Here is a 144179-nt window from a genome sequence, read left to right as displayed (position 1 = left end):
TAATTAAGTAAATTAGTGCATCCGTGCTATCATGTGATTAATAAGAGTATTCATTGTCTAATGTTGAATAATTCATTTTCTCTTGTTATGTTGTATGCAGAGAGGGAACTTGAATGACTTAAATGATAGTTTTCATGTTTGAAAGTTCATTATTAATTTGAACTTATCTCCTTGAACCAGACAGATCTTGTTATGGCCAGGAACAGCTGAGAGTAAATCACAAAAATAAGTGTTTCAACATTTTTCTGAATCTCACTTCAAATGCAATAGTGCATAAGATTAGCTACTTATCCTCTCTATCAGCAACACCCCCTCCCCCAGAAAGAAAAAGTAAAAATCACTCGAACCCCGATTCTGAACATAAAGCTATTTTTTCCTTCTTATTTTCATCTAAAGGGAACATATATCTTCACTGCATTTTCCAAGCTATCAGAGGTAGCCTTGAATGTTCTGTCTCATATACTGTCATCTGTTAGTTACATTTCATTTGTGAATTTTGTTTTTTTCCCCTTTTTTGGTTCTGGCTGATTTAGGAATATGTTGATGGACCATGGTTCCTTCCCCTGTGGAAAGGAGGGAATTCAAGGTCTCACACCCCAGTTCCGATTGATTTTTACACATGGGTTACCTGTGGAACTTCCAGTAGTGCAGTTCACACTGACGTGAATTAGCAGGACTCAAATCTCAAGATTTTCATCAGCGTAATCTGAATATCAAGATTTTTGCCTGAGTGGACATAAAAATCCCACTTCATAGTGCGATGAGCATTGCGATCCAAATCCCCAGAAATCTTGCGATTATTGCAATAATTTGAGAAATTGCATGATAATTTGCACTGCGGTAGGTGTATAAATGCTGGAGCAACAAATCTTGCGATCTTTTTATCCTGTCATTTCTGCAGATTTCAGGTATGCACAGTTTTGGTCAACTTATCCCAATAGGCAATTAGCAAGATATTTCTGTTCATCTGAACGGGCACACACACACACACACACACACACACACACACACACACACACACACAAAATCTTGGTATTTAGATCGCCATCATTGTCCTGCTAATTTTGTCTGTGTGAATGCAACTAGTGATTTAAACTTAAGGGCTTTTTACACTTGTAAATTTTTGCTTAGCCCCGGACCAACGGTGGGGCTAAGGGGGGGGGCCTTAGCCCCACCGTTGATACGGGACTATCCTTAGCCCACTTTCTGTTTACACTCGTTTTTGCCAAAGTGGGCTAGCCCCACCGATAGTACGGTACTATCTGGCCCTGCAAAATAGCAGGGGTTAGCACCGCAATTGCGGTGCTAGCACCGCAATTGCGGTGCCAAGCAAGTGAGTGTAAACAGAACGAAAAAATAATCCTGGGCTAAGCGATGGAGACGAAGTCCGACCCTCACTGACCAATCAGAAACGAGGTAATCAAGTGCTGCCGGTGCGTGCGTGTACGTGTACAGTACACAGCGTAATTATGAATATTCATGTGGTTTGGAAAGTCCGGGGCTAAGAAATACGAGTGTAAAAAGGTCAGTTTTCTCCTTAGCCCTGGACAAGAGATAGTACGGGACTAATTGGCGAGTGTAAAAAGCTGAAAAAATTGGTACGGGACTAACGATAGTCCTGGGTCAGAGAAAGTCCGGGGTTAAGAAACACAAGTGTAAAAAGCCCTTAAGAGGGGAAAAATATGTGATTACTGAACCAGTGATGAATTTCTCCACCATCATTCAGGCTGGAATGCAATGCAATTATAGCTCAAGGCAGTGACAAACATGAAAAGGTAAACTACTGCAGCCAGGTAGATCTGTGTAGCACCTCGTCCATGTGCATCATGTGCAAATTCATGTAGCTGTGTTTCAGCAGGAGAGCAAGTGTCATCAGAGTCTCTGGTTTCATCGCCATTCAGTGGTCAGGAGTCACCCAGAGTTTAGAAGAGCAACTTTGGCTTAAATTTTCATCAGCACCAACATGCACATTTCAGTTAGAGAGTTACATTGAAAATCTTTTTGGTTTAAAGGCTAGAAAATGGAGAGTAAACCTCAGTGGATGCACAGCCCGGAGAACACACCAAAAATTGCAGAATGTGAAAGGGGTACCGCAGTGAGGCTGATGATGCCAGCATCTGAGGTGAAAGGGATTAGATCAGCACTCTGTCTAACATTTGGCAAATATCTGGTAAAGAATGGGGGAGGGGGAAGGAGAAAAACATGTAGACCAGATGAGTATGTTTTCTCTATTTTTGTCTTTTTTTGTTTACTTCATACAGCACACTGGGGAAATTTTTACCTGCAACTTTATTTGGAAAAAAAAGTTGTTTGTAGCAGACTAAAACAAATTTCCCATCACTGTTGCTTCAGAATCATAGAATGATATCACCGTAATACCAAAAAAAAAACATTGATTTTGTTTTGTTATTGTTATTTTTTCAGCAGAGATGCATATATATATATACAGTTTGATAGAGAAGGCTGCTATGTGGTAAGCTGTCCAGGATTCCCAAGTATGTTTTACTCAAAATTCAGACAGGATGATAATGCAAAGTACTCACCTGTTGAGTAGTGCATTATGAGCAAATCAAATAAATGGCCTTTTCACCTGTGAGGTAATAACACTGCCAGGTACCTAAGATCATGTCAAAGAAAAGTACATGGTAATTGACAGTAAACGAATGAGAAGTGGGAATGGGAGTTGCCTACCTGAGGGAGGGTATCCTTGGCCTTTGAAAGGCTAAAAGCTGTGATTTAAGCTTGGGGAGGGGGTATTCTGTATGGGCGTGGCACAGAAAACATTGATTCCCCAGAGGCAGCTTGGAGTGCAGCCACACCAAGTGTCTATAAAGAACTGTGCCAATAGGTGTTGCTTTCACTGAGAGCAGCTAGAAACCAGAAACACAGCAGAACAAGACTTCTAATATACAGCGTCCTTTTAGAAAATTTTTGGCAGACTTTTTTTTTTTTTGAAGGAATATTGAACTAATGTGCTACATATCATTGTTACCTCGTGGAGGTAAGTTGCATATAAGGACTCATAATTATACATAATTCATATGGATTTGCCACATCTCTTCTTTTGGCCACCTTGCCATAGGAACTTGGAATGTTGGGGAAAAAATGATGTAGGTTGCATATCTGTTCCTGTTACCAAACAGAGAAGTAGTTTGGAGAAATGGAGAATAATGGCTGCTGTTTGCATGTATGGTTGATGCAACAATGATGAAAGGGACTGAGAAGTCTTGCCTTTGTGAAAGTTTTTTGGCAGACTTCAGTAAATGTTCTTCAGCAGACTTCAGTAAATGTTCTTCAGCAGACTTCAGTAAATGTTCTTCAGCAGGCTTGCTCTTACAGACATGTGGGAAGGAAAATGAAGAAAAAGATAAGGAAAAAAAAAGATATGAAATACATGATTGCTCATTGTAGATACTGGTATCATATGCCATAGATTACACTTCAGGGTGATGTAAAATTGGGGCCATCTACCTCTTCATGGGCATCTAGTCAGTATGCTGTGTGCAGGATTGGTTTTAGGTTATTGACACCAAGCCCAGAGACTGATAATAGCATCCTAGCTAGATAAATGTGAAAATCATGCAATATAATCAGCTGATGTGGGTAATTGAGATACAATTCTTTTCCGATCCTTATCATCTGATGATATACTAGTACTCCAGTTTGATGCCAGTGTGACTGACATCCAACTGCTCTGCATTCTCAGTCATGACCCTCTCCCCTGAGCCCCCCCCCCCCACCTCCCCCCCCCCACCTCCCCCCCCCCTTCCCTCAGCTGGCTTTCTGACAGGTGTGTAAAAACTACCTACAGTGTATGTCTGTTGGCTGGATATCCTTTGACCACAAACTATTTCCTCCTGCTGGTGAGCATGACGGATATCCACCATTGCTTCCTGTCGAAACACTGGCTGATGCCCAGTCCTACCGTACCTGCATACATAGTACCTCACATGCAAATCCTGGCTTCTCTCCATCTTGTGTGGACTCTGCTTCCCTCCTCCTCCCCCCCCCCCCCCCCTGCTCCTTCTTTCCCTTTCTCCATGACCCCTCCCCGTTCCTCTGTTTCTCCACCACACCCCCCCCCCCCTTTCCATCTCTTAAAGGCGCATGGTCCCGGTGGTTTAGTCAAATGCGTACGCGGGCGCATGGCGCAAGTTTCCTATAGAGACCTACACTATCGACTCCTCTTTATCGTTTACGCTTTGACCCATTTCCCCGAGTCCGAAGAAGTCTGATCCACTGTAGTCGGTGGTCTGATCACAGTTCGGCTCATGATTGGGCTGAGGGTTATGACAACTTTAGCAAACTTCTTTTGTGATGTCATAATAAGAAGCTCACATGCACGCACCCTGGCATTACGTCAGACCGCGTGATGCGCAGAGAAGACAACAAAGTCAACATTACCTAGCAACACCTATGCGCTTTGCTCTTGATGACAGCTCAACTTTGGCAATCTTCGTATCATTGCTAGAGGTGAGCGGCACTATCATTCAACAGTGCCCTCTACACTACCAGGACTATGCGCCTTTAATTCATTCTCTCCGTTGCACACAAGCACAACTACACTGTATCAGCCGCAAGTCCCTTTCTATCACATTAAAGACCCAATTTGGTACTCCATCCCTCCATCCACCCCCTCCTTCTCTTCCTCTTCTTTTTCTGCTCTCTTTTCTGCTCTATCTTTCTATTTGTCATTCTTTCCTTCTTTCATACACACAAGCACAATACTCCTTTAATGTGATCAATTCCATATCAATTACCCTGAACTTTTTTTCTCAATTTACATTTTTCATCACTGATTGACAACTGATTTTTTCCATTTTTTTTTTCCTCAAGGAGGATGCCACGTTCCTCCTTGTCATGTGGTTTTTTGGTCATAAATGCTGTCTCATGGGGGGCAGTTGCATGTATGATGCAAACTGTGTATAATGAATGTCAAATTGTACCTAAATATAAATCATCTCAATGACAAAGAATTTGATCTGCAGGGAGTGTGACTCTTGTTGGTGTGCTGGCAGCGATGTCAGACTCCACACCTTTCCAGTCAAGCATTGCAGCATTTGGGCCTTCTTAAAACAATGTCTACAACCTCAACCTCTCTCACACACCCCCCCCCCCCACCTCTCCTTCTGTGGATTGTTTGTGTCTGTGACCTCAAACTTCCCATGCTCCTTCACGACGTGCAAATTTCCTGCGCCGTCTGTGAGTCAGGTGATCGTTGCCTCGGTTGACATTGACGGGGAAACGTCAGCCAGACAGGTGTGAGGAAGCGATCCTCGGGTCGCTGGACTGGAACGCAGACTGTCATGATTTCTCATCTCATTATTTCATGTTAGGAAAACTCACTGGTATAAAATCAGTGGTTGAAGTAGGCATTTTAGGTGATTTTTCAAAATGATATAAGGCCAGGAAATATTAGTGTAGAATGAAAGCCCTACTCTTCCCATTCACAAATCTTTTTGAATTTTTCAAATCGGTCAAGCGGTTGCAAAGATATAGGCGTTTTAATGTCACAAGACATGCCCATTTTTCAACCCGGGGTCAAAGGTCAATCTTTTGTTTTACTTTGTTTTAACAATGGCACCGCCTGAGCATGTACACAGACAACTAAATTGCCTATAATTCCTTTACTGTTTGAAGTATGACAATGAAACTTGCAGGATATGATGATGATAGATTGTGTCACAATTTTGCACTGTTTTTAAAGAAATATGATTCATATTTTGAAAATTATGAATATTAATATTCATAAAAATGCATATAAATACTTGTAACAGAGTGATGAATCACAATAACTCAACAAAATTTGCAGGATAGCTTTGTATAATATTTTCCCACAAGTCTACAATAATTTTTTCATGAACATTACATTAATAATATTAATATCAATATTAAAAAGTAAAATATAATGTATGTTAATTGGTAATGGTTAACAATACCAGGAAAAAAAATGCAGATTTGCTAAATGACATGTTTTGCCAGAATCCTGTCAGAAGGCCACATTAATATTATTCATACAAATATGAATACTGATATTCAGATGAAGATATGAATATTAATATTCATATTGGTCCATATATTTCTGGCCATAAATGTTCGCAATATCTGGGTGGAAGTTGCCTTTCATCTTCATATCACTTTCTGCCACAACTCTGCAATAGTATCAAATTCATATTTTTCATTTTTTGACAAATATGAATATCAATACTATACACACACACACACACACACACACACAATCACACAATTCATGGCACACATACATCTTTTGCAGTTCGCAGGTATAGAAACAAAGCACTACAAAACGCAAGTTCAATAAATCGTTGAGAAATGTATAGATGTATTCTGCCATGTGATTTCAAATTCACTTTATGTTCACTCTACTGGAGTTGCCTTCAAAGAAATACAGAGCAAAAACCTATATCAAGTCTCAGTCAGGTTTTAAATTTTGGGTTTGAAAAATGCATACTGATGCAGTACTGGGAACACATGGATAATCAGCACTATCCAAACATTATAACAGTTCCACTTACATAACACATGTGGAAGCACACATTAAGTGTGAAGAACATGTGTGACTTATATGTTATATATGACATCAAACACCAATGATCGGCCTCTATCAGGGAGCTGAATGTGAGTGGGGCAGCGATGAGCCTGCAGAGGATTCTTCTAGCAGCCGACTTGGCTGGACGGCAGAAAGGTTTGTTGGGCCTGTTACATGTCGTTGAGAGGATCCACTTCCAGCTTGGCCAGAGGGAAACACAGAGTCATGTTCTGTTATAAAGAAGTATGATCAATATTTGATTACTTTACATTGATTTTATTAGATTTAAAAAATAGTTCAGAGTCCTGGCTACATGTACAGTAATCACAGATTAACAATCTGTTTTGCAAAACGTTATCCAGATTATGAATTTATAAAGCCTGTGAAAATCTTGAGGCAAAATTTTAACAAATTTCTTAAACAAAAAACAACAACAACATATATAGAATTGCAGTCTGTAAAGTTCAAGTTTGAAGTGTCACAATTTTAGGATAAGACCTTGCTTATTTGTCTCGCCCTCACTGGCCTCAGATTGTGTGTGCATGCATGTACGTACATGTTCACATGAAAAACCAGAAATTTAAAAATAATAATAAAAATAAAATAAAATAAATGAGTCACAATTTTGGGGGTTAAAGATGGATATATATAACATAAGGAATGAACTTAAATTTTTCTAACCTGAACTTGGATTTTGTTTGCTGGCTACACCACTGCAGTCATCTTCAACATCCATGACAATAAGAAGGCACACATACCCGCCCAGTCACCTGAAAATAAAGTCATAATCAAACTGACATGAATTACTCTAAGAATACGAAGATTGAAGGCTTCAGGCTATTCTGTAGGAAATACTAATGAATTGACAGTCAAGCGCTTAGTGTCTCATATAATCATCATCACTAGTCTGATCAATCTTGGTTCTTCTTCAAGCACACTGTCTAAATATCGAGCCAAGACTCATGAATGTTTCTGCTCAAAACTTGAGTTGAAACAAAACACTAAATATCAATTTGTCAGTCACAGAAAATTAAATGTAAATGGTGTAATTTCTGCTTTTTATATTTACGTAGGTTGACGTTAGTGACATAGCTAGGCCTAGTGCCCTCTTTATTAGCACGAGCAGCACTAAGTGCTGATATTTGTCATACACTTAAAAAATTACGGTAATTTCCCCTTCCTCCGAGCTCAGTGGTGTTCAGTACGAAGAATCAGAGAATGAATTCTGTAATTACGTAAAATACTTCACAGTAATTTTACTCCTGTAATTTCACAAAATAAAACTATACTTGGAATACCAGGTTACAAGTAAACTATTGTACTGAAGTTTGAATTGTAGAAACTGAAGAAATTTTCCAAAAATTCTTGCAAGTTGCAAAGAAGTCTTTTCAAGTTGCTACTGTCTGTAAGTAACTCTAGCCCGACCAGACGCTAAAAAAAAAATCATCGGTGTTACTCCGGCCTCCAATCTGACTTGTATACTAGTACTGTAACTCAATCTGTCAAATGTTCATAGTTTTTAGGTCGTCCAGAGGGAATATTTGAGAGAGACACTTCATAACAACTAGGGATTTTGAAAGTTGCTGTCAAAATAATCCGATCGAATTTCGATCGAAGTACGAAGTGGAACAAAGCCTGCTCTGCTCTGCAGGTCAGGTGTACACAGTACAGTAGCTCACATACATAACGTGTACTGTAGTATTGGCAAGTCAGTGTGCACGATCGTGACCACTACATTGATCAAAACATACGGTCGGTAACAAAAACCTGATCATAAATCTGACATTCAAACCCGAAATTTTCGTGAAGGATAGTATAAACTAAATATGGAAACAAATGAAGTCACTCTTGGGGGGTCGTGCCACGAGGGATTTTGATTAAAACATCGTCGATTCCTTCGTACCAACAGCAAGGGTTATCACACATCGCATTTGTTGTTTACCGTACTTGTTTACAACACATACCAAACGGAACGATCCATTCGCCATGCAGGTAAATCAACAGAATGAGGTAACTGAAAATGCAAACTTTGCCACAATGATGACCGGATATTTAATCGATTGGCATTAAGATTACTCTTCACTATTAATAAAAATGATCAGCAAGCCAGCATCGTCTTTTACAAAGCTATAAAAAGACCACACACACAAACATCGCAACACTACGATACCTGTCCGTAATGGATCGTTCACGTAAACAAATCACTGCTCGACATGCTCTCGGCTGTCGACAGCTGCGTGATTGCAGTAAAAACTCGCTTGGAAATTGAACGGACAGTGCTGCCTAAAAATCACTCTAGCATCAAAATGAAATCATTTTTCACCATGAAACTTCACATAAAGTTTCTTGAAACATAATATTATCTACTTACGTGTGAAATGGACGGATCTTGGCGCATCTGGATAATAAAATCTTCAAGCAAACTTTTCTTTTAGCTCAGACGTCATGAAGCTTCACGATAGGTGATCCATTTCACATATCATCGGAATTGTCAATGTTTACTCTGTCTGTTCGGATACTTTCGGAAATTCATCGACCAATCACATTGATGCTACGACCCTCGGAAGTTAGCGAGGTATTCCGAGCAATTTCGGAGAGTTTCTGAAAAGACGGTGCCGTCGACCCAAAACTCTTCTCGGCAGCGCTGCACACGCAAACCCTATGGAGTGACCTTCACGCCCCATAGACTCAGTGTGGGGCAGCGGAGCGGTTGAAAAAAAGTGTCACGTGACTGAAAGGCCTAGTTGAAGTATTACATTGAAAGAAAACTAGGCATGTAGGAGCACAAAATGAATACAAAAAAAGAAGAATTGAATATTTGTGGACATTACACCTCAGGAATAATGTGTAATCCTATAGCAAATAAAATATCCGATAGATTTTTCATGCAAAGGAATAATGAACAACCTGAATGTTATATTGCTCTGTGCATTTGAATCCTTTTGAGGCATGGCAATAATAGTTTTTACTTCTTTGCCTGGTTATAAGTCTAATACAGATCCCACAGACCAACACAAACATGGTCTTCATTTTTTTCTTCTTCTTCAATAAGTTTTTAGAAGGTACACTGTAGATACATCTGACGGTAGTTATACAAAGTCCATGACATCGGTTATTTTGAGGTTCTTGATGCTAATCAAATGTGGTTGCAGAAGTGCATTCGATAACAGCGTTCAGGATAAAGTCACAATTAAAGTTATGCTGCTTGTTGCAAGTGTTGAAATCTTCAACCCTGATTGTGAGTGACAAAGGCTGTAACCACACACAGGCCTCGCATTTGGTTTAGAGTCGATCCACGACTGACCCACCATGTCTCCTGTCTGACATGCATGGAGTTAAAGTCAGGAGGGAAGTTTTCTTTCTGTGGCAACTCTATAAACCCTCTAGGAATTAGCTCCTGTAAACCTCTGTGGGAGGAAGAGGGAAGGTTGCCATGGCAACGGGAGGAAAGTGAGGGGGAAAGAGGCGGGGTCTGTGTCCAGAAACTGGGGGGTCGAAGACAGTTCAGTCAGTGGGTCGAGCGAACCAGCGGGATTTCCTATTTTCAGGAGGAGAGATTATCGTGATGAAAAGGAGATGGTGGAGAGGGAACAGTTGTTGTCATGGCGCATTGAAAGTCGGCAGCAAAAAGCTGCCAAAGGCGATGACATCCAGATTATCAGAATTGCTCGTGGACACGGGAGGCATGCAATTTTGCCTGTCTGTCTGTCTGTCTGTCTGTCTGTCTGGATGTTTATGAATCCAGCAGTTGCAACTTTGTTGGAACATTGTGTGTGCCATTGTCGATGAATTCAGGGAGAAATGTGAAGAAACCCTTGGTGTGGTGCAAAGTATAGTTGCGTGTGGGAACACTGTGACATCCGTCAATGGAGAGCCAAAATGTGGCAAAGTCAAAAGTTTGCAGCCAAATTTGTATTGAATTCATTCTTTTTAAGAGCCTCTATGGTGGCTTTAGTGTTCAGCAGTAAACAAGATATGTGAATTGTATCACTCAAAACATTTTTTCTTTCTTCTCATAGTAGGATGAATCCAGTCATTTGTGGAACGGCCTTTGTTGAGAATGCTGGTGCTCATGAATTCTTTTTCGTGCATTTATCAACCTGCTAAAAAGGATATGCTCATGAGTGATTGTTTGCAAATTCCTAATGTCTTGTTCTTTTTTTTTTTTGGGGGGGGGGAGAAATGATTCAAAATGAGGAATGTAGGATGACTATTTGAAATGAAGAATGATTCCATCTTGAATAACATGCAATTTGTCAAATCTGTGTCAGTTTTAGAGAGGCTTCCGCCTGTGACCAACCTTTGATCCATTCAGGAATGTTCTGTCGGTGCATATACCTGTAGCTGTTTCCAGGGATGTACTTGTGTATATATATATCCCCCTGGTTTCTGTGTAGACCATGGGGCTGCCCATTCTTTCTTATCACACATGCACTGAGGTATTTTAAGTCATAAACAGAGTGGCATAGATAGTTGTGTGGAAGATGTGTGCAACGACGTAATACAGAAGTGGTGGTAGCAGCATTTGATAAAATAGAATGCAGAAAAAAGATGAGAGGATAGACAGAAGAAAGAGGGAAAAGAAGATGATGAGGAAAAATAAGAAAGAGAAAAAAAATGAGAAAAGGAGAAGAAAAATTAGAAAAAAATGGAAAAGATAGTGAATGAAAAAAAAAGGTGTAGAGGCGTGGAAAGAAAAGCAGAGGAGAATGGAAAAGAAAAAGAGCGAAAAAGATAGCAAGATAGAGAAGATGTAGAAAGAAGAAGAACTAAGGAATAAGTGTGAAGGTGAGAGGAGGAAGGAAAGAGAAGTGAAAAATGCTGGTAGATTGAAGGTACTGATTGGCACAAGGCCTGTGTGAGATACAGGCAGGCAACATTTGAGGTTATGACAACATTTTGAGGCCAAATTAAAATGCATTCATGTTTCCTTGGTTATATTTTAATGTGTTTGGGTTTCATCACAGGGATGTGACATAGATTGACCTGCTGGCACAACACAAACTCCTATTTAAAGCACAGGTAGCAATGTTCCATTGTGCTACGGCTGGCTCCGGATGCGTTGACACGAGTGATAAGCATCGCACAACATCCATCATATCACAGCTTCAAGGAGTATTCACCAGTGTTGTTTCAGCAGTGTTATTGAAATGGTTCCATCAATAGTAATTGTGCAAGTCCCGTGGAAAATAATCAACAGAAGAAGAAAAAGGAACACAACAGGCGTGAAGAACAAGCAAAATAAAAGAAGAGAATGATGACGGAAATTTTTACAGAACTCCTACCCGCTTTCAAAGTTGGTTGCTCTAAGATATTTTCAATCTATTACTCCAGTTCCCACATATTCTGTGCAAGTTGTGTGGGTAAGCCATAATGAGCGATATGATTTCATTCCAAACACAAATCATGTTTTCGTACAGGCTTAGTCCATTCCAACCATATTTTTATCACAGTGTGGAGATAGGCATGAGGAGTTAATGCAGCGTGGAACCTTGACGGACAGTTTGTTTCCTCGGTAAATAAAGCGCATGACTGAGGCTGTGTTCACACGTGTTGAGAAACATAATTTACAATGCTGAATTGCAAAAATTATGATTACAATTACATTTAGAATTATTTTCTGTATACACAGTTGGGGAAGGCTTCACGGATTCTGCGGTTTTGAATTTCAGGAGAGGAGGTGTGGCTTCTTTCCAAGTTCCCATCAATCACTCTTGAGCAGTATTTCAAAGTAGCTGCACTTTGACTGCTAAGTACCCCTTTTTCTCTTTACTGTTCGGCCAAACTCACTAGGAGGGCGTTTTTTTTTCGGAAGTAGTTGAAAGGTCATTTTATGCTCCGCCTCCCTCCCCCCCCCCCCCCCCCCCAAAAAAAAAAAAAAAAAATTATTTGGAGGTCAGCCCAGGTACACAACTGTTTCTTCCTGTAATTCTTGAGAGTCATCACTGAAAAACACCTCTGGATCGTCACTTAAATTATGATTCAAATCATGCACCACAATCCCAGTTTGCATGCACATGGCCAAAATGCATCATTTGAATCACAATTCTAGTGAAGCATCACTAGAATCATGATTCAAATCACGCACTCTCAGTACGTGTGAAAACGGCCCGAGCTCCTGTGAGGTGGAAGACCAGGGACAAATTGGTTTTGACTGAAGTCAGACTGCCGCCCCTGTATAGAGGCAACAAGAAAAACATGCCCCGTGTATCACTTTGCCAGGGATATTGTGTAAAATGTGGCGCAAGAGAAAGGGTGGTTATTTGATGGAATATTATTTCCGGTGTAGTGATGACCTCCCCTACTTCAGACCCCATGCCTGCCAGGCCAGGAAAAGTTCTTTGACTTGATTGGACTGCATGTAGCTTCCAATACTCTCACAACAGTTATCCACCTCTCTTTTTCTTCTTCTTCTTCTTCTTCTTCTTCTTCTTCTTCTTCTTCTTTATATATCTTTTTAGTTCTTCTAGCATTCTGTCTCTATCTATCTATCTATCTGTCTATCTATCTGTCTGTCTATCTATCCATCCATCAATCAATCTTTCCTTCTCTCCTCTCTCTCCCTCCCCTCTCTCTTTACATATTGTATCTAGTGCAGTGCCTGCCTATCTAGCTTTATATGCCTCTTATAGTTTTGCCCTTTGTCTCTAGGTATGACTATATGGTATTTATCTATCTCTCAATCAATCTGTCAATGTATCTGTTTGACTGTCTAGGCATTTATTGAGTCATCTCTCCAACCCGTTTTCTTTCTGTTCCTATCTATCTCGCTCCTCTCTTTCTTCTCTCAATATATCAATCTGTTCTCCCCTTTTCTCTCTCTCTCCCTGTCATTTCATATTGGGTTACACAGAAGTAGTATAGTATCATGAGATGAAACATAAGAAGAGAAAGAGGGTGTTCCTGTTTAGAAGGCTTTTATAAACTGCTTCAGGGCATCTTTACCCTCTAGTTATAATTTGATAAGAAATGCAAACAGCATTGCCATGCTTTCCTTTGTTGGGCAGGATGTGTGTGTTTATTGAACGGCCGTGTGAGGGGAACTTGATTCAAAGCAATATTACAACAGCTCATAATAGGCTAAGTGTTTTTTAAAACACCCATCTTGCGTAAAAATGTGAATTACTGCCAATAGAGATAAACGTCGAAGTGATAATCCAAAGTGAAAATAAACAGTTCGGTCCTAATTGGTCCGCCTGAAGGAGCAATTCAGAGCCAGTAGATTACTTTTGAAGCATTTTTAGTTTGTTCGTGTATCTTTATAGTAATAGATGCTGCCATGATGATGTAGATATAATGGCTGGGCTATATATACTGCCATTGTGCAAATATGAAATAATATTATGATGATGTATAATAGCCTGTTGAAGGAGAGTACAAGTTTGATATTCTTAGTTTTATTCTGCTAAAAGTGCAATGCTATTTCATGTCCACAGTGACCTTTCTTGAAAAGAGTCAAATCAAAGAGATTGCTAGAAGTGCATTAAAATTTGTGGATTTTGTGATAAAAAGTGAATTCTTGGCATTGCAAAGTTTCCCATGCTTTCGCAATGCAGATATATGGCTCAAACAACAATGTTGAATTAGTATAAAGAACCGAGTTACTGCAATATCTTGGTATTATCATGGTGCTACTCTATTAGTAGCTCCATGGCATTATCCAGTTCTTGGAGGTATAGCTTGTAATCATGTCAAGAGACTGTGAGCAAAGCACAGGCATTTAGAAAGAATCTGTATGTATTTACTGTAAAGCAAGATATTTTCGCGACATGAAAATTTAACGAATGGAAGTCTACAGCCTTTTTCGCGGCATGAAATTTTCGCGAATGGCCAGTGGCAATCAATGCATACAGTGTACACAAGAACTTTTGCGTACATTAATTTCGCAAATCTTTGCTTTCACAAAATTAAGATTTGCATGAACATTTCTGGCTTTGCAGTACATATGTTTGATAGGGATATCACTTTTTCTTCCAAGTATTCCACTCTAGGTTTTGACATCGTGAATAATTCTGCTAATTCTAATTCTTACAAGACTCTATACGAGATTTTTATTTTCACAAATTTCGCGAGTCAGGTGCTATTTGCGAAATTAAAGACACGCGAAAATGATGACTCTGATCCCCGTATGAATGTAACGCACACATATACATTTTTCCGTTTAGTACAGTACTCCACAATCGCGAATTTAACCTCTTGTGATATCATTGGGAAGTCCCACTTTGCAAAAATTTAGACTTGCTAGATATATGGCGCGTACAGTATACGAATCAGTGTCGTCTTTTGCCATGGCTTGACTGAAATTCCACCAGATCTTTGAAGAGCGTGAGTGAAAGGATAATCTCTTGCAACTCAGTGATGCTAGTCCTGCTACTGTAAAAGTTGAAAATATTTTTGTAAATAATATTTTTGCTGCAAGGCCAAGTAGGGTGAATATTGCATGCTTTTCATAATCCTAATTAGTATTATAAGTAAGAAACAGTGAAATTCGCATGCTTGTATTTTCTAGCTAGTTTCATGTTGCGCAAAATGTGCAAAAAATTTCCACTCCGCAAGTATTTCCACTTTTTCAGTATCTTCCCATTTGTTGTGTTTGTTTTTTAGGGCTGATCTTTACAGCTTTCCCTGTCATAAATTATTATCTCTTTTCAAGAGGCTGTAAACTTTTAGTATAGCCCAATCTAAATCTCATTAACCCCAATGACGTTGTCCTTCTGTAATTCGGCCCCGCGTGCGGACACAAAGGAGGTGTCATTTATGACAGCAATTGAAGAATCTCAAGTCTTTATCGGTAAAGGTTTGTGTCAAATGACATTGCGATCAAATCACAGATAACTAGTGTTTAGGGCCAATTGTTGTATGGGGGAAAATGATACTTTTGGGTGACGAATTGTTCCCTTGTTATCACACATATAACGAGTGTTTTGGGCCAATTGTTGGAAGGGGAAAATGATACTTTTGGGTGACGAATTGTTCCCTTGTTAGGTTTCCTCCATCGACGCGCCAATATATTTCTCACATATCATGGGAGAGAGAAATAATGCTTGCTGCCGAATATCACTAAACCATTCAATAATTGTAACTTCTCTTCACCCATCCCACTCCCCCACCAAGAAATTAAAAAATAAGATAAAAATCCCATGGAAAAACAGCAATGAGGATACACTTTGATTCATACCATCTGTATTTCTTTTGTAGCACTGTACAGGGGGCAAAATTATGTATGGGGTATTGCCGATCTCACTTTTGAGTCTGGAAATCAGTCTTTGGTCTTCCTGGTACTTTGATAGCGGGAGGTGACAGCCTAGGAGTACCTGCTTTGATTTCAGGCTGATTTATCCCCACATTCTGTAAACCCTTACCCTTCCCACCTTTCATTATGAACTGGCTGACAAAGAACAGATGTGTGGGTTAAATGTTGGATAATGTCAAACATACACCAGATTTATGTGTCGGCAGAACCCTCCGTTGGAAACTGGAGACGGGTTTTGCCAGACAGAGGAGTCTCCATCCCCGCACAAGGAAGCAAAATACCCGAAAGTTTTCTCACATATGACCCTTCCGTAATTTTAAGCCATAAACTAATTGAGAGTAGAGAGACGTATTGCAATAATTGGCCCATTCTAGTCAAGATATATGGCAACAGTAGGTATGGTGATGTTTGACCTTTCACTTCACACCAAAACAAAAATCGTGAGGTTATGGTGATAGAGACATTTTTTATTATGCTGGCACAATGCACTTGAGAGATTCACTCACAGTCTGCCATTAACACAGTACACATTTTATTGCCGTGCGCCTTCCTTTCCAACTCTCGCATGAATGTACATTGATGAAATTTGATAAGGAACTTGTTAAGTTATGTTAATGTAATTCTGAGAGTAGACGCAGGATAATGTAGAGGCCAAATATTTTGTAAAATAGAATTTTTTTTTGTGAATTGGAACCTGCACATTTTTACAAGGGGTTAGATTCTTGGTTTAAAACTGCAGAGGCAGAATGGAGGATCACAGTAAGTATTGTCCATTTGTCAAGATTGAAATTACCATTCAGTTTATTGAGGGTGTTCATGTTTTTGAGCTTTGTTTTCACAATTGATGAATTTGCTTAAATGCTTAACACAAATATTTGACCAAACTGGCAATATCGAGTAGGCTTATTGGGAGTTAAACTATCAGGGAGGTCTGCCCGTAATGTGGAATGTTAAACTGAGCGTTCTTTAAAAAGAATACTGAACTTCAAAGTGCGGAAATGAAGGATTTGCTGGATATTTGTTTATTGAACTCTGTTGAGAGCTGCAGTGATAGACTCGCCAGCACGGCTCCAGAGTCAACATTTTGAATAAACTCGGCAGCCATTCAGTGTTTGTTTGCTCGTCCTAAAGCATCTCAAACTTTGCTATGAGGGCAAATGTGATTGTGACCTCTCCACAGACTCCCAACCCCTCCCCCCACCTCCTTCCCCCTTCATAGAATGGGTTCCATGACATTTGCTCCTGAGACAATTGCTCCCATGAAATATCTGCATAACATAAATTCTGTTCACTAACAAAACTCTATTAACCCTAGTCCTAATCTTCACGTCAAACTAAACCTAAAACCTTATCACAACCCTAACCCTATGTCCTCGGGAGAAAATAAGACTGGAGCAATTGTCGCAGGAGCAGATGTCGTGCCACCGACAGAATGATACAAGCGTCAGTCTCACATTTCCTGATGATTCTTTTTGACTTCCTTCACGTTGCAGATTGTCGTATCAACTGTTTTGTGCATAGTTCAAATTTCCTTTTGACGTGCCTCAGTTCATGATTGCAACATGAGTATTCTAATCTCGTATTCTAATTTATCTACAATGTAGAATGACTTTGCTCAATTTTTTCATACACATCCATTTATAGGTATTCAAGTGTTTATTGATCTAGAAAAAGACACTTTGCATGGACTGCTGGTATGCTAAAGCAAACACAAAGTGAAAATAGACAAACAAGATAACCAAAAACAAGATCAACCAACAACAAAACAAACAGAAGATTTTTTGAGCAACTTTGAAAAAAAGTGTAGTTTCACCAGACATTACTCAACCATCAGGATTTAAACAATTCTCGTAGTTATCAACTCTTCTGTTGTTTCGATGCTGACCAGAAAAGTTGCATACCAGGGATGAGACGTTACGCATGAATATCTCATCACCTGCGCTAGGTTTTTCCTCTGATGTGATCCTGTTGAACCCTGAGATATAAAGCGTCATCCCATACACCCCTTTTTTCTCTTTCTTTTGTGTGCTGTAATGTGTCAAAGTCCTTGTATATTCTTGCTTCCAGTCCCAAACTGCCAAGTTATCCTCTACAGTAGGGCCTACATTGTAGGACCTACATATAGGCCCTAAATCCTGAACAGTGTAATTTGGATGGTGAAATTCAAATTTCTTGATACAAGGCTAAAAAATTTTTTCAGGGGGGGGGGGGAGGGATAGATAGGATAATTACACCTTCATGAGATGCAACTATGGTAGTTGAGAATAAGCAAGAACAGAACAAAAAAGGAAAGACACCAAATGTTTTGTCTTTTGAAATTTGAAGACATGCTTATCAATTGTTAGTGCTACATCCTTGACATTTTATGACTTGAAAAAATAGAAAGACATTGAAAAATTGGAAGAGCTGTCCCTTTTTCTCCTCAGGGCATTATGTCATTTTTTTCAATCACAGGAAGCGGAGACAACCGCAAATCACTGTAGCATTGAAAGTAACAAGGTAAAAAAGGGAAAACATATTGTTAAAATTTCCACTTCAAATCTTTCAATGTGTATTGTCATGCACCAATGGGATTCTCAGTGATACCTCAAGTGAGACTGAAGGCTGGTATTGTGATGTGTGAAAGATGCTGCTTTTGTTCTCATAACATCGCTACTGTCTTGTGACAGTCAAATATGTAAATGTTACTGTTTGATGAAGACAGTCTCATGTCATCTCATTCAAGGATACGTCATTAATAGTCAGGTTCACACTACATGTGTGATCTGTATGATTATCAAACTCAAGGATTTAAACTTTGACGATGAGCTTGTAGTTGTAAAATACAATGCATGTCCACATGACACCTAATCTTCAAGATCAAACTTCCAAGAGAGAGTCCCACTCAATCGTTAAACCACAGAACCGGAAGAAATACATACATGCAGTTTTGTGGTTCTATAGTCATTGACTACTCTAAACATCGATATTTTCATGTGATAAAGTTTTCATGCTGTGTGGCTCAAAAACATATTCATGGGTTCTTGAATTCCTGCTATGCAATTGTCAACCCAATCGAAATGTGTGGAGAAAATTGTGAAGATATTTTCGCAGGTTTTAGAATTTGCGCTAGCCTGAAGTAGAGCAAAATACATGAAAACTAATGTACAGCAAAAATTTATGCATTTACAGTACGGTACTTAATCTTGAAGAAGGCTAACATTTGAGTCTGTTTGTACGGTGTTAAACTCAACCTAATCTTTAAAGTTTAAAACTTCAAGTTAATCTTTAAGATTAGAAACTTTGTTTGAACATAACTTATGAGAGGGCTTCTTGTTATTGTACCATATTGTCTGTAATATTTGTGCTATTAAAAATGGGGAGGGAGGTGGAAAGATAGGTGTTAAGACGTGTTGAAAGGACGGAAAGGTTGTGCTTGGCTGGTGGAACTACAAGTACAAACAACACCAAGGAGCTTCAAAGTGTGAAGGCAAGGTTGAGCGAAGTTTGACTGGAGAAACACAGACCTTGCCAAATACAGTGTGAATCCTTGTGTTCAGAGAACACAACATTTCAAACAATGTTTTTGTTATAATCAAGATGCACCAATGGTGATGCACCTAATTACACACCGATCTGATTGCCTTCTCCATGCTTCAGTTTGCTGATGATTTTTCTGATCTATAGGGAAAAGCAAACTGTTTTCCCTCACCAAGTTGTGATAATTTGCTGCTCCTAAAATCCTTGATTACAGTTCTGCCAGGTTTTCATTTTTGTCGGCGAGCACGAAAATTATTTGCCTTCGACTTGTTCGTGAAAGAGGTTCACTGAATTTAAACCGAGCCTTGTTTTTCACAGAACTGGAAGAATGTAGATAGACAGATATCGTAAAAAGGTGTGGGAGATTGAAACAAACTATCACTGGTAGATCACAGAGAGCATGACCTTATCTCAGTGCATTGACAGTTGGGATGTTACTATAGACAAGGTTTATGTTTTTTTTTAAAAATTCTCTCTCAGCAGCACCCCTTCCTGTAAAAGTAGTGATTTCATCTTGAAGCTCAATATACCATTTTGTTCTTTAGATGACAATTGAGTATTTACAATGTATGCACAAGATGGTACAGTCAAACTTTTCCCTCTATGTCTCTATCCTAGAGTTGAATAGATCAGATGTAGTTTATGTGATGAAACATCACAAATGCCTTTTGTTGTGGTGAGGATGCTTTCAATCCTCAAACAAATAGATAAAAAGAAGAAAACATGAAACACAATTTTCCATGATTGCTGAACCCGCTCACCAACCTGCTTAGGCTGGCGGCTTCCAGCTTTAATACCCAAGAGAGATATTCTCCTTCCTATCAGCAAATTGCCAATAGGATTGCCCAGTGATAGATGGGGGTTAACGACGTGTGCAGAAATGATTATGATAACCCAGTGTTTGTTCAAGTTGCTCCCACAAACAGATTGAGATACAAATAAAAAAATCTTGTGTCATCTGTTACCCCAGTTTCCAACCTTGATGCCAGGTCTATTTCAGAAATGAGTAATTCGGATACCAGCCTGTATGTGATTGTACGTATATTGGTACATAGAGATTTTCACATTTCGTATCACAAATTAACTTATTTGATCGATGCTCTACAGTTGTCAAGTATCGTGGTTAACATTGCAGTAACCGCAATGACAACTGAACAGGATTCCAGTAATGCGTAGCAAATTGTTTGGTGAGTACTCCTCGAACGAATCACCATTCTCGATTTAGCTGGTGACCTGTCGAGAGATGCCAAGCGTAGCAGTGCTGGCTATCGGTGCACCCTGCATAGGAGGGATTCAGCTCTTGAACATCCCCCCTCCCCCCATCTCTACCTGCATCATTTATACCACCATGATGGTCTATTGATCCATAGTTAACCCATCTGCAGGGGCAGTTGTATGTTTTCATTTCTCCCTCCCAACAATCTGGCCTGCATTTGAGAGAGAAGATTCGATCTGGAAGAAGCCTGGAGGGAATATTGCCCATTCACCAGGTTTATATATATCCTGTGGAGTTTGACCCCTGACCTGGCAGAGAAAACAAATGAGGTCTGAAAGAAAATGGAAACTATTTCTGTCTTTTTTTTTAATCTTACTTTTGTTCCCCTACCACCAATGTCAGGGTTATGGCTTTATTGCTGGCACAAGGTCAGATGCCTTTCAAAGAGCGGTATAGCCTTAAGCAGCATGCCAGTGCTGTAGTCCATTATGACCAGTGTTGGACTGGGCGAATTTGATTTGGATCTCTTCTGTAATCAAGATGCAATCAAGATGCCAGATCAGGGTTGATGGATGTGGGAATTAAGGAGAGAAAAAGAGAGAGCATGCTTGTGTGTGCATGTGCCTTTTATAAAGTAGTATGTATGTTTTTGTGTGCTATGTTTATGTGTGTCTAGGTGATAGACAGGGGATGGAAAGAACGTTTATTTATTTTTGTTGGTATGTTTGTGTGTATGTGTGTCAAGGAAGTAAGAAGGATGAGTATACAGACGAGGGGGGGGGGGGGAGGAGAGCATGAAGAGTAAAGCAAAAAGGACAGATCTTCCTGTACTTCAACCTCTCTTGTCATCTCCATAGACTCCATCTGCTTTATGACAGTAATTTATGTTACCAATAGAAAAACCACTGACAATCAGGATTTTAGGCCATTTGTCATGAGAATTAACTTCAGTGTTAAGGGCCTTGTTTTACCAAAGATATAATCCTCTATAAATTTCCTTACCACACAGGCTACCATAGACTTATGATAGAAATCAACTACATAATCAATTACAACCCTTCGTAAAACAGGGCCCTGGTAAAGATAGAGGGAAATAGGCGGGACTTGCACAACATGCTTGTTTTGTCCACAAAATCCCTGATGAAGTCTAAATTTTCTGTCACGGCTCACACACATTTGACAGACTTAAGTCATCTTCATTGGATGCATGCGCTTCAAAACAAAAACAAAATTAAAGTTGTGCTCAGTTTAACCTGATTTAAAAATAAATTGGATGTTATTCCATCAAAATTAAGCCTCATATTCAATCTTAATGCACCATGCTAGTGCTGTAGACTTTGTGAATAATTGGAGTGAAAGTGGATTATGAAACGGGAGCAGGACCTGGCAATTAGGGAATCTGCCGACTCTTCCAAAATACAGGTTTTCTTTCTGGTCAAGGCTACGACGAGCTGCATAAACACTGGGGGGTGGGCAAGCATAAAGTGTCTGCACATGTTCTTGGGAGAGAGGAGAAATTGGAGAATAAAGATCAGATGGGTCAGTTGAGAGGTAGAAGGAGGCTGTCATCATGTGATGTCTATGTTGCATTTGTGTTCTTCTGCTTCTGCTACTGTGCATGAATGATATCAATAGATATTGTATATGTGAGGCTAGGAATACACTATGTAGATGAGAAAATTTTGCCAGGCATATCGTCGCTGGGGCGATAAGACCCGTATCTACAAAATGGCAAACGTTCAGGAGAGCCAAAAAACATGGCGGCCAAAGCACTATACCGAATGGGACAGCCGTTCCTTTGACGTGCCATGGTGGCTTCATTTTTGGGGTAAGACAACTAGGATTTGGACAGAACATCACTTAACCGATTATTTGACCATAAATGCAAAAAAGTCATTTTCACCAAAATTGCAGATACAAGGTCTTGTCACCCCAGCGACGATATGCATTGTTGAGTTAGGCCCCATAATGCCTTGAGTGCACCCAAAACAAGTCCCAAGTTCTCCAAGTTTTCCTCCCCCCCCCCTTTCCCCCATCTGTGCCAGTCGTCGTTGACAACCAATTCATTGTGATGGCATCCTGCAGTGCCAGGGAAGCAGTGTGGGAGAAGCCATCTTCCTGTCCTCCATAAATAACACGTCCACATCATTTTTTATCAATTAGGAGCAGCTCTCTTCTTTTTCTTTAAGTTGCACTCTGCAGGGCTCTCGATTCTCAGACTTTCCTGAAATATTATGCCATTCTCGTTCTCTGTAGAATCTTCAACAAGAAGCATAGTGTTTTTTGTTTTCGATGAAGGGGTGATTTTTATCTATAATGATAGTGAGCATCAATTCCGTGTGCTTAAACATCATGAAACGCAACATATTCTGCAGATGTTCAAAATACATTATTTCAGTCCTATGGAGGATCAATGTGTTTCTACATAAGTCTAAATGAGATTTTTTTTTGAGATTGAGATCAAACTTAAGTCATATGTCCAACACTAATGTGAGTAATTGGAGGATGTTATTCAGTGTTTTGGGAAAACTAGCTAAGCCTCCCATAAACATACAGAAGCACTTACATGACAAACACTCCAGAATCTAGTTTTTGTTAATTTGTATATCACTATATAACTTGGGTGTGTTGCTTGAGATTATGTTTTGTGCTAGTATCCAAATATTCATTCCAGAAGTTCCTAATGATAAGTAGATTTCTGGAAACATTCAGTAATGACACTTACTTATCAGATGTGCTCAGGGATTTTTGTGTTCGAGTGGCCTTCTAATTGGTTTCCTTCTTTGGGCAGGTGTTGATTATGCTTGTTGGCGATAAGGTGTATTTTCTAATAGTGTTTACCCCAAGCTCATAGATTGATAAAGAGCTTACACGGCAATCGCCTTAAGAACAGGACTTGATAAGAACACAGGTTGAAGACAATACCTTGGATTGCGATTTTTATCAGTTTGACTTCTCTGGATTGTGTCTTCATGATTTGTGATGAAGCTGTTCTAAGCGTCCATGCACGAAATCTGGAATCGACCAATTTAGCCTCTCATTTCATTAGATGTAATTCTGCCGTAATTGCTCACGAGCTTATCTGGCCTAAATATTCGCCTCGTGTCTCCGTCTAGCCCCGGATTAGATGCAGCGCGGTATTTCCTGTGCCGCCACGGGAGCTTGTCTTTATCTTCTTACTGACACCACTGTGGGTGTATATGTTTGTGTGTTTGTGTGTGCGTTTATGTTCTCATAAACGGCTTCAATAGGGGACATTGCAGAGTTTCAATTCCCATTGCTTCCTGTCAACTACATGTTTGTTAAAATGTAGATGAGCTATTGTGGTGTTACAAATACATTTGTACAGAGGGTGACAACTGATTAAAAAAAGCTAAATCTGTCATGGCATATCTTCACCCCTCTACGTTTATATTTTCTCACTTTCATTCAGTCATATACCTCTTGGATTGGCCCTATAATGGTATGTGGATGAAATCACAACGCTGAAATTTTTATCAGAATATAAAATGATTATAGATAGGCATGGTAGGCCAATTTGTTTGTGGAGCATGGTTTTTGGTAATCAAAAATTGGTAAAACTGGACATGGCATGTTTATAGCCTGGCTCTGGTGTAAAAAAAAGCCATTGTTATTGGCTATTAAGGGTGCCAAGGATCGTGCCCTTTTCAGCCTTTCACAGAAGTCAGCTGTAAATCACCCTTTCCTTTCAGGGAGAGTCCTTGTATTCATAAATTTTCCTTGTAACAATGGCCAAGGTCTTCAATATGAGACAAGTTTATTACATTATTAAGGGCAAGTTTATGGTATGTATCTGGTGGCAAATGGGGGGGGGGGGATAAGTTTTGTGTGTTTCATTCTTATCAGCCAAGGCTATGTTTGTATGCTACAATGACATTTACCCTGCCTGGAAATAGGGGGTGGGGGGGGGGGGGGAGAATACTTCTGAGGCCAACATTACATCCTGTCCATTCTTTGAGGTCTGTATCTATAGACTGCCACACATGCAGGAATAAGAAATGATTGACAGTGTAGGCGAATGGAGAATGTTGTGTGAGGACTGTGCTACCATGGCACACATTCAACGATTCTGTGCTGTGAGGTCTGTGCTATCAGGTGGGTATGTAAGATTGTATAGGCCCAGGTCAGCTGACGCTGTCCGCATCATTGGTAGTGCAGCACATGGTTGCCGTGACACCCAGCATCACAGATTTGTTGGAGGAGTCTGTCTTGCCTGTATTGCTATGAGATGCCTCTCTATCTCTCTGTTGTGTGTGTGTGTATATAACTCTGTTTTCATGAAAGTCATTGCCCTCTGTGCATAAATTAGAGATGTACATTGAAGTTTAACTTTTTTGGTAGGGATAGTTTCTATTCTAGCAGCGGTAGTCTTGTTAGTTCAGTAACAGCATGGGGAAGGGGGCAGGGAAATCCCCTTACTTCATCTTTTTTTTTTTTTGCTTTACCTGGTAATCCCATATTTGATAAAGTTGCAAGCAGGCGTGATACGTTGATATAGAATTGTAAGATGATTGAATTTGTAGGCCTACATCTTGGGCACAGTATAGTACAGATGAGAAATTTCTTACTGTTTTACATCTACTCCACTAACTTTCATATAAACTTGGTATTCTTTATTTAAACAGTTGCATCTATGGAAAAACAATTTTAAATCATCATCTAAGCAGGGACTTTGGAGAATGTATGACGTATCTAGGTCATATATAGGGCATATATTTGCACGTATGTCAGCTACATACAGAATACTGTGTAAAGATATGTCAGTCAACTTTGAGATGTTTGATCATCTAATTCATTTCCCCACCATATATCAAAACTGTTCTTTCTGGTCTCGAGTTTGACCCAATGAATGGATCGTATTCCTGAAGTTCTTTTTTTTTTTAAAGCAATTTGCTCTCTATACACCTGGGCTTGCTTGCAGGTATAGCTAGAATCAACATAGCTGAGATAAGACCTTGTACATGCTCTTTTGGCACACAAATAATGAAAAAAAAAGAGAGGATGAGTTGTGATGGATGACACTCTGCTATCTATTTCTAATATTTTCTTAGTAAACTTTGATCTGTACGTGCTTGATGGCTTGACAAAGCATCAGATTTACACATCCAGGGTCCGTGCTATTTATTCCTGGGTTGATGGCATTCAGCATTCTTTCCCAGCATTCCCTGTCCATTTAGGGTTGAACCCAGAAACACATAGATATGATGGTAGATTTTATTTACACACATGACATGTGTATGGTGTGATGGCAGTGTCCAGTCTGAGAAGGTTTACAAGAAAAAAGAGATCAAATTACATTAAATGAGAGAATTCAGTGATGTAAGCAACCAGGAGTAGCATTTGTGTGACCGAGAATAAATGAATGCGTTTCAATCATCAATTTGGCATGTGTTTGAAATTAAATTTTGTGAGAGACACATGTAGAAATTGACATGTGTGGACCTGGTAATGCTAGACAACCTGAAAATCCAGCTCTTTGTCACATGACTAGAGTGGTAGCCACTTTGGAGGTGAATATATATGGCAAAGTGTTTATTCTCGTAAGTTTGTTCCTAAGTTGCAAAGGTATGACTGATGAGGTGGGCTTCAGATGTTGTGTCATTTGTCTGTAGGTGTAAATACTTTATCAGAGAGAAAACACAAAGAAGAAAAGATGTATTTGTCAGTGTAGTGGTATAGGCCTAATGACACATATGTGTAGCTCAAAGCAATAGAAGTGCCATTGAGATGATATGTCCTTCAGGACATTTGACATAGGGTATCAAATGGAATTCACTTCACGGATTCTTAATAAGGTCATGTCTTGTTGGAGAAGCACCTGTGGCCTTGCGAATCAAAGCCAGTCTTTAGGGGGAAAACTGGGACTGCAATGGTGTAAACTTATCTCAACTACATGGGATGATGTTGTGACATTTTGGTTCATGAGTGTGTTGTTGGATACCCGAATATGACATTTTCATCGAAAGCAGTGACTCAGTGTAGAGAGGGAAAAACGGATCATTTGGTTGGTGATGATGACAGATTGTACCAATTTATATGCTTGTTGCTTTACACCATCAATTGATGAGATCAATCAAAGAAAAAAAAATGGATGCTTTACCTTTATATTCTCTGTGTTCACAGCACAGCATCTGCTTCAGTACACTTTCCCTTTGAATTAAACGTGCACTTTGCAATGACTGGCGAAGGTGTCTTCAGCTTTTTCAGTTTAGTTTATTTTGCACCAAGCATTAAAAATATACAGAGCATACAATTAAACATGAGTGTACAAAATGAGATACAAAAAGAGAAAAATTCATAGGACATACGACATAAAAGTAAAAATAATGTGGCGGTATGACTACATACAGAGACAATGCCATTGATGGGGGAAGCAGCAAGAAAGGAAAGCCCTTGTGAGTAGCTAAAGGTGTAAGGTATAGACAACCGTAAGAATCCTGTGGAATCCAACCTTACATCATGAACCATTCAGATTTAGCTCTCCAATGTGTCCTTCTTGAACTTTTGTTTACAGGTAATTCAGATGATTAAGTTCAATTTGTCACATCACAGGGTAAATTGATAAATAAAAAGGAAGATTGATTTGAGAATAGTTCTATGATTTCAGAATAGTTCGATCCCAAGAGCCATTCAAATGTTCATCTCACAGTTGTAGATGAATCCCCTTCATTATGTTATCAATGAAAAATTTGTGATATTTGTCTATGGGGACTGATTTCCAATAAACTGGGACCACACTGTACAGTCTCACCTGGAGTACATTTGTCATCATTAACTGCTGCTCGAGATAGACTCGATATCTGAGACTAAACCACTTTCTTCTTTTCATTTTTCTGCTTTCCTTTTCTGCAGAATCATACCGTATGGGAGAGCGACCCGTGTACGCTGTGCTCGTGCCTGGGAGAGATCGTGTCCTGCACGCCGAAGCAGTGCCGGAATCCAGAATGTGATTTCACCAGGGTAAGTGAAGAGTTCAAGAAAAAGCTTCCATGCTCTTTGTGGTGGTGGTGATGAGGGGGGGGGGGGGGGGATTTCATCCCTCCTTTTCACTTGTATGAAAGGAGAATGGTTCTAGTGGTAACTCACTAGATGACATAGCATTAGAAATACCTGGGTATGTGGATAATTAGTGTGGCTCCATTTTGGTTCATGAATTATAGAATCATTAAAATTGATTTCACCTGTAGCAGTAATTGTGACATTGGATGAAAATTGAAAGGCCCCAGCTTGACTGTAGGTATTAGATTAGTTGATTATCAATTCAATGCATAGTCTATCTATACCATGTCCCCTCTATGGAGGAGAATTCTTCAACTACCAGTGTCATTAGTATGGAGCCTTATCCAGTCATTTGGGAGAAATTACCCAAAAGATCAGTCAGTGTAGGATGAGAGGCGTGAAAATAAATGCTAGAAAATAGTGCTCTCTCTTGCAAAATTATATGATGAATTTCATAGTGACCTCAAGATAATTGTTTTTAATTATGCCAAGGACAGTTAAATCAAAATTTAATTTAAAAAAAAATTGTCTTGGGATTACATAGGCCTTCAAAACTGTATGATTGCATATTGGGTGAGGTAATTGTACACTGATTTTACTTGTGTATACAAGTGCAAAGGTCACAACAGCTTTGGTTGACCCAATGCAGACAGAACAGCTAGATGGGGGGGGGGGGGGCAAAGAAATATATGTGTCAGAAAACAGAAGGTAGAGTTAACAGTCACCCTCGTGAGCGATTTACATGAATATCCTCAGCCGGGAGTTCTGTCTAGACATTTCAAGAATGATATGACGACAAAATGGCTGTTAAAGTGGTTTGGGGTGGAGAAAAAACAAACAAACAGACAAAAAAAACCCCCAAAAAACTATTGCACTAACTAGCCCATGAAGCTGGTAAATGAATGCTTGCTGGAATGACTCATATGGAACATCAAGCCATTGATGAGGGCAGTCGTGCTATAAAATTTGATGAATTGCAAAAAATTGGTCTCTTTTGGAGTTTTTCTGGAAAATTAGCCAATTTGATTGCAGGCATTAAAAGGAAATGGCACTGTTGCAGAGTCATGCCGGTGTACATCAGGGAGAAACTTATAAAGAAGCAAGCATATACATTACCAAGCCGAAAGGAATTCAGTCTCTAGCTTCCAGAAAAAAAGAAAAGAAGGAGGGGGGGGGGGGGGGTAACAGAAAATAAAGAGACTCCTCTGTCTGAGGGGCTATAAAGGAGATCGATTGTGTTGTCATGGCATAAATCATATGTTGCTTTCAATTGCTCTTAACCTTCTGTGGAGTTTTTGTCTGTGCTCAATACTAAACTACTGCTGTAGTATGAATTCAGCCCCAGATGGATGGAAAGCTGGTTTTAAGTGATGGTAGCCACCTGCAGAGGGCAGCTTTAACCCTTTGAGCCCCACTGCCTTGAAATGCCACAGACATTGTGTATACACAGGGGTTGGTGCTTGTAGTGACAGATATGGAGACAACTCCTTCCCCCCTATAAAGCTAAACAGCCGATCTGTAAACTGGGGTGTGAGTTTTGACGTTTCGAGTTGGTTGCACACCCCTAGCCATGCATTTTGCGCAGTGCATACTTTCATGTGACACTCGGCGTGAACTCGTGCATGAATGGGTTTGGTGACACAGGTGTAGCAGTTGAGAGCAAGTTGCGATAGCGCGCATCTCGGCAAACACCTTTTGTCAACCGACTGACATTTACGAAGCACTGAATGTCAGTTCCGCAGATAGCGGAGACCAAAACAGATAGGCTACTTTCTATCGGGGACTGCCTTCAATTTAGTCAAGTTTCTTGTAATAGGGGTCAAGTAAAGTCAAAATTGTTCCATTGGAAGAAATTTAATGAAGGTAACTTAAAAAGACTGAATTCTCTCCACCCTTGCCTCTCTTCGCCCCATGTTTGAACTGGTGACAGGGCATTTGCTCCTGCGACAAGTACTCCCGTTTTATTTTCTCCAAGGACTTAGGGTTAGGGTTAGGGGTATGATAGGGTTTTGGGTTTAGTTTGATGTAAGGATTAGGTTTAGGGCTAAGGTTATCTGTGGTTAGCATTCATGTTTGGCTTATAGTGTGCAGATATTTCATGAGAGCAATTGTCACAGGAGCAAATGTCATGGAACCATCTTAACTACTCTCCCCACTTTTTTACTTTACTAGAAATTTGTGACAGAATGCTACAAGAATCGAATCTCTTATGAAGAAAGATCATGACTTCATCCACAGAGACAGAATAGATTTTGTGGTTAAACATATTTTCCCATTGTGATACTTTCTTAATTCCAGTAATGTATGTGAAGGCTATACTGCCTGAGACAATATTTGTACATCATGTTTTTGTAATTCCTCTTCATATGATCAAGAGTAACAAGAAAATACTTCTGATTGTGAAGCCTTCCGCATAGTGGACTCTTTGAATAGGCTTAATATGTAAGGAGAAGACATTAAAGCTACACCTCCAGGGATGTGCAAACATTCAGTGTACCATGCATCATCAATGGATCATAATCTTTGATGTAGTGGGAAAGAAATGACAGGCCCATTCACATGCAAGAGCTATTAGTTTTGTGGATAGCGATGTTCCCCCACCCCCCCCCCCCCCCCCCAAAAAAAAAAGATATATATATATATATATATCGCCACTGTTCCAATATGTCCAAAAAACTTGCTCAGCTGCAAGCAAAGCCACACTTTAAATCCTAAGATTGTGCATGTCTAAACAATGACCGAAGCATGACCCCAGGGTGCCCTCACCTTTGACCTAGTATTGTGAGTTGCATCATGGGATTGTACTTTAATATGTGTTTTTATTTATTTGTTGTTATTATTTGCATGCCATTCACACACACTGTGTGAGGCTATTGTGTGAGGGTTAACAACAAAAATTTAAGATGAAATTAACTTTGCAGCGGGATGGAGATTGCCAGAGTGATTATTCTGTGTTCACACGCAAAAAAAAAAACTGTTGGTTTTTGCATCACATTGCAAAAATGGGTCTCTGAAGAAAAAAAAAATGAAATAAAAACATCACTTTTGCGTGGGTGTGAACAGGCCTAGTGAAGAGAGATAATGAGGTCTTTTAAGGACCAATTTGTGATTATTCTCCTTCTTTTCCGTGAACACATATATTCCATGAATCCAGCCAAGTAGTAAAAAGAATATGTTCTGGCATACGTGTCACGTTCTGCGTTTACGGATATAATTATCCGGACATGCTCAATGCTAACGAGGAGCAAGTCGTGAAAGATGGATGATCCCCCGATTGATTCCAACCACGTGTGTATTGTCCTCCAAGCCTAGCCCAGCCTAGCCCAGCCCAGCCTGACCCAGCCACCTCCTGGTCTCAAGGATGACAGATTTGGTACCGATATCTCCTCCAGTTGAGAAAAAGAGAGGGAAAAGAGTCTGGATCCCTCTCTACTCCAGGCTTGGCAAACAACCTTGCTGAGATGATCCTGTGGTATTAGGATGACATTGAACAACATTTAGAGTTTCCTGAAATTTGGAAAAGATGCCCCTGCCAATCTTTGTCATATTTCATCCCTAATCCTTTTACAGTTACCATACTTGCCCCCTGTCTTGTTGCTGCTGTCATCTTTAAAGAGTCATTTTAAAGTCTTGAGTGTAGTTTCTCAAAAGCAAAGAAGAATTAAAGGGATGCAAGCCTTTGCTATGCTTTTATTTTACCCCCCATGATTAAAATTATTCATACATTTATGCGCAAGAAAGCTTCTGGACAAGGAAATCATATTGAATCAGTGACATGTGACAACAACTTGATCACCATGCTATTTGTTTTTTTGAAAGGTGAGAGGAAGATTCACGAGTTCATTCCATCAATAATGTAAGGCAATTTGCATTCAGTGTCCCTGGCCCTGTAACCAAAGAAAAGAGTAAGGATGAGGAGGGAGTGGACTGGACTCTCATATAAACTCAGACTGGACTAAATATGAAAGACATCAACACAAAAATATGGCACCCAAGGAATCAGGTCAGGTGCCTGAAGAGGAGTTTTATATCCCGTTTCAGACAAGAGTCCTAGTTGTATTCTTGGAGGGGGAAAGAGAGACCAGAAGAGAAGAACCATTCATGATTTTTTCCCGCTTTGAGTTATCTTGTAAGACTTTGGATGAATAATATGACAGGAGTGTTTTATCTCAAGCTGTGAAGTGTGTCCGTTTTTTCCTTCCATGCCTCCAGTGTACAATCCAGACAGATGTCTTTGCTCTTGTTAAAGACCCAGTAGCATGGTTGAATCCATCTTCCTCAGCTGCCCACCAGGGTACATTCAAAGACCACAAACAACGCAATTGTCTAACAGAATAGAATTGCCTGTCAGCGAATACGTGCATGGAAGCATCTACAGTATGTTCATCATAACGGTCAACTCAAGTCCAGATCCGTAGGCTGTGTGTGTACCCTACTGACGTAGAGATCAGTGATAAAGCTGTACACAATGCTTTACAGGGATTCCTGAACATATCCCAAGTCTAGTTGGGGCTGGCCTTCCCATTGCATGGTGTCCTCACTACTGGGTCTTTGACAAATGCTTCATCCGTGGGCTCCATCACCCCTCCCAACGCACATTCGCTTCTTCCAGGTCTATGACCCCGTTTACAGTGAGCAAAAAGGCAGGGCTCGGCCGCGGCCGAGCCCAGCCTTCATTTCAGTGTAAACGCGCAAAAGGCCAAATGTGGGGCCAAAATTGGCTGCGCATTTCGAGCCCTGGCCGAGCTCGGCCTTTTCTCAGTTTAAACACAAACTGGGCCAAATGCGGAACCAAATTTAGTCTGGCTTCCAGACCCTCTGCCCGTACTATTTCGCTATTCAGGATATTAACCCCCGCATCGTCGAAAACTAGTATAGTTTAAGGTGGTTTTGTCCTGCAAAGAATTTTTTCTTCGGCAAAGGCCTTTGCCGAACGGCGACTTTGTCGCCACGGAATCCAGTTGGCAAAGGGTCTGGAAACCAGACTCTACCAAATTGCGTTTGTTTACAAGCAGAGCGCCACTACGACAAAATATTGAAAGGTTTGAATTAAAAGCCAGGGCCAAGCCTGGCACTGTAAACGGACAGAATTGCGGGGCTCGGCCCACCAATTGAGGCCAGGCTCGGCCCAGCCCCGCACTGTACACGGGGTCTTGTGACATTGTATATGTGCTATGCATAGCATGACAATACCCTGTACATTATAAAAGTCAAGTCTACCTGTCATACTTTTATGGCATCGCACCTGCTGCTTCATAGCAGCAGTTCATATAAAGTCTGTCAATTCATTCAATTCTCTCTCATTTTTATCTACTCGGTATACATGAAATATCTTTTTTCTTTATATGGTGTTACTGAAAGTAGTGGTATCTGCTATATTTTGGTCGATATTTGAGGCTAACCAGACATGAAGAGCTCAAACTGTTCTAGTCTTGACCACCATTACCATCAACATTATCATATCTTTGAATTTTTTTTCTTTTTCTTTTTTTAAATGAGATCTGGATTTGATCAAGTATGAACATTAGGAAGTCATAATGTAGTGGTGAAGTAGTGATATTAGATGTTGCCTTGCAGTTGCATTCCTTCTCTTTCATGGGGACTATCCGTCCGATGTCTGACCTGAGCTTTTTACAGCCATGCCGGAAGATGTTTTATTCAGGGAAATGATTGTTTCCTCGATAGGCAGGGATTTTCAAGGGGTGTGATGCATTCTGTAAACCACTTGATGTTATCAGATTGGACTTTGAGCAATGTAACTGTAGCCCATACATGTAGATCTAACTTGGGTATTAAAATTTTCTCCTGATTTTCGGAGCTGGTTCTATTGATTTCATTTCAAGAAATTTTGCTTCGTCCTGGTTGTAGTCCAGTTGTATCTGTGGCATTGTTTGGTGTTTTTTGTACATTATGGTCATTTTGCATATCACATGCCTTTGACATCCCTGTATCTTCAGAGTAAGGAGATAAATTCTCTATAAATCTCATCAATGGCAAGCTGGAAAATTGCAGCCAAATGCTGACAATTAAACAATCATAGCTTCCATGGCATTCATCAGATTTCTGACAAATTTTCACTGATTTAGTTTTTTATAGGACAGCTATCATTCAGATAAACTATTGCTTCAAAGGTATGTTCTCCGGAAATGTATATTTCTCTGTGGACTGAACACACTTGGTTTTAATGACATAAAAGGCCTACATGATAATGAAATAAATCTTCAAAGTAGTAATATGTAGCCTCAAATCAGTGCTACTTTAGATGAGAAACATCATTAGTGCAAGGAAACATGAATGAGAATTTTTAAGCAAGCGGCAAGAAATTATTTTTAGGACCATCCCTCTCGATCTCTCTCTGTCTCTCTTGCAGATTATTGCTTGCTTGATTATTTCAGTAGGGGGTTACCTAGAGCAAAAATCCCGTTTAGAATCTAGAACCCTGAGAAAAAGAAATAGAAACATGTAGCTGTGCATTGGGCTGCAACCAGTCACAAAGTCTTCAGGCATTTTTTTTTTCTATCCCTTTTCTTTTCTCTCCCTTCGTCAGATTAACTTTTTGACCCTACGATTGACGATTATGAGGTCATGCACCTCTGAATGTTTTTTCCTCTCTATTCTTCCTGTCTGAGAGATTTACCTGCCATGTTGATGCCCTAGTCTAGCAAAACAAACCCTTTGACACTTTTGAGTATTTACAGCTGTACATTTGATGAAACAGTCCGACTGGTTTTAAATCTAGATAAGATTAATTCACCATTTAGCCATTTCACCCCCGCAAATATCTGGAAAGCATGCAAGTTAAATCAAGGTTTGAAGTTGATTAAGCAGTGATTTCATTATGGTGAGCCTATTTGTGTATGCATATATATGTGTATGTATGTATGTAGGCCTATCTATGTGTGTATGTAGGCAAGTGTGTGTGTGTGTGTGTGTGTGTGTTTGTGTGTTCATATCATGCTACAGTACTTAGGCTGATGTCAGCTTACTATATAGCAAATTCAAAGTGGCAGTCATCACTAGGGTTCGTTTAGCCAACAAAAAAAAAATGTAGTAAGAGTTAAGATGTTATACAAAGCCCTTGCATAGTTTAGGGATTCAAAACAGCTCATACTTTGATTTTTGTTTGTTTGTTTGTTTGTTTGTTTCTGTTTGTTGATTTGTTATCCCCAAATATGACTACTTCAAAAGCTCTGACCCCTTGAGATACATACCTCGTATGCAAAGCTCTATGGGTCTCACAAGATGGACCGTTTCAGTAGTGATGAAATACCAGTGCTTGCCTGTGCTGATTGCAGCTTTGCAATTGCAATATCACCAACATTTGGTCAGCCTTGATTAGGATTAATTGTCACAGTTGTTGCACTCTCTGTACACTCACAATGGTAGCAAGAGTAAGGGATGATAAATTGATTGATTTTTTAATGAAAAGGGAAATGGATGGCTCTATAAGTAAACATACCATACAGTATGACTCCTTCTTCATTGATGTCACTCTGGCACGAAGCTTTGACATCTAGAATATCTCATCTCTGGAGTTTGGTACACAGAACTAAAAGAAAGATGGGGGTAAAAGGGAAGTTTTGTCTCCTGTGAAGGTAATTTGGTGTTTTGCCAGAAAGATGTGGTAAAGTTGTTGAGTGATATCATCTACAGAAGAGGTGGACATAGTCACAAACATGACTGAAAACCAATTGTCTGCAAAAATACCATTACCTTGACATCAGAGTTGAAGAGTATTGCTATGTGGATTTTCTTGCCCTAGTAAAGTTTCTAGCAGTGATGGATTTTTTTTTTCTAGAATCTCTGTAAAAGAAGGCCCTCAGAATATGTGTGTAATGATTTACAATTAATGCAAACATATATCAGCGAGTTTTCAAACTCCACCAGGTCGCACTACAAAAATCTTTAACTTTAAGATGATTTAAAGCAGTGGTATTGTGAGAGTCTTTCAAGAAGAAATTCTGAAAGAAGTTCAAAGTGTAGAATATTGAGAATATGCCTGTTGGGGTAAGACCAACTTTCACCTTCTGAGGACTTTCCCTTTTCCTCCCAAGCTTCAAAAAAAAAAAGAGAAAAAAAAAATTTCCGCTACCACCAGTGAGAAATAAACCCTTCAGGCTGAAACCTGGACATTGACGGGCGTTTGCATGTATGTTTGTAGGAAGGAAAATTAACAGATTCCAAACACAACTATAGGATTGTGTTATAAAGGGAAGGACAGGAAAAATCTTTTGGAGGCAAATTTCGGACTCTTTCAACAACAGTTTCTTTCCAGTGGAGGATGTTTTTATATTTGAAATAAGCCGAACTCTGTCAGGCACAGGAGAGGGTGTATTTTAGAGAATAAATATTTGAATTTTCTCGACTGCATTTTCCTCTCTATTCAGATGGTCCAGTTGCGATGGAGCCTTGGGCATGATTGGCCCATGCAAGTGTGTGCTTTTTATTCTAGCCATTTCACGAGCATTATGCTTCTATTTACAAATGTAGGGAGAAATGGAAAAGTTTCTCCTCTGTTAAAGCGACGGCTTTAATTAATCTTTCGACATGCACTTGCATGCAAAGCAGTTTTGCGTGGTATTTTCTTGACACAAGAATGGGATGGTGAATCCACTTCATAGACTTTTTATCAAAGAGAATGGGCTGATGGAGTTTTGATATTTCTGAATTTAGACTCATTCAATATATCATGTAAGGAAAAAGTTTTACTCTTTATCTAGACTTCTGTATCCTGTACTATGAAGTAATAACTTTTCTTCTTGGGTCTGATGGGATATGTCATGAAGAAAGGTGTATATGAAAGTGTATAAAGGATATTTTTTTTTATAACAATATCCATTTTTTCTTTCATTTGCTGCAATGTATTAAAGCCAATTATTTCTTGGTATATTTCATGCCCTCCCTTTATTCCAGACATGTCAGAAATTAAATGGCTTTTCTCGTGAGAAACAAATAAAATGTAAGCACAAGCTTACATTCCCTCCCTATAAAAATAATGGAAACAACAACAATGACAAAAGTTTGGAAACAAATATTACCCCTTGTTATTGACATAGAGCCAAGAAAAGTTAAACATTTGGAGCTTGTATTCCTGGGGGCTCTTGCTCAGCACAGCTCCCCATGTGAGAATGATTGCAGGTGATTATTCCAATTTCTAGTGGAAGGTGAACCCTCATCTGTAAAGCTGAGGTCAAAAACTATACCAAGGGGGTAGAGAAATCACCCCTTGTAAGGGATCTGCTGACTGGCCCACCCCCAAAATCACCCCATACATCCTTATGAGGAGATTTGGTGATGGATTTAAAGTCAGTAATAGGAAGTTTTAAAAGAAAGCCAGGATTCACAGATTTAGACAGCTGCTTTGAGTGAAACAGTACAGCCCTTGTTAGAATTTGTGTGTATAGTTTTCTGTTTGAGAATACTGTGACAGGCCGCCTTTGCTCAGAAAAGTTGCAAGATGAATTTCTTAACGCAAGGTTTGTGTTTGTGGGGCGACATTAGTATCACATGTGACATCTGAAAATTGTCATCCTCTCTTCCTCTTGAAATACAGCTTTGTCTCTGTCTTAAAACTGTCTCTTTTCAGAAGAAAAAAATGAATAAGTTGAGTTAAGTGTCTCATCCTGTACTGCTGCATGTGTTTGTTTTTTCATTCTCTCTCTTGCAACTTGATGATTTTACCATGTTAACCCTTTCTGTGCCAGGGACTTTTGACAGTGTGTACAAGGTTATGGATTTTTTATGCCAATCAGCACTCATAGCGCAAAAAAAAAAGAAGAAGGAATTTTAATCATGTTATGTAAGTTTGTCAGTGAAGTAGAAAAAAAGAAGAAGAATCCACTACTCTCATGTCATCTCACAAAATTATGTCAAGTCAGCAAAGGATAGATTCTAATCAATCATGCAAATATCGCACTCTATCCTAAGTTGATATTTCAATATGCTCACAAGATGTGCAAAATGATATTCAGCTATAACAGTGACCTTTCACCTTTTTTGCTGTGTAAGACCTCCCCATGATGATCAGGACTACTTTCATTTTAATCAGACTTTTGTAATTCTGGACGCTACTATTCCTAGATCAGACCCAAATGAATGGCAAGCAGATGAAGATGTGAACTTATCGGCTTACTTGTATAATCCCCTTGAACTAATCCCCATGGCCTGCTGCTCTGAAGTGGGGGATTAAATTCAGATCCGAATTGATGCTTGAATGATCTGTGGACTTTGAACTTGTGTCCTCATGATCCAGTAAAAAGATGGAATAATCTTTATAACCCCCCCCCCCTCCTTTTTTTTCCCCCTCCAACACTGGACAGTGGTACCAAATCTGTTCCAAGCACAGTTAGTATGTCCACATGAAGACATTTCTGATTTGGATTAAAGTATCAAAACAAATGCTTACAAATTCCGTAGCTGATTGACCACCACAAAGTCAAATGTCTACCATTCATGATAACAATAAGCAAATCTTCAAAAATTGTTTTGTAGGAATTTTATATCATTTGATATTAAATGTTTTTGACTTTTTTGATACATGTCCTCACCAGAAAAGGTCTAAGAGGATTTGAAAACTCATGAATCCTCTCTTCTTTCCTATCCAAGTAACCTAATTATAGGTGCAATGGAGACTGAATTACATCTCAAAGTGGTACAATCAACCCCAAAATGTCGACATTCCACATCAATTTATCATCTCCAGAAAAAAAACTTGCCCTCTTGTGATAGGTTTTGCACTTAGATCATAATCTTGCTCACTGCAAAGAATTTCCTACGTGCATAAATTTGAGTGGTTTCTTTTATCAAACGGTGCCTTCACTATCTCTGCCACCACCAGAACAGGGGGGGGGGGGGGGGGCAATCTATCCTATGAATGGTTAACTGGTGACTATTACTTAGTGGTAAAGTCACTTGCCCCCAAGGGGTTGTAGATATACTCAGGTCACGCAGCTTGCTTCTTTTTTTTTGGGGGGGGGGGGATCTTCGTAACTATAGGGAAGTCATATACTAAGAGTTTAAAGTGAATGCTGACTGCTTTATGATGAAGCCTTTGTATCTTTTAATGTCTTCAGGTCATTTGTTGGAAAAACAATAATTGGGTGGTTTCATAATGAATTTTCATAATCACTTCTCCACATGGCTTCTTGGCAAATTTTTATTTGTGCAATAGCGGCTGGATTTTGACTGGTCAGTTTGGCTACTGCTAGATTTCTTGGATTAAAAAAAAAGATAGTGGCTGTACCAGTCAGGTCTTTGTAAAATGAATTAGATTTATTGGGAGTCAGAATGATATCACAGGCAGTAACCAAAACCAGTTCTAGGTCAATCCTGTTCATACTGTATGTGAGCACTGTAGATGTAATCTATATTGTGACATATGAATTAAGTCATTATGATATAATAACTTGTTGTTGAGTGAAGTTAGTCTAATAATTTAAAGGAAATTGCATGAAGAATTTGAAAAGGGTTTTGGGTACTGTGGTCACAAAGGTGGAAAGTTTGAGGGATATTTGTTGTCATACAGCACGTTTTGATTACTTTTATCAAACTAAATTCACAACTGTTGAGATACAAACATAAATTAAAATATGCATACAGTTACGTATACAAACTTGAAAAAAAAAGAAGAAGAAGAAGAATAAGATAAACTGTATTCTTTGCTTTTCTTTCCCCATTGAGGAACTCTCATATTTGGCACAGACCCATAGTGCAATATCTTCTAAGAACATTTTAGCTTCTATTTCCACATCCAGCATATTGGGAAAAAAGGAAGAAGAACATCGAAGCCAAAGTACACTTGCACTCAAAATTGGAAGCAATTGCTTCTGCTGTCTGCCCATCAATACACACAAATATTCACACACATTTGTATACACAAAAAATCACACTTATTGAGCTGTAAAGTACAACCACATCTAAATGGGCTTTCAAAAAATATTATGTATGAATGACATATTTCAAACTTCTTCAGAGTGAATTACTTCACTCAAATCGCCCATTGACTCTAACATCATTAGCACGCTTTTGCACTTATATTGGTGGGGCAGGGGGGAAATCGGTTGCTTCCATTTTGTAAACAAGATGCAATTGTAAGCCACCACAATGCTTCAGGAAATATTCCAACAATCAAATAGGGAAAAAAAAAGGAAGAAGGAAAGATTTGAGTGCTAGCCAGCGGCGGGGCAGGGGCTAATTAGCAAAGGGGTTTCCATTTTTTACAAAATCTTTTCAGTAACTCGCCAATTTCACCTGTCATGAACTTGAGATAGGAAATGTTTGACAAGATCCAGTGAGAGGGAGTGATGGAAAGGCTTTATAATGGGCTGGTCTCCCCCAATGCGGTGGTATCTGGGGGTAATTAAGGGAGCACATATTGGAAGAGGATGACTCTCATGGGGTAATCTTCCCACCGTAGGGGTACTGCACTTCACCCCATCTCCCAAAAGGTCAGATTTGAGCTTTGCAAAAGCCAGCCCCTAACCTCCTACCATGAGAGTAGACTTTGATGTCTGAGAGATATGAAACCAGAATCACTTTGCATCATAAACTAGATTTTTTTTTAACCTGAAAAGGAAAGAATGAGAAAAAACCCCACCCTCCCCCCCCCCCCCAAAAAAAAAAGAAAAAAAATACAGCCGGAAAGTAGGATAAATGAATGAATAGCTCTCTTTGTAAACCTCTGGAAAGCGACCAAGTTCATGAACACTGGGTGTGGAGAATGGGTTTAGATGCACAATAATGTAAGAGTAAGAGGAATTGCTATGAGCTCAGACTTAGAGTATGTTTCTTGTGGTGTGGATTGTACCTCAACTAAAAAAGCCCTTGTCTTGTATTAAAAAACCAGTGTAGGACAGGGCCCGCTCCGTTTGATCCTCCATGGATGAGTATGAGGCGGATGCAGATGTCGAACAGGACGTAACTTGCCCCCTCATCAAGTAAAATCTGACACTACCTCTTTCCTCAGTGGTCGGGATATTTTGTGTCATCCTGCCATGCTGAAGTATTTTCCCAACTTTATTCCATCGTAATTGGACCATACAGGACTTCTTGCTTAGCATTCACAATTTGTGTATCGCTGGAAATGACCGTGTATGTCAGGGGAATACACTAAGTGACATGCTCAGACGACGGGAGATTTCTTCTCAGTTGATATTTGTTTGTTGGCAAAAATTGCTGTCTGACAGCTTTTGTAACCAGATCCTGCTTGAATAAACTGGCCGCGCGATGTCAGACCTAGCCATTCCTTGAGGTTTTTCTCCTCGTTCCCCCTCCCTCCCCCCCCCCAAAAAAAAAAAACTTCTGTCAAAGAAAAAGGACCAATAATACTTGGGCAATACTTGAGATAAGTGCTCCCACATGTTAGAAGCTTGAGTCCGTAGTTCAAACATCAAAAGCACTTTTCTTGACAAAATTCAGATTTGAAACTATGAGGATAGTATGGTCTTTTATTCCTCAGAACAAATGCAAAAGCAAAAGAAGCATAGTACTGTTTTGTATAGAGACCAGTTTTATGGAGGTTTTGTTAACATTAATTGTTTTGATTTTATAATCATGTTTATTATAGTTATTATTCTTGAAATTATTATCAATGTCATTAATATTATTGATATTTGTAGATCAGGAGCTCAGTCTCAATGCAAATTGTCAAGCATCCTTAACAAATCCACCTTCGAACTCGGAGAAAAAAAATGATAGAACTGTCAGAAATACATTCAAGTAATTCCTTTGCAGAAGACAGTGGTGCAGTGGATGATGTCATATTCAAAATATAGAAGAAAATTGGGTCATTTCTTTTTTTCTCTGACAAGTAAATTTTTGGCCACCAAAATCACAATCCAAGTTCATTTCACATTTCAGGTTCATCATAGTGACATAAGTCTTTCCTACCCTTGATACTAAACACTGGAAAGGACTTTGTGTGCGAGACTAGGTTCATGATCAACAGTGGAATCCCTGAGTATTCTTTTGGTTCCATTTTCCCCCCTGTGTGTTTTTAATCCCTCGGGTGTCATTAACTCCCAATTCAATTTCAGTTTCACTCATAAATGATGTCAAAGTTTTGCAGCAAAGATCATTTTGTGTCTGTCACGGTCCACAGTAGTCAGGGCCAGATCTGTCGACTTTTGTCAGTGTCGCAGGTAATTTGGATGGGAGTGTGTAGAAACCTCTACAATTTTTACTATTATACTTTGCTACGTTCAGTAACAGAGAATGAGAATATGATTTTCACTGTGTGTGTTTTGGAGAAGCTGGAGATCTATCCCATCTGGATAGAATTTGCTAAACGGCAGGATATTAATTGCCCTTCTCAAGATTGATTACCAGGTGACCGAGGAATGTATGGACAGAGTAAAACAGTGCTAAGAGTTTTTGGCAAGTGTTTTTCTTTTCCAGATGATAGGACCCCAATTGCATGAAAAAAAAAGCAATGCAGGAACAGCGAAGTATTTACAATCAGTCCTTTCTGCATTAATTTTCGTTCACAGAGGTGTTTTCCAAGCAGTTCAGTTCCATATCCCTTGTGTATAAAGGTCATTTGTGTATTATCCATCACCATGTATGGTGACTTCCCCCCAAGAAAAAGCTAGTTGCATCTCACTAGTCTACTCACTGTGTTTACTTTTCTTTCACCGTCAACAGGGCGCCATCTTGAGGATATCAGCCAACAAGTGCTGCCCAGAGTGTGCGTCGAGTGCAGGGTCGTGTGACTATCAGGGAGAAATCGTAGGGGTGAGTATGATTGGTCAGAATTGTGCATGCATAACAAGACATGTCATTCTTCGATTATCATGTTGAATTTGTCCCTCATTAAAAGCCGAAGAGGCTGCAACATGCTTTCACTTTTCAGCATAATGAACGAACATTTGACTAACCGCTTTCAGAAAGCAGGGGGAATAATTACTACCCTTAACATATGTCAGTATCAAGATGATGGAATGTGTAATTTTCATGAAAAATTAATTTTGTGGAATTTCCTTTATATTTTCTTTATATTGTTGTCCACACATGACATCGTAACCTCTAGTAGTCTCCTCAACCAGAACACTAAAACTTTAAAAAATTCATAACTTTTGCATCGATTGTCTGATTTTCCTTAAACTTTCACTGATGTGCTCTACTAATGTTGCTGCTTTCACTCAATCCACATTTCTTTATGGGTTTTGGTTTCCTTTAATTCTAAGAGAAAATAGGGGAGCTGAAAATTGAAAAGAAGGAGAGAGCATCATGAGTATGGGTGTGACATTTATTTTGGTCTCGACAAAATGTTTATAATCCTTGTGCTTGGCTTGTGTTCCTTATCAATGTGTTAGAATGATAACATTTGGCATCCCTGTGAACATGATGTTATGCAAACATTATTGAAATTCCCCTCTTTTGCAAAATCTGATCATAGTGGCAAGGGGGTCATCAACATGGAATTTGTGGCACGTAGGTTATTCCTGGCCACAACTGGTTTCTGAGCCGCCGCACGCCACTTTGTTAGATGATAAATCTTCGGAAAGATCCACAGTGCCATACGTTTTGAAATAATTTTTTAGAATACATAAGAGGACAAAAACAATATGTACTACTGATCAGAAAAACAACAATGACAACAACAATAAAATCTAAGACACAGATGATTTGGATAAGTGGAAAATGCCCTGCAGTAAAGCCTTCCAACTGAAGTTTTTGAAATAAAAATGCATCTTTTTTTAAGAATCCCATCCTGCATCTCTCCTTCTGACAGCATCCATCCCTCATTGATACTTTACTTGTCATATTTTGATGACAGAATGCAAGAAATTTTGAAATGAACATGCCCCAACATTGTGAGATGTGTCCTCAAAGTTCAAGAGTCAAATTGTATCTGTGAGGTCTTGAATGCTGATTTCAGCTACACAAAATCTCTCTATCCTCCTAACTGTGCCCCCCCCCCCCCCCGAAAAAATGTTGAGATGTAGGATGGCTTACTAAGTTTGATGTTTGTTTAGTTTATGATCTGGTGTGAATTGAGGAGTGGTATAGACTCTTCAAGATGAAATGTCAAATCATTGTATGTTCTTACATCTTTGAAATGTTATGTCCCCATTAAGACATCCTTACCCCCTCAAGCATGACTTGTTCCATGCCAAATGGACAGATGAGCGTCTTGTTGAGGTAGCGGGAATAAATTGTTTAGTCTTCTGACTCGAACCTGCCACTTCAATGTATTACGGCATCCTTGGTGGCAACTCACACATTTTCTTCTTCTTCTTTTTTCTTGGGAATTTTGGAGCAAGCCTGTCAGTGATTGGAGACAGACTTTGTAATTTGATGATTGAACTCGCTCTCACAAACTTTTGAAGAATTCAGAGATGCTTTCTTTGGCTTTTCTGTCATAAGTTGATATTTCAAATTCTCTATTTATTCTGCAATGAGATGGAACACATCTGTACAGTGAGTGATACTTCTGGTGTATTTTGCTTAACACATTCAAACTCTGTGTTTTGCCATGCATAATGTTTCTGTGAATATTTATACTGCAAATTCAATTCAATTCAATTCAATTCAGTTTATTTCCACAGTTCAGGTAAAAACATATAAATACACAATCAATCAGTTCTAACACATACATACAAACCAAAAATTATTTTGGATAAATACATAATCACAGTTAAAAGTTAAAAAGTGTGTGTTCCAGATTGACATAACAATTAAAATAAATGGTGGAGGAGATCAGCAGTAGGCCATTGGCCTTTCGAGGCTGATCCCCTGAGCAAATATACAATATTAAAACTGTATGTCGTTATACACTGTTACATAAATCATGAGTCGCATAAAAAAGAACTGGATTTGCAATAAATAGGGGCAAGAAGAAGAAGAAGAAGAAGAAAAAAAAGCACATCCAAACTCTGTGTTTTGCCATGCATAATGTTTCTGTGAATATTTATACTGCAAATGCGATGAGAATGAAAATTCATCTTATGAACTTAGATGCTTCCTTATCTGAGCCGAGGAATTTATAGAAAGAGGCCAAATCATGTAAATATCCTGTCCATCCTTTTGAATTGCCAATTTGGGTTGACATTAAAAACATGAGCAGGACTTCCACCTGCTAGAAAGACAGATTTAGCTTTGTACGCATCAGGAATAGACTGACAAGGGAGTCACAAACGAGCAGTACGTCCGACAACGACAGGAAAAACATGAATTATATGAGAATGCACATCATAATTATTGTAATGATTGATGGTTGGAAGTAAAAAAAAAATGGCTTTGTACTGTTTGACAACAAGTGGGTGACGTGTTATAATGTGCCTCACTTACAATGACTGTGTTTTACCAATTGGTTACCTGCCTTTACAGTGTGTTTCTAAAGTTATCTTAAGCATACTATTGTGGTCTCCTTTTACTGAAGTTGCTCCTTTCCCATCCTCCACCCCTTCCAATGAGCTCATCACCAGACTTGACCATAAAAGAGAAAAATGGGGGGGGGGGGGAAATGGGGAGAGGAAGAGAACTGAAACTACTTACAGTAGTAATCATGTCAGGACTGTTGGTGACCTTGGCTATTTCATAGGAAACAGATTTACCTGAACTTGGCTAGTCCCTCAGGGGGGCAAGTTGTTTTCTGTGTTTTTGTTTGCTTGTTTTGCTTTGTTTTTTTTTTATAGTTAAAGTCTCTGACTGTCCATTGCATGCCAAAATAGATGTCTGCCATTTTTAATCTCTTCCTAGCAAAGATCAGGGACAAATGGTACAGACAAACATGTCACATCCCATTTAGCCATACCCCAAACTTAGCAACGAGGAAGTCTTCTGCCCCCCATCCCCCCCCCCCCCCCCCACACACACACACACACTCCAACTGTGTCAGTGGCAAAATCTAATTTTGGCTGTCACGTACTGATAAATTAACAACATTTGCTAAATAGGAAGAAAATAAAGGTAACTTCGGGTGAATGATTTCTGTCGGTCCATGTAGAAGGTTGTGGTTTTTTACATGTTATGAAAAGACCTAGGGGGAAATTCATGAGAGGAACAACATCAAGGTTTGCAAATAAACAGTAGCAGATCATTGGAAAAAGAAAACAAAAGTTAACATTAGAGAAAGAAAGAACAAAAGTTGCAGACAGTGTGAGTCCAACCGTGTCAAAATAAACTTTGTTTATTAAGTACTGCAATTTACATATCAATGGCCGACCTGTGCACCCACACAATTTTGTTTGTGTTACTCAATAGGAAGCACATAAAGTTACATTTCCTTGATTTGTTTGGAAGACTAGTCTTTGTTCAAGCCAGACTACAATAAGTACAATAATCACTTACATTCAGTTCTCCTCACTGATGCTTGTTTTCTGTATCATGATGTTTATTCGTATATCTACAGTGACAGTAATTTTCATGAAAAGTCAGGCAATAACAAAAGCATTTTCTTCTGTACGAGAATGTGTACTGCCTAATTTAGTAAGATGCACATGGGTAATGCCTCTTTTGCTGATTAGTTCATAAATGTGTCAGATTTGTGGGTACATTCCAAGTATTGTAGCAAACAGATATAAACAGTAGGCCTATAACTTTGATAATCAAAAGTCTAATGAAGCCCCCCCCCCCCCCAACACACACACACACACACACACATACACGTATACACTCAGATGGACAAACATACATACACACATTTGGAACTATTAACAGTACTGTATCAAAAGAGACATCATCAACTTTGAGAGGCCATTGTTATACTTCTCAGTTTGCACAGCATCAAGTGTTGTTACAGATTTCATGGGATTTGGACGCCATTTTCCCCTGGATTTGAGACCTGCCACGGCAATTAACACCAGCGTAGAGACAGTTCTAAAACAAGCATAGCCCTGGTGCAAGTGAACCTGGAGAATGCAGGCAAATTCTTTCCAGATGTCAGCTTACCTGGGCCCGTGGGGCATCTTCCATTTTAGCTCATGGATATTCTTTATTCCTACTTTCTTTAAGTCAAGTGTTCTTTCAGACACAAGTATGCTTTCTTGCAAGTGGCATATATTTTCTTTGTGGAGGAGAAACATTGCATGCCTGCTAGTTCGACATTCTAGTATGCAACAGGGCAGGAAAGAAGTGACACGTGATGATGTCATACCGAAACTTTGTATATTGTTTACATATCTTGGTTTAAAAACATGCATACCCTATACAAAACAGGACGATCTTTTCGTTCTACCTTTTAAGAGCATTTCAAATTCTACGAGGAATATTTTGTAGCCCAGTTTATTTTCCATGATGCAACTTTCTTAGTTCAGCTACTCATCTTTAAATTTTTTGCTAAATGCAAGGATGGTTCTACTTTTAATGCAGTAACCCACACATGAACTCCTCATGGATTTCCTTGAAAATCTGTCACTCATATCACACAGGGTTGCAGTATGCATCTGTCCATGAGCATTTGATCATTTTTCAATTTGTTTGGTCATGTAATCACAGCTAGCTTTTCTCTTTGGCACATGAAGCATGGCAGACAGATTTTGATCTCCTCATGTTTAATGCACCATTGGTAAAATCAGAATGTCAGTCTGCAAAGTAAAAAAAATGAAACAAAAACCCAAAGATGATCACTGTATCGATGAATAAATGACACGTACGTGTTAAATCTGTGGGCTTTGGTGTCAAACTTCACTCTGATTTTTCACTGATGCTGTAATTTTTATGTTCGGCTTGTTTTGACACGGCTCACCACAAACCACTTCCTTTTCTGTCTCCTTGTTATTGATATCAAATATGTTATGTTTCATTTTGTGAAATTGATTAGTTTTAGTGACCCAGGAGTTAATTCTGTAGGATCATTTTCATTATTTTATTTTATTTGTATTTTTTTTTGTCTGAGGCATGAAAAAGCTACACACAAATCTGCAAAGAAATATGCAAAATACTCAATATGAAAAGCAGCAATAGTTGGATAGCCAACCCTATATTTTTTTGAGGGGCCCAATTATGCATAAGACAAGGAGGTAAATGATCTATTGTGATATCAAATAGAATCAGAGATATGATAGTGTACATGTGTGTAATAGTAAAAAATCATGAGTTAAAGTTTCATGCATTTAAAACATGTTTATATTGTGTATTATGGTGAATTATGAGTTAGTTGATTTAGATCGATGTTCCCATAATATCATCACTTGCTTTAATTTTGCTTTTAAATCAAAGAGCCACAGGCACTATGATTATGATTTACTCTACAGTCCCACATGTTCAATTTCCTTATGGTAAACTATACAACTGGAAAGTCATAAAGGATCTTCAACAGTACTGTGAATCTTTAAGAAATGGGAATTTGAAGAAGGGAATAATGCCACATTTTCACATTGAAATATCTCTTGTTTTGTTTTGTTTTTCTTCCAGCATAATTCGCAGTGGAATCCCTCACCATGTACGACCTGTGTATGTATCAGCGGACAAGTGACGTGTCGGAATCAAACCTGCTCAGTCAGGCAGTGCAGGGCGGGAGAAGTGCTCTATCAGGCAGAGACGGAATGTTGCCCCACGTGTATACGATCAGGAAGTAAGCTGTTATCTCTTTCATTTCCAACATCTATGGATGGGCTCGTTGCTTTCAAAAGATGCTTTTTCAGTCTCAATTCTGTTTTAATCGCTCGCATACCCTATCATGATATTTAAATAACTTACCGGTACTGGTAATTGATCATGTATGACACAGACAAAAATTGATAGCAATGTCCCATGGAGCAAAATCATGCTTTTGGGTAAAATGACTGGACCACAAAAGGCATTTCTGTGTCTGATGAGATACATCAGTGAAGAGAAAATCTAAAATTATACTGAAATTTTTTAACGAAAAATATCCCATTTTGATAAGCTACGACTAAAGCTGTACTGTGGGTAATTATGACACACACAGTCCAATGCATTTTGTGTTAAGATGATTATATGGACTTCTTAACGCCACTAAGTGCACTCAAATTTCTAAATGTTGTTTTATCTGAGCTAGACTTGCATCTACACTGTATGGATGTCTAAGAACAACACAGGTCTGAACAACTGTATCAGTACCATCACCAACCTTTTTTTTTGCATACAATGTCCGTGGGATTTTAGGTTTGCAGTACTGTAAGGGTTAATTAGCATAGATGATTAGGCAAAGAGTCTTTGCCTTGACAACAAACCTTGATAGTACAGTAAAATGGAGAAGTAGCGGGACCGCCTCATTTCCTACAGGTCAAGATGGATGAGATGTGTGTGTTTAACCAATCTCTTTTTGTGTGGTATATTGTGCTCTTAATAACATGCTCTCTCGTTTCTCTCTGGCAGGAACTTGCACAGACAGGGGGGTGACTCACTACGACGGGGAGGAGTGGTCACCCGTCAAGTGTGCTAAGTGCATATGTAACAACGGTCAGTCCCAGTGCTACATCGCCGACTGCCCTGCAGTGACGTGTGGACAGGTCAGATCTCAAAATTCAGCCTCATTCCATGAGTCTTCTGTGGGGGGAAAAAGACCCCTTTCTTTAAAAAGGCAAAGTTTAGTTAATTTAGTTTGATTTCACCATTTATTTGTTTAAGGTGTACTTGTACAGTATTGTTTTGCATCTACCTGTAGCCTTATTACATAAGCTGCAAACAGTATTCATAATGAGAAGAGGAAAAAAAAATAGATATGCCCATTTGTATACTGCAAAGGTGGAAATTTTGTGCACCTACTCTTTCGCACGTGGCTAGGTGCAATGAATTCCACCCTTTGCAAACTAAAGTATTTTCGTATGGTATCAAATACATGTACCTCCAAAAACTTTTTAGTTACCAGGTAAAAGTTTTGTGATTGTTCATTTGATAGCAGATTTTTGTGAGAAAAGAAAAACCAAATCATTACATGATATGTCAATTCACAAGTAGATGTATCATGAAACACAGTTTCTATGAATGGGTTTGAAAGGTTATGCTTGATTATAGGGTTCCACTTTGTCATTATTTACTTCTTTAAAGCCAATTCTTTAACAGGAACCCCATGACTTCATGTGGTTGTTCTCTCCAAAAGTGCATTGTATCTCCAAAGTTTTCCTCTATCTCCAAATTGATTTCAGTTGCGCCCTCTCTCTCTTTCCCCCCTGTAGGATGAAGAGGCGGTTGTACCTGAAGGAAAGTGTTGTCCAGAGTGCGTGGGGCGGTCATGTCAGGTGGATGGGGCCACATACCAGGTGAGGCGGCCGCAGAGAGTGGGGTACAACGTTGCCCCCATTGAGCAGGCTCTTTATGGATTGCACAAGACTCCTATCAGTATTACTTTTTTACTCAGTAGAGTGGAACAAAACAACCTATTAAGAATGAAAAGAAGCAATATTGAAGTGGAATGTTTGTTATAAGATAGCAGCTGATATCAAAACTATCAACCTAGAGTTACAGATGAAGTGTTTGTCGGAGACCGTATGATGAGAGATGAGCATCAGTTTGTATGCATTTTTGATATTTCTATGTTTGTTAACATAGTTTTAAAAGTTAAGACTGAGTGTTGAGCCACCAGTGAAAAAATAGGAAATTTGTCTGCAAATGATTTTAATCTCCGCTCTCTTTGGATCAACTGACCAATATTTGCCGACGGTCATGACTGAATCATTATTCAACATTACCTTTTCATTTTTCTGTTGTTCTATTGTGCAGCTTTTGATGGTTTCAGTGAAGAGCAACACATAGATTATAACCAAATAACACATTTGCAGTTGTAGTGGTTGAGGTAGATGAGGTTTGAACTTTTGTTTGGACAGATATGAGTCACCAGTATACACAACACACCACACCACAACACCACCATGCTCCTCCCAGAGAAAAACAGTACAAAGAGAAAAACAATTCAAATGTCATACAAAGCGACTGTTGTATCCCTTGTGGATGCAATCCATCTATCATTTTCAGTCATGATCTTGTGTCCAAAATTTAAATGTTGGCATCATAGTTTACGCCAACCAAAAAGCTACAAACAATGACATTTGCGGTTAGAATACACCTCTGCTGGGATTAAAGACAAGCAAACTTAAAATGGCACAGAGGGCTTTTCCTAGTGGAAGTGATGTACAGCACTATTATTACACCTAGGTGATCTTGAGAGAAGGGAGGGAGGGTGATGATGAAGGGAGATATTGTTCCCTACTCCCTGGAATTACCCCCCCCCCCCCCCCCCCCCCCCCCCCCCATTTAGGCTGTCAGACAAGGGATGTCACAGGGTCGCACCTGTCTGGGATGCAGCCAGCAAGGATTAATGTGTGTCAAGTCTTTATCATAACGTATGCAGCCCAGTTTCAGACAACAGTATGACTGTGTCAAAGAACATATCCCCCCCCCCCCCCTGTTAGATCACGTATTGGTTAAAACTCACACATTCTCTATGGGCTTCTCTCCGAGTAAAAGTTTATATACCCCTGGAAATTTCAATATAGTTTTAGCCAAATGAAAATAGTGTTCATAAATAAAGTATGCTGTAAATCTATGTTAAGGTGAGATGCATAGTAATACATCAATTCCATATAAGAATGATGTGCTACTCCTCATTGTGTTATTACAGAGGGGCAGAAGTGTGCCTATTTATTCTCTTCATGATAATTGAGTCCTTATGTTGTCTGCTCTTAGTGTGTGTGTGTGTGTGTGTCTGTGTGTGTGTGTGTCTGTGTAGATGAGGGGATGTATTTTTTTTTACATTATGTGTTATTTTTGTTTTGTTATGTACATTTACACACATTTAATTGAAATATATGTCAACGAATGAATGTGAAATAAAAATGATACTGGAGAAGAAAAAAAAGTATTAGTAATGGGATGAGTAGTTGAAGAAAGAAAAAGTGACAGGCTATGATACTAAAATCTTTGCCTTTGACTGCCATCTTATTACCTTGTCAGGACGGAGCGACATGGAAGAGCGGTGTCTGCACCCACTGTCTATGTAAGAGTGGCACCGTTAGCTGTGTGGAGGAAACCTGCGTGGACAACCTGCCCTGTGCGCCGGTAAGTGACCATTAGCCATACTCCTAGAGAGATAACATTCTGTCCTCTTGTGGAGTGACTGCTGCTTCGATATCAGGACCATACCTTCTGGTGGTTCTGCAGTTGTCCTATTTTGTTGCTGCAGTGTGACATATTTAGACTTGTTTGTACATTAACCCATTTTAATGGAATAAATACCTCTTAGGAGAAAAAACAAACAAACAACCCAATGAAAACTATGACAGCAACAACATTAGTAATAATTATAATCAAAGCACTGATAATGATACACTGTTCTTCTCTCTCACAAATCAATTTCAACAGTTCTTAAGCACTAGAATTATACTACATGTACCTACAGACAGAAAGGAAAAAATTAGAGTGCTAACTAAAAAGAGCAGTAATGGTCCTCTACTCGTAACCTGTTGAGGACGGGCTGATTTTGCTTCAACATGCATTTCCCATAGACACCTGCCTGAGTATGCTTGGGACTAGTCTTCAACGGGTTAATTAAGTGTATAATTTCCGCACGGCAAAAACGGTTTATTTCTAATTGTCTTTGTGTTTTGCAGGGAGAGACAAGGATGCGGAGAGACGGACACTGCTGCTCTGAGTGTGTGTCATCCCAGGGTGAGTCTCACTGAAAAAGATTAGATACATAAAGAAATTAGGACAGTCTGACAGCCATTTCATTTTTCTCAATATCAAAATGTAACCATCAGTGTTCTTTTGTGATACTGTATAAGCCATATAATTTGTGAGTCTAAATTTTCGCGAATTGGGACTTCCCGACAATATCGTGAGTGATTGAATTTGTGATCATGGAGTCCTGTACTGAATGGAGAAATGTATACGCGTACATAACATTCATATCGGCATTAGAGTCTATATTTTCCCGTGTCATTACGCAAATAGCAGCTGACTCGCGAAATTCGCGAAAATAAAAACCTCGCGAAATATTTGGCGTATACAGTAATAGAAAGTCATAAGGAATCTGACTGAAAAAGGTGAGACACCAGAAAAATTAGGAAAGTCTGTTTGCCATTTTGATACTCTCAATATCTGAATGTAACCATCTAAATATTCTTTTTCGATAGCAGAAATTCTTTAAAGAAATACCTGAGAAATAATGACAGTCTGACAGTCCTTTCATTTCTCTCAATATCACAATTTAGCCACCTACGTTCTTTTTTCACGACCGAAAGTCACAAACTATGATCAACGTTTAGCTGCAAATGTGTTTTTGCTGGCTATGATATATGAAAGTGATATTTTCTTGTGTTGACTGTATCACTGTCTGCTATTGGTATTCATTTTGTGAGATGTGGTCTCAAAGACAAATGATTTGAATGAAAAGTGACGTTCTGTTTTCGTTTTATTTGTAATAGAGTGAAACCTTTTCTCAGTGTACAATATAAACCCATGGTAATAATCACAATTCAAGAAAGAGTATGAAAGACATAGATTTGATTTGTTTCCGTAAATGCTCTGGTTTGCAGGTGTTGTTAGCTAAATGATCCTAGAAATGTGCTGAAAAATTAATCACAAGCCATTAAACAGTAGGGATCATTTTAATGAGGCGCATGGCCAAAAGTCACTCGTGGTGCAAAATTGAGGAAAATGGTGTTTCGACCTCTGACCCCCACCCAGCTACCTGCGAGGCTGACGGAGTCAGGTGGTACTCAGGTGACATGTGGAATGTGACGGACTGCGAATTCTGCTTCTGCCAGGAAGGTCTGATCGCGTGCTTTCCCGCGGAGTGCGCCCGCACGGAATGCAGAGAGGTAAAAGGGTGTACATAGTTTGCAAGCACAAACCGTTGTCCGTCAAAGGAAAGGAGTCTGTGCCAAAGCATCTATTTCAGGGTGTTTGCATGCATAAACTCTCCAATGTATCTGCTCCCGACAAGGTGTTGGGAGCAGCTACAGTACATGGCCCATGGGACACTGCCAGTGGTGCGTGTAGTCTTTTTGATGCAAACACCTTTACCACCAACAAGGGTTTGTACCTGCAAACTAGGGTGTACATGGGTTAGAGAAGGGTGACCAGTGGATCCAAATATGTTCATAATGAATGCAGATCTGTCAGCTCTACATGTAGTATAGCTATATGCTGTAAATGATGGTGTTCTTTTGTTGGATTCAAAAGTCGCGCATCCGGTGAAAACAGGACTTGCCAGTAGCAGTTTTTCAAACATCTTAATTTGCTTTTGTCATGTGAGTCCTTATTTTCAGAGTCTAGATCATTATCATTTATTAAAAGTGTGATATTGTCACTATCATTATCAGTCATTTATTCATTCATCACAAAGAGCAGGGTGCTAAAGTGAAGTGGTCCACCTACCTTCCCACACAAGAAAAATGAATGAATGATGCCCACCCTTTAGGAGTTCACCCCAGGTGACGAGCAATAGTCAACAAGCAGTATCATCTAGGCCCATTTTGCCACACAAGAAGAAGAAACAGAAGATTAGCTTCATCATCCATATCATCGTCATTATCATTTTTTTTTTCATATTTTCTCTCCAAAATCTCACTTATTTAGCATGATTGTACCTTGGTAGAAAGAGTAATGCTTTATTATGAAAACACGATGGTGAAAGTCACTAAAACTTGTGTAGGCTCTTTAGTTTTATTTCCAATTTGGCTCCTCCTGCTGTTTCGCTGCATTTTGGCATCAGATGAGGAAAGATTTTGTTTTTATTGTTGTCATGCCAATGCATTATAGTTTATTAATGTCTTCCTCTGTGGTGGGGGGGAAAAAAAAGAGAAAAGAATAGAAGACACCCCCTTCCAAACTCACTAAAACCATGTGACCTTTTGATACCCAGCCTGTATTATATTACCAGCATGGCGTCCATATACACGTGGGCGGGTATTGTGTGGAATTTGGCTCAGAGGAGTGGTAAAATTAATCTATTCCTCTGCCTTCAGTGCTGTGGTGTGCTATTAGTAACTTCCATGAAACATATCCCAGGCATCGTGACTTACTTAGCCTATTGAAGGAGGTAGAGAGTGACAGCGAGCAAAGGGGCGGGGTTGGAGGGGGACGGGGAGGGAGAGAAAAGAGGGAGAAAGTGCTCAAAAGATGATTGAACGTGCAAGTCATAAATGTACATCTTGTTTTTGAGATATTCATATTTTTTTTTTTAATCTTCATACAGTATTGTGTGAAGCTTGCCCAAATATATGATTTGTTTTTTCAGCTGATCAATCACAAGTATATAATACAGAGAAAGCAATTTGTGCCTTCTTGCTCCTTATTTACCACATCACTCCCAACATCCAGTTTAGCATGGTTGATGTACTGCGCAAAGATGATGATGATGATGAAGATGATGATGATGATGATAGTAATAGTGATGGTGATTACGCACTGGATACTTTTGTATTAAACCCTATACAAGTATAATGTATTAGTATTTGATCATTGATGATGATGATGATGATGATGACAATGATAACAAAAGTTTTGAAACTTTCAGAAATTCCTCCTACCTGCCATATCATAACATCATACCGTGATGCTTTAAACAGTGATAGCTTACAGTATGCCTCATGACTCACAGAAGGCACATTCACCTGGTGTCTGTCAGCCCAGTATTCTGTATGATTGTCACGCTCTGTCTTTCATGGTTTCATATTTGTCATTGCCCATTCTTGGTCCCTTAATCGTCTCAGGGCGCTTCTCGGGATTTGTTCTTCTTTATTGCTCATCGCATTAAAACCACTTATTCCCCCTTATCCCCCCCCCCCCCCCCACCACACACACACACACACACACACATACACCATGGGATAAGGGGGAAAGGGGGGATTGTCTGAAAAGTGTGGAGAAACAAAGAATGAAAGTGGAGGTTTGATGATGATTGCTCACACTGGAAAGCAAAATCATTGTGAAATGATGTGGACATGCCAAAGACTAGGTTATCTGATAATTCCGAACATGTGTATAAACATGTGGGATCAAAAAATTATATTCCCATTCAGTAGGAACCCCCACCCCCCCCCCCCCCCCCCCCCCCCCCCCGCAAATGATAATCAGTAATGTCAATATTGATCAACAATATTCTGAACATGGTACACAATGTTTTCATTATGTAAACTTTTTGTACTGAAATAAAGCTTAACAAAGTTTTTTAAAGTTCTTTAATGGCTCCAAAAAGCAAACTTAGCTTCGAATACAACATTGTATATTTAATTGTAGCTCATCTGCAATCCATGATCAGCTTTGCGACTTGAAATTTGGTGTACAATTGTTTGTAATTGCTTTTGTACATTGGTTAGAAGATAGTTACCAATGGGACATTGAGTGCAATTGCATTTGAATTTAGAGTACAGGCTCACTTTTAAATAAACAACAAATCAGGTATGATTGTTTGTAGTCTAGGTATGGTCCAGTTCGATGGATGCAGATTTCACATCGTTGCACTCGTTTACTTCTCAACCTGTTTAGACTTCTCACTGCAATACTTTCCCCCCCCCCCTTTTTGAAACTCTACAGGGTGAAACGTTAATACACAAGCAGGGACGATGTTGCCCGGAGTGCCACACACCACTAGGGTTCTGTATACACAACAGGATAACATATGCGGTAAGTACATTGTACATTCATATCTCTCCTGAGGTTCTACTCCACCAATTCTTTAACACTGTATGCCAGACTCGATGGCCTGATATCACAACAGTCGTGTGAAATCAAATCCTTGGTTCAAATTTAGTCCATGAACTAAAAACAAATGCAAAATAAACTGACTGCGGACATGGGCGTGTCAGCTTGCATTTTATCTTTATAAGTCTTTTTGTGTACATGTTTTGTCTCGTGCATTTAAGCAGTCAGAATTTGCATGATCCATGGACTAGATATAAACTATTGTCAATTCTGGCCGCTATGTTTGTGGTTGGACCGAGGAGGGGCCTGGTAAGTAGGTTATTAGGGTCACAGAACAGTTGTCCATTGCCTTGAACAGCCATATCAAGCATCAAAGAGTCCATCATATACTGTATACGGCATAAGTTTCATGGTGTTTCCATTTTCACAAATTTGGGAAGTTGACCATAATTTGCAAAATATACCACTCACTGAGATGTTGCCTTCCATTTTGACATGAATGCTCTGCATGTTGTCGCCAAGATGAGAAATCCCTAACTTTATGCTTACAAAATGATTGTTACTTGCCAAATAAATGGCAGATACAGTGGTGATGAGAATATCTCAGGGTCATGTTTCATAAAAGACTGACAACATGCTTGATTGGCAAGAATACTAGCAAACCAGGAAGTGATGTTAATTCATAAGCTGTTACCTGGATAGCAAGACAAAAATTAGTAAGGGGTGAAGAGGGGGAAGACACAAAGAAGTGTGAACATTTAACACATTTTGAAATCATCCATGGAAGAGCCTGGCCAAGCTAGATTTGGCTTCCTCCAACATTGGCTCATGTCAACTTATTAAAATCAAGCATGATCCATTGCTGGGCATTTAGTTTCACACATGATTTTTATGTAACCATGGTCACTGCAATGTTAGGGAAACATTGTTTATGAAGTGCATGGTGCAGTTGATCATTTGTGGTGCAGGAATCTGGTTTAGCATATTGTATTTGTTCGTTTTTTTTTATTTCGTTGAAAGCAAGCTGATATGATATGTAGTACAGTTTTAGGGTATCTGTAGATAGACACAAATGTATCTTACACATGTTTTTTAACTCATATGCAGCACTATTCAAATGCATATCAACTTAAGCTTGTATTCTGTTTGGTCTTTCTGTCTGTATCATTTCCATATGGAAGAAGAATATCAGAGAGATGAAAATAAATTGATTGCTCATGCATGGTCAAGCAGTATCTATCATACTGCATATTGCAGATTTCTAGGTGTAATTATCACCTTTATAAAATGCAGAAACAAGCAGAAAAAATAGAATTTTTGGAAAGAGATATGATAGGAACGTTACTCAGGCATGCTTAAAGAAAGATTAGTGAATGAAAATAGTGACTAAAGATTAGTGAATGAAAAGAGTGACTGAACATTGCCCTCTGCAGGCTGGTGAGACGTGGCAGCCGGACCCTTGCAGGACGTGCAGCTGTGTGGACGGGTTAGCCAGCTGCTTCAGGCTAGACTGTCCCCCTTGTCCGGTGGGAACGGTCCCCCAGTCAGGCCCTCTGTCCTGCTGTCCACAGTGTGTTGCAGGTAAGCCTGCAGTTTATTTTAATGCCAGGCATGATTCTCTGTAGATTTCAATCTGATTTAATTAATGATTTCCTTTTTTTTTTCAAGTATGTACACATTTTGCTATTTGTAAGTGTAAGAGCGTGATTTGTGAGTCCCTTGTCGGGTTATGTAGCGTGGTACAATCACAACTCTTACTGTACATTCAGACGCGAAGAAATATGAAGTACACAGTTCGATATTCAGTTCATAACGTGTGTATATTTATTGGTAGTAGATATACACAATCTGTATATCCAGCGTAGAATGACAGCGAATATATATAAGAGCACTCCCGATAAGGTTACAACATAGCCATCTATCTGATGGCCAGGGAGAATCAGAGTTGAGGACTTCTGCCCAAGACAGGGGCGTCCAGAATGATCCCTCTCAACATGTGAGGGTCAGATATATCAGGGTTAGTAAGTAAGGGGTCTTTAATGTAAGAATTACTTTGGTTACCTGTACTAAAACTAGACAAAGGACTGACGGTGGGAATTGTAAATACAGGAGTCTGGATTGACTTGGGCTTGACCGGGAGAACAAAGGAAAGGATTAAGTATCAGTTTAATGTGGGTTTACTAGAGGAAATGGTATATTGTGCTGGTGGGCTATTACATGACCAGTTTGCTGGGAAGTTCACTGACATTGCTAATGAAAGAATATAGTTACTTTTAAACTGTGGGAATTGTAAACAGGAGTTTACTGAGAAGTTCTATGACATTGCTAATGAAAGGATGTAGGAACTTTGCAACTGTGGGAATTGTAAACAGGATTTCGGGTGGATTGGATTTCTCAATGAACCAATGTTTAGGGTACCATCTTTCCTAAGAGGGTGACATATTATAGAAAAGAAGTTAGTAAGAGAGACTCCAAGGGAAAAGAATACCTGGGGATACAAGGAAGTAGACGAAAAATAACATTATAAATTGGAGGGAACTGGGTTGCCAAAATAATCAGGCGGTCGTACAACTCGGCCTGATCGGGTTTGATATCTGGGGTCATGATTTCGAGCGTGAGCATCCTGGGAGGGGGAAGGTGGGGTAGGGGTTGTAGGCAACTCCTGAGATGGTAAAGTGGTGTCTGTGAAAACCGGGACAAAGACAGATGTTGATTGATCATTGGGAGTTGGTGGTACTTGGTTTTCAGGTTGAGGTGGGGATGGTGGCGGCTCAAGATAAGGCTTGAGACGATTGTAGTGAATGCCCTTTGGACGGGAGTTTGGGTCAGACATGCACGAAAGGTGGTATATGATGCCTTGCTCATCTCTACGCACAATGCAATATGGGCCCTTCCATTTTTCACCTAGTTTGTCTCGTGATGCAGTTGGATTTGTCATTAGTACCTTATCACCTATGTTGTATGGCACAAATCGCACTGACTTGTCATAGTGGGACTTTTGTGAGTTCCGCGCTTTTGCTGTTTTGGCGTCAGCATGCTCAAATGCAGAGTGCAGGCGGGTGAGGAGAGTTTTGGCATAATCATCCGGTGTATGAGAAGGGACAACGGGGTCTGATGATGTGAAGAGGGAGAGAGGCAGCCTTGCCTCACGACCATGGACTAGAAAGAAGGGGGTGAAACCAGTAGTGGAGTGATGTGTCGTATTGTATGTGAGTTGATGTTGACTGAGGACAAGGTCCCAGTCAGTGAGAGCGGAGGAGAGTCGCTTACCAATTTCCAGTTTCAGGGTCCGGTTGTGTCGCTCCACCATGCCATCAGACTGAGGATGGTATGGGGTGGTGCGAGTCTTAGAGATGTCCAGCTTTTGACACAATGTACTCATAACCCGGGACTCAAATTGACGACCCTGATCGGAGTGGATGGATTCAGGGATGCCATGCTGGCAAATGTATTTGTCGAAGAGGCAGCTTGCCACAGCATCAGCTGTCTGATGGGGGAGGGGATAAAGGTTGACATATTTGGTGAAATAGTCTTCGACTACAAGTATATATCGGTTTCCTCGAGGCGTGAGGGGCATTTCGGTAATATCTACACCAATTCGTTGGAAAGGTCGCGAGGAGGTGATCGGTTGCAGGGGAGCGCGAAGCGCTGGGACAGGGGCACGACGCGTTTGGCATGGGAGGCAGCGTTTGCAAAAATCTGTAATATCCGCACGCATTCCCGGCCAAAAGCACGCTTGAGTGGCTCTCTGTATTACCTTGTCAGCGCCAAAATGACCGGAGAGATGGGAGCCATGGAGGATGGAGAGAACTTCGGGGATGAGAGAATGGGGGATGATAACTTGGTCCACAGTAGCACCAGAGGGAAGACGGTTTTGCCGATATAACAGACCATCACGAATGTGCAACCTGTCGCGCTCAACATAGAACTTGCGTAAAGAGAGCTCAGCATTCGAGATAGTTGACCTGAGGGGAAACGAACCAGAACGAACCCACGACACCACCTCACGCAAGATTGGGTCAGAATGTTGAGCCTGGTGTAAGCGATGACCACCAGCCAACAATGATGCACAGAGTGCAATTTCACTGTCCGGGGATGGAGATGCTAGGTTAGGATAGGGAGAAGAGGAAGATGTGTGGACTGAGTGGACTGATTGAGGGTGAGGACAAGAGGGGGTAGATGGAGATTGGAGAGCCGAAGAAGGAGTGGGTGGGGAAATGGGAGGATGTGCAGAAGACGAAGCAGGAGGAGGAATAGGAATAGGAGGGTGAGAAGGGGGAGAAGGAGGAGGAGGAGGGTGAGGAGGGGGAGAAGGAGGGGGAGGGGGAGGAGAAGGGGGAGAAGGGGGAGGAGGAGGAGGAGGGGGAGGGTGAGAAGGGGAAGAAGGAGGAGGAGGAGGGTGAGAAGGGGGAGAAGGAGGAGGACGGGGAGGAGAAGGGGGAGAAGGAGGAGGAGGGGGAGAAGGGGGAGAAGGGGGAGAAGGAGGAGGAGGAGGAGGGAGAGGGTGAGAAGGGGGAGAAGGAGGAGGAGGAGGGGGAGGAGGAGGAGGATGAGAAGGGGGAGAAAGAGGAGGAGGAGGAGGAGAAAAAGGAGTCACAGTTGCAATCGATGCAGGATCAGTTGATTGTGGTATACGTGATAGCGCATCAGCATTTGCATGCTTAGCGCCATCTCGATGTTCAACAACCCAGTCGAAAGTATCAAGCTCGAGTGCCCAGCGACCGCGGCGTGAAGAGGCAATGCCAGCATCGTGACCAACTGGTAGCCGACGAAGCCCTACTAGAGGCTTGTGATCCGTGACAATGGTGAATTGTGCCGTCAGCAGGTAATGACGAAAGTGCCGCACAGACCATACAATGGCCCATAGCTCACGGTCATACGTAGACCATCGTCGCTCAGCGTGTGACAGCGTGTGACTAGCGTATGCAATGACACGTTCCTTACCATCCAGACACTGTGTGAGGACTGCACCCACCGCAAAGTTTGACGCATCAGTGTGTAGAGTGAATGGCTTGGAAAAGATGGGAAATGACATCAAAGGAGGTGAGGTGAGGGTGTCACGTAAAGAGTGGAAAGCCTGATCACATTCATCCGACCACACATATGAAATGCCTTTCTTCGTCAAGGTGTACAGAGGCTGTGCAACATGTGCGAATTTGTTCACAAACCGACGATAGTATGAACAAAGGCCAAGGAAAGCACGTAATTCCGTGACATTCCGGGGAACGGGCCACGAACGAACCTTGTCAATGTTGGCAGGGTCAGGAAGGACGCCAGCTGGAGAAATTACATGACCAAGGAATGTAACTTCCTGCTTGAAGAAGGCACATTTGTCAGGTCGCAGCTTGAGCCCGGCCGATCTGAGTCGGTCGAAGACAGCTTGCAGGCGGTTGAGTTTCTCATCAAAAGTGCGACCAAAGACGATAACGTCATCAAGATACACAAGGACTGAATCCCAGTGTAACCCTCGTAACACCAGTTGCATGAGACGCTGGAATGTGGAAGGAGCATTACGCAGACCCATGGGCATGACTGTGAATTGGAATAGATCTGTACCTGTTGTGAATGCTGTCTTAGCTTTGTCTGCGGGATCCATGGCAACCTGCCAGTACCCACTGGACAAGTCCATTGTACTGAAATAGGTGTTTCCAGCAAGGGAGTCAAGCGTGTCATCGATGCGAGGGAGTGGGTGAGAATCAGGGCAAGTGATCTTATTCAGTTTACGGTAATCAATACAGAAACGATATGACCCTGATTTCTTCTTGACCATGACCACCGGTGAGCTCCAGGGGCTGGAACTGGGCTCGATAACCCCGGCCTCAAGCAGGCGATCACATTGTTGTTTGATCTCCTGTCGAATTGTGGGTGATGCACGGTATGCCCTCTGTCGAATAGGGGAAGCATTGTTAGTCGGTATTTCATGCTGAACCAGATCAGTGTGCCCATAATCGTCGGCAGATTGACTGAAAATGTCTGCATAGTCATGAAGGAGAGCACTAACACGAGCCTGCTGAGACGAAGTCAATGATGTCGATGATAGATCAAAGGATGAATGGCTAGGAAGAGAGGAAGGGGGAGAGTCAAGAGAGACAGGAGGAGCGACCAAAGCACAGTACTGCTCTCCTGTGCGGCCCAGCATGGGATGGAAATCACCGAGAGGCATGCCTGGATAAAGTGTGACCGATGACGATGTCGGGTTTGCAACACGAACTGGAACTGTACCATCAACCACGGAGCCAAGTGTACATGCAACAATAACAGGTAATTCATTACCAGGTACGAGCACACCATCGACCTCTTGGGGAAAACAAGTCAGAGAATCCTTACATAGAGGTATCGGGAGAACTGTCTCACTCCAAGGAGGGATGACGATCTCCTCATCGACGACTGTTGAAATCACCAGAGGAACTGCACGGTGAGTTCCTAAAAGGGGAAGAGTGACTGAAGAAAGTGACAGGGAGCCATGACTTACATCTAATATCGCCTGATGAGCCGACAAGAAATCCCATCCCAAAATGATGGGGGGATGAATACCACGAGCTACCTGAAAATGAAATGAAAACTGTGATGAATGAGCAGAAAAATCTACCAAAATGGAACCAAATGTGTCAAAAACCTCTCCAGAAACAGCTTTCACTGGAACAGGGAGTGAGAGGTATGGCCGAGAAGACAGAGACGGGAGAGACGATCGGAGTTTCTCATCAATGAGTGACATTGAAGCGCCAGTATCGATCAAAGCTGGGATTTCTGTAGAGCCAATAGAAATCAGAATGCGAGATGAAGGAGTCGGAGAAGGCACAGAGGGCAAATGAAGAGGAGATTGAGATTGGGTCTCAAATGAGGAGGCTGACGGACGACCCGCACCATCAGCTGACACTAGTTTTCCTGAAAAGAAACACGGCCAGGGGATGATCGGCGTGCAGAGCGAGGCATTGAATGGGCGGCAGGGCTCTGTGATCGATAACGGTAACGATCACCATCTCTGCGATCAAACGACGGGCTATGCTGACTACTTGGGGATCTTGAATTTAGTGATTGATGGTATGAGCGATGATATGTGTCACGATTTTGCTCCCGGTATTGAGGATAAGGACTGGGATCGCGCTCAGAGGAATACCTTCGTCTGACAGGAGTAGGAGATCGGGCATAATTTTGACGATACGAGGTGTATGTGGAGTCATACCGATCACGTGAGCGAGACTGAGCATGTGGAGAATTGGAACGCATGCGTGGTCGAGAGCGCGACACTTCGCGACGCGAGTCCTGTAAAGAGTCGCACTGAGACTGGAGCGTGTTAACTGTCACTTGCAGAGCATTAATTCTATTCAAAATGAGATCAAGGGGATCAGCATTAGCGCTAGCTGCGACAGCAACCTGAGGTGCAGCAGCAGAGAAGGGGGAATTAAGCTGGTTAGAGACTGACACCATTTCCATTCGCCGCACGATTTCCATGGCACTATCAATGTCCTTAGCCCCGTGTTCGTGACACTTCGCTTGCATGTCAGGGCTCAGACCTGCTACGAATCGGCGGAAAATTTCGTCTTTACGGGCATTGGCATCAAGCAGGGGAAAAGCAAGCGTCGTCAATCTATCGAGTTCTGACTTATACACCTCAAGTGGTTCGTTAGGTTGACGCGGGCGGGCATTAATCATGCGCTGAAACGAGGTTATCTCATCGCGTTTCGAAAAGATTTTGCTCAGCTCTTTCTTTGCCTGAACATAATCATTCTTAATGTCTGCAGGAAAGGCATACCAAACAATGAAAGCAGAGTCCGTCAACCGAGAACCAAGTGTTTTGGCCAAGTCAACTGATCGGGCATTGGGGCAAGCATCGACTGCTACCTCAAAACGACGACACCACTGCATAAAATCAGATGTCCCATCCCCAGAAAAGGGCGGAGGGAATTGGACAGGGATGAAAGCTCCCACAGTGGGAGAAGAAGAGGAACCAACATCAGTATCAGGCATGATGTTATGTTATGGAATCAATGAAGGAAGAAATAAGGGAAGGAGCAAAAGAAAAGGAACTGTGATGATGTCCACAGCACAACAAAGTGCACAAAAAAAAATGAAAATGATGAGAGGTAGTGACGAAGCAATGAATAAAAGACAAAATGTGAAAGTGGCACGGCAAACTTAAAGTGCAAGCATCCTGTAGTGCTGTGAAATAAGCGGTTATTGAATGTAGACCGAAATACAAGGCATGTGAAGTGGAAAACTAATGAAGAGCCACAAAGCTAGATTTAGTGAAATGCACACAGATTATATAAAATGAGGATTTGAGAAAAGTTTACTCCAAATCATACGAAGAACAAAAATGCAGAGATAGCATATCACAGTGCAAGTAAACTGAAAGATCGCTAAGAAAAAGGAGAAAAAAAAGAAAAGAGCTAGACGAAAACAACAAATGAACTTAGAAATGGCCTAAATAATTGCAATGTATTCAACACAGCCACACAGCATACATGTATATTTTCCAACACTGAAACTAGTAGAGCTAATAACGAGCCTCAATACCTAATTATGTTACAAGTAGAATACAAAAGAAGGAAAGTATATAAATGTACATAAATGCGTGTCAAATTTAACTATACACACCAAAAGCACAAATTATAATACACTTGAACGGATATGTGTATGAGAGATGAGACAAGAAATATGAACTATAGAGGATCAACTTAGCAGTTCCGTCCTGGTCATCGGAGAAGGCGACACCAACGAGAAGGAACAGCAAATAGATGTCGATAGATCCAAGGGTGATGATGATGTGTAGCATTCCAGTCATCGACCACAAGGAAGAAGAGCAGAATGCAGACCACTACCGAAGGATTCCTAGCATTGAATTTGGATTCCAAGGCGATGATCCTTCCACAGTACGTAAGCAGGCACCTTAAGTGATCAGCGGCTGGAGTTCCACTATCAGCAACAGTCAAGATACGGGGTGGCCGGTGACAGAATCATCCGATCATGCAGCACAAAAATTGATGAAGGCAACACGATGGCTGTCATAACATGAACAGCATTGCAGGTATCACAAGTTCAGAGCTCAGAGGCTGATACTGTAAATATTCAACGATGAACCAGCATCAACAATAATTGAAGGTAAAACTGAAGAGGGCTCTTATGTCCATGCAGTGTTGTTTACAGGGACAAAAGTATTATACCTTTGTATGTAAATGAATAGTAAAGCCCCAAACAGCAAAGCGTCCACAAAGTGCAGTTTTTAGGAGCTGACCATGTCTAACGCGAAATGCAGTGGAATGCAGCTCAAGGTAAAGATGTAATAACAGGATTCTCCAAAAAAACCAGAGCAGCAATGTCTATATAATGTAGAAAGATGAACTCACAAGTTCGATCTCCGAGCGGGAAGCGATGGCCCCAGTTTACCGCTGCTACCAATTGTAAGAGCGTGATTTGTGAGTCCCTTGTCGGGTTATGTAGCGTGGTACAATCACAACTCTTACTGTACATTCAGACGCGAAGAAATATGAAGTACACAGTTCGATATTCAGTTCATAACGTGTGTATATTTATTGGTAGTAGATATACACAATCTGTATATCCAGCGTAGAATGACAGCGAATATATATAAGAGCACTCCCGATAAGGTTACAACATAGCCATCTATCTGATGGCCAGGGAGAATCAGAGTTGAGGACTTCTGCCCAAGACAGGGGCGTCCAGAATGATCCCTCTCAACATGTGAGGGTCAGATATATCAGGGTTAGTAAGTAAGGGGTCTTTAATGTAAGAATTACTTTGGTTACCTGTACTAAAACTAGACAAAGGACTGACGGTGGGAATTGTAAATACAGGAGTCTGGATTGACTTGGGCTTGACCGGGAGAACAAAGGAAAGGATTAAGTATCAGTTTAATGTGGGTTTACTAGAGGAAATGGTATATTGTGCTGGTGGGCTATTACATGACCAGTTTGCTGGGAAGTTCACTGATATTGCTAATGAAAGAATATAGTTACTTTTAAACTGTGGGAATTGTAAACAGGAGTTTACTGAGAAGTTCTATGACATTGCTAATGAAAGGATGTAGGAACTTTGCAACTGTGGGAATTGTAAACAGGATTTCGGGTGGATTGGATTTCTCAATGAACCAATGTTTAGGGTACCATCTTTCCGTCTTACAGTAAGTATAAAAATTACCTGAAAATTTTGATTTCCTATCTTTTTTTAAGTTTTAAACCTCAATGTCATTCTTGTACTGCCTTTTAAAGACATCTGTGATTCCATAGCAGTAATAGCAAAAAAAAAAAAGAACCCAAACAAACAAACAACCGATAACAACAACAACAGTAACAGTTTACCACCCCCCCCCCCCCGAAAAAAAAAAAAATCTTTGGGGGATAATTACTTGTAGTGAAAGTGCTGTCCATCATTCGGAGATTACTGAGATAGGTAGAGCCATGGTGATATTCCTGGAGATACATGTACGTCTAACCACACTGATATATGTCAGCATGTCACAAAGAAAGAAGATTTTGTGTCCGATGAATTCATCCTGTCTTTTTGAGCGCATTTTTTATTCCTTACTGAAACTTGAGAAGTATGGTGATATAATTTTTGCTTTCCTTTTTTCTCTACTCTTTTTTTTTATTCCTTCCTCCTCTCTTTCCTCTCCTTTCTGTTCCTTTTATTCCCTTTATTCTTGGTGCACACTTCCTTCACGCACACCTTCACTCTTCCTAATCTGTGTTCACATAGTGCAATGTCCAGTTGAGTGTTTGTCCTGTGACGCGATGGGCTGCACCTCGTGTCGCCAGGGGAGACTCTTGATGGACGGTCAGTGCGTGATGGACTGTCGTCCGGGCTCGTACCGGGCCACAGACACCACCTGCAATGGTAAGTGGACCGGTTTTGTGGCAGAATGCAGGGGTCACTATGTTAATGATATCAAGCTTTGATTGTGTTTTCTTGTATAGTTAAGATAATCAGTGATTTGAAAAATGATCTTTTATGCCATGTTATGATAGGTCAGAGGACTTCACTGTGTAAAAAGACATATTTTCCTATGTTCCACCATACTCATTGCCAAAAGCATAGCGAAGTGTTAGTAGATAGTGTATCATGAAAATCTCAGTCCATACCTAATTCATCAATGTGTGTTCAACAGTGTTCAATCAAGAGTAATGAGCAGATAAGTCGGTTTGATTGAGATGAAAAAGGAAAATTCAATCCCCTTTATATGCATGATGGTCATGGCGAGGGAATATTACATGAATTCTGCATTCATCCTTCAAGCGTGTCACGAGAGCTGTGCCATGTGTTCAGGAGGCACGGAGTACCACTGCACCAGTTGCCATGGCGACGGACTGCTGCAGTGGGGCCGATGTGTTGCCGACTGTGGACCTGGGTTCTTCCAGCTGGATGGCACATGCCAAGGTATGCTGTGATGCAAAATAATCAGACTGTGGGATACTGCTCAAAGCTAGAAGTCTGCCGATCCTTGTGCCTCTACCTAATTGTAGAACATGAAACTTGTAACACAAAATGAATGCTAATATTTCCTTTTTTAGCTTTTTTATCAATAATGTTATGAGTTAGCATCTTGACAAAAGCATATTTTTTGTATGTAAGCAACAAGCTCACTGATGCTTTAGATGTGAGAACTGTATTAGAATTTACTTGAAAGATTGATATCGCTTCTAATTTTTCCTTCAGAGATTTCTGTCACTCTTCCGAGAACATTTGTGCAGTGGAGCACTGGGATTTATGAGAAATATTTGATATTATTGGAGGCTGTTTTAGCCTACTTCTTCCTGCTGTTCCAATTCCTTAAAGAATAACAAAATAAAAACTGATGTGCCAACAATCATGGAGCAAATTGACATAAAGTTGATATGTCTTGTGCCAACAGAACCCTTTATGTGTTTAACCCAAGTAAAGCATGTGTCATAGTGTCTGTTCACTATACATGTATGTCTCTGTTATGTATTTGTGCTTCTGTCTGAGTCTGTGTCTGTTCTGTTGTGTCATTATGTGTGCAGAGACTCCAACTCTCCCGTTTTCGACGGGAGATCTCCCGCCGAAAACCCATTTTTGCAAAATCTCCCGTTCTCCTGTTTGAGATTTAATCTCTCCCGCCCTGGCTCTTTGTCTCCCGTTGGAAAGGTTTTCTTACATTTTTCTATCGTATGTTGAAAAAATAAGCGTTAGATAGCACCAGAGAGCATCTAGAACCCTGGGAATTTCGCGCTTCGCACACATCAACTTTGAGTCTCCCGTTTGCTAGGGGTTTCAGGCGGGAGAATCTCCAGATCAGAAGGTGCTTGGGGTTGGAGTCTCTGTGTGTGTCTTTGATAGTGTGGCTTGTGTGTGTCTGAGATACTGTGTCTTATGTGTGTCTGTTATAGTGTGACTGTGTGTGTTTCTGCGATGTGTCTGTGATGTGCCCGTCTGCATGTCTGTGTGTGTGTGATGTTGTGTCTTGTGTATGTCTGCATGTGTGTCTGTGATTTGTAAAGTACAAATGTAGGTGTGTTTGTGATGTGTCTGAGAAATTGTGTGTCTTTGTGTGTCTTTGATGTTGTGTCTGTGTGTGTGTGTGTGTGTGTGTGTGTGTGTGTGTGTGTGTGTGTGTGTGTGTGTGTGTGTATCTGTCTGTCTGTCTGTCTGTCTGTCTGTCTGTCTGTCTGTCTGTCTGTGTCTGTGTATATTATTTCACATGTAGCTGTCTGCATGTATGCATTTGTCTGTGTTTGTCAGTTTTTGTCTGTGGTTGACTTTGTTTTTGTGCCACTTAGGAGTTTGTTTTGGGGAAAACCTGAGTATGATTAATCATGATACTGTGTTTTTAAGCGACCCACTCCCACAGAGCATGATTTGAGACAGTGAGTGGGCGGGGCAAGTTCATGCCTCAGCATTCAGCCTTGTGGCCTTTTTCGGCAGGATCCTTTGCTCGCTGGGAGGTGGAGAGATTTTTTTGTGTGTGTGCATGAGTTTATTAGATTAATTATACTCACACGCAGGGGAAAAATATTTCCATGTTTATCAGATTCAGACAATTTCTCCGCTGATTGAGCTGATAGGATGGCAAAAAAAAAGAAAAAGTACTTCCACATAGCATACAGTTTGTAACGGTGTTGCTTTTATACTTACTCTTATCACAAAATACACAACAAATAAGAGGGTTTCCTCAGGTAAGAATATACATCAGATATATGTAGAAAACAGAAACCAGCATGTGAATGGTCTTTGGCTTATTGTGACTGAAAAAAACAAAGCCAGTGAATAAGCAAAAAAAAAACTTTGGAGCAGAGCATTAGAATATATTGGATGTACATGTACGTGCATATGATGAGCGATTTACTGATGGTTGTGCAGGAGAAAGGTTGGTGTCAAATTTGAAATCATGATAGACATATTTCATTCTCACCTACAGTGGCCAAAGCAGGTATTCAGGAGAGAAATTACAGCAGGGATTGCCTTAAAAAGCTCTGAAATAGTTCTCTGGCAATCTTTAGATGGTCTCGGTAATCCATGGGTAGATTTATGAGGTAGATTTAGAAAAAAGTCCCAAAGTTGTTGTAAGATTTAAGGCCTGAACAATTGTTTGGATAAAGATTTCAGAGGTGTTGGCGTCTTACCACTTGATCTGCGTCCCCGCTACAACGAGCTCCAGTGAAGCAAAGTTAGGGGAACTTACAGGAATTTTCTTTGCAACCTAGGATTTTGTGATGTTGCCAAATATGATGTTCTTTTTTGTACATGGTTATACTGTGATCTCTAAAAAGCTTACCAGAGTATTCTGTATATTTCTTACATAGAAATGCTCTCAAAGCATGTAGGAGTAGGTTTTCAGAGGTATTCATAACTATTGTGATGTTATTCTTTTGCTTCGTTTGGCACAACAAATAAAATTGTTTCGCTTGAATATGCTACTTTACCCGTTGAGGATGAGTCCCGAGTATACTCGGGCAGGTGTCTATGGGAATTGCGTGTTGTAGCAAAATCAAACCGTCCTCAACGGGTTAATGTTGAAACACCATGCATTTGTTGCAGGTGTGTGTCAAGAGATACTGTACACCGTATGGGGCATATATTTACCCACGCCGATGAAAATCGGCAGGGGGTTATGTAAAGGGTTCCGTATGTTTGTTTGTTTGTTTGTTTGTTTGTTTGTTTGTTTGTTTGTTTTTTTGTTTGTTTGTTTGTTTGTTTGTTTGTTTGTTTGTTTGTTTGTGTACAAGATAACAAGAGAACGGGTAAACGGATTTGCACGAAATGTTCAGGGAATGTTTGGATAATGACAGGAAAGAATCGATTAGATTTTGGTGATAATCGGTTGACCCTTGCAAATTCTGTGTGACCTTGAAGTTTTGACCCCATGGTATAGTGACCATTCCGAAAATTTCCCGTTTCTCACTTTGCGATTTTCCGCTACCATACGAAAACATAAACTCCCCAACGATCCGACTTCGCTGCTCAAATGTTCGTAAGAATTCCGAAATTTACGTTTAGGCCTATTTGAGGGACTATGTCCTTCTAGATTTATGAAAGTTCGTTTTCCGTCATCACAAACTGGCCCGTATTTTGATGATTTTTCAAATTAACATTGATTGTTTTTTTCGTTGGAGGAGCATTTTGCTCGGTCGCAGTCACACTGCACGATATGCGTGCTCAATGTCAATGCGTGTGCAAGGCCGCTGAAAATGCATCGCGCTCTACACTGTTGGTGCAAAATTGCACCGGGGACGTTGCGGCGCTCGTTGGTGGCCGAATACTGGTGCAGTAGACATTTGCATTCAACCCTTAGAACCTTGCATTGAATAATTCCCGTAGACACTAATCATAGGGGTAATTGCCTAGGGGGTACGTAAATTTAGTTTTTCTTTTTTGCTTTTGTGGATACCATCAAAGATCGTACACTCATACGACCTTTGATATTTGATGATTTTTCAAATTAACATTGATTGTTTTTTTCGTTGGAGGAGCATTTTGCTCGGTCGCAGTCACACTGCACGATATGCGTGCTCAATGTCAATGCGTGTGCAAGGCCGCTGAAAATGCATCGCGCTCTACACTGTTGGTGCAAAATTGCACCGGGGACGTTGCGGCGCTCGTTGGTGGCCGAATACTGGTGCAGTAGACATTTGCATTCAACCCTTGCATTGAATAATTCCCGTAGACACTAATCATAGGGGTAATTGCCTAGGGGGTACGTAAATTTTGTTTTTCTTTTTTGCTTTTGTGGATACCATCAAAGATCGTACACTCATACGACCTTTGATATCATCACACTCTCGGCTTGCTATAATCAAAATATCCCGCAAGAAAACGGCGTATTTCTCGATTTTTAGCGCTTTTTTCCGCGACCCGTCGCGTAGACAATACTCTTAGAACTGGACTTAATTCGCGCGCGCGCTTGGAAAAGTTCCGATTCTGCACTTTTGACGGTGGAATTTGGGATTTTCGATGGATTTTTGGAGGAGACTTAAGGACTTTCCGGTACGTGAATGAGTGTTAATACCGTATGTGTAATGATGTGATTTGCGTGTGATGTGACTGTAGAACCAAAGATCGTACACTTCAGTGTACGATCTTTGGTAGAACTCACTGGCTGGTGATAAAGCACACTGGCAATTAAGTGGCCGAATTCTGGTAGATGACCGAATGCACATTATGTTTACCCCGACTTTGTACTTAGGCGTGGGTCTGCCGCCTTTGACGGCCCCTCTCTAGTTTGCAGTAGTTTTGTTTTTGCAAATTTGGCAAGTTTAACTGATTCATGCAATCAACAATGGGTCACAATACTGTCATCCATGACACAAATGCAATGTAGTACATCAGTTAGGTGGGAAATCACTTAACCCTTTTTGTGCTCTGACTGCTGATTGGCACAGAAAACCCCATAGCACTGTACAAGCTGTCCAAAGTCCCTGGCACAGAAATTCTTAAAGGGATCTTATAGTTTTAGTTGAGACCTAATTTCAGGTTTCTAAGATTTTTTGGTGAGATAATGAGAAACCTCTTATGAAATATGAAAAGAGCATGTAATTCCATGAGGAATTCAACGTTTATTTGATGAAAATTGGTTTTGAAATGGCTGAGATAACCAAAACAGAGTGATTCTAGAAAGTGTGGGACCCACACTTTTTTACGATCGCTTTGTTTTACTTTGTTTTTGGATGTTTCAGTAATTCCAAACCAGATTTTCATCAAATAAACTTTGAATTCCTCTTAAAATGGTATGCTCTGTACTATTTTATGAGTGTTTTCTTGGTATTTGGCTAAAAGTTAAAAGCCCAATTCTCCTCTCCACCAATACTGTACCATCCCTTTAATGTGCCACTAATTCTGTCACTGAGGTTTGTGATTGTGAATTCAACCACGTAACAAAAGTTGTCTTCCAAGTCTCCATTTGCAAAATTATATTATACTCGCGAAATATATCCTGTATGCCACACTGCAAATGAGGCTCAAGAAGTTTGAGCCATTCACAATGGACCTTCTCCTGAAGAGTTAGATCAGGGCTAGAATATCTCAGGTGTGCTTGTAACCTACAATGCACAGTGTATATCATGTTTGCACGAGCACAATAAATTTAGGAGTACATGAAAGTCTATGGCTAGCTATCATGCAGGAAGTTATTATTTACTACCCAGTTGGTCCAAATAAAACTCTGGAGCATTCTGTGACACCATTTAATATTCAAGAGCGTTTGAAGCTGTAGCAGTCTACCACCATGTAATTAAATGTCATAATGTCACCATTTTAGGCATGTATTGTGGGGATGCTGGAGGTTGGGGGGGGGGGGTTGACTGGGAAAAATGTACAATTTTGCAGAGGAAAAAGGTTGAAGGTTGAAGGAAATTTTGCTCGGCAGGAAGCGGTTTGTCATTAGAGCTGTAGAGTATATTGTATTTCCCTCAAATGATTCTAAGCGTTCAATGTTGATCACGAAAATGTAAGCTATTAATGTCAATGCACTAGTGATTTAATGCACCAATGTACTGACCAGACTATTCATGTTTGCTGATTTAAATGCTTTTCCCTTCAAATGCTATGGTCCTGCAATTGATTAGAGAACCAGATATTCATTAATGAACTCATGAAGATTGTATTGACCACTTGACATATCAAAGGGGTAAAGAATATGTGCATTCATAATTCAGTGCAGATGTTTATGAATGTGCATATTCTGACTGTTTCCTTTAAAGGATACTGCTGAGCAAAGACTTTGTAATTGGTGTAAGACAAATACAGCATGAACATAATTAAGTCATAGCTATTTTCATCTCAAAACTTCCAACTGAGTGCACCCAGTTGCAATGTTTACCCAGGAGCAATGAGAATTGAACTTACATGTATCATTAATACACATAAACAGGCGAAAGTCACATACAGAATTTATATATTCATTAAGTTCTGTAAATACCATAATTATGTATCAGTGTTCTTTTCACAGAAATCACGTCTGTGCTATAGATATTTCATTGGCATGTGTTTTTAAAAGCAAAAATAGATATATAAAAGTCTACCTCAGCCAAATGATCCTCTTTAATTCCTTCCCTCTCTGTGCTATTTTTGCAATTTCGCTTTTGTGGAAAATTACTGATGCATTTCCAACTCCTTCCCCCCCCCCCCCCGTTCTTTTTCCAGAATGCAACGCCACGTGTGCTACATGTACAGGGCCGAAGTGGACCGACTGCTTATCCTGCGCCAACTCGAGTCATGTGATCAGAGACAATGGCTGCGTGCCAGAGTGCGGACCCCGCTACTACCTCAGGGACAATCACTGCTACCGTGAGTAGCCCAACTGGTCATTGCTTTCCCCCTCATACCCCAATCCCCAGCCACCCTCAACCCTCCCACCTTTACCCCATTCATTACAGTCCTTTGTGATAGTCAATGATGTTATGTAATCTGTGTAATAGCAAGTCTTGATATGTGCACCAAATATTTATCATAGAATGGGTCGAGAATATTTTGCAATCTCATTGGTTGAGAGCTGTGTGTCAATTTTTACTCGTTGCTCATTGACTCACTGACAATAGCCATCGTAAGCATGTTATCGTGCACTTGTACATATAGCAAGAGTTCACGCACTAAGAAAGCATCCATGCACTCAGTAAGAGATTCCTAGTGGCTACCTAACCATGCATCTAGTACATTTGCTGTGCATCCAGTAATTACTGAATGCATGGTTTGCATCTACGGCAAACCAAAATGGAATACATCCAGTAATTTGCCATCAGGTTACATGATCAAAAAATTGGATTCCTGGCAAAAAAAAATTGTCTCCCATTCTATAAAACAGATGATGCAAATGTCTTTTCGTGCATGAGAAGAAATGATTGCATTATCACCTGCAATAATATGTGCTGTAATGGTGTCAGTGTTCTGCTTTTTCTAAAACTACAAATTCACATCAAACCATTCACCGCATTGGTCTTGACTTATTCAATAATAACTTTGTAAGTGTGATTCCTGTCTAAAAAGAAAATGAGAAGAGTGTCCCTTTTGTGGAATAATTCCAATCTCTCTTTTTCCACCTGCAGCTTGTGACCCCTCATGTCAGTCCTGCTTCCTGGACAGCCCCTGGTGTGTGACCTGCCCCAGGAATCACTTCCTGGAGGACGGCACCTGTGTGAGGGAGTGCAGTGCAGGCTTCTACCAGGCACCCAACGGCTTCTGTGAAGGTAGAGGGACATTGTTTGGATGCTGGCACGTCTGCCATGACAGAACGCAGCAAAATCTAAACCAATTATGCATAGTTCCATATCAATAGTTACCCATGATAATCTCTAAAGTTGCAAAAGGCTTACCTGACTCAGCAAGAACTATTGTATTTATGTGTTATGTGCACTCCAGTCGATGAAGACAAGAATTTAAATTGCATGTAACAAGTGAGACAGGAGTTGTTGGCAGGATGACATCTGTAAATTTTAATACATTGTGAAATTCATGTGTTTTACTATGACATCAGGTTCAGTGCTGGATTATGGTTAGTTGTCCATTCCGAAGGTCTTATAAGAGGGTTCTATTCCACATGCAGCGTGAAGAATGGTGAAGTTTCTTGAAATGAAATGATTTGTGAAGATTATGTGTTTCTCCTGCAGAGAAGAAACTTTCTTTCTGTTACATAAGTCTAAACTTAAAGCGTGACTTTGGTTCCACCAGCCGTTGTCTTTCCTCTTCTCCTCCTCCAGCCTGCTCAATAGCATGCCTGTCCTGCAGCGGTCCAGGGATTGACCAGTGCACCTCGTGTCCACGTAGCTTCGTCCTCATGGATGGCTACTGCCTGCAGAACTGCTCCCTGGGAACCTTCAATGAGCAAGGACAGTGCTTCGGTGAGATTCTCGCATCCATCTCTCCCCGGTCAAAAAAAAAAATGTTGCGTCAAGGATGCCCAGGAGCACAGTGGTCCAGTGGATAGGGCTTAGGGCTCTTGCACAGGACATCCTAACTCCCAATCTTTTCCACCATAAACATGTGTGCATTGTACACATTTGGGCAAGATATTTGATATCAACTTTGTCCTTCATGATCCAGATGGATAAAATAGGCACTTGCCATTGTCAGAGTTGTGACAATTTGCAGGACCCCTTGGGAAAATTTCCTGTGCCAAAGAGGCTATCGCAATTAGAATATTGATGTAATCATATGCCCGATATAAGGGCATTTAAGACGGTTCATGCTTTGCATCCTTTTGAAACTATTTAGACAGGGGCAGCAAAGTGCAGGTAAACATTATCAAGTTTTTGGGGTAAAGGTTGCAAATCACACATTGACAGTTGGATGTACTATTTCTATCATCACACCCTTACTTTTTAGGTGATAAAAGACATGAAGGAGTTGCACATTTCACTCATTAAAGAGCCTGTAGGATTTGTTATCTAAAACCATAATGGTCTGTTGATGGAGCTCTGTCTGGGTAGAGGTGACAGAGTCTCGCCCACAGAAGGAGACATTCTACCCCCCTCCCTCCCCCCACCAGCCAGCCCAGAGATACCGGTAGTATGAACCCCAAGGCCACCACCGCCTCCTCCTCCTCACAGACTCCCAGACATTCACTTCCTCTGTGGTCTCCCCCAGCTAGGAATTTCCTGCCACCAATGCCGAGAGGGAAAAACATTGTGACAAGATTGTTTTCCAAATATTCTGACAGTATTTTTGTTGAAACAATATTCCCTACCCCCCCCCCCCCCCCACCCAATTTGTGCTATACCAGGAACATGAAGAGTCAACCCAGGGTCATTGTCTGTGAAAGAAAAAATTGAAATGTGGTTGACTTCGTCTGCTGAGAATCCAGATGGAAAAGCATGTAAAATGAACCCCACTGTCTTGAAAATCTATTATTTTGGTCACTCTAGTTCAGCATCAGTCTGGTGGAAAGGAAGTGCGTTTTCTTCTTTGAAAATTATACAGTAATGTGCTTCAACAAGATTTCAGTTCTTTAGATAACATAAAGACTTCCTGTTGTTTGGGTGTGAGCACAGAGTTAAGATATTGTTGGATGATGTTCTAAACATAATGTCTAGATTGGACTATCATTCAGGTGCCATAATGACAAAGCCATAAATCTGAATCAAAAAGAAGTGTGATGCTGTAACCTTCGAAGGAACAGTTGAACACTTGCAGAATTGCCTGAACTGCCAAATGCTGTATTATACATTTGGTAAATCAATGCATGGATTGGACATTCATAATATGCAGATGGATATTTGCTTGATTGTAATTTTCCCTTGTTTCTGTCCCTCCCAAATATGTAGCCTGCCACTCCTCCTGTCACCAGTGTGAGGGTCTGGGTCCATCAGACTGTACGTCCTGTAGGTTTGCCGCTGAGCTGGTACAGACCAGACCACCATTCAGGGGGGAGCTCCGTGGCTCTTGCTCCGGCAGCTGTTTGGAGGGATACTTTGCTAGTGCCCATGGAGTCTGCCTACGTGAGTTACAATCAGCTAAATCATACTGATGAAATATGGTTGTGGTTTCATTTTTTTGCAGTTCTATCAGCCTAAATGTGTGATAAAAAAAAGAAATCCATACATATGATTTATGATTCACATGATAAAATTGAGAGTGAAGCAGAAAGTAAGATGTTTAGTTCATATGCCAGGATGTGTGAAATCAAAGTGAATCAACCAATTCGTACCTACAGATTATACTTGGCAGATCATTTTAGTTGGTCAATTATTGTATTTCAGATATGCCAAACAGTCAATGTATATTAAAATGACTGCTGCTTTGAAAGATTGCTGTATCAGTAATTTACTGTCTTGTAGAAGTAATTGCTGGGACGAAAATAAGAACTACAAATCATTTGTAAGTTTGCTTATGTCCCCTGCTTGAAATTTTCCCTCCCAGCATGCAATCCGTCGTGCCTGACCTGTTCGGACTCGAGCCTGGATGCCTGCCTGTCATGTCGCTCCCCACTCTTCCTGAACCATGGCTACTGTGTGCGGACATGCGACAATCACCAAGTAGCCATACAGGGCATGTGTGTTGGTGAGTACTGCTCTGGATAGATTGTATCTTGTGATGAAACTGCACAATGTGATGTGTAGGGCAGATATCTTATGGATGGTTAAATTCATGATTGACAACCAAAACCAGTATTTAATATTCTCTTTCCTCAAAAACAAAACTATATACTATGGGGTGTAGACTTCCAGCCGCAAACAAATAATAGGACTTTTTAAAGCTTGTACAAATTCTTTCCAATAGATACATCTTTGGACAAGACATTTTACTGACAATCCCTCTTGACTTGGGTGTACAATGAGGTACTTGGCAATGTTAAAGTGATTTTAGTGGCAGAACCGTTTGGAAGAGTAGTGCTAGCAGTGAGAAAACTAGCCAAGGTGATTAGGACCATATCATCCTTGTCATTTTCAGAGATGGAAGAATAGAGGTGAGATACTATGGGGAGAAGGATTGAGGTAACGCGTGTTTCCTCAGGTATGAAAGTGATGTAGAAATGTTTGGACAGATAGGTTGATGCTCTTGGCACATAAAATGAGGTATGGGTGAAATGCAAAGAGAAAAAGAGATAAAAGTAGATGGAATGAAAATTATATAGGAGGAAAAGAGAGAGGAAGTTATGGAGCAGACAATTTGATGTTGAAAACAATCAGTCAAGGCCAAAGGGGGGCCCACAGTGGGACTGGATGAGTGGAAAACAACAACAAGAGTGCAAACAATGTGTGAACTAGGAAGCATAAGGCATCACACATGTCATTTTTTGAGCTGATATATTCCATGCTGTCAGACATTAGTCAGCACGTCGAGGCACCCACAGTTTGTGTCATGATTGCCAAGTCTGGTAATCCGGCGTAGCCCGGGAAAAGTGTTATGAGAAAGTTCGAAAGTCAAGAATTATGGAGAGGATAATACAGGGTGAGACAGAAATGTTGAAACAAAGAAATGATCGTATGTTTATCAAGCTGTTTTATTTCACATAATTTTTTAAGGTCTAAATGTATTATTGGCACATTTTCCTGTCACCCAGCATCTTTGAGTGAAAGTTTCTTGTTCCTCAGTGAACATTGTGCTTGAGAGTGGTGATGCAAAGCAAAATTTCTGCCAATAAATGGGGTAAGGATGGGCAGTGCTGTACTTCTACTGTAAAATATCTTGAATACTAATTATATCATGTACTAGGAGTAGCAGGCTGTATTCCAGAAGATGATTATGATTATTTTTGTGCTCGCACTGTGTATCCTCCGTACTTAGAATGTCACCCTAGCTGTGCGACGTGCAGCGGACCAGAGGCCAATCAGTGCACCGGCTGCTACAGTCCAGACTCTCTCCAGGGGGGCACGTGCAGCCCGGGATGTGGCTCCACCCAATACCCTGGATCTCTGGGGCTGTGCCAAGGTGGGTGCCCATAGCTGAAGCAGCCTCATTACCAACAATGCTAGCTATACTGTGCTCACTCATTAATCGGGAGCCGCTTTAGCGGGAACCCTGCTTAAATGCAACAACACTTGATGTAACAAATTTTTTTCAAGGGTTATTTCCACCGCTTAATTAGAAACCATAATCTGTTTTATCGCGACAAAGTCTAGCTGAAACACTTTCATTGTCCGTCTCATTGTCAGTTGTTCACGTCTAAAAATGATAAGTAAATCCTTGGAAATTTTTGCACAGATTTCATTTCCTTACCGGAAGCTTTTAGATCAGTGTGATTTTATGTATGGGTGTGTCTTTCTTCATCTTTCTCCATGGTGCCAAAAACAGAGTGTGACTCAGCGTGTGGAACCTGTTTCGCCAACCCCGGGGGCCAGGGGAGCAAGTGCACCCAGTGTGCTGGTGGTGGGGATGGCAGTTACCCCCTGGGGGATACCTGTGTGTCGGAGTGTGGGACGGGCTTCTACCTGGATCAGACCAACATGTGTCAAGGTATGTGAGCGATACAGCTCTAATTTGAGTGTGCATCTGGGTGTCTCTGTATATTATGAATGATGTGTTGGTCCCTTTATGAATCCAGTGCTGCTTAACTGAGCTGCACTTCTGCCATTTATATCACATGACTGAGTTTCTATATAGACTTCAGAAATTATTTGTACAAATACTCATTGAACATGACAGTCTATGGCTTTAGTTGTATTCAAAAGTTTTGATTTATTCAGAAATGTGTTATAACATGCAACATTTTCGCTCGATGATTGTTGAGCAAACTCAAAATTTGCTGCAACTCCTTATGTAGCAGAGTCTTAGCTTGAAACATTTACCTGAGGTTCTCACGGCTACTCCAATACACCCCCATTACATCAGATGGTTCACATTCTATGGCTTATGATTTTCCCTTTACATTGCATGAACAGTTGGTTAGAACAACATTTAATAGCACCTAAAGCTATAGTTTCACAATAATCAGTACTTTAACTATTCAACCAGTCTTTCAAAATTTTGTCTTGCTTTCTTACCAGCAGCGTCAAGAGCAAGCACGAAATATCTTGTCTGGGATAGGATAGATTATGATTAAGTTATGTGCACAGTAACCATAATGTCTGGTTTTTTATCTTCCTTCCGCCCCTGTAGAGTGCCACGCCTCCTGTAGGACCTGCACCTCCTCTGGAGTTTTTGACTGCACCTCCTGCCACGGCGGACACACCCTCGCTCACACTGGCATGTGCTCCACGGAGTGCCACGCTGGCTACTTCAACGATGGTGGCATCTGCAAACGTAGGCAAACACAATCTTTCTTCTTCAAAGTCTGTCTCTGCCCAGCAAAAATCTTGTGTAGTATTTCAAAAAGGCACTCGACATTCCATTTAGATTTGATTTAAAGAAAGAAAGAAAGAAGGAAATTATTCCTTGTCTCTCTCTCTGTTGTTTATTTTCATACGTAAAAATCTTCATGGGTTTAATATGTTACACTGCAACACATCAACTTTTTAATTCCATAAAACTGATAACTATCTTGGGAGAGTTATGGATGATGTTCATGATTGGCAAAATAGATTCTACCAAGTGGAAGTAAAGCCCAAGTACTTTGGATTTTGTCATGAAAAAAACCCTCACCAACAACATATTGTGATAGAAAGTGAAGTTAAAGCAGAGAGAGGGAGATGCCTGTGTGTGTGTCTGTATGTATGTTATTCTAACCTTTTGTAGCATCCATTTAGCCAGATATTTAGATACATTTCATTTTTCTTCAGTTATCATGTCGGAAACCAAGTGTAGATTTAGTTTGACCCATAAATTGTTTGCCATGCCATTGTCTTTCTACTTCCATCAGTTTTCCTCAGAGTTGACTTTATAGTTAGATTTAGGTGTATTATCATTAGTTTCTTTCTTTAATCTTTTACCAGCTTGCCAGGAGAACTGCATTGAATGCGAGAGTACCATCCAGTGCCTGGTCTGCAGAGACCCCAGCGCCGTACTACAGTTTGGCGAGTGTTCTTCCCTCTGTGCAGAGCAGTACTACCTGGATCCAGCCACCAGGCTGTGTAGGGGTGAGGCTAACATCTGTTGCTAGGCAACCACCTTAATAAGAAAGCTTGTATCACAATTATGTCCCTCAAGTCCTCGTTTATGACAGCTTGTTGTGTGTTGTGCATCATGCATGAGCTGTCATTTTTGGATGGGATGGATGGATGTGGGGGAACACTGAGAAATTTTGCAGATTTTAATAATTGTTTAATATTAGAGCTGATACCTTAAAGAGTCATACACATTGTGATACTGGCCTGTGATGTGTACATTGTATGTCATAGTGGCAGAAAAATAAATCTTTCTTTTCTTAGGATTACCCTCCTTGTAGGAGGTTTGCCTTTTGTTGATCTTATTTCTTTTTACCTCTGAAAAATATACTGATAAATTTTTATGTACACTTGACAGGAGTCATTGCAAGTCAGCAAAATACCCTGAGGAAAGTCTGTTTTCAGAAATTAAACATTGCATACTACAGGTCATTTCACTAGCACAAATGTGATGTGATGTTACTGTCAAAATGCAATTCACGTAAGTTTTTATGTTTGTTTTTTGTTTGACAAATCAATCTTGACCCCTGTTTTAGAGTGCGACTGGAGCTGTAATTCTTGCAATGGCCCAGGACCCAATGACTGTACCCAGTGTATGGATGGCCTGAGGCTGAAGGAAGGTTCCTGTGTGACCCAGTGTGGTGAAGGCTACTATGAGGCTAGAGGAGAGTGCAGAGGTGAACATAAGAAAAAAACAGTGTTGACTTGTCTCACCATTGTTCAAAAACAAGCACACAAAAACCTTGGCACACTTGCAAGTTTTAAGACACCATTTGTGACCCGCTACAACAAAAAGGTCCTAAAGTCGCGCACGGTCGAAGCCGTGAAAATCGAGTTTGAAGTCAGAGTTTTAAAATTGGTCAAAACTTACAATTTTCTGATTTTGATATATTATTGGAGTTTAACATGTCTTCTATCATCTGTCGAAATTTTGAAGCAAAATGATCAAAGGAAAGACCAAAAAATAGCGTTTTTCTGAGCCATGTTTTTTGGCGTTTCAACGAAGCAGAAACTGGTTCAAAAATTTGGATTGAGCGCCACAGATAGGTTCCGCCCCTAACAACGACCAGAGTGATCTCATTGGTCAGTTTGCTGCTTTCTGCTAACCGAAGCGTGAAGCTCGCACGCTGCTAACCGAAGCGTGAAGCTCGCACACTGCCCAGTCGACTGGTGCGTGCGGGCGGGGTGCACTATGCTCAGCCGCTTCTCACATCCTGGTCACTGATTGGTTGGTGAGGAGACCGCCGACGCTGATGTGCTTGAATAAACTCTTCGGGGGTTGCTAGGGCTTACCTTCTATTGTCCAGAGGTGAAAACTGACTTGCGTGTCCGTTGATCGCGATTGCGTCGAAAGGAAGACTTTTAGGGCGCTTTTCTCGAAACAGTGATTTTCCAGACGTCTCGACATGCTCTCTTTTAACATCGATATCTCCGCAGCCGATTATTTTTATAAAATGTGTTATATATCAATCTAAAGCAGAAAGATTAGGAGATTATATCGTGCAATTTTCAAATAATCGACCTCGCCCGACTTTAGGATCATTTTGTTGTAGCGGGTCACATTTCTTAACCCTAAAAGGGCCGGGGGGGGGGGGGGGGGGGGGGGGGCGGAATCCGCCCCCCTCGACGTTTCGCGCTATAATTCTGTAACGCGAGAAGGCCTCGTCGCGAGGCTTCTTGACTTTCTTCGTTCAAGTCTCGCGCAACTTTTGAGACCAAATTTGCAACGTCCGCGCATACTTTTGCGAAGCCACGCCCATTTTTGTAACGGAATGTCGCCCCAAAACGGGCACAATTTTGTGATTTTGTGTACATTTCCTATGGAAAACGGTGCTCTGTCATGAAAGTCATAAAAACCTAATTATTTTTACAATTAATCACTTTCATTGATTAATTTTGTGCTAATTGTGGTAGAAAAGTGGTCAGTGACAATTTCCAATGAAAAAACAAAAAAAAAACAAAAGTTGAAAAACAAAGAAATACATAAGAAATTCTGAAAACAATAAAATACATAAGAATTGGAATGAGTTTTGGAAGTTTTTGTGAATATGCTAAAACAGATTTACAGATCAAAATTAGACTCTCAATGCTTTTAATTAGGCTAAAATATGATCTTGAGCTTAATTTGCATAATTAATTAATTAGAATTAGAAATTGATTGTTTCAAAAAATTTATGACACAATCTTGTACATTTTGACGTGGGTCTCACGCGTGCAAAATTTCATCGCGATTGCACCACCGATGGCCGATATCTCGGGGGGGGGGGGGGGGGGGGGGCGGAATCCATCCCCCCCCCCCCAGTCTGAGCATAGCCAAAAAGCCCGGCCCCTTTAGGGTTAACCCGTTGAGGACGAGTCCTGAGTATACTCGGGCAGGTGTCCATGGGAAATGCGTGTTGTAGCAAAATCAGTCCGTCCTCAACAGGTTAGTTAAAAGGAAAAAAAATGATTATTTTGGCAACCTCACAATAGATGGTCAGTTTGTATTAAAGTAGTGGAGGTGTATTACATTATTGGTGGATTGTGTACCTTAGAACACTTAAAGGGTTCGTATAGTTTTGGTTGAGACCTAACTTCAGGTTTTTAACATTTTGGGGGGAGATAATGAGAAACCTCTTATGAAATTATGAAAGAGCATGCAATTCCAAGAGGAATTCAATATTTATTTGATGAAAATTGCTATGAAATGGCTGAGATACCCAAAACACAGCAAAACTAATAAAATGTGGGACCCACACTTTATTATGATTGTTTTACTTTGTTTTTGGATGTCCCAGCCATTCCAAAACCAATTTTCATCAAATAAATTTTGAATTCCTCGTAGAATGGCTTGCTCTGTACCATTCCTTAAGTGGTTTCTTAGTATCTTGCAAAAAGTTAAAAGCCAAATCCTCAGCTCCACCAATACTGTACCATCCCTTTAAGCATGCCTGGTCTCAAGATTTACAATGTGCAAGTGTATTCCTGTATATTTTGGGCTAAATAGATTATTGACTGACGTACATCCGTTCATTTGCTTGTTTGTCTATTTCATGGATGCTTTCATAATCTCACAAGGTTTGTCTTTGAATCCAGCTTTGCTGAAATTTGATTAAGGCAGATTTACAGATAGTTTTGTGTTTTCAGTTGTCATAGATACATGTACCTAGCAGATATTTGCTAGTATGCAACAAACATTGGACAGTTTCCCACTGTAGCAAGAGTTGGTGTCATAGCAACAACTTATGAAATGGAGCTTTGTAGAGAAATAGGATAAGCATGAGCAGACACTGGATTTGAAATTTTGATATGTGTTGCTCGTTTGAGCAAACCATGTGCAGTAAAACGTCAAACCCTTTCACTGCCAGGGACTATGACCAGTGTGTACAATGCTATGGGGTTTTCTGTGTCAGTCAGCACTCACAGTACACAAAGGATTAAGGATTGAATAAGGAGTATCTCATGTACTCTCATGCCATTCTCTTTCTGTTCTCTGTGCACACAGAATGTGGGGATGAGTGCATGACGTGTCGCAGTGTCGGTGTCTGTACCACGTGCCATCCGCCACGCCTACTCCTGGATACACAGTGCGTCATGCAGTGTGCTGTGGGATACTACAGTGACTACGCCACTCATACTTGTATAGGTATGTTCCCCCCCCCCCCTTTCTCTCTGTCACATACACACACAAACGCAAACATGCATAAATACATCCTAAATCTATGTCTCTTTTTGTTTGTTTGTTTTTCTCTCTCTTTTTTTCCATTTCCAAATTTTGTTCATTTATTTCTGTTTCTCCTTTACGTTGTCCCATAATTTCCGCCCCTCTTTTTCCTCTCAATTGAAGAAGATTTGGAATATATTCAGAAAGCACTTGTTGGCTTCTTCTACAAGGCAAAAAGTGAATGACACTTCTTTCCTCACCTGACTGTGTTTCATGTAATCCTGGTAAGATCTCAATCTTACCAAATGTCAGGCCCAGGTCTTTGACCCCCACAACTTTAATGTCACCAGTCTTTTGCCATGGTGCAGCTGTCAAAGATGTCTGAGAGAGAGAGAGGCCCCACCATGTGGAGACCCCCTAAGACCCCCCCCCTCTCACGCCTCTCACAAGCACAATTTACCCCTTCAGAGATATGCTGAACATGCCACATTAATCACCACACCTGCTAAAAAGTCACAGAACTGTGTGATAATGGAATCGCAAGATTACGAGAGCTCTCATCATTAGATCAAGTAGAGTGTAGTATGCACTGCGAGTGATATTCTTCAGAGGAAAATTCTCATAGGTGATCTTTGTCTTTTTCTCTTGTTTTCTTTTGTTTCTCTTTTTTGTTATGCAAGTAAGTTACATGTAATTGTCATGGAGGGGGACTTAATGAATAGCAGTGATATTACAAGTAGATGTTCCAGGCATTGGTAATGAGAACTTTACAAACTTAATCAAAATAATTATGTTGCCAATGTATATTCTGGCTTAGTCGTAATTGGACACTTTGGATGATTTCAATCTAACTTTGAATAACTATCTGCAAACACATTAGTGGCTTTTTTCTTTTCTTTTTTGGTTTGATTATTGGACCTTTCCTTTTTTTCCCCCTCTGAATCATGTACAGAGTGTTCCGATGGTTGTGTGGAATGTGCCACTCCAATCCAGTGTGTGGCATGCCGACAGGGCACGTACCTCCTCAGTGGCAGGTGCGTGTTGGACTGTGGGGATGGCTACTATGCCAATCCTCTCAACAATGTGTGTGAAGGTGAGTCAACAGTGGGACACTCGTCATCAATGCACCGTAATACATCATTGAAGCCAATTGCTGCCTTGCGCAAAATCTTGTATTCATCATTGTCATAGTAAATGCCAGTTTGGAAAGATGAAATTGAGCAATGATTAGATCAAGTGTGATATTGTATTTGAAAAAGAAAAAGAAAAAACAATTGCTGGCTATTTGATTTTTTTTTTAATTGTCAAGTGATGACAGGTACAGATACAACAAGAATCTTAAAGCACTGACAGTTAAGCAATGTGTAGCAATTTTTCTCTGGTTGAATGTTTACTTCATGACCGTCGTACTGCAGAACCAATGAAGATGTGGTCGTAATCTGTATCAAATTAAGAATAGGTCAAGAGACCATTCCAGGCTATCACACCACCTTCACATCATGATCAGAGTGATGATTAGATGCTTGGTTGATTTAGGAAGGTCTGTTTTGTAGCTCAAGTTGAATATATTGATCTCATAGTGCATTTTTCCTGTTCACTCTGCACTGACAGGCAACATCTACCCACCAACAATGTATGTCAATGGCTCCATCACCACTGGTATTGGAGGGATCCAAGTTCTTGACACCAGCTTCTTCACAGCCTTTGATCCTGACACCAACAGCCGAGATCTCTTCTTCGTCCTCGTCAGCCCGCCGACGAACGGTGCCCTCATCAAGAACGAGCGCGGCCGCGACATCGTCATGTCTGCTCTTGACACATTTGCGTACCCGGACCTCCTGGACGGGAGTATCAGGTATGTGCACAATGCCAAGAGCGACATGCACGGTTTCGTCACCATGAGGGTCAGTGACCGCGTCTACACGTCTGAGCCTGAGGACGTCAGCATTGTCATCATCTCGCCCCACGCCCCGTTTGTGACCCGCAACGAGCCCCTGGTGGTCATCGAGGGCGAGATCGCCCAGATCTCAACGGGCCAGAACCTGCAGATCCACGATGAGGACAACCCCGACATGGTGGTCGTGTCCGTGATCGACGGCCCCAAACATGGGAAGCTCATCAGGCTTCCCGACCGATCGCGACTTCGGAATTTCAATCTGGAAGACCTGAGACTGGGCTCCATTCACTATGTCCATGACGGCAGCGAGACTCAGTACGACGCACTCATCCTCCAGGTCTCCGACGGCCACAACGTGCTCAACCTCCTCTTCAACATCCACATCATTCCCAAGGTGACCAATATGCTCTCGGTATAATATTCAGACTTTCAAGCTTTAATTTGACCTCTTCGCTCTCTGCAAACTGAATTCAGAGTACTATAAAAGCTGTTATTTTCGCTTACAGATATTTTTGCAACTGAGAGGGTCCCAGACATTTTCGTGGGATGTGGTTTACGGGATCCGACACCAAGGCTATCGTAGATGTATGAATGCCTGTCCATTTGCAATAATTTCAATAATTTTTCTGAAACCTTTTAATGTTGTTTCCTTTCAAGACTAATCAAATTGCCCTTGCCAAATGACTTTATGAAGTGTTAAGTATATACTCGGTAGAATGCATCATTGGCGATATACTACTGGCACATTGCAGCAAATTCTCACTCGTGACATCATACTGTATATGTAGTTCTATTAGATTATAAAGATAAACCTTAAAGTTTCTTGCTCAGCATTTTTACTGTTCTCTTTTTCTTCGATCAATTTTCTCTCACCCCAACGTAGGATGACCGAGGACCAATTCTGGTGAACAACGTCCAGGGTTCAGTGCGGGAAGGCGGTCTCCTGCAGATCTCCAACGACCACCTCCGGGCGCAGGACGTCGACTCGGAGGACGGCGATCTGATCTTCACCCTCACTCCTCCGCAGAACAACCCACGGCATGGTGAGCCACCAAACACTCTCTACCCCTCCGCCCATCTTCACCCAAAGAAGCCTCTGTTTGAGCTTAGAGGATGGTCCATTTCGGTCTCCCCTACAGTACCTGCTGCTCTTACATATTGGCTGGAGATTGTTGTCCAGGAAATTCAAAGCTCATTGGCACTTCATTCCAGACATAATTTACAATGTGCTGGAAGTGGAATGCTGACACATCACAGAGTTTGGTTTTTGGTAGCAAAAACAAAAACAAAGACAAAACAAAACAAGAAAAACCCTCACAAACAATCATTCAATGTGCGTGCTGCACATCTATGGAATTCATTACCAACTAATTCAGGCATCTTTCTTCAAAAGGCTTCTCGAATGATATTTAGAAAGGGATTTTTTTTTTTAAATATCCTTTTTAAATGATATGATATATCTTTGACTCTGCCTTTGTATCCCTCTGTGCCTATGAATAGTGAGTGGTGTACAGTATTATTAAATTATAGTCTTGCTGCTGCTATAGATTGGTATCATTATTGTCAGTATTATTATCATTATAATCATCATTATTACTATGAGGAAGAAAAAGGCAGCCTGTTTTGTTCTGATGGTGCTAACCTATTGATGACTGTACAGTCAGATAAGAACATCTGAAAGCACTCATACACATTCCAACCTTGACATGCTTGATGAGATCTACAACCCTTGTACCATTATCATTGCTTATATGGTTTGGTTTTTTGTTTTTTTTTCTTTGACAGGTGAGGTCGTCATGGTGCTACCAATCACTGGGGATGGGGTGCTTGAGGGGTGGAGGGACATTGGTCAGGGGCTGATGGAGAAACGTCTCATGACCTTCCGACAGAGGGACATCGACCAGGGATACATCTACTACCGCAACTCTGGGGCAGAGTCCTTCGCCGACTATTTTATGTTTGAGGTGCGAGAAGTTGCCAATGCCATACAAGTGGATTTAAATGATAGAAACTTTTCATTGTGGTCACTTCCTGTTGATCCAGTGCAACAATTCCCTATCACATCCAGTCATTTTTAATTTCACAGAGTTTATTGTTGCATCTACATAGTCCTCATTGTAAGATGATCTTCAAGCACGATAGTCACCTGACCAGTGACAAAAATGAGAGAATGCATTCCACCAGTAATTAATTTTATGGATAGTGATTTAAAATGGAAAAAAAAAGAAAAAAAAAACATTGTGAAGCAAAAGTGCTGTAATAGCCAGGTACTGCAAGGCAGAATTCACAAGAGCAAAATTAGATATTTTAGTCAGTAGAGGAGAAGCAAGGTCAAATTTTAGTGAAAAAACTGTGTCCTGGCCTCCCAAAGAAAAAAAATAAGTAGAATATTCTTCAAACTTTGTCCAGAGTAATTTGATCATAGGAAATGACCACTTTCGTCATCATTATTGATGTCAGGTATCCGACGTCGCCAGCCCTCCTAACACCCTGGGCGGCCAAGCGTTCAACATCGAGGTGATGCCCAGCAACGACCAGCCTCCCCACCTCGTCCCTCAAGTCAGGCCACCGCTTGGAATCATGGTAGGTGACACGCCATTTTAGCCACTGGCATTACAACTGGTGACCTCACTTTTGGATAGTGATAGCCAACTGACTTGGAACACATCTCATAGTCACACATTCATTCAGATTATTGATGGGTCATTGTGTCCTGTAGGCACAGCTTGTTGGGGACCATCCATAATTTCATCCTCAAACATCTTATCATATACTTTCCAAAACTTGAGGAATGCTGTTTGTAAATGAATACAGATAGTTATAATTTTTGAGGCATACCAGTTGCCATAGCGACAATTTCTAGTTCCTCAAAGGTGTTGGTATAAGCATTTAGTGTAGTATCATTTTTCCTCTTCTCAGAATAACTGTGATATTCTGACAACATACCCCAAAACCGAGAAGAGAGGTATAGCGATGTTACCGTGATGTTTGGTTTTTCAATTTTGTCATCTTTAGGCGGAAGAAGAGAGTGTCATCCCGATCCTGAGAGGGAACTTGGCCTTCACTGACCCTGACAGCAATGACCGCAACATCGTCTACAACTTGACCATGCCCCTCAACCCCCTTGAAGGAATCATTGAGAACATGGAAGCCCCCTTTGCCTCCATCACCCACTTCACCCAGGCCGACATTAATGCCGGCAAGATCCTCTACCGCTCACCCTCGCTGGATGCAGGCATCGGGGCCAGGAATTTCACCTTCCACTTTACGGGTGAGTTTTGAGAGAGGTTTCTGCTCTGACCTTTGCAATATTTTGTTCTTGAGATGTCTTGAAGTGTCGGAGGGTAGTGCGTACAGTCATCTGAATCTTAGCGTGTGCAGGATTTGTCGAAAGCGAGAAAATGATTTGCAAAAGAAAGGCAACATTTACCAAAAGGTACTGTGTTGAATGGATGATTATAATTTTTGTCCCCTAATTTTCATTCTCTCGGTTCACATACAAGAATGTCAGTATTTTAACAGTGTTATGAATCATATCTACAAATGTATGGTACATAGGGCTATTCTTGACAAATGTCTGTGGCTGATCAGCAGTTGTCAAGGAGTAGGTTGTATCTTTTTTTTTTTGGGGGGGGGGGTGTTCTACAATCCAACACTCAAGTATCATACCACAAATATGTTTTTTTTTCTCAATTGTCTGCAGTCACTGATGGTTTTGATGCTGTTGCAAACACCGTAGGCCCATTTCCCTTCACGATTAGAGTAATGGAGCGAAACACCGCACCACCGGTCTTCGGCGAGCCCAACCCAGTTCTGCAGGTTCAGCGCGGCGGCATAGTCTCCGTACGTCCCTACCTGGCCGATGTTCGGGACGTGGACACTGCCCTCTCCCAGCTGGTGTACCGGGTGACTGTGCCTCCCAACTATGGGGCTCTCTTCAAAGGTGGCTTCAGTCCCGATATCTGGGACATGAGTAAGTATCCGTGATGACTATGGCACAATTTTATCGCGCCAAGGAAAACAGTCATTTATCTGGAATATATATATATATTTTTTGTAATTGCATCATACTGAAAATGGAGACATTGGTTATGAAGAGTGGAAAAACGAGAGAGGAAAGTGATTCATTTATGGTTGTTTTGAGGTTATGTATTTAGTATTGTTTGTACATCTCTAGTGTGCAAAAATCATCATCATTAGAATCTTACGAGTAGGGAGCTCATGCTCGTATGATAAAGGGCATCCAATGTCTGTCTAACTTTGAATGTTGTTGTTCTACATCTATGATCTAAAAAGCAGGGACAACTTTGTTGTACATTTTACTTGTTGAATTAATGTTAGCCAGAACTTGCCCATTTCTGCCCATTTCACACTTGAAAATACACCATTCCTGTCTCTCAATCCCCAAGGTACCCCATTCACCTACACCCAGCTGGAGCAGGAAGCTTTCCACTACCTCCACGATGCCACGCCCTCTTCGGAGGACTCCTTCGAGATCACGGTGGACGACGGGTCCCACGTCACGGTCCTCCGGGCCATCGTGCTGGTGGCCTTCTCGGACACATCCAGCCCCGTGGTCAGCCAGCAGGCCTCGCTGGCCCTCTACCTCCCGGAGAGCAGCGAGGCCACGGTCACCCACGAGAGCCTTGCCTTCGAGGACGAGGACTCGCCGGCGGACGCGATCACCATCGAGCTGCGGACTGAGCCTCAGAACGGCCGCCTGCAGCGCCGTCTAACAGGGGACGTGTACGAGGACCTGCATATGGGTTCCAGTTTCACCCAGAGCGACGTCAATGCCTACAACATCAGGTCTGTGTATGACTCTTTCCTCATACCTAGTCCCCTCTGTCCCCTATCCCCAACAGATAAAGGGTTCAACTTGTTTGTTTTGACGACATAATCACAGTGACATTTTCTTATTACTAGTAATATTACAAAGATAGAACAACTATGGAAGAACGCATAATGAACTGAGACACGGTTTTAATGTTGACCATATACACATACATGTATGCAGATAAAAGGAGAATTTAGATTGTTCTTGAAAAAAATGACAGTTACATTGTAGGCAGGCAAAATGTGTAGACAGTTATCGATGTCTGATAGAAGACAGAAGTTTATATAGGATGTTAAGGATGCATAGAGGGAGCAGAATGAGTGTCTCTGGTAAAAGTGACCAGTCATTAATAATTAAGAAAAGATACAGTAAGAGTAAATGAAGTTTTCATCTCAGATAACAACATTAGATGAATACAGGAGATCTGCAGCCATCCCAGATCATAAACAGCAGCTTTCAATTCATGCTTTTAACAACAAATTGTTGATTGGTCGAGTGAAGGGTTTAAGAGGTAATTGACAGGGGATTGTATTGGTTTACAGGTACATCTCGGAGGGGGAGATAGGTAGCCAGCCTGTTAGTGAGGTGCTGATGCTCAATGTCAGCGACGCCAGCGGCAACAGTCTGCTGGGGCAGACCTTCACAGTGACCGTTACACCGGTCAACAACCAGGCTCCTGTGGTCACTCTGCCCCAAACCATGCAGGTTGGTTGAAATCATCTTGAGCGTCCACCTCTTTTTCATCATTATGATCTCATCATATCCATGTCATTTTTTTCTACCATTTTATAGTCAATGAGGACAAATATTGAGATTAATTCTTTGGATTGTTGTTTGACAGGACTATTGCTAAAAGTTACATGAGACTCATTGAAATCACTCTATGAATCAGTGTTAAAATCAGTGAAGATGTTTTTTGATGTGATAGTGCTGTATGCAGTATTGTGTGTTTGTGTGTGTGTATGTGTGTGTTTGTAGCTAGGCATGCAGTCAAAATAACCTGTAATGTCTCTATGATCAGATTGTTTGTTCGGTTTGTTTGGTTCGTTTTTGTCAGTTGTCCGTGCTTAATTCCTTTTACAATTTTTTTTTCCCAAGGTGACTGAGGGAGGTCGGGAGGGGGTCACCAACCTCCATCTGAGCACCACTGACCTGGACACTAGGGTCAGCCAACTGTCCATCATCATGGATACCGCTCCCAGCTTTGGCTACCTTGAGAACATCCGAGCAGGTGTGTTTAAAGTTTAGTGTGGGTGTGGAATGTCTGTGGCCCCTCTGTCCTGTCCTTTTTAGGAGGAGGAAGAGGAGGAGGCGGAGGAGGAGGAGGAGGAGAAGAATGTCATGTGGTTGGGTCAGTTGACAGCGTTATTACGAATGTCATGAAGTGTTTAGATGTTCCACTGGGTCATCGACAAGATTTAGATATAGTATTGTGTTGAGAATCTGATCCTTAAATGTTTGCTTGCAAGAAACAAAATTTGAGATAGTCTGGTCTTCGTGTTATTTTCGTATTTTATCGGGTTCTCTTGTGTTTTCATTCAGTGAAAAAAGAAATAATTGACTACTCTGGTATTCACAGATACCATGTGTAGACACCCCCTTTCTAAGTTTATATGCTAACTATGCTGACACAGATTAATGCCTGGGTTTAGAAAAAAGAAGTTTGGCAGCACAGAGAAAAAAAGGGTGAAAACATTGGAATAATACCATATCATCACATTGTTTTCCCTTATATTAAAAACAAAATGAATTATTTGGAAATTTAGGCATTTCATGAGTTTGGTAAGAGGAATTATATGTTCCTCGATGTGTCTGCTTGTGTGACAGCAAAACATTGTTGAGTTAAAGTGAGCACAATGACACCGCAAACTAACGGCTCATTGTTTGCTCCTCGCAACCCTACCCCTACAGGTGTTGGATCCGAGCAGTCCAACGCTGGCATCCCAATATCTGCCTTCCGCGTCCAGGACATTCTGGACGGCGTCGTCTATTACGTCAACAACAGGCACCAAAACATCGAGCCGGTGCATGACGGATTCCTCTTCCATGTCACTGATGGAGAAAACCGATCGCCGCAGTTTAGGTTCAACATCTCCATCCAGGTCAGCAAATATAAATTTTGGATTTTTTTTTTTTTTTTTTTTTTTTTGGGGGGGGGGGGGGGGGGGGGGTCACTAGAGACAGAGCTTGTTAAGAGTCAAAATTCATAAGATACCTGTGTGTTCTACTGGTAGGATCATTGTTTGAGTGTTATTCATACTACGGGGAAACTTTTAAATGTTGATGTATTTTGTAGTGCTCTCTTCCCCTTTGCTGTAAATACAGCCTGTTAAATGCAACCTTTTAAACACTGGAGATGAAAATCATATCCACTGCAGATGTATTCAAGTATTCGTGCTGTTTTTGTACAAAGAAGTGGGCATTCTCCTTAGCAGTTGCATTATATAGTGTGTGTGCTTTGTCTTGGGCTGTAATAGTAGAGATACACTGTAAGTATGATGACTGGTAGATGAGTCTGCTCAGGAAATCAGCCATACTTTAGCTGTATGAATTAATGAAATGTGACTATTAAAGAGTGAAAACCAAACCGGATACTGATTTCATTCAATCCTGAAGTTTTGTTGTGCAGTGTAGGTGAAGATGAGTCAATTTTAGAATATTATATATACCAGATGTTTATTGATGCTTTGAAAGATTGCATCAAAAATAAAAATAAAGAAGAAAAGATCTTTCTATCATACAAATTAAAGCTGTTTATGGTAGATCAGTTTGGATGATGATTTTTCTTTCCTCCTCTTCTTCTCAGCTGGTCAATGATGAGCAGCCGATAATCTTCACGGAGCAGGCGTTCGTGCCCGAGGGCGAGGGGGTGATCATCGCCAACGTGACTATCTTTGCCAGCGACCTGGACACGCCCACGGAGGACCTGCTCTTCGAGATCGTGACGTACCCCCAGCACGGCAACCTGAGACGCCGTGCCTTCCTGGAGGATCCCATCTACTCTGGGAGGATCCTTGGCATCGGCGATACCTTCACCTACCAGGTTAGTGGAGATAGGGAGAATTGGGGGTCATAGAAAGTAGGGACAGTGGTGGAAGGGGGAACAAAAACTTGTTTGTGTCCCACCTGTTATAAGATTTTGAAAATATGCAGTGAAGAAAGAAGCCCACTTGTAGATTTTGGCTTCTATGAGAGTGTAATGGGGGAGAAAATTGAATAGATATGCAGTATAAGGGATATAAGAATATAAGGGATAAGAATTGTCACTGACTGTTGGGCGGAAGCTGGGTAGTCTAGGTGATGTGATGCTTGTCTGGCAGTCTTGAATTGAATCCCACTCAAGTTTTATGCACATGAAGTTTAATATGGCTGTTTCTCAAACACTTAGTTGTCGGTGTTTATATACATCGATGAAGGACAGTTTGTCAGTTTTTTGCAGAAAAAGGTGAATTTGAGATTGATTTTACCCCCCCCCCCCCACCCTTTGCTCCTAATAAACAGAAGTGATGTAAGGAATTTGGGTGAATTTGAGATTCATTTTACCCCCCCCCCCCCCACATTTTCTTCCAAAGAGAAAGTAGTGATACAAGGAAAGTATAATGATATTACTTGTTTTGAAGTGATCAATGCAACTTATCAGTAAACTCAGTCTTATACCTTGTTAAAGAGTGACTGATCATGCTTACTTTGATTTTATTTTCCCCTTTGTAAAAGGATGTTGTTGAAGAGTTGATAATCTACATCCATGATGGCTCCGACGTGAACTCGGACACCTTCCGGCTGTCTCTGACGGATGGACTCTACACAGCCCAGGAGGACATCAACATTATCATTGGCCTCGTCAACGACGAGACGCCAAGGCTTGCCACCAACACAGGCCTCAGGATCAGCATGGGTAAGTATCAAGCTCAAAAATGGGAAGAGGATGTGGAATGGAGGGTTTAAACTGAGTTTCTATCATATCATAACCCATGTTATGTTAGTTAATTAGTATTGACTAAAGCAGGTGTAAGCAGATTATGTTATGTGGAAATTGTGAAGGAATCACAGTTTTTAGCAGGGGAAAAATGTAATGTTAAAATGTAGGCCCATATAGTTAAACAATTATCTATCTGCCAAAAATAAACAAGAAGCATTTGTTTATTTCAGACATTTGTTTGGCATTGCAATATCGATATACCATAGTCACCTGTGGTCCGATTCATGTCATGTTATTGCTTGTATTATTATCAGAATAGAAGGGGTGTTTATGCAAAGTGAGAAGCAATGATGCTAATAATTCCTATGTGTAACACATTGTTCCTTTAATGTTGTTTCCACTGTCTTTCCCGCACATTCCCAGGTTCGGCCACAACGCTGACGTCTGACAGCCTACGGGCGACGGACATCGACTCCGAGGATGACCAGCTCCTCTTCACCATCACGGCGGACCCAAACATTGGCCAGCTTCGCTTTGTCAAAGGCTCCAAGGAGCTCGACCTGGGCAGCAGCTTACAGAAGAACACCTTCAAGCAGAGTGACATTAATAATGGTAAAGAAGAATGAAACTTTTGGACCTTTGACTTGGGATTATGGGTTCCTTTCATTTTAGTGAACCCCAGATGGATATGATATTGACCCCAGGAAGAACAGTACCTGCCTACTGATGAGACTACCCTGTTGAAATAGGGCTGAATAAATAAATAAATCCCTAATATATTTCCATCCTCACATGTGATCCTCTATGTCAGTGAAATAATATGCATGATCTAATTCAGTGACAATAAAAATTGTGACTTGTGCAGTTTGACAAATCTACCTTTTTGGAAGGATAGAGACGATTTGATGTGTTAATTTCAGACCTAGCAGTAAAAGTTAAGCTGTCATGTGATAGCAGTGTAACAGCAATTTTGACAGTTACAGCAAATTTGGTTATTTATGATTTCATTCACATTTCAGTTCTGCTGGTATATATCAGGATTATAAGGCAAAGCATTATTTCTGTGCAAGTTGAATCATTACTTCTTCTTTTTTTTTTGTTTAGTACAGATTTTTCTTCATGCTTGTGGTTTGTAGAGATGTTATGCTCCCTCTACTTTTCTTCTCTCCCACAGGCTACGTGGAGTACCTCCATTCTCTCAGTGAGCCAGCTGGTACAGTGGTGTTTAAGTTCACAGTGAGCGATCCAGAGGGTAACCAGCTCATTGACCAGTCTTTCATCATCACTGTCCTTGGTAAGTGGCTTCAAGAGCTTGGAGAAAAAGTGCCAAAACTTGAAATATTCAGACATTCCATGGGCCAACCAGCTGAGATAAGCCTAGTTTTGTCTTTTTTCAAACAGTATTGAAGGAAATCACCTGTTACACATAATATAAAATGTATAGGAAGGGCATGCGTGAAAAGAAAAACTCAAATGTCATAGTGATATGAAATTTGGCTATAATTTGTTACTCTTCTTGACCTGTTTTATGGTTACTTTAATACTAATGAAATGATTCTCTTCACGTATTTCCAAAGATTCCATATTCCATAACTATAATGAGCATGATAGGATGGATTAATTGTAACCTATTCATCACATTTTGATTGTACCTCATGATTCTGATGATTCTCAAACATAATCAGTGCGGTGGGAAAACTTCAAAGATATGATGTATCATTGGTTATCAACAGAGGACCGCATCCCGCCCCGCATCCTGGCCAACCAGCCACTCACTGTGCGGGAGGGTGCATCCAGCGTCATTGACACGTCCACACTTTCAGCAACGGACGACGACAGCATCCCGGGCAACCTGATGTACTACGTGACGGCCGGCCCCAGCTACGGCCGAGTGGAACACTCCGACTTCCCCGGGACGGCCATCTCCCAGTTCTCCCAGGCGGACCTGGCCGCTGGAGCGGTCAGCTATGTCCACACCAGCCCTGAGGAAAACATGATGGACAGTTTCACCTTCACTGTGGATGACGGAAGCAACCAGGTGGGTGTGGTTTATGACATAGTTGCCCAGTCTGAGTTACGATCAAAAGGGTTGCATAATAATGGATACTAGAATGCTGGCTTGCAATACGCCCAGTACAGTTGCTCTGTGAGCACATGAAGCGAAGTTTGCCATTAAGTCATGTTGCCTCTGACTAAGATTCTGCCAGGATCGAAAGCTCAGGCAACTTTTGATTCCATTACTGAGAGATTGCAAACTTCTTACTGGTGGAGGGCGAACTATTTTCACCACAGTATTCAGTGTTCGCTACGTGGGCATCTGCACCTGGCAAACTCCAGTCATGTCAAAGAGGTAATGAGTATATTTTGATATTGCGTTGATCTTGCCAAGTGATCTTGCCAAGTGATCTTGCCCCTGTTAGTACCTCTGTAGGTAGTGAGAGTATAACCTCTTTGGCTATGATCTGCTTCACCTGTGAATGCATGCATGCGATAATGATAATGAGATGGATGATAAAGACAGATAATGATGATGAAAAAGATCAGGATGACTGTGATAATGGTTGTGATGATAATGAAACTTAATGATGACAATTATTGTGTTAAGGTGATGATGATCGGGATTGTGAGTGAAATGATTCAGAAGATTGTAAATGAGAAGTGTCAATCAAGGTATGACTGGGAAGGTCTTTGTGTGTGCTTCATGAAAATGTGAAAATGTGAAACTCATCCTGATTACATTGTTGTTGCTCCAGGTGACGCAAACGTTTTACATCAACATCAGCCCAGTTGATGACTCTCTCCCGCTGGTGTCCAATCTTGGGATGAGGGTGCAGGAGGGTGTCCGGAAGACCATCACAGAGTTTGAACTCAAGGCCATTGATCTTGATACCTCGGTAAGCGTCGTTAGTTCCCTTTGACTAGTATTTGATCCTTTGACTACCATAATTTGTTTGTGCCTGCATCTCTTTGAATCTTCTATCTTGATTTATACTTCTTTGTCCTTGTAAGATGTAGTATAATCATCAGTTACTGCCAGAGATGAAGCATTTTCTGTTTTTTGTATGAAGATTTTACTCTGTAAAAGTAAGTTTGTGGCATCTCTTTACTCAGACTAGTCTTATTCGCCATTCCTCTTTGAAATTTGAATAAGATAACAAGGATTTTTGTTCAATGTGCGCCAAGTACTCACCTGTAATCGACTCACAGGCTAGTTTCTCTACTTTCGGCTGTTTGGGTGGTTTTTTTTCAATTAAAGCAAAGTTTATACCACATGAAAAGCACCCGTTTAGTCCCTTAAATCCCATATGAAATGTCAGTGGGAGTGACTGTGTCAACAGCCACTTTTGTATGATATTGCATTATTTTGTAAGTGCTTAAAAGGAGTACCCTTTCTTGAATATTTTCAGTCGGCTGTCATACTAATTCTTTGCCTGGTCAGATAAATTCTTTAAAATTCACTTGCATCTGCCCCAACAGGAGACAACCATCATGTTCACAGTGTTCAACCCACCTTCTCATGGGACTGTTGACTTCACCCTGGATGGGGTCCGCTTCACCCCCACTCTGACCTTCTCCATGGCCGATATCTATGAGAATCGTATCAGCTACAACCACGATGGCACCAACACACTCTCCGACCGGTTCATGTTCACCGTGTCTGATGGCACCAACCCCATGTTTGTTGTGGAGCAGGGCACAGAACTGCAGACCACCTCAGCGCCACAGGTATGGTGATAAAGAAAAGAAAAAAAACTCTGCTGATAGCACAGGATGAAAAAACAGTAGCTCTGAGAAACAACTCTGCTGGAGACAATTTGCATCTTACGACAAATTGAACTCTCCATTTTTCAGTTGGTTGTTCAGAGAAGAATACATTCTGTTCAAAAATGTATTCTCTCTGGAAGATTTTGGATTAACATCCCACTGCAAACATTGACAGCATCTTCTCTAAGAAGACTTTATGGCCCATATTTACAGTGGTAGCTTAAATCAAATCCATGGTTTAACTTTAGTCCATGGACTGAAACCAGCACACAGTGGATTGCCGTTGGTGCACATCTATCCAATTGAACTTTGCATAATTTATCGCTATATCTAAACTACCTTTTGTGAATTCCAGTGTATGTGTTTCTTGTTGTCTCTCATAATGCCTGGGTAAAGCAAATACTGAGACATTAAGTTAAATTAAGGTGTCAAAATAAAACAGGATGCTTTTAAATCATTATTGCTCAGAATCATTCTTAGACAATTTATTCTTGACAATGCCTACAGATCTAGCTCTGATGATTTATTTCTGTCCTTTGTCGTGTTGTAATGACATTGAGGTTTTTGTTGTCACATTTTGCCTCCAGGTCTTTGAGATCACGGTGATGCCAGTAGACGACGGCACGCCAAGAATCGTCACCAACAACGGCCTCTCCTACCTGGAGTATGTGGACGACAGGGTATGGCATCTTATTATCGGCTCTCCTCTGAACAGATTTTCCTCTGTACCTCTGTACCTACTGAACACATGCCCTATACAGCATTCATTTGAGAGCAATACGTTGTACTTCAGCTGCATTGGACATAATGCTGTACTCTATCTTCACTAGCAAAGCTAATTTTTTACTCTTCACAGTGAAGACAAATTTGGGTGGGAAAAGAAAGAAGTTTAGCCATAGTGGCATTTTATCTTTTGTCCTATCCTGAGTAAAAGAGGACATTCATTTCCAATGATTTTTGGCATAACTGCAGAAGTCCTTAGCTGGTCAATAACTTTAACGTCGGTATTTTCGTGTGATTAATTTTTCGCACTGAGCTGCTCAAAAACATATTCGAGGGTTCTTGAATTTGTGTTGCACAATTGTCAACTCATTCATAATGTGCAGAGAAAATTTTGAAGATATTTTCACAGGTTGTAGAATTCGCGCTAGCCAGAAGTTGCGTGAAATACACGAACATTAATGTATTGCGAAAATTTCTGCCTTTACAGTACATGTAAGCCACTTGACTGATTTTCCTACCTGTATTATTTGCAGGCCATGGGAGTACTTACAAGTCGTACCCTTCAAACTATGGATGCTGACACTTCGGATCGTGACCTGGTCTACACCGTCACATCACCACCTCGCCATGGATACCTGGAAAGTACCCTGACTCCGAGGGTTCCCGTCTCCACTTTCACACAGCGTAAGGAGCACAAGAATGACACAATAAGGCTCTTTTTTTTTAATGAATTTACTTGTATCTTCTCGTTTGATGAACAAGTACATTTTGACCGATAGTGGAGGAATTTGGAATATTTTTAGCATTTGTTTCCTAAGCATAAAAAAAGGTACTACTTCAGTCTACTTCCAATATTTAGTTGGCTTAGGAGAGTACATTTGAATTGAGTTATACCTCATTTTAAAGCTAACAGTCTGCGCTTTCAGAATCTGCCCTTAACTTAAAATCCTTGTCTTGTGCCTTTTTGTTGATTTTCTGATGCAAGGTCACAAATGACATAATAAATTTCTTGGGAGCTTATTCTAATGTGTTGCAAATTTCAGAGCAATGTCTAAAACAGACCAGAAGTAATAAGGGGAAATATATTATGTGATGGCATCATGTCATTCAGTGTATGGCTACTAAGATTTTGTTCTTACCTAATTTGTTGGTCCACAGAGGATATTGAGAACGGGATAATCCGGTACGTCCTGACACCAGGAGCAGAGTCAGAGACCAGCGACAGCTTCGTGTTCGACGTCTCTGACACGCTGCCGAACACCGTCATCGGGTCGGTGTACAGAATTCGCTGGTCCCTCATCCACTTTGAGAGGGCCCACTACAATGTCAGCGAAACGCAGGGCACCATCAGTGTGGCCCTAAAGAGAACAGGGAATATCAATCAGGTAAAGCAAGATTATTGACATTTGGTTTTTCTCTTGCTTTTACTCACATTGTACTTCCAGTTATGGCGTATAGCAGAGCTCGACACTCTTTTAAAAAAAATCTGATGGCCTGTTCGAGCCTCTAAAATCATTAGATCTGAAATTTTGGTTGGTCAAAAAAAAGAAAAAAATGTAGTGGCCAGGAAAAAAACAAGCTATTCATGTACAGTATGTTATGAAATCAATTCAACAACACCTCAAAGCTTTTGATTTCTCACATACTTTCTTAATTTCTTAATTTCTTTACATGTACCACAGTGTGTTTTATGTCAGCTGTTTTCATCACGCTCATATTAAGTGATATGGAAGTTTGTGTTGGTCTTTATTTTGACTGTGTCATTGCATTTCTCCTTCCTCTTGTAGTATGCCATCGTCTTGTGCCGCACGGAAGCAGCTACAGCAACGGCGACGACAGCCGGAAACTCCCGCGGTGGCCGCAACGACTACGTGGAGCACGCCGGCCAGGTCCAGTTTGAGGAGCGGGAGGACACCAAGACATGCACCATCATCATCAATGACGACGACGTTTTCGAGGGCCCCGAGGACTTCATCATCGACCTCAGCACGCCGGCCTACGCCCTGCTAGGGGAGCCCTCGCGGGCCATCGTGTCCATCAACGACATTGAAGATGGTAAGGATGTTGTAATGACTGTACAGATTTGATAGTTCTGTGGGGAGAAAACTTGAGCTACCAGTACATTTGTTAGTTGTAATGATGTTGATAACGACAAAAATGACGACAGTGATGATGATGATGATGTCGATAATGAGGAAGGTGATGATGATGATGATGATGTCGATAATGAGGAAGGTGATGAGTGATGTGATGACAATGGTGGTGATGATGATGTTAATTATTTTAAAACAGTGAAAGGTGATGATTAATATGGCTACGATAATGAAGATCAGAGGTAAAAAAAACCTAGTGATTATCCAGTGTAGATGAAAAATTGATTCATTCAAACCCTTCTTTGTTGTTGTAAAGTAACTCCACTGTTCTCTCTTTCTCATTCCGTCACTGTTCACAGAACCAAGCATTGAGTTTGCCCAGACACAGTACCATGTCAATGAGAGTGCAGGGTTCCTTTTTGCTCCAGTAGTGAGGAAAGGTTGGTATATTCATGTAGCTCTTTTTCTCGAACAAAATGTTACATTCAGTGTAGATCAATGAATCTGCACACAATTCTGCCTTGTGTGTTTTTGTTCCTCAACATTTTTGAAAGAAGTGATTTTGGTAATTTTTGTATCTCAGTAAATTTTTAGTGCAACATTATAGATTAATACAGTTGATTAAGTTAGAATATCAATTCATCGTCAGTCAGGATGAGACAGGCTTTTTAATCAGAACTGGTTACAGAGACATATTTGCTACTGAAACCAAGTAGTACCAGACATTACCTGACATCTTATCCAAGCTGTTCTAATTGATGCTGCTTACCTCAGTAACCTGTCAATAAAATGAAATCAACAAAAAACAAGTTAATGTTTATTGTTGTTTTGTTTAAAACTTTCCTTTCCCAGGAGACTCCTCGTCCTCTGTGTCAGCGATCTGTTTCACCATCCCTCGCTCTGCCACAGGCAGCAGTCTGACCGGCCTTGAGTCTGGGTCTGACTACAAGACTAGGGGCATGTCGCTGGAGTACCAGGTAGTCTTTCCTCAAGGAGTGAACACAGCATCATGTGACATCAAGGTAAGCAATGATTTACATTCAAAATGGATATGGTACTGCTATGTTGAGGTTGTTCAGGATCTCTTTGTTATCAAGTTCTGAGGAATGGAATATGGAGGACAGAGGTTAGCGAAGGTGACTGTTTTGATGCAGAGATAAATCGCACATTTATGTTCATCCTTATTCATTAGCACACCATGGAGAAGCTAGGAAATGAGACAGTGTGAAGGGTGGAATTGCACAATGGAAATATTATTTCTGTCTGTGTGTGTCTGAATCCAGATCATCGATGATGCTCTGTACGAGGAGCAAGAAGAGTTTGAGATCGCCCTGTCAATGCCGTCGTACAACACCAGGATAGGGCCTAAGTCCAGGGCAGACGTCATCATAGATGGTCCAAATGATGGTAAGAACAAGGATTCTCATTCAGGTTATGTAATCATTTCATAGACTGATGTCAGGATCGATTCTGATGTCCTGCAAGTCAGCTGCAATCTCTGTCATGCATTCACCATTTGTGTATATGCATGGGACACTGCAGAAATGGTGGATTGTGCTGCCAAGTTTGTTCAGTTTAGACCTGAGCAATATCACACCGAGCTGTGATGTTGCACACTATTTCTTATTCAGACAAGAACTACTTTTTGAGAAGGTAAGCAGTTTCCACAAACAAAAGAGGTCAGAAAAGAGAAAAGGGGATGTATGTGTTTTCTTTCGGTAAAGTAGAAATTGAGTAGTCAGTGTAGCTTCACAAACCTTCTTCTGCTGTTGAAAGCATTGTTCAGTGTGAGAATTCATCGTGTCAGTGAAATGTGATGTGACATCAAAATATGAGACATGAAAGAGATGAAGTGAATGAGATATATTATAGAAACATGAGAAGGGACAAGCATTTTTGAGAGAAGTCTGAGGTGTTAGCAAGTGTACTCTGTCCAAAGAGAAGGGCAGATTGCCCTGACTTCATGAGTAATCCATGGTCATTAACCTCTGGCAAAAATACGCATATAATTGACTGACCATTTATGGACCCTGGTTGAAAAATACTAGGCCTCAGCGGAGTGTTTTGTTCATTACATTCTCACAATTATCACCAATTGTTTCAATGCCTACCATTCTGTGAAACTACATTGTACTCGCCACAGAGGCCATCATTGTATAGAATGACCCACACTTTAATTGTTTTACCTGGATGGTAACGGAATTGATGTTAGCTGATTGGACAGTCATTTGGTCCCCCCCCCCTCCTTCTTTACCATAAACCTAATACTGGAAGTCAAGTATTTTCTCCACTATCCTGACCTCTCTGGGGGTACATGAACAGCCAAACATACATACACACATACTGTACATCCTGTGATGGTATATGTGTATGCACAAACATAGCATCTAGAGGAATACTGTAGAACCAAAAATATTCATAGCATAAAACTTCCATGAATCACCACTAGCATGCAATGTGTTGTGTAGACAAACACTTCCACATGCATTTTACTTTCACGAATAGTAGCTCCTCACAAAATGAACTGAAGTTTCATGCACTCAAAATATCCGGTTTTACAGTAAAGCGCATACTACAGAGATGAATAATGCTCTGTCATTTCTCTTGGTATGTTGCAGAGTCTGTGGTTTACTTCGGGCACCCTAACTACATCTTCAGCGAGAATTCTGGCACTGTGGAGATTGAAGTCTATCGCCAGGGCAGTGACCTCTCCTATACATCCATGGTTTGGTGCGCCCCCAAAGACACCCTACCACAGTCTGCATCCCCAGGCCAGGATTATGTACCCAGCGCCAACATGCTGACCTTTGACCCTCAGCAAACAGTAGAGGTCAGTGTGTGTATTTATGTTAATGTAGTGTACAGTGTTATGACAATGTCATGTCTGATTTAGGACTTTCCCTTTCTTTCTTCCCTCTCTCTTTATCTTACCAACTCAGACTTTATCGAGTAATGACACATAATCCTATTAGAGGGTCTTATCAGTGACAGCAATTATGACATTTTTTTTTTCTCCTGAAGTTTAACAAATAAACTCCTACTCCAAACTGAGAGGCGAGACAAATCATACAGTTGACGTCAAAATATGACTGTCAAGCAGCCATCATGATTTGAAGTGCTTACTAAAGAGATATATATCAGCTCACATTATGTTATTCATGTGTATATGGATTATTGAATACTATTCAAAGCATGTTTTGCACTGATCCTGATGTAAATATATGGATATTCAGGGATTTTAGCTGCTACCACTTTTTTTCTCAGTATTATTGTTCATTTTTTTAATACTAAAATTACTGCAAGTTTCATAGAAAATATCATTTTGCACTACACTGTAGTTGTGTTACTACGCATGTCTATTGCGAGAAAATTAAAACTCTTTTTCCACCGAAAATACGCTTTTTCAGTCTTCAGAATACTGCAGTCCTGTCTGCATGGTTGGCATCCCAGTCTATATGATATGCGGATGGCTGTGTGCATGTCATATGTACATGTGTACGAATACAATGTAGGTTTGTGTTATCAGTAACAGCCACATCAGAGGAGCTAAAGGCACTGTTTCAATGCACACAATGAATGTGTCTGATATTTTTTTCCCTCCTCCTCCTCCTCTTCCTTCTCGGCACTACATGTACCTGTCCAGATTTGTCGCATCACCATCGTGGATGACTCGGCCAGCCCGCAGCTCGAGGGCAACGAGACGTTCATCGTCTTCCTCAGCTCGGCCATGAACACCAGGCTGGGCACTCCTTCGGAGGTGGTAGTGGTCATCAATGACACTGCCGACGATGGTGAGTTGCCGTTTTGAGGACCTTTCCTCTCCCATCTTACATTTTTTTCCTGCCATTGACAGTATTTAGGGCAAAGTACATTGTATACTGTAAAACCAGAAAATTTTGTGTTCATGAAACTTGCGAATTTCACCAAGATTTGCAAAAATACACGTAGATTACATGTGGAAGGTTTTCTCTATACATTGCAGTGAATGCCAGTGGCAATTCGTGAAAGTTTCATGTTGCGAATGTCTCTGGTTTTGCAGTGTGGTGTTAACATTTTTTTTGTGGCTTGTTATTGTTCAATTAAGCTGTTTAGCACAATGCATGATTGAATGCAGTTGATTTGCAAAATACAGCGCACATTATAAAGCTGCTTTGAGGAATAGATATTTGATTCAAGGGTTCAAGATAGTGGACTGTCAAGAAGAATAATTGTATATTGTATTGTAAAAATATTTGTTTTGTGTGTCCATGTGGGATGAGAGATTTGTTCTCTGAGTGTTCCAATACAGGAAGTTGGTGGTAGAAGATGCAATAGGAATATTATTAGTGATGGTGAATAATGAGTAGAATTCATAGACATCTATAGATTAATATACTGCCTATATATTCCAGTCAGGATAACAAAGATGATGAAAAGAGTAATTCGGACTGTTATCACGACATGTATTTTGCAAAATTCAGCTGATTTTTGTGAATTTATGTAACCTAAAAATCCCGAATCCTGCTGATAACTTTTGTACTGATGTATGTGTTGTTATTCTATGACTAATATCATGAAAAATGCAGAAATAAAATCAATGCAGGAATAAAACTAAAACTGAAACTAATTCTGATACTTTCCTTCCTTCCCAGTACCCACAATGCAGTTCCAGACAACCCGAATGACAGTGGAAGAGAAGACGGGCGTGGTCCACGTGCCTGTCGTCCGGACCGGAGACATCTCGTTTGAGTCTTCCGTCAGGTGCTTCACCCGACAGAAGACTGCCCAGGTTATGATGGACTACGACGAGAGACTCAACACCGATGACTTCAGGATTATCTTTGCTCCTGGTGAAAAGGTACGGATAGCTAGAAAAATTGATCACTGTAGTTAGAAATGAGGGCTTATAGAGCACCAAAATGATGATGTCGCAGTCTTTTGTTGGAGCACGGTTAGCAACCGTTGTGTTCACAGATATTGGGCTAGATGAGGTTGTTTTAGAACCAGTTTTCATGGTAATGAATGGCTATGACATCACACTTTGGTACTGTATTTATTGTTAAAGTGACTTGTGAGTTTATGAACGAACTTGTTACTTTAAAAGAGAGTGCTTTATATTCATTTTGCAATGTTATGGCAAGTTGTGTGCTATGTCTTGGTGAAAGGTCAAACCATTTATGTGCAAATGTAAAATCCGTCATGGGTCAATGATTTGAACTCTGACCCTCTAAGCAGCTAATATTCATACAGTATATGTGACCGTACATCACAAAATGAACAAAAAATGGCACCCCTTGATTTTACATGAGGACTCAAAGAAGATGAAACAGGTCAACCGAGTCAATATTGAGTTTTTCATATTTTTTGCAAGAGCTACCCTTCTACATTGTTCTTCTGTTTGGTATCATTCAATGAATGGGAAAGTGCATTTTCAGCAGTTTTTCTACAACCTTTTTTTATAGATTAGTGAGTTCAAGTATGTCTTTAGAGACCCCTTTTCATTTCTTGATTGCCCCTTTGTACACTCTTCACTTTCAAGTATAATAACTTTTGAAGGGATAATGCTACTGCTTTGAAAGTTGGCATTAATCATAGACAGAATGTGTTTATAAAGCATGTGTAATTTCAGCCTAATCTGATGATCTCTTCATTGTTGTTGCTCCAGTGGTTTACATCCTGTTTTTTGTTCCATTCATTGCAAAGCTAGCACGGTTTGGTAAAGATCAAGTGCTTAAATAGACCCTGTACTTCAGAGCCTCTTTTCTCAGTTCACACTTGTCCAGAGTGTGTGCTTTCTTCCAACATTTAAATAGGTTGGGACAGTCCATTTCAATTGAGCTATACATCATTTTAAAGCTTAGAGTCTGCTCTTTCAGAATCTGCCCTTACCTAGAAATCCATGTCTGGCGACTTTTTGTTGGTTTTGTGATGCGGGGTCACATATTACCCTTCAGCTTGATCCTGACTAGCAGTGCACCTTATCAAGAAGACAGTTCACATATTTATGGAAACTTTTAAAGTTTGCAATATGACAATGGTAGCTCCTGATTATCTGATACCTTTCCAGAGGCTTGCCTTATATAGCAACAACTACTTTATGTCAAGTATATAGCCTTTTGTGTGCTTCAAGAACTGATTGGTACAGAGATTTCTGTGGTATTGTAAACACTGTATAATGTCCCTGACACAGAAAGGATCAAAATGTATTTTAATATAGAAGAAATGGTTGCATTGAAGTAGCTCATCATCAAAAGGTCCTCAGAGAAAAATGTTCATAAAGTTGGGCATACCGGTCTCCACCTGACTTACCAGACACCTGTGAACACATTCCTGCTTGTTTACAAAATGAATGTACATTTCACCCTGCCACCAGACTCCCTTGAGAATGTCACTGTGTAAAATTACACATCTTCTATTCATGTCAAAACAATAGAAGGAATGTTTTGATTTGCAGTCACTCCAACAAAGCAGATTCCCACCTGGTCATGTGCCAGGTGGGAATTTTGTTTATGAGTATTGTTCTAATTTATTTTTAGTAACCATGTTCATCACAGTCACTGAGCAATCACTTGTGATAGGCAAGTTAGCTCATAACTAAGCATAACAGTCACACGTGCATATTATTTGAACCTAACTAGTGTTTGTTCCTGCACCTGAGAATTTTTTTTAGCTTTGTTTTTGTAATTTTCTTTATGTCAATTTTGTTTTGGAGAATTTTGTTTTTGTAACTTTATTTAATGCAGATTTTGTTTGTGTAGATTTTGTTTTTGTTGATCTCGTTTTTGTCGATCTCGTTTTTGTAGATCTCCTTTTTGTAGATTTTGTTTTTGTAAATTTTGTTTGTGTGGATTTTGTTTTTGTAGAGTTCACATATAGTTTGACATGTCAATGAACTAAGTAATGACCTCTTGGCATGGACAATTTTACTCCTGTGACCCGTACCCGGGGCATAAAACTTTAGTAACTTTACCATTAATGGTAACTCTGCAATCAATGATAACTACCATGCCACACTATTCCATATCAAAAAAAAAATTCAATCTTCCATATTTTACCATGGCCCTATTCTTTGGAATACTCTTCTTCCATCAGTCAAGAGTAGTAAGACATTACGTCAATTTAAAAGGCTTTATAAAAATATATATTTTTGATGAAATGTATGTGAAACTATAAGTAAAAGTATGCATTGTTTCCACCTCTGCCTCTTTTCTTCTGTTTTCATTGTATCTTCCACCTTTGTTTTATCAATTGAATTTGTCTGATAATTGTTCAGTTGAAATGTAATAATAATTGTTTGTAGGGGATCATTTCCAACAAGCCTCTTGTGTGCTTTCTATGATCCCTCAATTCACAATGCATAAATTGTACCAAGGTTGTGTTTTGATTTTTGTAAATTTTGTTTTAATATGGAAATAATTGAATGAATGAATGAATGAATCAATCAATCAATCAGTCAATCAATATCCAATCAAAGCCAAGAAATCACTACTGATTACCACTGATCACAGTGTTACCATTAATTGTAAAGTTACCACAGTTTTATGCAACAGGCCCCAGATCTCCCTCTGAAGTATGATTTTACTTTCATCAAGCTTTTGAAGCTACCATGTGTAGGCCCTGTGAAGCATGTGTGGCAGTGGATACTGCTTTGATATCATGATCATTCATTTCCTTTTTATGTTTTTTTTTTTTTTTTTTGCAAGTGCTCAATGTTTCTTTCTGTTCAGATCATTTTACTCCCATCCCATCCAGTTATAGATTTTTTTTTTTTGCATTCTTGCCTCTCCTGTCAATGTCTTTTAAAGTCTGCCAGTATTATAACTGCTGTTAGTGTTGATTGTGAAACCAGCGTAATGTTGGCAGAAGAAAGTTTAACTCTGTGATCATCACATGCACGCAGGTCAAGAATTGCACAGTGCGCCTGGTGGAAGATGGCACGTACGAGAGCGATGAAACATTCATGCTCAAGCTGTCCATGCCATATGGCAGTGAGATCTGTGACGCCAGAATCGGCGAGAACCGAACGTCCCTGATCACCATCACGGACAATGCTGATGGTAAGTGACCTTCACATTCATGACAAGACACAAAAAGTACATGGAAAAACTGTGAATGCCCTTTTAGTACCATCAATTTGGCATGTGTTTTTTTAATGAAATCAGCCTCGATAAGTCTTATGTGACCTTTTGCTAATTCCTTCATGTGCTATATATGTATATTTTTATTCCACAAGTTGTTCATGTAGATATGATGTGTAATGTATGTAGGTGAATTTATATATTTCTTTAATGGCATGTGATGTACAGTAAAATGAGTTGAATTGAATAGAATAACTTTAGAGAAATGACATTGCAATTAGGTGGAAATCCATGATCGTGGAGTCCTGTACTGAACAGAGAAGTGTACACGTGTACGTCACATTCACATCAGGATCAGAGTCAATATTTTCGCGTGTCTTTAATTTCGCTAATGGCACCTGACTCGCGAAATTCGCGAAAATAAAAACCTCGCGAAATATTTGGCGTATACAGTATATTGGCCTTTGCACTCGAGTGTTATGTATGAAGCTACAGAGAAAAGCGCAGTTAATATCTTAGCCTGTTTGATGGATGCACAATTCTGGTGGAAGTGTCATTAACTAGAGTGTATTTTATCTTAAGCTAAGTACCTCGTATGTCTGAACGAGACTTGTGAAGCTGTTAGAATCCTTGTGCATGCGTGACAAATATCTATAGAGCAAAGGCAAGTTTTTGACAGATAAGTCACGCAAGTGAAGTGTGGTGAATTTTTGAATGGCAGGTTATCTATTGTGCACACTTCCTACCAAGGCAAAGGTCCAGATTTATGCAAATAGGAGAGCAATGACTACCATTAGGCTGTGATGCCGGCATTTGACAGCGAATGTCAGGGACAATTAAAAGTTCAAGTGCCCAGGACGCTGTTATCATTAGATATTTGATCAGACTGCCCTTCTTTTCAAAACACCATGGAATGGGTCTTGTGAATGTTCATGGCTTTAAAAAAAAAATACCATCAGATGTTTAAATCGTTGACCATGCGATGCTTCCTCCTTCAGTTAGCATTTTTTGCTGGTGAATCAGAGTTCAGCTTTGATTCGTGTTTGCCCTAGAGCCTTTGGAAAACTTTGGGAAAAAGTACTTAAGTTTTAGTTGTTCTTTAAAAACCTAATTGTTTCACCAAATGTTGGTGGTCTTTTTGTGCGATGGTATGTGCAAAGTCAGCTTCTGATGCCTTTGATTTCGAGCTCTGTTCTCTGAACAAGTATGTCGAAGATCATAAAGTAAACTTGATAATATATTGATATCCAAGAAACTGAGCTAATAAAAAAGAATACCAAAGAAGACATAAGAGTTGCACAAATTCTCTGCTCACATCTTTCCAATATAGCCGTGGAATTTTGAACTGGGAGCTCGTCATGCACACCCCCAGAACATTGACAGGGAATTTCTAGCTTCTACTACTTCAGTTGTGACATCACTTTTTTTTCCTCACACATCTACCCTCTAGCTCCGATGCTTCAGTTTGAGCGTATGGCGTACAGTGTCCGCGAACCCAGCAGCCAAGACCAGACACAGTTCGTCGACATCAAAGTCGTGCGCACAGGTGACCAGAACCGAACCTCCGGCGTGCGCTGCAGTACCCGGGACGGGTCGGCCAAGTCGGGCGTAGACTATGAACCCTACTCAAAGGTCCTCCGATTTGATCCAGGTGAGATCAGTACCACAGATAAGTTTGATATCGTTGCATCTCCGATCGGCATTTCAAAGTAAACCTTTGCCTCTCTTCCATTCTTAAGTTTTGTTTTATCGCAGTCAAGTACACTGTATGTAGGACATATTATGTAGGCGAAGTCTCATGAAGTGATTTATTCATGCATGCACAAGTGTGCCCTGAAAGTCATATGCACTATCAGTGAAGACTGTGAAGGAATATATCAATTGACTGTTACTAGTCTTGTACCCAATGAGATGAGAATTAAGACTGTAAACGAATGATGAATGAGACATGTAGAAGAGCAAATCACATTTCAGTGTGCCCATTCAAAGTAGGAGTCTAAAAATTGCAAGGATGCTAGCCTAACACCCCCCCCCCACAAAAAAAAAAAAGAATATTAGTAGTTAAAAGCTAATCATGTTTCGTACCATGTCAGTATAATGTTTCTAATTGTTTGGTACTTCATCATTTGTTGGACAATGATAAGTTCTGCAAGCAAATTAGAATAAAGGCAATACAGCTTGTTCATTTGCACTACATGTGTTCAGTCTACAATATATGCAGTATGCTTCTTTAGATCATTGTACTTGAAACAATGCCATCAGGTTTCCCATTTTCTTACTTAATCAAGCTACATAGGAAAGCATGTAGTTATATTACATGAATTCCTAATTTTTGAAAACAAAATTGTACAAATATATCATTGATATGTAAAAGATATTTACACTAAATGAAATAAACCAATCCAAAATATCAAAACTTTAAAAAAAAGAAATATAGCATACACATAATCTCACAGAAATCTCTAATGTGCAAAGAAATAAAAAATTGTGAATGTTTCCATGGCAATCAACAGGCGTGCAATTCATTGACATACAAGTTGAGATTCTCTACAATGAAGACATGGAATGGCACGAGACGTTCTCCATCATCCTCGGACCAGACGAGCCGGAGAATGCCCTCCTGGGAGCGGTCAACGTGGCAACGGTCACTGTGATTGACGAGGAGGCAGCGGGCAGTGTTGTCCTCCCAGCACCACCAGTGGTATGTCCAGTACTAGTGTCTCCACTAGTTTTGTGTACCCGGACAATGACGGTGATGTGATGACCTACATAACCCATACAGGATTTCTTATTATACCCCCGCCAAACGAAGTTTGAAGGGGGTATATAGGAATCAGCGGACGGGCGGTCGGTCGGGCGGTCGGTCGGGCGGTCGGGCGGTCGGTCGGGCGGTCGGGCGGGCGGTCGGGCGGTCGGTCCGTTGCAAATCTTGCGTCGCGAACTACTTCCTCAGTTTTCAACCGATTCCCATAAAACTTGGCACAGATGTGTGCCTTGGGTTGTAGATGTGCAAGACGTATTTTTTGACAGTACCCAAAAGTATGTTGCCATGGTAACGGCATATTATGGGCAAAAATGGGTACAAATCTTGCGTCGCGAACTCCTCCCACAGTTTTTGATCAATTTTTATGAAATTAGGTACAGATGTTCATCTGAATATGTTAATGTGCAAGACACATATTTCCGCAGTGGCAAAAAGTGCGTTGCCATGGTAACGGCATGTTATTGGTAAAATATAGGGCAAAATGCTTCATGGCAAAACTGCTTCATCAGTGTTCTTCCAATTCTCATGGAATTCATATTGAATGTTTGTCTTAGGATATAGGTCAGCATGACACATTTCTTGACAGTGACAAAAAGTATGTTGCCATGGTAACAGCTCACATATTATGAGCCAAAATGATGGAAAATTTTGTGTTGCAAACTACTTCCTCAGTTTTTGCCCAATTTCCATGAAACTTGGTACAGATGTGTGCCTTTGGTTGTAGATGTGCAAGACGCATTTTTTGACAGTACCCGAAAGTACGTTGCCATGGTAACGGCATATTAATGGCAGAAGATCAAGGAAAGATCTTGCGGATTTAACTACTTCCTCAGTTTTTTGACCAAAGCTTATGAAATGTGGCACACACCTTGATCTTGGTGGGAAGATGTGGAAGACATATTTTTCGGACGTGTCGGAAGCTGCGTTGCCATGGTAACGGCATATAAATGGCGGAAGATCAAGGAAAGATCTTGCGGATTGAACTACTTCCTCTGTATTCGACTGAAGCTCATGAAATGTGGCACACACATTGGTCTTGGTGGGAAGATGTGCAAGACATATTTTTGGGACGTGTCGGAAGCTTCATTGCCATGGTAACGGCATATTAATGGCGGAAGATCAAGGAAAGATCTTGTGGATTGAACTACTTCCTCAGTTTTTGACAAAAGCTTATGAAATGTGGCACACACAATAGTCTTGGTGGGAAGATGTGCAAGACATATTTTTCGGACGTGTCGGAAGCTGCGTTGCCATGGTAACGGCATTTAAATGGCAGAAGATCAAGGAAAGATCATTCCTTGGGTAAGACTGTCGTCACGGGGCGGGGGTATTAATCACCTTCAGTGATATTTCTAGTTGTAATGGTTTTGTGATACTTTGATGTGTTTCATTTCATTCATCAGTTTGCTTTAGACCTCAATTTCTGTAACTTTAATGGCAAAATTGTGTCTGTATACACTGTGTTGACCATGTGAAATTGGGCCATGCCTAAATTATTGCTTCAAATCCTTCTCCATGAGTCATCAAAGTTAGTCACTGTTATTTTGCAGAACACCATCGGTCATTCATATAGTGACCTGTGGTTGAAGTACCAGTCTTCCAGTCATGGCAGTAATTTTTGATGTGTTTAAAATACATCACCTTTCCGTCTTCACCATTATTTAATGGTCAAACAGGTGACATTCTGACTTCAGGAATAATTCATGAGGATGTTTTTTGTTAAGCAATCTTACGGAGGAATTCCCTTCAAACTTACGCAGGAGTTGATGAAGTCTCAGTAGTTACAAGGAAGTTGTAATTTCTATATTTTTGTTGTATCTTTCAGGTGGTTTCTCTAATGGACTACGATAACATTGCCACAGCTCTAGACACTGATCCATCTCCGGGGTACCCGCTTGTCTGTTGTACGGTAAGTCTAAGAAATTACTCTGTGCTCTTGTAGTGTTTACTGAACATATTTGTTCACCATCGGCAAAAAGTATTGATATCTCTTCCCACCCCCAACTGCTTTTGCAATTGAATCACAGTGGCAAAACAATGCCATTTTGCCCTGTTCTGTGAAAATGAAAATTGAATTATGATTCTACATGTACCCTTTACAGGTGTCCTTGAGACCTGAAAGATTTCACTCAAATCAGTCATATTGAGTGTTTTCGTCTTTCCCTCTGATCAATTCATTGAATTTGTTTGGGCACAATGTTAATTGGAAATATGTGTAATTCTGTATCGTTCTGACTTCTAGCATTTGTCCCATATATTGAATTGATTTATAAGGCCCTACTGTTTCAACTACTGATTACTTTTTGCTTGAAATGGTAGCTGTTGAAACTATAATCATCCCATTCATATGTATTTTCACAATGCTTATCAGAGTTGAGTATGCATATTCAAAATGTGAGTCCATAAAACCAATAATTTGGAATATCTCAATTCACCAAAAAATGTATCTTATGCTTTCTAAAGCATACATCTGGAATTGAAGGAGATCGGTAAGATGTTGCTTTTATAGTTGAGATATGTCATTCCAATAGTTGAAATTTGTGTTGATGTCATTCATCTTTGCTTCATGGTTATCAGTTTGCTGTAGTTGTTTTCTAGATAAACTGTGCCAAACAAAATGAGTATACTTTTTTTGGTTTGCATGAATTCAGTCAAGTTGCATGCCATCAGTTGCAGATTTCCTTCCTTCAGTTTTCTGATATAATTGGTGCTTTATTTCTGTTTATCAGTTATTTTTCATGTAAAATTATCATGTGTTATATCAGTGCATTTTTGTCTCCTCCAAACATTATGTGTAACTTTCACTCGTGAGTTTCATTGGTATTCGGTATTTGCATGAATCTACATGTATCTTGTGATTCACCACTCGTTGTACATACACCACTGATGCCTTGTTGAAAGGTACTATGTTCCAGTTGTGTATCACGTTCATTAACTCATTGAGGACTAACTTCAATGAATTGCAGTCACACTTTTTTTGTTGCTCTCTCTTCGCCCTGTAGCCATGTGACCCACATTTCCCTGAGTACTCCATGACTCGCTCCATGTGCCTTGATTCGGGCATCAACATCTCCAGCATCCGCTACAACTGGGAGGTATCCACCCCTCTGGATAACGAGGGAACACGCTCACCCTTTGAGCGCATCGTTGATAGCACGCCCTTCACCAGCTCACAGCACAAGGTCCTGGACAGCATCTACTTCAGCCGACACTTCCAGGTGCGGTGTGTTGCGCAACCCTACGACATGCGAGGGCGGGCTGGCATACCACTCCGCAGCAACATCGTGACCATCGGCGCAGACAACGGCATCTGTCACACACCCGTCACGGCAGGGGTCTCGCGGGGTCTCCAGGCACAGTCCTTCATCGCCAATCTCCGCTACATTGGACCAGAAGAAGAGGAGCATCCGAACACTCTCCACGTCTCGGTGGAGGTCCCTCACCAGGATGGAATGCTTCCCATCATCTCCACCATCCCCATCCATAACATCCGCTTCCTCCTGACGGAGCCCGTCTACCGCTCCGCCCACATCTGTTCCAACCTAGTGAACACCGAGCAGGGCAGCGGCCTGGCGGAGTACTCTTTCCTGGACACCGTCGACTACGACAGCATGGTCATGGGTCCGGGCTACGACTACCCCTACCAGTTTGACCCCAATGTTCGGGAGGAGCACACGCTCCGGCTGTACAACAACCTCAACCTCAAGAGCTGCACGTGGACCTTTGATGCCTACTACCACATGACAGAACTCATTGACCTATGTGGGGGCGCCGTCAGCTCAGACTTCGAGGTGCGGAACGGCGACAAGAGCTTCTTGACTGTCACAGTACCACTCTATGTCTCCTACATCTATGTCATGGCCCCAACAGGTTGGGCATCGCTGGATCACAGGACTGAAATGGAGTTCTCATTTTTCTACAGGTATTGCCATCTTATCATCTGTTGTTGTCTGCTAATATCCAAAGTGTCGTCTCGATCAGAGCAAGAGAACAATAGAATCCCACGTGTTCTAAGTAGGGGTTAATTTTAATACTATTTCTGTAATCATGAAGACACATAACAATGCAAGATATGAAGGATGTATATGTCTCCTGTTGCAAACACTGCATACAATGATTGACTCTGCAGACTTCATGCGAAGACATGGTCCTCTCTGTTATCTAAGGTTTTCTTTCAAATTATTTGATTGTGTCTGTGTAGAGGTTTACATCAGCGTTCAGAAGTGCAGTCATAGCTCAGTGCTACAATGTACTTTGGTGTATAGCCAGTGCACTGATTACAATGAATGGACTGTATCCTACCCCTAAAGTGGTGTCATTTGGTGAAATAGGGTTCATTTCTAAAATCCAGAGTGCATGATAGTGTCAGTGAACTCTTCATGTGGGATCAGTGACAGTCATCTTTTGTGTGAGTTTTGTAGCTGATGTGTAGTAGGTCAAACTTGTTTCTCCATGCAAGCCTGCAATTTGTGTGATCTCAACAGTCACGTGCAATGGTCAGTTGGAACAACCGCTGTGTTATGTCATCTACAGTTGGCTAAAGTTCATTTCAGTCTCTCGCCACTATAAAATAAACAGCAGATTTTGTGGATAATCCACAAAAGAATAGGGCTTGTTTTCTAATCTGCATGGGCACCATGTTTGCTAGTGTTCATTGTTAAAGTCGGGTGTTTAATTTCATTGATCATGCAGATATTCGACTCTGACATTATCTCCACTTTTCTGCTCTTTATTCTCCTTCTTTCGGGGAGGGGGTGTTAATCAGTACTGTTCTGATTACTTGACTCAGTGGTGATGAAGTCAAGCAGATAACACTTTATCCATGAATTAAGAGTAGTATACCCAGCATTTAACAATTTGACAGCTTAGCAGAGGTTAGCTGTTTACAGTTAGAGTCAGTTTTGTTTGAACTTTGGATCAGGTATGTCTGGACCAGTCTGGACTGGGAATTTCTTGGGCGATAAGAGGATAAAGTGACCTTTGGAATACCAGGCACTTGACCATTTAGTGTGAACAGACCTTATCTTCATATATTATGCCACTGGGATCTTCTCGCATCTACATTTGGAAGATCTGATAAATATCAAAGTCAATTTGATTTGAAAGGCCTTGAGATATGACATCCTTTGCATCTTTTACCGACAGTATTGATGTAGACATTGTTAAAGTGTGTTGACATTGTTGTAAGATACTCATGATTTTAATGATTTGATATGGTTCATGCTTGTTACAGAATAGTGTATCTTCATTGTACCTCACAAATGCACAGTTTAATTTACTCAAATGAGTAGGCCAAAAGGTGACTTTCCTCTATTTCCAGTGTTGACTCGGTAGTTCTGGGAATAGATGATTCTTTTCCTCCAATGATTTGTTAACAGACATTCAACACCTCTTTATATTGTGATAACAGTTTGATCATTTCATTGATTTATTTACCCCTGTGCAGTACAATCCTGTGGCGCACTGGCCTTGAAACGGAGAGCGTGTTGAGCGGCCGACTTCAAGTCCTTCGGATTTGGATTGGAGATAATGGCAACCTTGTCATTGATTTCAAGACTACCACCAAATTTAGAGGTAGGGACAAGTCTCCGAACAGTGACTTGATGAATAATCAATGAAACTGATGATTCAGACACACAGACTTGTTCTTTTAGAAATAACCATCAATTACTCTTCATTTTGTATGTATGTTTGTGGGTGGGTGTTGTGAAGGAAAGTGAAATACGGTCAAACTTGCCTAAGTCGAATCTATGTGGACTGAAGAAATAGCTTAGACTCAGAGAAAATTGGGCTTATGAGGGATTAAAATCAATAGAATATAAGAGAAGAGGACTTCAAAAGACCTTTGGCTTTTGCGAGTTTTCCTTTAGTAATAAGTAAGGTTGACTGTAGAATCAAATTATGGATGTGCTATAATTAGAACTGAGCAATTACTTAAAGATGACAGGAACAGAAGTGTAAAAATGTAAAAAACTTTGCTATGAATGCTACACTTCACACTGCTACAGGAATATTTAATGAAAAGCTGAAATTTCTATATCAATGCTGTACGCTGATTATTTTTCATGTGTAGGTCAGTTTGTCATCAACCATCACACCCTCGACAACTACAAGTCTCGTGTAGTCCCACCCCTCGAGCTTGGTGTTGCATTTGAGTTGGAGCTCCTCTGGAGTGAAGGGACTTTTGACAGCCCACAGCAACTATGGCGAGCCACAAGTGCATACAACAGAAAGGTGAGAAAAATTGCTGCCCAATTACGCATTAAGACCTTCTTCTGTTCTCTCGTGTAGTAGAGTTCATTCAGTAAATATAGATATTTCCCTAACCAAGTGTTCATCATGTTGGTCCAAATTGGCTCTAAAATATGCATTTCCCTCACCTGGTGAAGTTTTGGACCATCAAATTTGTAAGTGCCAGACGAAAGGCTTTCCATGCTTCCACCCTTAAGGTACGAGAGGCATTTTTTGTTTCTGTGAGCATCGCCATAGTCTCATATTCTGTCATTAGTAATCTTAGTTCAATGGAACAAAGTTGAACATGGTTCTTAATTTGATCTAATGCTCATGAACCAGCTGAAGAGGCATGACATAACAATTTGCCATTGTTTTTTAGTATGCTCAAGATTCCTGATTTGCACAAAATCGCAGCTTTGTACATCATTCTTATCATCACTTGATTCTGTGTTGCGTAGTGGAGCTACTTGATGTACTGCATGGAGTAAATTTACCAGGATGAATGCTTTGCAATCTGTTATTCATTCTCGATGGTCATGAAGGTCAGGTTATTGGATCAGTGGGAACCAGATTTTGGTGATCCCGTTTGTTCTGTGCAATTGGCAAATATAATGTTTCTGCATTTGCTATAATTTCATGTTGTGCTGTAAGAATTATTCTTGGACATTCCAGTGATATGAGCATAGATTTTCAGCAGTCATACCATTTTTTTTCCTGCTTTACAAAAGCAATCTTTGTATGTGAGGAATCATCCCATAAGTCTTGCAAAGAATTTTTAAAACGTGATGACCTTTCGATGCCTTTTCTCTATGTATAGCACAAGTTAAGCCATGAATCAGCAGTCACTATCGCGAATAAGATATCACAGCATTTATCGAGTGATTACATAACATTGTTTATCTTGCACTTCTCCATTCTCTAATTGATCTGATCCGATTGTTGCATGTTTACCACTACCCTAGGACTACTCCGGCGATTACATCATCGAGCTGATTCCGTGCACAGCCACTCCGACACAGTCTTACAACCCGTCTCCAGATTTGCCCATTGTGTGCACAGCACACCCACCTGAAAAGTAAGCGCTGCCCCTTGGCCAACTTTTTGACTAAATCCATGAAAATCCCCATTTAGAGTGTTACGAATGTTTTCTTCTCTTTTTTTTTCAAAATTCTTGCAGAAATATTATTCTTAAATCAACTTCTTGAAGTTGTTGTATTATAGTATGTCACAAATCTCCTGTTGATGTTGTTTTAATCAAAGTGTTAACGACATGCATAGTCATGGCCTGAGTATGGAATGTTTGACAAAGCTGAGAAGTAAACACAAAAATAATTGTTAAATATTCAAACGCTAATTTGGAACGTGTTTAAGTTTTAGGTTTGTTGGTGTATATTCTTTTTAATGTTTTTATTTATACAACAAGTAAGTTGGACTGTTATAGTCAGGTATCTGTCACAGTGCAAGGGGTGGGAAAGTGACAACAAGGAATATTTTTTTACTCAGAGTTTTTTCCATAGTAGCCAGAATGTATGCAATATGAAATGATTAATTAGGATAATGTGAGATGGTATGTGAGAAAAAAATAAAGAACCTAGTAACAACAACAACAACAACAACAAAATTGTGGTTGTAGGATCTCAATTATCCAAGTTGTAATGTACTCTATTTATCTACTAGATGGAAGCAAAACAACACTTTTGCCTAGAGTGCTCTGTACATTACTGTTTACTCTAACCCTCATCCTTCTTTCTTTTTTCCCTTTCCCCCAAGGTTCGTGGTTCCTATAGCATTCCAGCAAACAAATCGCCCCGTGCCAGTGGTCTACTCCCTGAACACCGAGTTCCACCTGATGAACAATGAGAAGGTATTCATGATGAACCCCATCGAAGCCACTATGACCCTTGGAGAGATGGACTACAGAGGAGCTTTCTCCAAAGGTATGTTTTTGAGAATGTCCCTGAATGATGTAACCCCCCCCCCATGTACTACAAAGGAGCTTTCTCCAAAAATATTTTTTAGAAGGTCCCTGAACTTTTGCCCCCTTCCCCACCCTAAAAGAACTACAGAGGAACTCTTTCTAAAGCTACAATTATGCTTTTTTAAAAAGTTCCCACCCCAAGATGGACATCAGAGGAGCTGTTTTTGAGAAGGTCCCTGAACTCTTACCCCCTCCCAACCCAAAATGGACTTCAGAGGAGCTCTTTCGATATGTATGTTTTGAGAAGGTCCCTGAACTTAATACCCTCTTCCCACCACCCTCCCTCCCCCCCCCCCCCCCCAAAAAAAAAAAATAATAATAATAAAATAAAATAAAATAGATAAGAGCTGTGTTATAGCATATTTTATGATGTGAGTAGTGTATTATTGAACTGTTGTGAATGAATAACACTGTATGGAATGCATACAAAATCTTCACACACTGGCACCAAATATTATGATGTCTCTATAACTCAAGATTAGCTTTTTGACAGAGTCTTGATCAAGCTTGCATAACATGCGTATCAACAGACGTTAATTTGAAATGATCCTACTTGTCGAAATCTAAGAGCTCGAAGAGGAAAATTAGAAATTGTCAAAACAAAATATCAAAACAAAATCATACCCTAAAACTTCGCATAGAGTTGTGCATCAGCTGCAAGACATAAATAGAATTACTTTAGTTGTTTTAAGTGATTTTATGTAACATAACTTATTCAGAATCACAGGAAACAGGGGCATATTCAGGAATTCCGTAAAGAGGGGGCGCGTTTACAAAATTAAATGGGGGGCGCACGCACCCCTCCCCCCACTTTTTTCTTTTTATTTCTTTTGTTTCAACAAAAAATAAAGGGGGGGGGGGGCAAGCGCCGGTTGCGGTCCTCCCTGGATCCGCCCCTGGGAAAGACAAGAGAGCATGTGCATTCACAATGATTTGTGGAGATCAGACGTGATGGGAGATTGATGTACGTCTTATCAGGATCTGTAAAATGTGCTTGGCTATCTATCATTGATTTGTCCCCAGGAGCAAATAGAGAGCCATTCAATGTAGACCAAGCTGCCCTTGAACTTTGTATGTGTACATTCCCCTTCAAAGGCAAAACAGAGCCCTCAGAAGGGCTCACAATTCATCTTCCACCGTTTGGAATTTGCTCGCCATACAATCGAAAAGCTCCACCAAGAAACTTGTCTGGCCCAAGCAATTTTCCAGGATGATAAGTTGTGTCGGAGTATTTTGAGATCATAAGTGTAAAATGATTTTGATTGTATGCATATGACTTTTCTTCCTGAAGTGCCCTCCCTGTTTAGTAGTGGGTGGGTACAATGTTACTAGTATGTGATAACCACAATGTGCTGTAGCAGTAGTATTGAATCACATGCAGCTAATAAGCTGCACATGCAATTCACTCTTGTGCGATGGATACTGCTATGGCCCTGTTTACTGTAATTGATGTAATGTAAATTATAATAGATAGTCCATGGGCCAAGACCCGAAAAATGGGTTATTGGTACCACCTGAGGTGGCAAAACCTTTTTGTTGTCATTTTGTTTGTCGGACATAGATATGCTTATCAAGCTATGATAGCATTTCCAAATGAGTAGCTTAGTCATAATAAATGAATTTTTAACCAATTTGGTCTCGTTTTTATATCCCTATACTTCTGAATCGAAACTAAACCGCTATACAAAGAAGAGCACTGCCTTCTGTATGTCCACAGGTGTTCTGTTGTAAACGCGGTGCGCTTAGTCTTTATGCAAGGCAGCGAAGGGAATATCCAAAGGGTTATGATGTCCACAGCTGTCACGCGGTGCGCTTAGTCTTTATCTAGAACAATGTACCGTTATCAAATCTCAAGTTCCTAATAAAAGGGATTATCTATACTGTTTTTATACCACCCTCTCAACAAATACATCAGTTTTAAACAAAAATCACTCTGTTCATTTACAACATTATTTATGATAATGTATTGTAGTGTACCGGTACATTGTTTTTGCATTATCTTTCATTGTTGGATGGAAATAAAGCGACATTGGCGTGGTACTAGCGTTTTCACCGTAGCTTTTTCACTGGAAAATGATAAATAATTGAAAAATACGGTAAAATTCACGAGAAATTGCTTTTTTGTTGTTGTTGTTTTTAGATAAAGGGATATACACTGTATTATAAGCTTTGGATATTCCCTTCGCCGTCTTGAATATTAGACTAAGCGCTGTAGACATCATAACCTTGGATATTCCCTTCGCTGCCTTGAATAAAGACTAAACGCACTGCATTTACAACAGATCACCTGTGAACATACAGAAGACAGTGCTCTTCTTTGTATAGCGGTTGGTCTCGATTCAGAAGTATGGGGATATAACAACGAGACCAAATTGGTTTAAAATTCATTTATTATGACTAAGCTACTCATTTGGAAATGCTATCATAGCTTGATAAGCATATCTATGCCCGACAAACAAAATGACACCAAAAAGGTATTGCCACCTCAGGTGGTACCAATATCTGGCCTGGCCCATGGACTAAGAATAATAATAAAATGTCACGTAGCAACCATGATCGGGTATGCTCTGAGATTGCAATACTTTTGGCATACCCATTTAGGTAATATTTCACATTTTCGTTGTGACCTAAAAACTGAAATTTTGATATCACAGCGTTATTTTACACATTTTTGATGTATAGGTCCCCATTTAAGAGAAAAGTCAGATTCCATTTTTGGTATGACAGGAACATGTAGACCTTTCTTCTTTATGAGTTTTCAGTGAATCTGATATATGAAAAGTGTGTAATTCCTCACTATACCACAAAGGCTTGTGCAAGCGAGGGAAGTCAATCTTCTTTTTGGGAGGGGGGGGGTGGGAAGGGGGAGGCAAATATGTTATGTTCCTATGTTACATCAGCAGGCGTACTAGTCAGATTTCGGATCATCAAAATTTTGTCAAAGTTTGTTTCCTTAAAGTATTGAGCTTGACGTCTGTCACGCTGTATGTCTTTGTTGTAAGTGGCCTTGTTCAAGTTGAGAGTGACCTCAAAAGTTTGTTTATACCATCGCTTGTGTATACAGCTTTCTGTTTCCGTGTCTGTACGCATGAGCCAGGGGAGCAGTACCTGAAGTTTCTTTATTTGCATGGTGGAACAGTCCAATCCATGCAGAATTCAGATATTCTATTTGTGACATCTTACTCATGTTTATGCTTTGATATTGAAACAAGTTTGTCCCAGTTATCTCAAGTATTGAGACTCCAGATTACAACTTTGGTTGCCATGTATTGCAAGTCCCATGTGGATTATTCAGCTGCATATATTGCAGTGATAATAGAGGATGACCTTGATCTTTTTTCTTTTCTATTAAATTATAAAGACAAATCAGCTGCAACTTGAAATTCACGGGGTCATCTTTTGTAGGGTAAGATCTAAGTAGTCAAATCCTTGGGGATAGATCAAACAGCCTAGTTGAATTTTTAGTTGAGTTGGGAATCGGGAGACATGTCTGGAGTAACATTTTACGGAAGTTTTGTGTGTCAGCAGACAATAGAATAATGATACAACAAAAATATTAAAGCAGAAAATGAAACTCAATTGTCTTTCACCTGTATGTGTCTAAGGTGTGGTTAATGATCATACATTATATTTGTTTTATTTTACAATCTTTAAGCAAAAGTTTTAATGGTGCTTTTATCTCTCAGAAAACACATTGAAGTGTGAATGGTCCTAGGAATTTCTGAAAATCTGTTCTTTGCAAATATGTAAACATTACTGAAGTTCCTTGAATGGAAATAAAGATTATACAGATTGCTGCTATAATCTCCTGAAGTCCATCACCACAAAGGTTTGACTGTACAGCCTGGTGCCAGTGATCTGCATTAGCTTCTACTTTACCTCAGCAAGCACTGGAATGATTACAAAGTTCACACATCCTATTTGCTGACTCGGCAAATTTGGCAGGCATAGAATGAACGACATTTTTTTCCCCTCTGACAAGTGGTTCAAGAGCATACCATTATTTCTGGTTAAAACTTGATGAAACTGGATCGTAACCAAGCAACCTGTGGACAGTTTGTAAACTTAGATCAACATTGCCATTCCCCCCACCCCCCCTTCCAACAATATGATAACAAAACCTCATGCCAGTCTGCTGTGATGTCGTGTATTTGTTTATAGTATGCTGGTAGGAGTAGGATGAGCTTGAAAGTAACTTTGAGGTTTTTCCAGTGTTGATCATTTATAACCGGCAATATTATTTGACTATCGGAGTCTAGAATTTTATGTTTGCCATAAATATTAACCTGTGTTGTAGACAGACTGGAAACATACATTTTTCTTTGATTTAAAAAAAAAAAGGAATGAGGAAGAGAGGTTTGCAGTAACACCATGTGTATGTAGTCCTTGAAAGGAGTGTTGTTTGGTGAAAGAAGAACCTAGGGAGTGGAGAGTAGAGGAGGAGAGCATAGGGACGTAGGGAGAATGTAGGGAAGGCTAATGGTGCCAGTCAACTGGCAGCAGTGAGCTGGAAGTTGAGGTTGCACTAATGGAGGTAGGAGAATAGGAGACAGGGACAGTTGTGAGGAAGAATACGATGAGAATCAGGTATCGGGTTATGAAGTCGGTGGAAGGAGAAAAATGAAATGGATAGGAGGGAGGAATGGGGAAGGAGAAGGGTGGAAATCATGGAGATATAAAGAAAGAGAAGTGAAAAAAAGATTTGATTTCTGAATTGTATAACTATCATGAAGTGAAGGGAGAGAAAACAGAGTTGGGAGTATGTGATTGAGAATGCAGACTTGGTTGGATCCTTAAAAACTTGAAATCCAAACCTTTTTGTTCGTGCACAAGATGGGTGAATTATTTGTGGTGGGCATGAGAAGTGTAGTATCATGTCCCAGTAAATGTCTGTACAGTAACTCCTTTTAATTGATAAGCAGTTAGTTCTGGAAGTAGGTCAGAGTTTGCTACCTGACAGTGCTTACAGTAAACATGGCATGCATGTGATAATAAGACTCCTTCCTGATCCAAATATTGTTTATTTGTAAGCTTAAAGTGGCTTCAGAGTTTATGTTTTCTGAGGCTCTTTGTTTTGGCTGTTTGCTCACTATGCCATCAAAGAGTTAATGAGGTTTGAAGAGGCCTCATAACTATGTGACAGTTTATGTTCATTGGCAACTTTCCAAGAGGTGTGCCAAGAGTGCTCCTCATCAACTAATCATTTATCCTTCCAAATATCCTGTTTCCTATCAAATCACTTCCACTTGTGGTAGATAAACCTAAATCGCAGCATTGATATGCTACTTCAGCAGGGCCAACTGCTGTGCAAAAACAAGCAAAAACAAAAACAGAACTTAAAGATAGTACACTGCACCGACAGCACAGATTGTTGTGTTATGAGCTACTGAGCTATTTTTTTTCCTTCTGTTGAAATGTGTAGACAGATTTTGTCACTGGTGTGAAGTGAAGTGTGAGGATGTGTTGTCATCATGATACATGGTAATCATGGAGAATTCATATTTGCATCTGTCCGATGTTGCAAGCCATAGATCTGAAGTATGGCTTGTGTGCATTGTTTGTGTGAACCTCTCATAAAATTCAGAAAACCAGACATAGTGATTTTGATAACAATGAAATAAGGGATTATTGTTAAAAACTACAAGAAACCCTCATTGGCTATGGTGCTGTTCTTGTTAAACAGTTTGTTTGCTGTTTGTTGTTGTTTTTTTTTTGGGGGGGGAGGGGGATGGGTCCTTTTTGACCTGAGCACACGTCTTTGCTAGCTAGTCAGTGACTTATTGACAGGGGGTGGTATTCTGAGACCGTTTTATCTCTGTTGTAAGTCTGTTGTAACAAATCGGTATTCTGAACACCGTTTTATCTCTGTTGTAACTTCTGTTGTAACTTGTGTTGTAACTAGTGTTTTATCTTGCGCACTCTTTGCCTGCGCATACCATTGTCTTAGGGTATGCGCACGCGCGTAACAGTGGGCGCAAACCTGAACACCCATTAGATTACACGGTATTCTGAAAACTGTTTTATCTTCTGTTGTAAGTCATGCCCCGTGCAAACTTATGCTTTTGAGATAAAACAGGGTGGAGGGTGTTATAACTCCGTTGTAACTTTCGTTTTAACTTATGTTAGATAGTGAGATTATTCATCGACTCAATATTGTGGTATGCGAGCTCAAAATAAAAAAGATATACAAAAAATAAAAACAATGTATGTACAGATAGACAAATGATATAGCAGTTTGACAAAATGTAAACTCATTCCACAATACAAAATTTGGTAACAGTAACATTGCAAGTACATACGCGTAGCATAATTATGCACATAGATAAAAACACAAACACATGAACAGTAAGGTTACCGGCACCGTCGGCACTAACTTGTTTTAAGCACTATTCATTTCAAAAATATCTTTCAAAATATTAAATATTTTTTAATATGATTTCACTATCTTCACCAATAAGAATTCATTATCAGTACCTTTGGGTGTTTCAAAATATTTATTGCTGGGGACGGCGCGAATCCTAAGAAAAGTATTAGAAGTCTAAGTTAACAACAACAATAATAATAATAATAATAATAATAATAACATGGCATTGCAAGGGCTTAACTTAATTTAGAAGCGTCTAGTTCCCCATAAACCATGAAATTTGGGTTCCTCTTATGAACGCCAGATATCTTCTTATTTTTTGAACAAATTTCAAACAAAAAGACTTAATCTGAGATAGCTTTGCGAATCCCCTACTGCACCAACTATACGTCAAAACCGGTAAGAAGGCATAATGATCCAAGCTTCTGTTGTAACTTTATTTTATCTCTGGCTCTCTTTACCTGCGCATACCATTGTCCTATTTGTGCGCACGCCAGAGAATGAGCGCTTCTTAAAACGCGCAGAGTTAAGCACGGCGCATTTGCCCAAGGGAGCAATCTTATTGGTTGAAATGTCTTAGATGCTACTTCTAACAATATTTCTTATTGGATATGATTATTGCGATGGGCGTGGTTATCATGACTTACAACACCGTTAAAACAGTTTTCAGAATACCGATTTACAACTGTTTTAACGGTGTTATAACTCACAGACTTACAACACAAGTTACAACACAAGTTACAACAGAGATAAAACGGTGTTCAGAATACCACCCATGGTCTTTTCCTATAGATTTCATCCATCATGTTCATATGTTTATTTTAGGAACATTAGAGTGAATATTGACAATGTGATGTGTAGTTTGATGGTGTTCAGTACAAGTTATGTAGTAGTTGCCAGTGCAGGACTTTTTAAAATGTGTACACTTTGGCAACAATGAATGGATGTGATTGCTTTTTTCATACACTCATCCATTATTGTCAGAAAGCTGTTAGCCATCGGGCAGCATGATGCACAACCTTATTGTGACAGCTTTTTAGACTATTGGAACATGTCAATGTGTATGGAGGGATCGGACAGGTAGGAACCGATGATGGAGTTGTGTTTGCCCCTGAACTTACAGATTATATATCATGACCAAAAGGCCCACCACCATTTGTAATCACTGAATGTAGATTCAGTAACGTTGCCATAAAATTCATTCAAAATTACAACATATGGAGGTACTATATTTGATTGGTTGCTGGTACCTTGTACTTTTGCCGCAGGTCAAACCATCTTTGGGCGTGTCTTGTGGAATCCGGACCAGGATTTGGACCGCGCCTACCGGCTCACCATCCAGAAGCTCTTCATCTGCACGGGCAACGATGGCTACGTGCCCTACTATGACCCCTCGGGCACCGTCTACGAGGAGGGCCCCCAGTTTGGCTGCATGCAGGATAATGTCCACCTCAAACACAGGTTCCTGCTGCTGGTGAGTTTCCATGGAAACCGAGGGTGGGATGCTGGATGTGGTGACCAGTTGAGATGGAGATGATGACTGTGTCTGGTATGATGATCACTTGAGACCATTACATGTATCTTACGTAGACTTCATCTTTTCAAACTATAATGCCTCTTTTGTTTTTCTTCCCTTTTTTTTTTCAGGATCGGGGCAACCCTGATGCGGTCCACCCCCATTTCAATGACGTTCCGTTCGACGCCACATTTGCAGGCAGTAGCCCGGTATACCGTACCGTCAGTCAGATGCCAGGTGTTGATGGCTTCACCATGAATGTAGATCCTCTTTACAAGGTATGAAGGGAGCAGCTGACAGAGATGGTAGTAGTGATAGTGGTGGTGGTGGTGATGAAGATGGTGGTAGTGGTGGTGGTGGTGATGGTGATGGAGATGGTGGTAGTGGTGATGGTGGTGGTAGTAGTGGTGATGGTGATGGTGATGGAGATGGTGGTAGTGGTGATGGTGGTGGTAGTAGTGGTGATGGTGATGGTGATGGAGATGGTAGTGGTGGTGATGGTGGTGGTGCAGTAGTGGTGATGGTGATGGTGTTGGAGATGGTGATAGTAGTGGTGGTGTTGATTTCTTCGTAAGACAAAAGATTAATTTGTTTCTCCTATCGTTAATATTCTGTTTCTTTACATTTATTCTGTATCTCGAGTCAAAACAAAGTAGAATTCCATTGTTGTAAAGAATTAGACAAACATTGCATTACAAAGACTCAAGAACAAGTTCACCTTAATATACATGTGGATTGAGTGAATGCAGCAATGATAGAAGAACGAATCAGTGAAAGTTTGAGGAAAATGAGAAAATTCGTTCAAAAGTTATGAATTTGTAATGTTTCTGTGCAGTCACTGCTGGATGAGAAGACTACTACAGTTTTTGATGTCACATGCATAGAACGAGAAAAGGAAAAACATTGCAAAGAGACTTCCATAGAATTTCTTTTTTTTGGGGGGGGGGAAAAAGTACACATTCTGTCGACTTGCGACTGACATGTTTTAAGGGTATCATTATTCCCCCTGCCCTCTAAAAGAGAGCAAGTCAAGTGCTCTTTATTACGTGAGAAAAGTGAAAATATGTTTTATTTTTTTATATCACTCTACGCATTTGACATTACAAGCTTTAGAAGTCTTCTTATCCAGCGATGGTGGCGATGAAAGTTCAAAAATTCATAACTTGTGAAGGGATTTTCCAATTTTCCTCAAATTTTCACTGATGTGTTCACTAATATTGCTGCATTCTCTCAATCCATATGTATATTATAGGTGAACTTGTCCTTTAAACAGGTCACTGCGACACAAACATATCTCATTTGACAGACAGCTGACAGAAATGGAATGCAAGTTACCAAGCCAAAATAATATCTTATATTTGACAGATAAGATGTCTTATCTTTGAATGATAAAGGGGGAAGCAGAACATTCTGCAGAAAGATTGTATGGTTGAAAATGGTTGAAAAGGGAATTTAATAGTAGATGTCATTCATTCTTCTGATAATAAAGTAGATGTTATCGGTTACTATGTACTGCAAATATTTACAGGTCAGGATAGAAAGGGGGAAAACATTATTGAGACATACTGTATAGTAAGAAAGGGATTTAAGTATCATATGTCATTCATCTAGCTGATAATGAAGTAAATGTTAGTGGTTGCTGTTTACTTCAAATATTTAGAGATCAGGTTATTAGATACATGGAGAAAAAGATAGTGAGTTATGGTTATGACAGCTATTACGAAATGTCATCAATACTTTTTGCTGGAATCCATCAAAGGTAGTTATGGTTTGTAAACACTTCAAGTCGTCATGCTGGAATATTTGATTACAGAGTAACCCAACTCCATCGAAGCAGGAATTGTTGACAAGACGGAACTGTGGTGTTAAAATAAGACCAGTTTGCCTCATTAATTAGAAGGTTTGGGATGGTATTGAACTTCCTCTGAGTACGATATTTTCTGCCTTTATGCTGCTGCCCTGAAGGGTGCTGGGAGCTTGCTTTAGGGTTATTCATCACTATTTCTGTCCCCCCTCCCCCAGTTCCATTGTCAAGCCATCTGTTCCTTATTCCCATTTCCACCATTTATGAAAAACTATAGTGTAGATTTTCTCTTCGTATCTGGCCCAGGTATGCTACTTGAAGCGTTGACTTGCTGATTAGACTTTGGGCAAATTCCCTCTACGTCAAACATCATGTGATAGACATGGTAGAAATCGATTGAGAGTTATTCTAAGGAGAGGTCACAGGTTGAGGTCAAAGGTTACTGTACTTTTAACATTTATCATCCTTAATTTTAGCTTCAAAGGTTAAGTGGTATTGTGACAAGGGTAGAAATGAATAGAATGTTAGATGCATGGACATAACAGTGATGATTCTAAGGTCAAGGTCAAAATGGGTTAAAATGTTATTTCAGTCATCTGTTGTTGGTGATATCATCTGGTAAAAAGGAAAGAAATTGATAAAAACGGTTAGCCAGCTAATGACGGGGTCAAGGTTAAGGTCACCAAAATTTACCTGAAAATTTAACTTTCTGGCCATATAAATGTCATTGTAAATGAGTAATTATAACATTGTTTTGTGTGTGTGCATGTGTGTGTGTTAATAGGTGGAAATAAATTGTGAAACTGTCCATGTCATAATGAGGATTACAGGCTAAATTTTTAGGACAGTGGTGAACTTCATAAAACATTACATTTAGGGCCATGTACTGAAGAAATGATGTAGTGACTTTATGAGCAATCAGAGCCATCCCAGTCAAATTGCTCAAGTTTTGATTTTCATATTGTTTTCCCCCTCAGGTGAATTCTGGGCATCAGTGGTACATGCAAGTAATCTATACAATAGGACCTACTGATGGTGCACCACGCTACAAACGTTCCATCATGGGAACCATCGACAAGCGGGCGGCGGGCACCTCAAACCCCAACGGCACCAACATGCACCCACTCCTCCTCAGCGAGGACGATCTCGGAGGGGAGGGGTACGCCGGCCAAGGGGCACAGTCGAACATCACGACTATCGCATCAGTGCTCGTCGTGGTGGTCCTCGTCGTCATTGTCGTCCTGTTCGTGGTTGGGCGCCGGAGGCGGGCCCAGCAACGAAGAGAGGTGGTGCGGACAGAGCCAGTAATGGCCAACCGTCAGCGAGCCGCCAGCAAGCTGAGTCTGGCCTCCGTCAAGGCAGCATCCATGGCTCCAGCAAAAGAAGAAGTAGAAATGGACATTCAGAAAGCGGTTCGAGTTAGCAATCTCAATCTTCACAAGATAGATAATGTGAATAGGCCACAGGTCAAAGTGAAAAAGGTCAACTTAGAGGTCAAATATCAAGGACAGAATACAACAGAAGGTGGAACTGAAGTTTGACCTTTGACCCTGATTTTGCACATTCTTTCAATGTTAAGAAATGAAAGACAATAGTGTGGAAATATGTAGTGAACTTATTTAAGATTAAATAGCATTTTTATACATAACTGCCAAACTTGTCCAGTGGTTTCTCAGCTTCGAATCATGTCGTCATGAACTATTTGTGTTTTAAGAGATGCAGGTGTGACTGAAGAGTTAATTGTCCGTGTACCCAGGCCTTATGGCATTTCTCATTATGTCTGTATTATTTATGACATCTCTTCTGACTGTTGACTTTGATTTGTAGGCTAATATTCTTCAGAAGAAAGATTCTTCATGTTTTTTTGTTGCATTCTCTACCTCTTGAGATACGAAGACGAGGGTCTGTGCTGCAATCGATTCTGAGATAGCTACATCTACCCAGTCATATTGCCTGGCTGTGTAGATTGCTTCATTATGCTTTCTTTTTACTTGGCAAGATGCCTTGAAAGTATCAGATGCTTTGTCAGTGTGTGTTTTGACAACTTCACTGAGTTTGGCATTCCCAGGTGCAACACAAAGTAGCTGCTTATTGTATGGTGTGCATCAGGATGTATTTTAACATGTTTAAATTCATGTCTCTACATGAATAACATTATTATAATGTATTACATTGTTTGTATCTGATTCTTAGAAACGTAAACACTCTTTGTTATGCAAATACAAATAAGCTTTTATTGATTGTCTGTTTATGTGTTTAAAGACAAAATGATTGGTGAATTTCTTAGAAACATAAACACTCTTTTTAATGCAAATTCACATAGGCTTTTATTGATTGTCTCTTTCTATGTTTAAAGACAAAATGATTGGTGGATTTCTGCATTCTTCGTGTAAGTGACTGCTATACGCAATTAAGGTAAATTTCTTTTTCTCTCAAAAAGGTCATGTTAGATATGTGAAATCATAATTCAAAGGAAGCTAATGTCCAGTGTGCCTCTATATTCTTGTGTAAACACTGATGACCACACATTTCATTTTTGTTTCATTTTCACGGCATGAACAGGAGGTGTCTCGTAGGGCTATATTCTTGGATTTAAATGAATTATCATGAGAGAAGAGAAATGGCCAACTCCAAGGAGTGGAGATGGCACCCTTTATGTCTTTGTGTCTATGCAAGAACAGTCTGTTTAATAGTCAGTCATCGCATTTTTCCAGAAGATGTCCCCAGTGCTAACTTAAGTTTCTTGGCGAGCCAAAAGCTCGCGTGAGAAGGAACTCAGAATCTCAACTGCGTCTTTGAAGTGTGAGCGACCCGAGAACGTGTGTTGCGTGACGGTGTGTTTGGCTACCCATCCTGTGTCATCAAATCATATCAATAAATTCCAGAGATGTTTATTTTCTACATAAAGTTGATCAGACTAAAACTTTAAGCCCTTCATCAGGTGGTATCTTTTTCTTTATCTTTCTTTATCTATCTATCCATATGTCTGTTTATCTGTCTTTTATCTGTCTTTCATTCATTCATTCATTCTATCCTCATATCTGTCTTTATGTCTATCAGTATGTATCCTTCCAATATCATCTGCCTCCTCGGCTTCCTAAGTATCTGTATGTCTGTGTAATCTGTTGAATCAATCAATCAATCAATCCCATCTTCTTTCTCCATGTACTACTGAAGCCTGTTCTGTTTTCACTGTGTGACTCAGTTCGTCTTGATTTTACGCAAGAAAGTCCTGCTGCTCTGTTGCCTGCTATGGTGCCTTATTACACCATTGGCGATTAGCAAGCATTGTTTTGATTAATTTAGGGCAGTAGTGCACTTCATTTCTGTTAATCTGTCTGTGTGTGTGAGAGAGGAAGAGGGGATGTGTGTGTGTGTGTGTGTGTGTGTGTGTGTGTGTGTGTGTGTTTGCATACTGGGTAGCATTGGCCAGTCCAGAACCATATGACACATATTGCCTTGGCTGTATGTCTGTCTCTCAAGGCCAGGAAATGACGTTGGCGTCATCATTTACCTCCATCCAAAACAAACTAGAAGAGAGAGAGAGAGATACAGCACTACATTGTGGAATCACAACCAGTTTGCTCTGGTTCAACCATGTCCTTGTCTTCTGTCAACGGTGGTACCTGGGGCAGCGTAACGAAACTCTCAAATGTTGTTGTCCCACAATTCCTGCTCTCATGACTGGTGATAATTTCCATTGTTTGTTGTCCTTTCGAATGGGACAAAGATGAAGATAATCATATCGTACAGGATATCCTATACCTGTCTCGTATGGTACATTGTAATATGCTCTTGGCCAGAGAAAGAGATAGCGTTTATCTACCACAAGGAATTACCATGTTCATACAAACTGGCATATCAGGTAGAGTGAAAGCAGTTATCATGATGAGATCACTGTTCTATATGATGGTAGAAATGTGTATTGACTAGCATGAATGTTTTTAGATAATTGCGTTGAAGAATAATACTTCTCTAAGAAAACTATGTGAAGATGTGACCTTGTCTTGACTCAAAATTTTTGAATATTGTTTTTCATATTTGCTATATGTTTATACATCTGTAAGACATGCGTCATGAAATGGTGCTATATGATCCAAAAAATGGGTGCTTTTGTGTAAATATCATGTTCATTTTGTGTATGTAGTCTTGTGAAATACTGAATAGTAAGTTATTTAATAGCCATTATGTCAGATTCATTTCAGTTCTGTAAATGTAAAAAGTTGTTTATACCTGCTCCAATTCAAAGTTTGTAGCCAGCGAGAATTTCCCTAGTGACTGTAGCAGCGAGTAAGTTTAGTAAGTTGCATTTGTTTAAAGCATCTTTTTACATGTTAAATGTTGAATTTTCTCAAACTTTTTTTTTACCTTGCAAATATAAAACTACTGGTGCTCTTACTGTGTTTCTATTTGAATTATCATGTTAATGAAATAATCATGTGTCTATTAATTAGACATGCATTGCATCTTTTGATGCCGAAGAGTGTGTATATTGTCAGTGCACAATATTTTCCTACTTTCAACTATTTAAGACGCCACCTAGATATTTTTTTATACAAAGCTATGATGGTATTCATGTATTTTCTGCTCAATTTCTTAATTTCCAATCCCCTTCTAAGCACTTTTTTTTTTAGTGGAAAGAATGACATCATAATGCAGAAAAACAGTGTATTGGAAAGACATTATAAGAATGATGTTCCTCTTTGATTTATAGTTTAGTGTTTTCTTTTGCCTTTGTTTTATTGGAAAAGTCAATATTTAGAATGCAGCCCCCAGCTGTATCACATGTGTTGTATGTGACTTATCAGTACTGTTCTTCAATTGCTTCTCCCGTGCTTTAGAAAAAAAAAAATGTGCTCACTGATCTTTCCAGCTCTGTGAAAGAGGAATCTAAAGGGGGAAAAATAGCTCCCACTTAAAGAACTTACAATCTGACATCCAGACATTGGAATCATTGTCGTAAATGCACATAAATGCCAATTTGGTGCTGACCTGCCACCGTGGTGATTCAATGTTGACACAGGGGTAAACTTGCCTACTTTGGGCTCGAAATAGATATTGTATAAGCTGATATTTTCACGAGGGTTTAATTCTCGCGAATTTTGCGAATCACAGTTGGACTGCGAATTTAACAACACGTGGAAATGTCACCATGCGCTGAGGTAATGGTGCGCTTACAAAGACCTCTGTGTCAATTTGCGAAAACAACATCTCGCGAAAATGTCCATGACCACCTCAATCGCGAGAATATCTGTACTCGAAAATAACAGCATATACAGTATCAGGCACGCACAGCTGTAGCCAGGGACCATATTTTTTTGCCTTTACTTTGTATAATCACATTTTTTGTTTTGTGTATTCCAGTGAGAATTTTTTCTGCGACTACATTGGTTGATGGAGGCAAAAACAAACAAACAAACAAACAAAGAACAACAACCATCATTTCAGTGATGCCACAGGGCAATATCTTCCCAATGTTTGTCTTTTATGTATGTATTTATTTCATTAATATATGCTGTTCCAACAAGGATTCCTCTTGCGGCATAATACTGAGTTCTTGTTTAGTAAAGGATGCATTCAACCCAGCAGACGTCTTGCTCCTCATGCTGTGTTGTATTAAACACGAAATACGCTTCAGTATTTACAAAGTATGAAAGAATTTTGCTTCAAGTATATTTTTTTCTCTCACTCCTTTAAGTCAATTTGATCCTTGATTTGAGTTAGACTATTCTAATGCAGGCTGTTGTATTGTCAGTGTAGAAGCAGAGGGGAGTCAAACTTGGTAGCCTCTGTTTGTTCAGCAGTAGATTTGTTTTACTTCTCTACCAATACTATTTATTGATGTAGCTTTGGAGACTGTACAGAGATGCCCAAATCTGCTGCCAGAAGGTTGAAAATGCTTTCACTTTACGATTTTAAAATCATGAAAAAATGTGATGACATTACCAATGTTTGCACAACAAGATACATGGTGTCAGTACATAACACATTCACTGTGCTTTCAACATGCAAATGCATAGAGACTTTAAAATAGCATATATAGCTTGCTTTCTGTAGAAAGTTATGGGGCTTAACAGTTTAATAGGGCTATTAGCTTTGAGTAGTGTAACAAGAACCTCTCCTAAGTAGTTGAGGTTGGAGCAGTGCGTTTGGCCTCTTTTGAGAGTCGGGATCTATGAGAGGAACACACAAAAACAATAGGTCCTGCCCAGTCCCATTGATGCAACCTTTTCCAATAAAAGGTGTATCTTTTCACTCTAAGGTGCAGTGGAGTCTGTTGTAGATTTTGCAATGTTTATTTACAGTTCTTCTCAGGTATGTTGCTGTGTATGGTTTTTTTTTTCATTTCACAGAGCAAACTTTTTTCCTTTCTCTTTTTCTGTTAAGTCAGTGTGATATGAATAGGATTGATTCAGCAAAGGTGATTATCAAACAAAACAAAAAAAATTATGACAAAAATATTAATGTTTGTAGTTTTAATGCCCTTTGTTGCTGTCAATGTCGTCTTCGTTGCTTATTTCCTGGGTGACTGATTGTTACTTCCGGGAAAATGTCACTTAAAAAGAGCAAATAGTTGCTCTTATTTTAATAACAAAATTGTAATCAGTGCAAAATTTTCATTTAAAAGATGTGTAAATGTTTCAGCTAACACCTCATACTAACGTTCCACATCACTGCTGTAACCATGATTTTAGTAACCTCAATCTTGTATTAAATAACGTGTAGACTTTATTATTGAAATTGAATGGCCACTCTGCTCCATGTAAGTCTATGCAAGTTTCACTGTCAGTAAAACTAAATTCTTCTTCTTTTCAATTCTTAAATATTTGTATTCATGAGTGTTTATTTTTCTGCTCACTACCGAGTGATTATTCCTTTTTTTTTTCTAAATAATATGAGTCAAATGAAAGTTCTGATTTGTTCCCTTTACTTATTTCTATACTTCATGGCTGAAACTTGTAAATACAGCATTGACGATAGCATTATAGCAGAGTTTGACAATTATTTTTTAAACAGTGATTTAATTATATATTTTTGTGCAGGAAATTATGGTACTGTTCATTGAAAGGTGCGCATATTATGAAAGATATGACAATTACATTTCATTTTTGTAGAGGATATATTCTTTTTTTTTTTCTTAATAAGTTCCTCGTTCATATTATACATAGTGAATATGATGAAGACAGATGTAGTAAGCATTTATATTTGTTATCCATCTTAAATTGTCCTATTTTTCTTGTCATTAATTTGTGTTAAAGCTTTGCAAAGCATAAGTATATTGTTTTTTCCCGTGAATTGTGTTTTTTTTTTTTATTTTGTCTGATGTATCAATATTTTTGACCAGTTCTTTGGTGCATTGATATTTGAATGAATAAACACTGGGTAATTTGAGGATTGAACTGAAGCACTATGGTGAACTGCATTGTCATTTTTCGGATATAGATAATATGTGTGAGTTATTCCTGTGTGGTGCTCAAGAAACTTGACAGTGTCAGACTCCTCTTATGTTTGAGAAAGGGCAACCACAGACACACACACACATACATACACACACACACATACACACATACACACACACACACACACACACACGCATACGCATCTATGGTGGAGACCGAGGACCTGTTTTACCCACAAGAATTTTACCACATAACCAAGGACTCTTGTCAACCGAGGACTCGTTCATATATTACTATACAACCGAGGACTTATTACAATACTGTTAATTGAGGACCTACAAACATGTACCCCTACATGCAAAAGCAGACCGTTTGGAACGGTCTGCAAACCGAGGACATCCTCGGTTCTCTGTGTGTCCTCATTTTCCACCATGGGTAAGTCATTGTGGGCACACACACACACACACACACACACACACACACACTCACAAACATAATATTCAGTGCACATTGGAAACAGACACAGAAACACTGATTTCGCCATGTCATTGTCTTTTATAGTCACTTGTTAGCACAAATCCATGCATAGATTTATGATTTTTATACAAAATACAACAATGTGAGTGTAGTATACTCTCCTGGATGTCACAAAACATGGTGCGTGATGATGCATCGATCATTTAAAGTCATTACACGAAACAAAACTTAAACCACTAGAAACATATAAAGTTGAGCATGAATCAGAACTGATGTTTACTTTAAACGAAAGTAAATTAACAATGCAAATTGCATGTCTACATACTGTACATGTACATTTATTGTGTGCTGAAGTTTGTCTCCTAACCACCTTTAGGTGGGATGAACATTTTAAAAAATATAAAAAATACATACAGTATGATAGAGATGGAGACGCCAATAGGTAACTCTGATACAGTTTATGTGTTCCTGATTGAGCGTCAATTTGTTTATCTTTACTGTTCATCTTCACTGTGTTTCAAAGTGACATTGTTCTTTATCTTTGCCACTTACCCTTAACAAAGTTAAATGACAGTGGCCTCTAGATGGCTGAGAAAAAACGCATGACAGGAGAAAGTACTAAGTAATCGTTAAAGACAGGGGCGGATCCAGGAATTCCATAAAGGGGAAGCACCTTGACAAATTCAAAGGGGAGCGCAGCCCCCCCCCCCCTTTTTTTCTTTTTATTTCTTTTGTTTTAACAAAAAATAGAAAAACAAAGAGAGGTGCGCCCCCTCTGGATCCGCCACTAAAAGAAGATGTGCCCATGATACATGCCGGTTATGTTTTGTTACATGTATTTGCTTGTGTGTGTGTGTGTGTGTGTGTACGCACATTACTAGTATTTTGTTTCTATAAAGGCAAGATTATGGGCGATTTCTTTTCCTCTCCCCCCCCCCCCTCTCTCTCTCTCTCTCTCTCTCTCTCTCTCTCTTATAACTTTATATACCACGGACATTAATGGAAGAAATTATTATTTTCCATCATATCATATTTCCTGTGAATGAAAAAGAAAGAAAGAAAGAAATGTTCCGGTCTCATCGTAATCATATAAAGGCAACAAACTTTAATGGTCTTATACGACTACACAGATAGAAGAAGTGAAATACACGCATAAGATACAGGTATATATAATCGTACATGCTCATAAAATCGAGGAAATGGCGGTACGTTGTTTTTTAATTGACTAATAACTATCTGTAACGGTTGCGGGTTTCACCGACATGTCATCAGGGAGGTTAAAAAAAGGCTTTATGAACCTATTAAAGGTAAACCCATTGCTTGCTCAAATATTGTAATGAAAACTCTCGAAGAGAATCAACTTATTTCACATTTAATACTGTAGTTGATTTTCTCTGAAATTCACTTCTCCCCCCCCCCCCCTCCCTCCCCCCCCCTCTCTCTCTCTCTCTCTCTCTCTCTCTCTCTCTCTCTGACTGACATTTATGAAACTATCTCCGCGAAAATATGAAGTAAGTGACAGGAAAAAGTCAAAATTTTACCCAATATGACAAATGTTATCATACGTTCATGACAGATAAGGTCACTTTAGACTCGTATCTTCGGCATAATATTACGAGTCATGATCGTTATTCCAAGGTTTGGTAGTCCGATAATGAAATAAGGTTCGGATTTGTTGGGGTTTTTTTGTCCCCGAAGAGTCGTTAATCAGAAAAAAAAAAGATGTATACTAACGAACTTTTTAAATGGCGACCCTGTTGTTGTTGTTGTTGTTGTTGTTGTTGTTGTTGTTGTTGTTGTTGTTGTTGTTGTTGTTGTTGTTGTTGTTGTTGTTGTTGTTGTTTTGGGGTAACAAACTTTCGGAGTGACGATTTTTTTTCTCCCATTTTTGGATCACTGAATCTTCGGAATGACGAGCCTTATTTCATTTTCGGAGTTACGAACATTCGAATCAACGAACCTTACGGAATGACGATCAGGAACCAGCTAATATTACACACCTCCGCGAAAAGATTGTCGAATTCAAATCATTGTGAAAAACATGCTATATTATGATGGCTTTGTTCAAGACATATCAAAGAGATTACTTTTTTATATTAGATACTCATACTCTGGGGAATATAAGATGTTGTCATGTTGATAGCAAATTCATTAGGTCCCGATGTGTACATCCCCCTGGGTGAATATCACAATTTGAAATAAGAGTGATATATGAAAGGCACATCACGATCATGTCATGATACGTATGGATGTTTCCAAGCCTCTGTTCCCAATAATAGTTTTTTGATGACATAATGGTAGGCCTATTAAATAGTTTATAGCATAGTTTATAGCATAGTATAGATTATGTTTGATATTTATGTGACTTCCAATCAAAAGTTTTTTCGGTTTGTTGCTGTACGTGATGTGATTAATGTCATTTTGAATAACGGGGGTTATAGATTCCCTTTGGATGTGAAACAGACCGGAAAACTTGCCTTGAGCAAGATTAGGCCTTTGTAAGGACAAAATCGGTGAAATTACGATCAAGATGCGGAAATGACGTTTCCTGAGACAACGAAATATAATCATGCGTTATCTGCCGCTGATTTCGTGTTTCCTTGGGGAATGAAAGAAGCACATAGATACTGTTTATTGCAGTCACCTGAATTTGAGTTGTCTGATTTTCAAGACCTACAGGACAATCACAAAATGAGGATACTTTTTAGAACTCACCTTGCCTAAAGGCTTCTGAGCTGAACATTGAACACATGCATTATCACGAATACAATATTTACTATCAAATTTCGTGGATCTGTAACGTCTGTTTCGTTGTTTTGATTCAAACAATATACTCTCTAATATAAAATATGATGAAGTACGGACTGCATTCTTTCAGGTCACTCTAACCCGGCTTTCAACCCTGTTAAATCTAAAGATTATAAAAATGATGGCAAGTCATCAAACTTGATTTAAATCAACTTGGCTTTCAGCCAAAAGGAGTCATGTGAGCGGAAACTCGCGCATGAGTTTTTCATGAACACTAATCTACTGGCACAGAGCTGTAGCTCTATATGCTATAATAGCTACCTCTCACGAGATCACGATGCATATAGGCCTACACCAAGACCTGGGTATTTGTTAAAAAGTGTAAAAACAGGTGCTGATCGAAAGATTGCAATCGCAAATTATCGCTTGAAAAACTAAAACAATCAAACAAACAAGGCAATACTTATAGGTGTTGTTTTGAAAGTTTGCACGGAGGTGTTAATGAGGGATCCGATCGAGAGAGGTTTCCGGCAACGCCATTTCTACCTAGTTCTCACGAGGACCGTTCAGTGGCGAAAAAAAAAATCCAGTCTTCTTTCGCCGAGCGCCAGTCCGAGTTGCAAGGACTACACATGGTCCTATACCGCAAATCTCTCTAGCTCAAAACAAAACTTCTTCTACCTATCACGGCCAAGGTTACGGCGAAGAAAATTCTCTTGACTTAATTTTGAGTACAATGGTCGGAGATTCATAATGAGCCCCTTAATCACTTTTAATAGCTCTAATCGTTGATAATGGAGTCGTATTGTGTTTGCCTGGTAAGGAGTATCACAGGACAATGACCTATACACACCACTGACACCAGTCAATACTTGAGGTCAAATAAAAAGGCAATTCTCAGAGGAGTTGCACAGGATTGGCATTCCAATGTTACCATAGTTCAAGCTCGGAGAGTGAGTATAGGTCCTTTGAAAGTAGAGCACAGGTTGGAATCAAAATCGATATCACACTAAGAATCACAGGATCACGATGCTGACTTCCCCACCACCTGTTGCACCACTTCATGTGAAGATGTCTGCGCCCAGGAGTGTTTGAAGAAAATTAATACACTCACACACACGCCTACACACACACACACACACACACACACACACACACACACACACACACACACACACACACACAAACACACACAGACACAGAGACACAGACACAGACACACACACACACACACACACACACACTTAAAAAAAAGATATTCACATTTGCTTCCGCCATTCAAATAATATCAAAAAATTCAACATGGCATTACCGTACAGTTACAAAAAAAAAAAAAAATCGTTTAGTGTGTAACATTACCGCACAAAAATAGAAATTAACCAAGTACAGTAATAACTTAGACACACATTTTCTGTTTCGTGGTAACAAATGGAAAGAAGGTGTACAGCAAAATTACCAAAAGGAAGAAAAAGTGTAAGTCTGTTATAGTATAACTAAAATCAACAACCCCCCTTCCGCAATTATCTCTAGGACTGTCCAAAACGACGCAGAAACCTTCCATTCCCATAAAATACACGCACACACACACACACACACACACACACACACACACACACCTCCACGAGTATAGACCGATGTGTGACAGTTCCCGCCTGGCGATGACGGCGATGACGACGATGATGTAAGTCGATAACGATATTTAACATTGTTGCTTGTGATCGAGAGCTATACCGATCACGCGTACTACATCGTCCAATGATCCTCATGCTGATGACGCGCACTGGTATTTTCTATTTTGTGTTGCAATGGCACCAATTCCTGCATAATTAACGGAAAGAGTGAGGAAAAAACAACAAAATTATATGTTTTAGCCCAAAATATTAGATAGAATAAACAGGAATATAATCGACATAATAAATGCAGTTTGCAAACGAATATTTTATACTTAATTCAGTGCAATAGATCACAAAATAAAGATATTGACTGTAAGAGAAAAATATACAGGTTCTTCATGATATTTATGTTTGTTATTCTACATTGATAGCGGTAAGCATTAAAAAGCTTTCCATTGTAATAATGTTCAGCAAAACATCAGGACAAAGTACATCTTCACTATGAATGATGCGGTGAACATCCATTTAAAAAAAGTGCGTGAGTGATTATTGTTGGAAGATTTAAAAAAAAAAGAGAGGAGAAAATATGTGGGAAACAAGACACAAATTGATAATGGTTGGGGCCTATACAATAATGATAATTGCTGTTGTAAACGCCATAAGTTTTCTACGGGTATATTAACAAAACAGATATATACAAAAACAAAATCATAGCAAAAATAACAACGAACAACACTAACATGCTTATACAGTGTAGTTCCGCACTGTAGCAAAACCGGAAGAATGATTATCCTTGTGTTTATTACGTTTAAATGCTATAAGCAATCATCCTTGCATAGCTCACTGACTCACTGGATCACGTATACCTATCATATACCTATAGATATATTTTTAGATATCTGTTCATGCCCTCCGGGTGACAGGATATTTACTAGTTTACTTTTAGTACATGATATAGATAGACACGTTGATATAAGCACACACACACACACACACACATACACACACACACACACACACGAAGTATGATACAGTACTGCATGAATTATACCAAATGTACTGAAAACATAAAATAAGACCTATCCATTTCTAACGTTTTCCTTCTTTCTTCCCCTAATTTTTTTTTTGTTGCTTTGTTTCTCAGTGTTTTTTTTTTTTAAGTTATGGTTGTTTATTCCGAAGGTTCGCTATTGCGAAGGTTCTTTAATAACATATAAGGTCCCTATTCTAAATGTTCATCATTCCGAAGGTTGGTAATTCTCAAAATAGAATACAATTCGTTATTCCAAAGGTTCGT

The 144179-nt window shown here is 40.2% G+C and overlaps 1 protein-coding gene across 1 annotated transcript; it reads left to right on the top strand.

The window, feature by feature from the left end:
• The first annotated feature begins 26123 nt into the window (after positions 1-26123).
• On the top strand, positions 26124-132185 carry LOC139741786 (extracellular matrix organizing protein FRAS1-like). The gene is made up of 65 exons (XM_071652374.1): positions 26124-26135; positions 27409-27516; positions 42196-42285; positions 47911-48070; positions 48838-48971; positions 49638-49721; positions 51412-51516; positions 52068-52125; positions 53146-53279; positions 55999-56088; positions 57540-57687; positions 59349-59957; positions 66823-66960; positions 67360-67500; positions 73720-73863; positions 74619-74759; positions 75270-75410; positions 76833-77006; positions 77428-77568; positions 78796-78939; positions 79303-79464; positions 80107-80250; positions 80880-81023; positions 81587-81727; positions 84535-84675; positions 85646-85786; positions 86305-86984; positions 87474-87633; positions 88376-88554; positions 89051-89173; positions 89606-89861; positions 90294-90563; positions 91000-91399; positions 91970-92132; positions 92526-92658; positions 93339-93529; positions 94234-94470; positions 95142-95322; positions 95770-95958; positions 96521-96640; positions 97080-97384; positions 98100-98240; positions 98824-99072; positions 99699-99791; positions 100368-100518; positions 100993-101219; positions 101622-101889; positions 102287-102367; positions 102780-102949; positions 103211-103334; positions 104546-104757; positions 105571-105718; positions 106559-106764; positions 109807-109963; positions 111435-111635; positions 112498-112685; positions 114574-114657; positions 115751-116670; positions 118195-118322; positions 118822-118982; positions 119945-120057; positions 120753-120919; positions 128593-128798; positions 128972-129118; positions 131622-132185. Exons 1-65 carry the CDS (start codon positions 26124-26126, stop codon positions 132183-132185), a joined length of 12462 nt encoding a protein of 4153 aa, XP_071508475.1.
• Positions 132186-144179: the final 11994 nt, after the last annotated feature.

Source organism: Diadema antillarum, unplaced genomic scaffold, assembly GCF_040938485.1.
Source record: "Diadema antillarum isolate AM-2024a unplaced genomic scaffold, OU_Dant_1.0 seq00000953_RagTag, whole genome shotgun sequence".
Taxonomy (NCBI): Eukaryota; Metazoa; Echinodermata; class Echinoidea; order Diadematoida; family Diadematidae; genus Diadema; species Diadema antillarum.
Note: the sequence above shows the minus strand (reverse complement) of the source record. Positions and strands in the feature narration are given on the sequence as shown.

Coding starts and splice junctions, on each gene's coding strand:
- LOC139741786 (XM_071652374.1), top strand. Junction 90,564..90,999: donor TCCCGATATCTGGGACATGA/GTAAGTATCCGT, acceptor TCAATCCCCAAG/GTACCCCATTCACCTACACC. Junction 92,659..93,338: donor CCTTGAGAACATCCGAGCAG/GTGTGTTTAAAG, acceptor CTACCCCTACAG/GTGTTGGATCCGAGCAGTCC.